Source organism: Neopelma chrysocephalum, unplaced genomic scaffold (genome assembly GCF_003984885.1).
Source record: "Neopelma chrysocephalum unplaced genomic scaffold, ASM398488v2 Primary Assembly neopelma1_97, whole genome shotgun sequence".
Lineage (NCBI taxonomy): Eukaryota > Metazoa > Chordata > Aves > Passeriformes > Pipridae > Neopelma > Neopelma chrysocephalum.
The window spans coordinates 1,129,023-1,253,215 of NW_020897760.1; the positions used below are offsets into that span (position 1 = coordinate 1,129,023).

The window sequence follows — 124,193 nt, forward strand, 5'->3', positions numbered from 1 at the left end:
TTCAGAGCCTCTGCAGAACATCAGGCTGGATCTGCAGAGGGGTCAGGCTGTGTCTGTGCAGACCTGAGCATGGTCCTGATGCCCCTGCAAGGGAAAATGATTATTGCTCTTGGAGGCACTGAGAGGGACATCACAGAACCGTGGAATCACAAACTGGTTTGAGTTGGGAGGGACCTTAAAGCTCATCTTGTTCCACCCTGCCATGGACAGGGAGACCTTCCACTAGACCAGATTGCTCAGGAGGTGAGGAACAGGCAAACTCACATCCCTGTTCCCCACAACACAACCATTACAGTAACAAAAATTGCAGGACCAGCAGCAGCATTTAAAAAACAAACAAACAAAAAACCAAAGCAAGCAAACAAACAAACAAAAGCCAAACCCAAAACCAACCAACCAACAAAAAAAAACCCACAAAAAATCCCCATGGATTTTGCTGGTTAAGTCCAATACAAAAAATCAGCGCAAACAGAGAAATTCAAATATACAAAGGGTTTCAGCAACAGGAGCATAACACATGTTGCATCACATGGCTGGACACAGGAGCTGGGTACTGGCTGTCACTGCAACATCAGGCTCCAGGCATTGCTGGGAATCCTGTCCAAGACCCTGAGATCCAGCTCTGAACTCAGAAACCTGTTATCACTAACGAGGATGGGAGTCATTCTGCAATAGCTGTAATAAACATTTGTTCAAACAAAAAGAAAAGCAAGATTAGAAAACATGCAATATATCCCAGTATTAGCAGAAAACCTATTTGTGCCATCTATTTTGGAAAAATTATTGAAGAACGGTTCATCCATGTGAAAATATTAGCACTGTAATTCTGTCAAGGTCAGTGAGACCTAGAGGTTTGCTGAGAAATCACCTTCATTTTGCCAGGTAAATAAAGAACTCGTTTTTCAAAGGAGCCTATTGAAGAAGGCACTCCATAGCAACAGTTAAATTATGAATACAGCACATATGTTCCATATCATATCATTTACAGCACACTTTAGCATAGACATAATGCTTAGTAACAAACTACAATACCATTCACAAAATGCATTTAAATAGCATAATTTAGTTCATTAAATTCAGTCATTTACAGTAAATCAAAATTATCACAGGAATTGAAGAGAGTACACAGTTGTTTGTTTGAATAGTTAAGCTAGGGAAGTCAATTCCTTTTTGAAGGTCAAGGACACAGTTGTTTCCATTTTCTGTTGTAAAAAAGATACAGCCTGTGTCATAAGATAATTTAGTATCATCTGAATGTGATCAAGTCCTTTCCCCCTGCTTGTTCTGTATTATATAACCAGCATGCCTAAAATATATCTAAGTCAAGAAAACGCTTTATGTATAATGTTATCAAATTAGACTTCTTTTTCTTTTACGGACTGAATGGATGTGACTCTCAGTTTTTAAAAGGATTTAGTCTTGCAAATCTGCAGCCTATTACTTGGAAGCAAAGATGTATGTTTTCCTCTACTCCAGCCATCAATTGCTTGGCCTGTGGAAATATTATTATAAAAGAAAAGTGGGTTTTTTGGAGCCTTTCTAAGCGATACGTTCTGGCTTTTGCCATCAGAGGTGCAGTGAGAGTGTGTGTGTGTGTGGTGCTGGCAAGGTGGTGGGTGTAGAAATGACTTTGCAGCACAGACCAGCTGCACAGGGAGCTCAGGGTGAATCACCAAATCCCTCTGGGAACTCCTGAGGTTTAAATCCTCCTACAAATTCTTGGGCATCAAAGAGAGGAAGATTACAGGGCAAGACACGGAGCCTCCTCTCCTTGTCAGAGTCCTGGAGCACTGTGAGGACCAGCCTTGCAGGGCTGTGTCCAGGGAACAGGGTACCAGCAGCTCCAGTGAGGAGGACTGTGGAATCACTGAGGATCTTTCTCAGTGTTTTAGCTTTTCAGCCAACATCTGGAAGAGCAGACTGTTAGCAGTTTCTTATGGGCTGGGAAACTAAGCTTCAGACCTCTGCAGAGGAGGATGCCCCATCCCTGGAAGTGTTCAAGGCCAGGCTGGATGGGGCTTAGAGCAACCTGGTATAGTGGAAGGTGTCCCTGCCCATGGCATGAAGTGAGGTTTAAGGTCCCTTCCAAACCAAACCATTCCATGCTTCAATGAAACCAACTTGGTGGAGTTGTTGTTTGTAATGACTTTCCCCAGGGAACCCATGGCAGGGCAGAGTTCACCTGGGAAGGTGCAAGACCTTTTCACATACTCAAAAACCATGCACACAACAGCAGAACAAGCAGAAGGAGTTTCCAGTATTTCTCACCTCCACCTGCAGAAGAGGATAGTCCCAGTTCAATCCTACATTGATCAGTGTCCCCTGGGACAGTGTGCGTGACCATGTCCTGTGCACAAACTGTGCCAGAGGACACAAAGTGGCCTGTTTTACAGCATCAATAGCTTGGATCACTGTGTATATTTCATTTGGGTGCCAAAACCAAATTTTATCTGCATCCTGCACTACAGGGAGCAGTGCTGGGTTATAGGATCTGTAATGGGATGCTTCAAATGTAAATACCTGTGTATCCACTTGGGCATGGATATCAGACACCAAAGTCACTGAGAAAGAAAGGCACATTCCCTGTCTAACACCATCCACCTCCTTCAGGCAAACGTAGAATGCATCTGTTCAGCAAAAACAAAAGCGTTAACTCAGGACTAATTTTTGCACTGGTTTTACTGCAAGAAAAGTTTGGTTGATTATAACCCCCCTTTCCTGCTCTGGAGTATTTCCTATACAGCACTTTTCTGAAATAGATTTAAATCATTTCACAGGAAAGGCAGGATCTTTACTCATTTTATAGTATGGAAACTGAGGCACGAGGAGAAAACAGTTACTTGTTCCCGGTGAGCTGCAGCCCAGGGAAACATCAGCTTCCAGGCTCCCAGGCTTCTGCTAACTGGTCTGGAAATTGCACAAAATCATTAACTCATCCTTGAAAATTTTTCATGATAGATTGTAACTATTCAGTCTGTCATCTCCAGAGCCTGCCTCTCACAGGAATTATAACCATGTACCTGAGGGCTGCCACTATGGAATAGCAGAAGGATACATCACATCTGCTACCAGGCAATCCTTACTGCGGCTGTGCCTGAGTGCTGCCTGCTGTTATTGGTACTGGGACTTCCTCTGTTCTTACTTTAATGCAACAGTGTTAATTTGGCACCAAAACTGAGTTTAAGGCTTCACAGTGGGACTGAAAAGTTGCAAACTCCGGAGGAAAATTCCAGCCTTACTTGGAGATAATTATAAGTTTTCCTCACCCATTCAGACACTATATTAAGGCTGATGCATTGGACCAGGATTTTATCTTTAATTTCCACTTTTCTTGTTTGGATGGGCTTCATCCAGACTTTGAGAGGAGGGGGGTCAGAGCTGAGCACTGACAAAGAGCCTTATTCACAAATCCCATTTGAAACTTCCCCCAGCACCTCGGAAGGGACTGTGCTGTGACAGGAGAGACGTGGACATCAGACAAACTCCAGACTTCCCCTGCAGCAACCATTCCCTGATAACAACACATCTGCACTTCCAGGCACTGCTCTGCCTCTGACATGGGCTTGCTCCTCTTGTGGAGCTCGGAGACCTCAGGCAGGAGCTGTCATGAGCCATCTGCCTGCACTGCTGGCTAAGGTGTTATTATTTATTAAAAAGACTTTGCTTCCTTCCAAAAAACTGTCTCAGGTGAAGTTAAAGGACTCTGAGCCAACCTCACCAAGTGTTTCTTGGTCTATATCGACTGGGATGTTGAGCTCAGCTTAGGAGCTGAACACAGCAACGGATTACCTGGCATGCTGGAATATTACACCTCAGGGGATGGGGAGGGCTTGGGAAAAAGAACAGCTCTTGCCCCTATAGCCTTTCCCCTATAGCTGTGCCCCTACAACCTCCTATAGAGCCCCTGCCAGTGCCCACACTACTGGGGACAGCCCAAACCCCCTTCCTGCGAGTCCTTGTGGGAAGCACCAGAAAGGACTGTCATGGCCAAGGGACCAGTGTGTGTTTGCAAAGCTGACAATAATTTGGCACATCCCACAGGGCCAAAGGAGTTTCAGTCCAGCTAGCACAGGGGTAGTTTTTGACAGGTGATAGAGAAAGTCCTCAGGGCAAGCCAAATCCTTCCGTGCAGAGAGGTGGCACCAGTGGCAATGAAATATATTTACATCCCAATTGAAGTGCACAGCACTCCATCTGTTCCTCTGGAGCTTCCTCCCAGTGCCTGGAGCTGCCTCGGGTTTGTTAGGTAGATACCAACCTGGGGGTGTCCATCCAGCACAGAGATCAAACAGCAGCAGGGGTAGACTGAGAACAGGTCTTCTGGTCAAAGCAAGCCCACCTAAAACCCAGCCTGTAGCAAACATCCTTGGAAAGCTGGGGATACAGACCCAGGGTGGGCATGTACAGTTTAGACCTTTCAGCAACAGCTAAAACTCTCCAAATCCTTACATTAAGGAAAGGTTTCACCCACATGGTGATTAAGGTGCCAAAATCAGGCTTCTGCTCTTAAATTCTCCCAGGTGGTTTCTCTTTCTCATCATTGCGCTGATAGAAACCCTGGAGCAGCTGGAGAGAGCAGCCAGGCAATGGAATGTGAGGAACAAAAGCAGTGTAGGGAAGTTGTGTGGGTACCCACGGTGGTGTTCCCACCAAAACACGGGGACAAGGTGGCCATAGATGGCATGGTCAGCCTTGTTGGAGCAGGGCCAGGCTGGCACAAAGCCCTCTGCTCTCAGCCTGCCACAAATCAGCACCCAAACAAATGTTTCATGCAGCAATAAACCTGTTGAAGGAATAAATGAGCTGCAAGGTTATGCTTTGGGAATGTCTCCACCATGGCAAAAAGGATTCTCTGTACCTACTGATTAGGGTTATATTACAATGTGGCTTTTAAGGCTCACTGTGCTGAATAAAAATTTAGGCAATTAGTGATCTTATTTCTTAGGAAGAACTGCTTGCTATCGTATATTAATACAGCTTTGGCTCAATTAAAATTGTTCGCAGTCAGCAAAAACAATTTCTGCACTGTAATGAAATAATGAAATAATTATATGCAAGGGAGGACTTCTGATCTTTTTAATTATTCTATTCTTCATTTTTAAAAGGGCTATTTGAAAACGCACTCTTATAATTGATTGCTATAAATCAGTCAGGAGCATTCTAAGGATCATAAATATTCTAACTTTTAAAAGACAAAGAAATGCTAAATATTCAATGAAATCCTTCAATATTCAGAAAATTTAATCTAGGGTAAAAGGATAGACTGCTCTTTTGAAAATAAAAAGTAAATTTGTTGTCCTGTGAAAAATGAAATATCTTGAATGTCAGTAACAGAAATGGAATTAACAAGAGATCTTTTTATTGTTTTTTAAGGTCATTAGGCTGTGAATTCTATAATTATGGAAATTGTCAGTCCAGTTCTGTGGAGTGTTTGCTCCCATCCATAAGGTATTGGAATGTTCAATCAGTCTCTCTCGTGGGAAAGTTAGGTCATAACTGTAAGTGTACCAGCAAAATTGAATTAAGCAAAGAGATTTCATTAGTATTTATAGCCAGAAGGCATCTGTAAAAGTACAGGGCAAAGAAGTTATGTGGAAGTCAAAGGAGAAAAAAAAATGGGTTTCTGGTGACAAAGGCGAATGTGAAAGAGATATAAGTGTATAATGAATAAGAGCTATTGAGCGCTGCTCCAAGGAGGGAGTTGCAAAGATGTCAAATATTGATTTTCTTGTGTATGCCTTTGGACTACATATGTAATTGTTTGGATTTGCTGTCTTCATGATACAACAATATTTGTTGTTGAAGGTTAAAAAGCAGAGTGTGAAGCAACTCAAAAAAGTCTGCGACGTGTCGGAGAATTATAATAATTCCACAAGGAGGATTGCACGAGCAGAGCCTGTACTTTGGAGCAAATAAACACTTTTATGACAATCTGAAGCATTTGTCTATTGAAAGTGTAGCTCCTGGTGCTGCAGAAACACTCACTGTGTGCAGGGCCACCAAACCATATTGCATTTATTGATGGAAAATACACAATTTGCTTCTAATGAGTTTCTCCACTTTTTTATACTGCAAAAATATTCTGTGATTGAGTATATACAGGCAAAGGGCTGTATGTGCTTTTGTGTGTTCTCTCTGTATGTGCACACTGATAAATATAATCCTCATTTCTAAGTTGTTTTTTGAGGAATGCCAGGGCCTCTCTAGGTCCTAATGCAGAACTGAGAATATATATTCCCCCATTCTGATTAATGTCTTAATGCAATAAAATTCTTGGAATGTTTTCTTCATGAAGAAACAAGTGCACAAATCACCTTAAAAATCATTCTGATCTTTAATGATGCTGGCATGCAAGTTCTTGATATAGCTGCATAAAAGGTATTTGTGACTGTGTGAAGTGACATATCACATGTGACATTTTCCAAGTGTGATCCTTATGTTGGCATGCTCAGCAATCTCAATTTTACCGATGCTGGTGGGAACTTTGTCCCAAAATTCAGTGGGGTGTGGATTTCAATTAAACAGTCTCTTGGAAGTCCTGAAGAGCTAAAAGCAAACAGTGTTCCTGAAAAGTTGGAGACAACCCAAGTATCAGAGCCCATCCCAGTTATTCAATCTCTTTAGATGCTCAGGCTGGGAGGTGGGGTCTTCACTTTCAGAACCTGACAGTCTGACAGCCAGATTATAACTAAGAACTTCCAGTGAGGAGTAATTTGGAAAAAGCCCATACCCCAGCTGTAAACCAGAATAAGAATGGAATCAAACTCCCAAGTCGGTGTCAGAGCTCCCTTTGCTCTCCATGGGACTGGAAGTTCACCCACCACCTGTACAAGCTGGGAAGGAGCAAAATCCTCAGGAAACCCTGGGAAAGTTGCAGTTCTCCTTAACTTGTCTAAAAGTAAAGCTCTCTCAGGGCTGAAAATCACATCTTTTCCTAGTCCAGGGATGCAACTTGCTGGTTATTTCCTTGCTTCTGTCCTGCATCAAGTAGGGGCATCAAGGCACCTCATTTTTCATCCCAGTCACTGCTGCAGAGCCGTCCACAGTCACAGTAGCAATGTGGGGGAATCAGGAATTCAATTTCCTCCTGTGCAGTAAATGAGCATTATTCCCACTCAACAGAGAAAATTTGGAATATTTTGCCCTGACTGTCTCTCATCTGGAGCAGTTTCACTCTGCCACTTGTGTGGTGTAACTCTCTTTGTTCTATTACACCATCAGTGAGATGGGATTACAGCACAGACAGGTGGGATTAGAGCACAAACACATCAAGTGATTTTCTCAGAGCCTGTGATAGGAAAACCAGGCATTAGAATACAACAGCTCTGATATTCAAATCTATACAAACTTCTCCAGGCTATGCTATATTTTTTTCCTCCAAATTCAACAAATCCTCCTTAAGAACTCGTTTTGAGAGTACCCATTTCCTCCCTAGGAAAGACTAATCACAAATTAAATGTACAGTTGTTAATCTGAGGTGAAAATACTTTGTAATAAGCCATGTTTAGCACCAGTTTATGTGAAAATACATTTCCAGACCTGCTAAACTGGGAAACTGCTTGATTTTGAAGCACCCCCGAGAGTGCAGGGCAAGACACTGGTGTCCCTTCTCCAGCCCCCAAATCCTGCTGCCAGGAGTGAAGGGGCTGGAAGTTTTTGGAGCCCTGCTGTCAGAGTACAATGTTGCCTAAGCAAGCATTAAGAGATTATGGTAATGATAGGTGTGCTTACTCCAAATAAAAGGTTTCATTAATCAAGCCATACTGAGATAAACCTGTCAGTGGACAGAGGAAACTAGAAATCAAACGCTGTGAAAGTTCTGACAGATTGTTAAATAGAAACCCTTTAAAACTGAATTTAATTTACTGTGATATTACAGATATTTATGCATCAATAGGCAAGTGCAGATTGAGTTCGGAGGTCAGCTCTGGTGCTTGAAAAATAAACGTGCAGAATGAAACAGAAGGTGACAGTTACCTTTGGCAGAAATTACGGTTTATTAAACTAAATATGAAGCTCTCATCTGATTCCTGTTAAACAGCAAGGCACAGGGCTGGAGTGGAATTTACTGCAGTTATGGAAACACTCCCCCTTTTTTAAAGTTGGATCTATAAACTTCAGCAGAAGAAAACAGGAGCAAACATTGGAGCACAGAAGCACAGTCAGGCACTAACAGGCAGCCAGCACAGAGACCTTTCAGCAAGATTGTTCATGAGTTATGCCATTAAAATGCTCCTCTTCTGTCAGACACTGTGTGTTTTTTACTTCTATATTAGCATTTATTTATTTAATTTATCTTCCTGAATTAGGAAACTTAAGAAGAATTAACTTGTCCATTTTCAGACTCATACCTTGCTCAGAATCAGGACGTTCCTCTTCCTGCCTCTTCCTCCTTCTCAGCTTCAGGAATTCAGGGAAGCAATGTGAGAGAAACGTAAATTTAAGGAGAGATTTCTGTCCAGGTAATTCTGCCAGAGAGTTGCATGAAGTTTTTTAGGAAGAGAAGTATGATTCACCTGAGCAAGAGCTGCAGCTCAACCTGTTCAACGTCATTCTGTGAAGGAATAAGACCCTGGAGACTGGCCACTGAAGTGTCACAGGGAGATAGAAAATATAACATTGTTCCTCCTTCAAGGGATTATCGGGTCCTGTACAGGCAGGCATGAACCTTTTTGCCATTGGATCTATATTTAACACTAATATTTGTCTTAAATATAATGGTTGCATTGTTAACATGTTTTTGTTTCGAACAGACAACTGAATTTGAAGGGAAAATTTGGACTTAATAATGATCCAGTGAATCCAATAACAAGGCTGCTACTGACCCTACCAAGCACAGAAAGAAGTCCTTGATACAAGCAGTCCTAAGTGAAAATGAGTATCTCAGTGCTATATGATATGAACATATTTATCTGAGATCATATCTAAATACATAGCTCCAAAACATACAAGTATATTACATTTCACACACATAAGAAACATGTAAATCATGCAAGACATGTTTGCTATAGCTATGCTGGACATATGTCCTGCCCACAGCTACAGCCTGAAAAATCCTTCCCAACTTGAGGAAAGACTCATGCAAATAATTACTGCAGTGGAAGCAAGACAGGAGTAAAGTTGTTTGAGATCCAGCACGGCTTTATGAGAAAATGTCCTTTTCTGCATGCATGAGGAGTGCAGGACTGGGCCATTAGTTATTAGGAGCCAAATTAATTAGTTAATAAAAGCCAAAGCAGCAGGATAGTATGACTGTCTCAGCCATGAGCCTCCTCCTCTCCGTGAGCAGAGTGTGTTAACACCAACCAGCACCTCAGTAGCCACTGGAGTCACTCAGGAGCTGCGTGTGCAGAGGCTCCAGAGCAGGAATGACCATTGCTCCTCTTCAAGGTTCACTAGAAATGAAAATAAAGTGGGAAAATCTATCAGGAGAAAGAAAGGAAGGAAGGAAGATATTTCATATATATGAAGACAAAAATTTACCTTACAAATTTCAACAAGACTTATCTGGAAAATGAAACTCTAGTTCAGCATTAGGATATTGTTAACCTGAAGCACATATTTAAGTCCCATTAATTTATATGATTTAAATGCTATGAGCCTTTAGGCACTGGAAGGGGCTCTAAGGTCTCCCTGGAGCCTTCTCATCTCCAGGTGAACACCCCCAGCTCTCACAGCCTGTCTCCAGAGCAGAGGGACTCCAGCCCTCAAAGCATCTCCGTGGCCTCCTCCAGACTCATCCACGTCCTTCTGATGTTGTTCCCCAGAGCTGAGGCAGCTCTGCAGGTGGGGTCTCACCTGAAGGGGCAGAGGGGGAGGATCATTTCTATCACAAGAATCATGAGATTGATGAGAATGTCCATGTGCCCTGAGCGATGATCTCATTTGGATTCTGAGGAGGAAAGCCACAAACTGGAAAGTTTAAATAAACTTAAGGATCCAGAAGGAGCCCTCTCACACCTGTGCTGTGCAAGTCCTCAACGGGAAGGATCTACAAGTATCACAGAGCCATTTTCAGTAGAACGTGCAGGCAGCAGTAAAAAACCTGAGTAAAGAGGAGCCACAAGGGCTGTGAGTTTCCAGTGGAGCCGAAAGATGCCCAAGTGGCTCCTGTCTATGGCCAAAGGCTGGTGCAGGGATCACTCCACATCTCCATGACCTGCTCCAAGCCCTGTGACAACTTCCTAAACTACTGCACTAGCAGTAAACAGTCCCAAAACAGGAATAAGCCCAGCCCTGGGCAGGAATAGGATTTTTATCTCCGTGCCTTAGCAGAGAGCTGCGACAGCCTTCCACATTTTATTTATTTAGATGAGTTTACAAAGCAATTAAGACATTTTGGCAAATGCTGAGGTGCAGCTTTCCTCCCTTATGATAGATCATTCCTATTTTTTTTCCCCTCTCCTTCTGCACAGATAAATGTTTCATGGTCCCACAGACATATTTTCTCTCTGCCCAGTTGCTTAGAATCCAGTTTAAAATGCCTGTTGAACTCGTCTATCATGGAATATTTTAACAAGAGCCCCTAAATAAGCTTTATTTACAGACTGTAAATACTGCCTGACCAGCTCAATATACCATTTCATTGCCTCCTTAGCTGGAATTCCTCTTGGAAATCTCTCTTATCTGGTAAAAAGCATGAAACACAACAAAAAAATAATACTGATGTGGTTTAAGGAATAGATACCGCTTTTCGTATCCTCCCCTTTCAATAGGAAATACCACCCTTTAAAGATTTTTGTCAAAATGAAAACCCTCCCTGATTTTATCCATTCTGTCCTAGACATGAGCTGGGCTCTGTGCTGCCCGTGATCCCTCAAAGAAGCTTCTGAAATCAGTAGGGTTTTACAACATGCCCTGGAAGGCATTAAAAGACTTTAATAAAATGTTTAATAAAATGCCTCTAATAAGGTGAAGTATCTAAATGGAATTCATAGAAATATCCTAATGGGCAAACTGATGGAGCTTTGTGGGGAACAGCAGCAGCTCTGATAAAAGGGGTCAGTGTTGCCCAAAAAAATTAAATATATATCTATATTTTGGTCTGAAAAAATAGATTTTGGAGGTTAAAAAAAAAGCAGACTGATGCTGGCAGTTCTGCTTCTAAGAAGTTTGTGGAATCATCCACCTTTTACAGGAAAATTGTGATAACACAATTCTGTGTTTAGAATGTTGGAAGGAGAAAATGTTGGACTGGCAGAGACATGTGGCAGGTCAGGATGGCTTTCGGTGACTCCCCTTGCTCTGCCCTAAACCAGGATTTGAAGATGCTCAGCAATGCATAATTTCTTTACCAAAAATAAGCAAGGAGTCCCCTAAAATATGTTACAGCACTCTCCAGTCAAGGAGCTACCTGGTTTAGCAGGTGAAGAGGTGCTTAGGGAGTTTTTGATAGAGAGATTATGGACCTGATTACATTAATACCTAACATGGGTTTTAACCTGCATTTTGGGTAAAATTCACCGTTCTGCAGAAGGCCCATAAAAGGCCTGTGCACCTCTTACGCCCCACCAAGGCCCCATTTGGAGGGTGCACGTGGAGCTGGGGTGATACATGGGCCCTGTGCCTTGGGAGGGGCTCCAGCCCTGATCCATCAATAATATTCCATGTGTTGGGGAAAAATATTAGCAGAGTAATTTTATTAACAACAGCGATAACTCACTGCTTGTCTTTCCCTGCTCAGTAAAGGGAATCCAGGGTGTTGTACATGAGCCGGAGGAAAGGCTCACAAAACTATCCTGGAAAAAACAAACAAATGAAGCCCTGGGAAGCAGGAGAGCACGTGGGGGGGGGAGCCGGCTCCCACCAACACCTTGGCTGTGCTGATTAATGAAATTAAATTCTGGATCAGCACGAGGATCCCACGATGTGGGAAATCTCACGGGAGTGTCTGTGAGTTAAGAACTATGTTTGCTCCACACTGGGAAGGGGACTGGCCCAGCACACTGAGGGCTCCCAGCCGTGCTGCTTTCAGCAAAGGGATTTCCCTCACATCCCTGGAAATCCTCTTAGCTTCTTTATTTGCATCTCAATGGCAAGGGGAATAACTGAGAAAAAAAAACCTGCTGGGCCTTCCTCACACCTTCTGCCTACCTGCGAAGTCGGTGTAAAAACACTCAGGGCAGCGATTTGAAACGAGATGCCACTGCTGCCTCTCGGTGGATCCTCATCTTGAGTGGTGTCCCTTCGTTTTGGGTTGCATTCTCCCTTTTTGAGGCATGTCCCCATGTTTGCCCCATAGCACCACTTGCACCATCCCTTTGAGCCATGCATAGATGGAGGGAAAAAAACTACATCATGTTGATTTATTCAGACGAAAAAAGGCCTTTTCATATAAAATGCATATTCCTTCCTCAACCCACCCAGTGTCCCCTCTCCATCCATACATGGAGGAATCTGCAGGTTTTGAAGGAGCAAGATGGCCCAAGCACTTCCCTTCCCTGACCAGCCATTCCCTGGAGCATGAGCTGGAGGGTGTCCATGTCACATCCATGTGCCTCCCACCAGAGCACCCCAGAACCTGGGCCAGGGTCACCCTTTTGCGCCCATCCCATTCCTCCAGGAATTCAAATAAATCAAATTTAAAGGATTTTTTGCCTCTGCTTTTTGTTCCTATGTATTTATTATGCCTCACAATATAGGAGGGACAGGGATGTGACAGGGTGTTTAGAGGATGAGTTTTAGCCATTTTTATGGGATGACTGGGGACATGAGCAGGGCCCTTCCAGGAATCAACAGTGCTGGATGCCAGGGCTGCATGGGACTGCAGAGTGGGTGCAGGTGCTTGCAGGCAAAATTGGGGATAAATATCCATTTATTTAGGGTGGGAATTTGCAAAATGAAAATCTGAAGAATAAACGAATTTTGATTGAACTGTTGCCATATGCTTTGGGTTGTTTTTTTTTTCAAATGAGGTGTCAGCTAAGTTTGCAGCCGTCTTGCCCAAAAGGCAGCAGAACTCCTTTGCTCCCACAGCCCAATTTGCCCGATAGTAATCCTGTATTTTACCTTATTTGGTTAATTTTGCTCTCTCCCTGCTTTGTAAAGCACCCGAATCTCTGAGCTGTACCAGGCTCCACTCTTCTGACCATTTTGATTTAGGTTTGTGAGTCCCAAGAGGATTCCTCATGGGGACACCTGAGCGCTGCTGCCTGCTTTTGCCAGCTCCGCGGGATGTTTTCCTGCCTGTGTCCAACACAGGGATGTTTCCCTGCGAGCTGAGCAGAGCCAGCACCGCTGTACCCCTGCACCTGCACCCTCCCGGCTCCCAGGGGAGGGGTGGAAGCGAGGAGGCGATGACCAGGGCCGAGACACACCTACAGCAAAATTAACTCCAAATTCGAGGCGATTCGTGTTTTTCCATAAACACGGTGTTTGGCTGGTATTTAGATCCGGAGCAGGGAGAAGCTCGGGGTGAAACCTTAGGGGCGGTGAGAGGATGGACACAGTGCGGGGCTGCAGCGCTGTCCGGCCCCGACGGCGAGGGCTGCCCGGAGCGAGAGTGTGCGGGCAGATATACCCGCATAGACAACCGCATCCCTGCGGGGGGACCCAGAGGGGTGGTTTGTGCCTCCCCGCGCCCGCCCGCGGTCCCCTGGGGCCGGACGGGGAGCGAGACCGGGACCGCGGGGCAGCCCCGGCCCCTCCGCCTGGCTCGGAGGGGTGCGGGGGAGGGGGGCGTGTGTGTATCTGGGGGGGTCTCCCCCAGGAGGAAAGGCCTCGGAACGTGGAAAATCTGCGCCTGGATGAAACGCGACCTCAGCGGGAAGGGTAGCGCCTAAACAGCGCGGGGGGCCGCGGGGATGGGGGGCAGCGCGGGTTCCGCGGGGAACGGCCCCTCGTCCCTCCGGCAGTCCCGAGGGCTCGGGGGGGTCCCCGAAGTTGTCTTTCCCCCGAACGGCGGAAAGTCCCGCGGCCGCGGAGCGCCGGCCGCCCCCAGCTTGGGTTTCCCTAAAGGCGAACTGGGGCTAAATAATGGATCGATCTAAAATTAACCGGAGGAATGGAAATGCTCTAAAAATAAGCCAGCAGCTGCCGTGGTCGCAGCCCCCCGCTCCCGTGGGGAAGGGGGAGTGGGGCCGGCCGAAGGAGGGGGCGCGGGCAGGGCCAGGCGGGCTGCGCGGGGCGGTGCGGAGCGATCCCCGCAGATCTCCGCGGGCGCGGGGCTGCCGGCGGGGCGGGGGCAGCTCCGCACCTCGGCGCGACGGAGCCCCCCCAAAACTACGCCGCTGTCAAACCGGCGATTTTAATTTTCCTTTGCATTTATATATTTTTAATTATTTTTATTTGCGCTCGGAAGCGTCTGGGGGAGCGGCGGGTCGCCTCCCCCGGCATCACCGGCCCGGCCGGGGGGCGGTCGCGGGGGCTGCGGAGCGTGTGCGGGAGCAGCCCCGCGCGCCGGGAAGGGAGAGGGTCCCGGTCCGCTGCGAGCCCCTCCGCGCACACACACGCACACACACTCACACTCACACACCTCCTCCTCTTCCCTCCTTTTTGATCCATGCAGCGATCCCATATCCTCCCGGCTTGTCTCTTTTATTCTTTTGTACTGAGGCGCGTTGTCCTGGCCAGCAGTGTGAACGGGGGCTTTGTAAAACGGGACAGATAAAAATGAGCAACATCATATTGTTTGACAGAATGATCCAAAATGATAAAATGCCTTCTCCGGAGGGGGTGAAAATGGTGAATTCCTAAAAAACAAGAGCGTCGCTTCTCTCCTCAGTCTCCCTGCGCTGCTCGCTGTAGCCTAAAGGGATCTGCCGCCTGCACCAGCCCGGATCACGTCCAGCCACTCTTTTCAATGGGAAGTCTCTTTTTAAAAGCCTTCATTTATTTATTTTTAAATAAATAAAGAAGTGGGGGAGCGACTTCGTCTCGGGACCCCCCGTTCTCCTCGCGGCGAATGAAAAGCACAATTTTCGAGAGAAAGGCTCGTTTTGATTAAATCTGACATGCTGCTGATAACTCCATGCTAATGTGAAATAATTAACATAATAGCCATAATTAAAAGCACGCTAACAATGCCATAAATTTATCACACAATTTTACTAGCTTTCTGCCCCTAACTGCTCTCTCATCGTTAATTAAACGTGTTGCCTTTTACGGAATGAATGTTTATACATTTTCAATACAAATAAATCCGAAGCCGTTTTGGAAACATGACCAATTTCGTTTTACACTGAGATCTGCCGGGTTTACGGGCGATTTATTACAGTTTAAAAAAAAAGAAGAAGAAGAAGAAAAAAAGAAAAGAAAAAAGGAAATCAAACCTGTCCAAATAGAGGCCTAAAAAAATAGGGGAGAAAAAGATATATATGTGATAATCTGCATCTTTAGCGTAAAGCCTGGCTGGAGGGGGGGTCCAGGCGCCGCCACTCGACCAGCTCCGGCCCCGGCCCCGGTTCCAGTCCCGGTCGGGGGATGTCTGTGTGTCCCTGTCGTGTCCCTCCCCTTGAATATGTTTATTTTACAGGGATTTCTCACCCGCGGCCCCTCTCCTGCGAGCCCCTTTACCCCCGCACGTTTGTACCGAACGACAATGCTGGTTTAATCCAGGTCAGGTCAACGATTTATATAACTCATTAGTGAAAGTAATAGGCTTAAGGAGCTGAAAGGGGACACCTTTGGTTTCTCCTTCCTTTAAAACGATTACAGAAGCAGAAATTGCCCAAGCCCTGCCTTTCGTCCTCAATCCCCCCCACCCCTGAGGCTCAGCCTCTGGATTTATTTTTAACTCTCTTCGCAGCCAGTATCTTGCTTTGCCATATTAGAATCAAATTGAGTTGTAATTAATTTCTCCCTCTCTATCATAACTTATTCCATCCTCCCTTTCCACGCTGCTCTGCTGTGTCTCTATTTGACTCCGTATCGATCCGGACGATACAGTTTGTTTTTCTCCTGTTGCTAAATCTATCTGTCTATATGGGCGCCCACTTTCTATTTCTGGTTGTGTCATTATTGTGGGTTTCCACCTCCACAGAAGCTGCTTTAATTATTTTATCGCTTTGCAGGGCGCACTTCCTGCTCCCGCTCCCCTTCAGCCCTTGAACTTCGATGGGTTCGGGGGCTCCCGAGATATTTGGGGAAAACTTTCCTGATTTTTAGAAAAGCTTTTCTCCCTCCCCACTCCGGCTGGATGGGCTCCTAAATACTTTCTAACGGGATGGGCTCCAAAATACTGCCCTAAACTTCACCAGATGAAGGCCTGGAGCCGCAACAGCGCCCGCGGAGGGGCGCGGAAAGGCGCGGAGCGGGGCGGCCCCGCTCAGCCGGCAGCCGTGATTGAACACGGGATTAGCACAATAGAGCCCTAATCGAGGGGAAACGTTTCTTTTCACGCTAAGCACCGTAATTAATGGTATGAATCAATTAATTTGACTTTTGTTGTGTCGAAGAACAGCGCAACAAATGGAACGGGGGGCTGCGGAGTTGGGTTTTTTTCTCCTTTTTCCCTAGGAAAGCCTTTGCGGTGAGACGGGGGGGACACATAACGGGAGTGTGCGAGTGTTGCTGTGGGTATTTGAGTCTGTGTGTGTGTGTGTGAGAGGGCGGTGCGCGGGTGCGGAGCCCAGGGTCACGGTCCACGGGGCGCGGAGATCCACTGGGAAACGCGGAAAAACGGAGCGCAGGGAGAAACCAGCCTGAAATTCCCCCCCATCCTCCCCGCGGCCCCTTCCACAGGGTCGGGCCCACCCGCAGCGATCCGTCGGGGCTCTGGGAGAGGCCGGGACATCGACCTTAGCAAGACTCCGATGAATTTTGGGGGAAGGGAGGGAATTGCCTTCCCTAAGCCAGCACCGCTCGTAGGAAATCGTTCGCTCCTGGGACATTTTCCTAATTTAATTGCATTTACCGAAATCGGACAGCATGTGCGAGAACTACAAGAGCAAAAGTCTCGGCGGGACGGATTAAAAAGCTAAACACCGTGAGCCACCCGTGGCCGAGGGCCCGGGCGGGGGGTCCCGCACCGGGGCAGGGGTGGGCGACCGGGCCCCCTCCCGCCCCGCCGGGCGCCTCTCCCCGGGCCGGGGCTTACCTGGGGCCGCGGCAATACGGTCCTCACATTCACACACACTCCCTCATTTCCTACTTTTTCTTATGCTAAGGCCCGCAATGATTAAGTCGTTAACACCTCTGGAAAAAAAAAAAAAGAAAAAAAAAAAAAAAAGAAAGGAAAAAAAAAGGAAAAGAAAAAGAAAAAAAAAAAAAAGAAACCAGCTAAAAGGGTCTTTATTTATAGTTTCCCTTTGTTATTTTACGTCTTTTTTATTTCTCTCTGCAACTAAGCTAATAGATTAATCAATAGCCATTCTCTGATCTTCCGTTCCCAGTTGGTGGTGCGCTGCTAGAAAAAAAAAATAAAAAAAAAATAGAAAACCACAGAAAAGTGGTTTCGAAGCCCAAACTTGGTGCTTTTAAGCGCTATGACGGTGGCGCATCCGCCGAGCCTGCGCTGCCGAGCGCACCGAGAGCGGTGGCTCCTGGCCCGGCGCACCGAGAGCTGCGGAAGCGGCGACGAGCCCCCGGTGCGGCAACTTGTCCGCGGGGGCCGGAGGGTCCCGGTGCCGTCGGGGGCCGTCGGGGCGGGCGGAGCGGAGCCACCGCCGGTCTTTGTTGACAGTCCATGAAACAACTCGAGTTTTGCATGACTTCACAGCGGGGCGCCTGACGTCAGGCGGTCACGTGGAGCCGCCTCCGAGTATATCTTTAACGGGAAAGTAATCTATCAGGCAGTCGGGACCGCCGCGCTGCCAAAGTGGCGAGCGAGGCCCCGCGACCCCCGGCCTCCTGCCCCCGCCCCGCCCGGCCGCCGGGAGCTCCGTCCCCTCCCTCCGCCGAGGGGGGGAAAAAAAAACAACCACCAAAAAAAAACCAACCCAGAGGAGAGGAGGAAAGAGGGAAGGAAAAAACCCCCCCATCCATCCAGCGCGGAGGGCGGCGGAGCGGTGCGCGGCGCGGCCGCGGAACGGAGCGGTGGAGCGGCGGCGGCCCGCGGAGCGGCCCCATGCGCGGCGGGCGCGCAGCGCGGCGGGCGGGACCCAGCGGAGCGGCCGCCTGAGCCTCGATGCCCGGCGGCGGGAGGTGACCCGGCGGCCAGCGCAGCCCCGCGCACGGGAGAGCGGCGGGCGCGGCCGCCCCATGCCCCGCGGGGACGGCCCCATGCCCGCTCGGGTGTAGCCCCCGGGGCCGGTCGGAGCCGCGGCGGGAGCGGGGCGCGGGGGGACCCCGGTGCGGGCGGGAGGCCCCGCCGCCGCCGCCCCGCCGAGCGGGGATGACCCTGTCGGGCGGCGGCAGCGCCAGCGACATGTCCGGCCCCGCCGTCCCGGCAGCCGAAGATGTGGATATCGACGTGGTGGGCGAGGGCGACGACGGGCCGGGCAAGGACAGCGAGGGCGAGGCCGGCAGCCCCGCCGCCCTGCCGCGCCTGCCGCTGGACGAAGCGGCGGAGCTGGCGCTGCCCGCGGAGCCGGGCGCGGGCGCGGAGAGCGGCAGCAGCGGCAGCGGGAGCCCAGCCGGGGCGGCCCCCGGCGGCACGGCCGAGGGCGGCAAGGGGGGCGGCGAGGAGGGGGCGAGCGGCGGCGGCGGCGGCGGGGCGGCGGGGCAGAGCAAGCCCAAGAGCAGCCTGGTGAAGCCCCCCTACTCGTACATCGCCCTCATCACCATGGCCATCCTACAGAGCCCGCAGAAGAAGCTGACGCTCAGCGGCATCTGCGAGTTCATCAGCAACCGCTTCCCCTACTACAGGGAGAAGTTCCCCGCCTGGCAGAACAGCATCCGCCACAACCTCTCCCTCAACGACTGCTTCGTCAAGATCCCCCGGGAGCCCGGCAATCCGGGCAAGGGCAACTACTGGACGCTGGACCCGCAGTCCGAGGACATGTTCGACAACGGCAGCTTCCTCCGCCGCAGGAAGCGCTTCAAGCGGCACCAGCAGGAGCACCTGCGGGACCAGACGGCTCTCATGATGCAGGGTTTCGGTGCCTACGGCCTGGCCGGCCCCTACGGCCGCCCCTACGGGCTGCACCCCGGCGCCTACACGCACCCCGCGGCGGCCGCGGCCGCGCTGCAGTACCCCTACATCCCTCCGGTGGGGCCCATGCTGCCGCCCGCCGTGCCGCTGCTGCCGTCCAGCGAGCTCAGCCGCAAAGCCTTCAACTCCCAGCTCAGCCCCAGCCTCCAGCTGCAGCTCAACAGCCTGGGTGCCGCCGGCTCCATCGTCAAGTCGGAGCCCAGCAGCCGCCCGTCCTTCAGCATCGAGAACATCATCGGCGTCCCGGCCGCCAGCTCGGCCGCCAGTGCACAGACTTTCCTGCGGCCTCCCGTCACCGTGCAGTCGGCCCTGATGGCCCACCAGCCTCTGGCGCTGGCCAGGACCACTGCGGCCATCGCCCCCATCCTCAGCGTGCCTACCAACATCATCGCGGGGCAGTTCCTGCAGCCCGCAGCCCCCGCCGCCGCCGTGCAGGCCAAGTGGCCGGCGCAGTAGCCCCGGGCGGTAGCCCCGGGCATCGCCCCGGAGGGCTCCGGCCGCCCCCTCGGGGCTCCGCGGCCGCTGGGGTTCGGAGCGGTAGCGGGCACCGGCCATCGCCGCTTGTACATATTTGTATCAAAAATCACTGACGTTGCTTTCGGGGTTTTTATTTTTCTAAAGAGGCGAAATGACGGTCGCGATTAAGGAGCTGCGAACTTTCACTTTTTTTGAAGGTTCCGACGCTCCGAGCGGTTTTATCCGAAATAAACGAACAAACGAGAAAACGAAATTGTACAAAAAAATAAGCGGGGGAAATTTTAAATATTAAACGAACGAACAAAAAAAAAAAAGAGAGAGAATTTTGCAGAAAAAAAAAAGGAGGAAAAACGCTGTCATTCTATTATAGAAGTCTGTTTATATATGAATGAATATATGTATTCTAAATGTTATCCCTTCGTGTTGTACACAACTTTGTAAATAAATTTTTAAAATGCTCTGCCCGTCTCTGTGTGAGCGGCTCCTCTGTGACCCCCCGCTCGCAGGACGGGATGCGCGGCCGCGGAGAATCGAGGAGGGGGGGAAACAGCGCGGGGCGCGGGCGCGGAGCTCCGGTTCTCCATCCCCGCGGAGGTTTGGGTTCCGCGGGTCGCGCTGCGGGGCGGTGCGGGCGGATTTCCCAAGAAATCTCCCGTCGCTCGGGGTGTGCTTTGCGCGGCCGCGCAGCGAAAGCCACCGGCCCTGCTTGTTACCGGAGCAGCCGCCGCGGCGGGGCCAACATCACACCGATTCTTCCAAAATCAAGCCTTCCCCTGCAGATCCGAGGCTCCCTCAACCGCGCCGTGATGTTTCCCTAAATATATAAATTTTTCTCGGCCTGACTTCGGCTCCGCATCCCGACACTGAGGGATTCCCGGCCGGAATAGGTACGCTTTGGGTCGGCGTTCGGGGCTAATTATAAGGGAAATTATTTTAAATAAAACACGTTGGGTCAGTTTAAGCAATGTTTATTATTTATTTTATATGAAAAAAACTTATATATATTCAAGTCGTGCCCGTGCGGTGACCGAGCGCGGATCTTTCGTTTCGATCAGGAAAATTATCGCTGTTAATGCAGCGGCTCTTCCCGCGGGAAAGAACTGGCCTTTCCCAGCTAATTCCTAACAACTCAGCTTTAACGGCAGCTGTGAAAATTAAAAAAAAACCAAACAAATTCAAGTACATTTTCGGGGCTAAAGTAAAGAACCGGCCAAGAGGAAAAAAAAAAGAGAGAGAATTAATATGTACCGTTATAATATTTAAAGCGGCGCTTTGTGGTGTTGAGCCTGGAGAGATCTCGGTCTCTCCTGTGCACTGACAGTGTTTGATACTTCATTATCTTCTTCTTACAACGTGACATTTTTTGTCACCTTTGAAAACCTTCGCGGATTTTGCTTTTCCGCCCAAATAATTCGTTGTCTTTGTTAGGAAAATCGGCGGCGTGAGATGCAGGCGGGATGCGGGATGCGGCAGGCTCGGCTGCGGGAGGAGCCGGACCAGGCGCTTATTTCCCTTCCAAAAACCAGCTGGCAGCCGCGGATTTAAAATAAATATATAAATAAAAGTGTCCTTGCTTTCCTGGTAAGCAGTAAATATTATTTCTTCCTAAGTAAATATTTATACCTCCGCATACATAGACTAAAATAAACCGAGCAGCCCCGCTGATGAGATCGTTTGAACTTTATAAATAAGGATTCGCTAATCATCTGCCAGGGACAGGGAGAACCTGGAGAGAGCGGGGACACGCGGGGCCCTGCACGGGCACCCACGGCCCCGCGGAACCCCGCGGAGCGGAATGTGTCGGTGCGTGGCGGTGTCAGAGGAGCGGGTTGTTTCACAGTTGTGTCTGGGTAATCGGTTTTACACAAACAGCAAATGGTGGGTGATCTGTGCGATTGAGGGGGTTTCTATATTTAGCGGATCCCCTGGGAAAAAAGGAAGGAGCCTCTGCCCGGAGTCGCTGTGAGGCTCAAGAAGCTGCTGATCCAGGGCTTCCAGAGGACACCGGATAACAGGGGCTCATTCCATTCCCCAGCCTTTGTTACTTATAAAATTACTCGCTCATATTTCCCCACATAGCAGCAATACCTCGGCTCGGCATCTGCTCGCCGGCGGCGGCGGCACCGGCAACTTTCCTCCCGCTGCCTCCCATCGGGAACCGCTTCTACCTCCGTTCCCTCAGTCCTCTCTTTCTCTCCCCCAGTCTTCCTTCGATCGTCGAGGACAGCGGCTGCCAGGAGAAGCCTTACCCCGGGAAGGGGCGACGGCGGCGGCGGCCCCCGGGGCCGGGCAGCACCGGGAGGGCGCAGGGCTGGGGAAGGACCGCGGTGAGACCCCCGCCCAGCCGCCCCCTCCCCGCGGGAGCCGCCGGGTCCCGCAACCGCGGGGCCGGGAGTGGCAGCGGGGCCGCGCGGGCGGGGGAGGCTCGCGGTGGCCGCGGGGCTGCAGTGGCGCACCGGGGCCTGCGGGGGGCGCGGCAGCTCCCGCTGCACCCGCGGGGAATGGGCGCGCCCCCCCGGGGCCAGGAGCACCCCCGGGACCGGGAGCATCCCGCATCTCCCGGAGCCTGGAGCATCACTCGGGGTTGGGATCACCCCCATAGCTCCCGGGGCCGGGAGCAGCCCGGGGAACTGGGAGCACTTCAGATGTCCGGGAGTACTCCCGGTGTCCGCAGCCGCCCGGGACGGCACCGAATGGGCACAAAGCTACCGGCGGGGCTCGGCGGTCCCGGGGGTGCCAGAAGTCGGTCCCCATATAGGGGAGGGTTTGCAACCGGGACGGGAGCGGCTTTCCCGCACGATGCTGCCCGGAGGAGTGGGTGCAGCCCCCACAGCCGGACTGGGAGCGGCGGGCCGGGGGCAAACGGGAGCACCATGTCCTGGCGAACTTTCCTCAGCCACGGGCCTCAGCCAGACCACAGAAACTCTTTTCCTTGTTCTTTCTCTGCTTTTCCCATCCACAAACTTGTCCGACGCATATGGCACAACTTGACACGGCCGGTGACAGATGCCCATTAGTGTAAGTCGTGTCACGTCGGTCCCTGGGGTGTGTTGGAAGTAACTAGATCCGAAACACCGCGAAAATGACCCTCCTCGCAGCCCAGAGAGTTTATCCAGAGCCACCTCCACCCCGCTGACACTTTCCCCCCTTATTTATTGCAATTACGACCCCGCCGCTCCCTCCGTCCGGGGAAGGAATGTACAATAGGATCTGGCCCTAATCCTCTAAACCATCACGTTGGTTGAAAAAGGGGCGAGATGGGCTCATCAGGGCCACTTCCTAGGCTCCCGAGGAACTCTCGCTTTCCCTGCGCGGCCGCGGGAGTTGCGCTCCCTCTTCCCCCCCACTCCGCTCTGCCGTCTTCCAGCACCGCCTATTTATAGCACCCTGGTCTGTTCCCGGGCAGAGCGCGGGGCTCAAAGTTACGGGCTGACGGGGCTAATGGGTGTTGAGAGGCTGCGGCGAGCGTTGGAAAAGGCAAGGAAAGATCATCTGCGACATTGTGTATTTATCGCGCGTGGACGTTGTTCCTCTGTAAGGAGCCCCAGCGTTCGGGGTATCCCCCCTCCGCCCCCAGTCCCCCGGGCCGGCACAGCCGTGTTCCCGGCGAGGTAGCGGTCGGAGACCTCTCTCCGGAGATGCGGGAGGGCAGAACTGAGGCCCGGTTTCCCGGAGGAAACACCGTCGGGAGCGCTCCGGGGGCACCAAGGGAGGGATGCCCATCGGACACCTTCCTTCTCGGTCTGTCGCACAGGGAGGTGGCCGGAGAAAATCATCCACTGGGGACATCGAACCCCTTTGGGATACGGTTCCCTGTTCCTCGGGGGTAACTGGTTAGAGTCCGAGCCGGCTGTACCGGGGACATTTAACCGCGCACCCCCCGCATATCCCAGCGCTGCCTGACTCCCAGCGCTTCCTCCGGCTCTGGGGATGCGGCTCTCCTGGGCCAGAAACAAAGGAAGGGGGGCCAACATTTCGCTTTGGGAAGCGCCATCCCTCGTCCTTCATTGGGCTCTCGGAGGTCTCCCACTCCGGGAAAGACACAAGGACTTGCTTTTGCGGGGGTGAAGAGTTTTTCTCCCGTCTGCGGGTGCGGGGCAGGGGGGCAGTTCCCGAGGGAATTCGATGGGATTTTGCCTCCTGGGGCAGCTCGGGCAGTTTTGTGGACTCTTCCTCGTGTCCCAGGCGCACTCGGGGCCCGTCCCCGCCTGCCCCGCGGGATCAGCTCGGCCCGGGAGGCGGAAAAACAGCCTCGCCATTCCGAGGGGGAATTTATTGGTATTAGAAGGCAGCGGGTGAGGAATCACAGCGAGTTCCACGCGCAAGTTGCGCTGCCCATCCCCGTGGGTCTGGGCACGGGAACGAGCATCCCCCGGGGCGGCGACTGATGCGCTCCCGCTTAAACTCCCGCCCGGAGCCGCGAGCATCCCTGTCATCCCTCCCCGAAGTCTCCTTTCCCACCGCTGTGCCTTTTCCCCGAGCCGGGAACCGCTGCAACCGGCCAAACACCCTCATGCAGTTTTCTTGGGAGACAACACTTCTATTTCGAGGGCTTTTATTGAATTACGTGTTACCAGTGCTAAAACATAAAGCGTTATGTACTTAAAAGATACAGAGTATAGGTATTACATCCACAGGAAGTATTTTAGTCAGTGAATGTTCAATGTAGCAGGTAGAGATGAACTTAGCACGTCTTCCAGACTGAACTGGGAACAGACTCTTCAGCCATAAAATGCACTTAACAGTCTATTTAATAGTGGCGAGGTCCTTGAAAATGCAATATCCATGCTAATCTTGCCTTTTTCTAAATCAGAAATGAAAAATAGGTCAGGAAGGTAGAACCTTCCCCTTCCATTTAAAATGTGACATTTAATCTATTTAAATAACTAAGTAAACTTTATTAATCCAGGATTTGGTAAGCAAGCTGAGGAAGCAGGCACTGCGCGACTTTATTAAGACGGCGAAGTGTGAGAAGGAGCGTCCTTGAACTCCAGGTGCAATAAAACCCCGGGTTTCTCCAGGTTCAGCAAAATGGGAAAAGCCAGGACACAGGAAAACGGCCCAACCTCTCCTCTCCATGAAGGGATGGAAAGTCTCGCTCTGCTTTACCGAGGGCTCGGAGCATCCCCCGGGCTGGGAGTCCCCGGGTCGGGCAGGGGAAGCTCCGTGTCCCCCAACGCCCAGAGAATCTCAGGGACTTAAGAAAAAAACCCAAACCCTCAATAATTTCTAGTTACTTTATTAAGTCCTAGTATTTCAGGGGAATAAAATAAAACAAATCCATCTCCCCGGTAGTGGTTTCAAAAATGTTTATTCCTGTTTTTGCTCGGGAAAGGATAGGAAAGAGCCGAGGCTCCAGCGGGCTGTCGGTGCGTGGCTCCCAGCGCCCAGCTCTGCGCCCGCTAAATCACGGCCGATGTTCTGGTGTCGGCATAAAAGGTCAGATTGTGAATCTGCAATTGAAAACGTCTCCAGAGTTTGTTTCCCCGCTCGCTCCTGCATCACGGCTCCGCTCAGAAACGAAATCCTTGACGAGCTGGAACTTTTTATGGCCGCAGGCTCTTCCCCCAGCCTGCCCCAGGAAAGACTTTCTCATTATCCTGACCGCATTTCACTCCAAATTTATAGAATACCCGGGAGATATTTGCCTTGCCACTGCTGGGCTTTACATCAAGCCTGAGAGCCAGGGTGGAGGAGAAGAGGCAGCGGAGCTGCCGAAGCCTCTCGAGAACGCCAAGGGTTAAGAAAAGCCGTTTATCTGCTCATTATCGGTTTCTCTTTACTCCTGAGCACCAAAACCCGCTCGTCTCCTACCCCGCGGTATCAATGTGTCCTTAATGCCTTTTCCAGTCATTGATCTGGTCAAAGTCACCGCAGAAACACTAGTGACAGAGACTCAATTCCAGGCGACGCGCCCAATGCAAGTATTTAGAAAGCATTCAATAAAAAAGCTTTCCCGGGGAGTGAATGATTTCACCTTGCAACAAAGAGCGCTCAGCTAATTGAAATAATGCACTTGAATGTGCGGCCATGGGCTCCTGCTCGCCCATTCCAGCTCCAGAAACTAATTAGGAATAACCTGCAAGATAAAACAGAAAAACTTCTTCCTTTTTTTTGCGGTAGGAGCCCATAGGCAACGATCACGGACGGTGGCTGAGCGCTGCGGTGCTCCCCGGCCTCGCCATTTGGGCAATTCCGGGCAGGGAAAATCCTGGAGGGAAGAGCAGAAGGAAAGGAGAGGGGGCTGAGAGAGGAGGACTGAAATAGGAATCTGCCCTGGTGATTCTTCGCCGGGTTTAGGCTGGGAATTCACTTGGCATTGTGTGTTTTCAGTGTCATAAACCAGCTCCAGCCGCAGTGGGTTCGGGACGTGTAACTCTGTATTCCAAGTTACTTCGTAGTTGATGAGTTTTTAGGATTATGCTTATTTTACAGAGTTGTGATCTCCAGACAACCCTTAAAATCCTACCAATATCCTGCAATAGAAGCATTTTACTTAGCAGCAGTGTAAGTGATGGAGTACAACAGATTAAATAAACTGTGTAAAATTTGATGGGCATAATCTGCCATTTTCCACAGGATTATGGCTCCAAACACCTTGGTAAAACAGCAGACAGATGTGATTTTTGCCTTTATCAGTTTAAGACCTCAGACTTTCAGTCTCTTCACGCTATCTCACCTGAGGTAACACCACAAGTGACAGAAATTATGGCAGGTGTCGGAGGGACCAGGATGTCCAAGCAATTTACACTCGAAAATGGTTGCAATAGTGGAAATTAGTATTCTAGATGTTATTGCACTGGAAGAACATAAAGAAAGAAAACCCATCTCTGGTGTTATGGAATACTATATTCATAGTGCTTATTTATTTTAAAAACAATATGTGCTTCTAAAAAAAAATTATCATTTTGTTTCCTATAATCTCTGGTTACCTTAACATTTCATTTACAAGTAATCAGACACTTCTTGACCACATTTTCATTTGGTAGCAGTTGTGTTTAAACCCATCACAACTTTCAGTCCTGGGATTACAGTTCAAGGAGAGCACTGCTGGCAGCTCATGTGGAAGGTCTGGACATGAAAACCTCAGTATGTGGTGTTAGTTTTAAAAAGAATGAGTTTTCTATTCAGTTTCAGTTACACACAGCCAGAAGGAAAGGCCAGGTTGGACAGGACTTGGAGCAACCTGGTCTAGAGGAAGGTGTCCCTGCCCATGGCAGGGGGTGGGATGAGATGAGGAGCTTCTTCCCAGTGACCTGGTGCGTTTAAGAACAAGTCTTCCAGCTGCTCCCTTCCTTCTGTGAAAAAGAACCCACACTGGGATTCATTGCCTGAACAAAAAGCTGGTCTTCCCGTGTGCCAGGACTGTGCTTTTCATCAGCAATGCTCATTAGTGCATCCTCCCACTTCCCTGAACTGCTGCCGTGGAGATATGAGCACTACATGTGCCATGGAATCATGGTTTGGGTTGGAAGGGACCTTAAAGCTCATCCAGTCCCACCCCGTGCCATGGGCAGGGACACCTTCCACCATCCCAGGTTGCTCCAAGTCCCGTCCAACCTGGCCTTGGACACTTCCAGGAATGGGGCAGCCACAGCTTCTCTGGCAACTCCATCCCAGCTCCTCACCACCCCCACAGCCAAGAATTCCTTCCCAATATCCCACCTAACCCTGCCCTCCGGCAGTGGGAAGCCATTCCCCCTTGTCCTGTCCCTCCAGGCCCTTGTCCAAAGTCCCTCTCCAGCTCTCCTGGAGCCCCTTTAGGCACTGGAAAGGGCTCTAAGGTCTCCCCAGAGCCTTCTCCTCTCCAGGGGAACACCCCCAGCTCTCCCAGAGTTCAAGTTCTCCATCTCCCCGTGAATCCATGAAGGATTCCCAGGCTCCCGCCCCGCGCATGCGCACAGCCCGCCCGGAAGGCGCCTCACAGGCGGAAGCGAGCGTGGCGGCCGAGCCGGTGAGGGAGCGAGGGCGGGAACGGACGGGACCGGAGCGGCTGAGCTGAGCGGTGAGCGGGGCTCAGGGAGGCGAGGGCGGCTCACAGGGCTGGGACGGTTGAGGTGGCTGAGGGGCGTGAGGGCGCTGAGGGAGGCGAGGGGGGCTGAGGGGTGAAGGGACTGCGGGGGCTGAGGAGTGAAGGGGGCTGGAGGCTGAAGGGTGAAGGGGGCTGGAGGCTGAGGGGTGAAGGGGGCTGGAGGCTGAGGGGAAGAGGGTCCGCTGGTGGGTGGGAGCAGCTCGGGCGGACTCGCAAGGAGCCCTGGGCGTGAGTCCCTCAGCGACAGCTTATCCTGGGGGTCTCTGAGGAGGCCGGGGGGTGTGAAGTGTGTGAGTGAGATCTGAGAGCGGGGTGAGTGAGTTGTGAGGGGGATGAGGGACTGTGAGGAGTAAAAGCACTTCCTGACCAGGGTGAGTGGAACAGCAGGATCACAGACGGGTGTTGCTGCAACAGATTAAGTTCTTCATTCAGCGTTCGCATTTCTGAGGAGGGAAAGGCGCTGCTGAGATGTGTGGTGATTTAAAGCAAGTTGTATTAAGGGATGTGCATCGCTGGCTGAGTTCTGTCAGCGTCCCGGTGGCCAGGAGTGGGTGGTTTGTGTTGGTGTTATTTGTCTTCGTCGTGGGCAGTGCGGAAGGATAGTGGGATTTTTGAGTGATTTTCACCATATGCTTCCAGGTGGCATCTCACTCTAGAGACCCTCAGTGTCGCACGTGCAGAGGCAGAAGGTGAAAAGTTTGGGACTGACCAAACCAACTTTATCATCCCCTGAAACCTCTTCCTTGTTTAATATTGTTACTCACAGGATAGCAGAAACTAGAGATTTGTGCTCTAGATTCTAATAAAAGCGTGGCTTTTTGTTTCAGGAGGTATGGGACAATTATTAAAGCCGAAAAATAAGTAGGAAAGAATTATTGCAAGAACCACTTTTGAGGGGAGAGAAAGAAATTCAGTATCTCAGAAAAACAACAGTTATTCCAAAAGTAGGGAATGGCAGAAGTAAATGAGAGGAACAGAGATGGGGGAGTCTGTAGATGTTATGTAGAAATTAAAAAGGTGTAATTAATTAATAAATGTTTTGATGAGCTGGAAGGGAAGGGCAGATGTATTTTATAGAAGGGAAGGACCGGGCTTGTGATTCTTGATTTTGGAATTCTTATAGGACCCTGGGTCTATTAGACCCAAATTTAGGAAGCACAAGGGTCCACTTAGAGTGAAAGGATCTACAGAGTCGACCCCATTATCTTTTATTTAGATAAAAGTGCCTCCCCTGTGGTTTAGGCACATTGAAAACATGCAAATGTCAGTGTTCACCCTTCTATGGATAGATGGTGATCTACTGCTGCCACAGATTTATATTATTAATTAACTTTTCCCTTGGTGGTGCTGGGTCACAGCTTTCTGTGAATAGGAAATAAATATGGATATAGTTTGAGCAGAATCATCTAAATATGCCTTGGATGTTGCTTGTCTGTTACTAAAACAGCAGCTTAGTACTGGTGCTGTGAGGAGGTTGGCTTTTTGTTTTGGTTTTTTTGTGTGGTTTTGTTGTTGTTGCCCTTTTTTTTTTTTTTTTGCTCATGAACAAGTCTCTTAAGTCAAATGATACCTTTCCTGCAAGGAAAATCTGTGCCAGTTGTACGCAGGCTCATCCCATCTCTCACTATCAAGGCTGGACTAGTTTCTTCCTCACTTTTCTTCTAATTCAGACTAAAATATTTTTGTTTCTTTGGGTCAAAGTTTGCATATTCTATAGTTAGTTAGTGGCTTGTTTTGTTTTGTTTTTTTTTTCTTTTTACATAGGGCAACGTAATTATTTTCCTGTTTTTTTGCTTTCTGAGTTTGATGCACGTGACTTTTAATTTTTACAGATTTGGCAATGTTTCTTATTGTTACTCCATCCTTAGTGTGGTCAAGTAAGTTTGCTAGGAGATCATCCCTCATTTAAATAACTTGTAATACCTTTAAATCAGCAGTGATGCCTATTCCAGATCTACACTCTGCCTAATTTGGCAGTGGTGCTCTTAACTGAGAAACTAGGTGGCCTTGACCAGGACTAGCAGTAATCCCTAGGGAACAACCCCATGGATGGTATTGTAGCAATGTTTGTGGTCTTTTTTCAGGTCCCTTTTGGCTTGTTACAAAGGCCAGCCATGGAGAAGTGGAGCTTAATGACAATTACTGTGTTACTGGCACTTACTGTGCGCTGGGCTGTGTCACTGGGCTCCTACTCAGGTAATGCACGTTCACAGGCTGAATTATGGACCTTGTGGTAAATTAAAATAAACTTTTTATTTATGTAAAATCATAAATAGGAAATAATGTGTTATTTCAAGTATTATTGTATTTTAGTGTCTCTTGATTTCCCTCAGAATTTCTTGTTCTTGTTTTTTGAAGTGTGCAACGATTAACATCACAGCTGCTTGGAACAAAACACTGGGGAAAAAACACCACAACTTTTTTTTTTGAGGGGTGGTGGTGGCCAGTAATGTTTTAGGTTGAACATCTGGCTGTTCTCCCCTGTGCCTTTATGTGCAGAATATTGCAGTCCAACTGTAGATTTGTTTACTATTGTCCTTTAAATTCGATATCAGACAGCTAAATATAAATTATGGTTTTAAAACTACAGTAGTGCTAATGAAGACAGTGTAAAGGTGACGTGGAGTGAGGGATTACTCTGCCTTGGAGCTGTGCTTCCTTGAGCTTGTTTACAGCCTGAGCTACAGCTGTATCCTGTTAATGGATGAGTTTTTCTCCTCCCCGTGTCAGAACACTTGCAAAGAATTAGCAAGTTTCTTTCCAAGCCTCTCAATGCCATTCCCATTTAGCATAAGCTTGCTCTAAGCTTGCTCTCTGCAAACTGAGGAAAAAAAAAAACAACGAACCATTATTTTCAACCTTCATCAGTTGAAAGTATCACAAGCTCAGTTTAATCCAGCTCTGGTTTTCTGTTGAGTCAGTTGGAGCCTCATCCCCTGAGTGGTTGGAGCTGTTCAGGAGGATTCTGGTGATTGAACTGGTAACTCCTGGGCTTCATTCAAGTGAAGGAATTTGCTTGAACCTGAGTTGCCTGCCCGGTTGTTTTGGTTTGAGTTTGCTTTCTGAAAATGCCACTCTGAGAGATCTGTGTGTAACTGAGGCTCTGTTACCCATCTCTAGGCAGAAAACACCCTATCTTTTGCCACACAACACTGAGTTTCTCTTGCACTGCAAATATTTACAATTCCACTGCTAACAGGATTTTTAAAACTTGATTTAATTTCAAATCAATCAAGACTTTGAAAAATAGTCTAAAATAATACTTAAACTAAAATAACATTTTTTTAATCTGATTTTCTACACAATGATCATGTAACTCCTTTTGGAATAGGAAAAGGAACAACCCTTTTAAAATAAAATACTGCATTTTTATTAATTTTTAACCCACTTTGTCTGTGTACTCCGTGCTTGCTATAGATGGAAGCTAAATATGCATTCTTAAATTAACTGACCAGTCTGTATTTGGCTTTTTATAATGAAACTTTGGATTAAAATCTTGAATTTCAGTAATCCTGTGGCAGATTCTATGTTCCACTAGATTTATAGCTCCAGAACTGACACTGATAAAACTCCTGTTCCCCAGTGACCTCACTTATTTAGGAAACTTTAGGTTGAATGTGTCATATAGTGGAGATAATCTACTCTCTCTACCACCCAGGAATAAATTAGCAGAGATAATATGTCCTTTCGACTTTCTGGGAATAAATAGTACATATCTGAGCTTGTGGGACTCCCACAAACATAGATCATGTGAAGAAATATAGATGGCTTTCCTGTGTTTTAAAGAAACCCTTAAATCTCTGTCTGGCTCATGTCAATATTTCACTGGGAGTACAATCAGTCCAGTCTCTGTTCTCAATAAGCAGGTTAATAGAAGTAAATAAACTGTGAAGGTGCTTAACATGCTGCCAGTATCAGAGTTAACCTTCCATTGAGGGAATTATTTGAGTAGACACTGAAGTGTTTGCATTGATAAAGCTTATTTTTTCATGAAAAAAGGCTGGTTGTTGATTTTAATAGCGAGGTACCACGACGTGGCTGGAACACAGGTGAGAACATGGACAGTTATCATGTACTAAGGAAGTGCAGTGGTTCACACAAAATCGGTGAAAGTGCCCCATTTTTCATCTACACTTGGAAATGATTTTTTTTGTCAGATGAGGAAGCAGTTCTTCACTGCACAGTGCCTTGATAAATGCTTATTGCAGAAATATCCAGAATGCCAAAAGAACACATAACTTTTTTGTCCTCCCTGTGAGACTGCATAGCAGTGTCTGTTTGCTCTATAATACCACAGAGGAATGGAGAATAAAATCAGTAGTATATTAATATGCAATACATAACTGAGGGAAAGCAATCTGTATAAACCAAATAATTCCTGACTGCTTTGTCCTATTTTTGTAGGTGCAGGAAAACCACCTATGTATGGAGACTATGAAGCTCAGAGGCACTGGCAAGAAATAACTTACAATTTACCCATCAGGCAGTGGTAGGTGGTGCTGGTGGAGCTCAGCTTACAAAGGGTGAATGTACTGAAATTTTGGTTGTGTTTTACACCTCTGAGTCCTTTGTTCCCACCCATGTTCCTGTTAGATTTTTAGATGTGAGTGCCTGGACTGTAGATGTAAGGATAGCGACCTTAATTTGTACAGATCACTTAAAAGAGAAGGAAAATTATTCCAAATATTTTATTTCTTTTTACATTATTGCTATTATTCCTTAGATCATGCATGGAACTAAAAATTATTTAGTCCATATATATGATACAACACAAACTGGAATATATTGGAATTCCAGGTCATCTTCCAGCAGGGACAGTGGTGGTGTTTGTCTGGTGTAATTTTTCCTCAGCTGTTGGGGAACACACTGATATGACAGAATAGGATATTAATTCAATTGTATTTCTGTAAATGTCTGCAGGTGGCTCTGTGTAGTGACCTCAGATCATCCTGTTGTATCTGTATTATCATTTCCAAACCCGGGATAAGGGATATTCCATAATAATAGAGTTGGCAGCTTTGATCCACTCTGCTACACTGAACTATATCTACTTAAAATTAAGAGTTATAGCAGCCATTTTTTCCAGGCATTCCCAGGGGCCAGATGAAACTGTTGCAGGCTGGGTTTAGCTGATGGGCTGCCAGGTGGGCATCTTGGTCCTGGTGTATTTGCTCTCTGTTTTTATAATTTATGTAATTTTATATTTATAATGGAAGTTTGGGTTTTTTTGGATTGGGTCTGCTCTGGGAATTCAGTCTCTAATACAGCAAAGTCATATTCAGCCTTGGGCATTGGGAAAAGCACATCTATGCAAGGGATTACATTCTAGAACTTAAATAATTCTTATTTATGTTGTTCTTTAGAGTCTTGACATTATTTATTAAAGGCTGCTTTAAGAACATTCTTATCCTACTGCTAATTAAAACTCTGAAGGCTTTCTTGATAAATATTACTGGATGTGGGGGTTGGGTTTTTTATTGAAGCTGTGAGTTTATGTAAGGTAAAATTAAAAAAATAAACTCCCCAAACTGTTAAGTTCACTAACAGTTGCAAACTGTTACATTCTGTGTGAAGAATCCGCGCTGCCTTGGCATGAGCGGTCTTGAATTGTAGGATGAGAAGCAGAGATGCAACTCAAAGAAATGTGATTTATCATCAGTTCATAAGACACTTCAGGCAGCTCATAAAGAATTCAAGAAATATCATTTACTATAATAAATGTCAAAAACTGGCTGCATTTGAAGAGAGAAACTGGAAAAGCCAAGAGCTTGCCCCATGGCAGCTGGAGTAGAGTAGTCAGTGTTTCACTGGGACATAAAAAGGGTTTGATGCCTTATTGTTGTAACTTTTCCTTGGACAAAACCCTCTGTTTCTCACTTGGAAGAGGTGACAATTTGAACTGCTGCCAGCCTTCCATAGAAATACTGACACAATGGAATCACAAATGGGAAAATCCTTTTCCTTTCTTGCACATGGTCCACCTGAGTTCTGAGGGAGAACTAGGATTTTCCCTCTCCAGATAAGTGAACTTTAGCAGCTTTTCTAAACCTGTTCTGCAGCCACAAATATGTGAACTCAGAATCACTGTTGCTGTTACTTCGTTGCTTGAGATTTTCTTTATTTGCAGTAAAATTAAACAGATACACAAGTTGCTACCTTCTATTTTAGATTTTGAATACATTTAGCATTCAGCCTTTTCCTTGGGCCAAATGTAGATACTTATTTAAATTTAATTTTATTTTTTCTAGGTACTTCAACACAAGTGATAACAACCTCCTGTACTGGGGCCTTGATTATCCACCTCTCACAGCCTATCACAGTTTTGTGTGTGCTTACATGTAAGTTCAGGATTTCAAATACTTCTGTGTTACATTCTCCTTTTTGCCAGGTCTGTAAATTTTAGCAGCTTTAGATGTGGCTTGGATATTCAGCTTTCCACTGTTGGATCAGTGATGCCCAGGGAAAAAGTGCTGTAGGAATTGGTGCATTGCTTGGGAAAGCTCTCGTGTGTGGAGAGCCCCAGTGTCATTTGATGACTGGATATCATGTAAATAGAATTCTGTTATTGGAATACTTTTTCCACAAGGGCTTTACTGCCATTGGAATGAGACTTATGGAATAAGAATGTAGGTTAAAGTGCACAGGCAGAGTTATGTGGGGCATCTATGTGAACTGTAAATGGTTTATATTTAATACTTAAGTATGAAAGGTATTTACAATTGTTTTTATAAAAGTCAGTGGAACTAGACTGAAGGTGGTTATCTTATTCTAATAAATATTGTACTCCCTTTTTACTGTTTCCAAAGATTAGGTTTTTTTAATTGTGAAATGGTTTATAGTGTAAACTGATCTGGGGGTGAGGAAAATCTCTCATTGATCACAATTGCTCTTTGAAATATTTCTTCTCATCCATCTTAACTCTTGGAATATGCTCCTGTGCGTGTCATCTTTATTGCTGAGAGGAGTGTAAAGGGAAATGAGAACTGTCTGCATTTTGATGTGTCTGTACTTTGTTTTCCAGTGCCAAGTTAATAAATCCTGACTGGGTTGCCCTGCACAGCTCCCGGGGCTACGAGAGTCAGCCACACAAGCTGTTTATGCGGACAACAGGTAGGGAAATCACATTCCTTGGGATGGTCCTGCACATTTGTCTCACTCATTTAACACGTTTAATATGCAGCTTCTCTGTTTTTTCTGGTTTATTCTCAGTTCTTTAACTCAGGTGGTTTTGCAGGTCCATTTATGAACCAAAGTCCTGTGTTCTTTCCTCTTCTGCCATAGTGATAAATACAAAATACACAAACAAGTTTCCAACCCAACCGATTCATTAAAAACTCTGAAACAAAACTACTTTTTGTAGCATAGACTCATTTTTTAATTTTGAAAATAATATTCTTATTTTCCCTTCCATTCTGATAAACAGTCTTTTCATTTTTAGCTGAATTTGGTTTTTATATTAAAATTAATTTACATGTAGACTGGCATTCACTGACTTAACAGCCAGTTGAGGTCTCAGAGATCTTTATTATGAGCGGGTACTTGATCTCAAAGGGAAAGAGATTTGATATTATTACTGTTAACAAAAAAGTAAAAATTTATTTTACCACATCTATTCTGAATTTCATTTTCCTGCAGTCACTCTTCTGACTCTTTGATTATGTTGAACTGCCACTACAAAGAAAATGATGAAACAAGTACAGAGAAAATGTGTCGATAACTTGATTTGGTAACTGTATCAGGAAAACAGCAAACAATGTCTCCAATGAACTCTTCTTATCCTGTTTCTATTTTCCTTCATTTTAAGTCTGTGTTGCTTTCTCTAACACTCAAGTTCCACAAAATGCTTTCTGATTGCAACAGCAGAATTTGTTGTTCATCAATAGCTTTTCTGTACTTCACAAACCTCTCAGTCTGGTCTCTGGTAATTGATTGAATTGAAAAAAAATAAAAATCACTAGAACTTAATTACCCTTGAAATGGTCTTTATTAATTTTGAAATCAACTCACTTGACAAACCACTGATGGATCTAGAGAGCTGATAAACACTGTTTAACAGTAGCCATTAGAAGAATGCATTAAAATAATTCAGAGTGGTCAATGTCAGCTTTATTTGAAGCATCAGTGTATTTGTTTTGCTAACACCTTGGGTATATTTGTTTAGTTGTGGCTTAAGCTGGCAAAACAATTCATCACTGAGTAACTGAGATATTGGAACATTTTCTTCCAAAGACCTTGGCTAAAAAGAGGCAAAGTACACTTTCCCTTTTGGAACCATTGCACATTTTATGAAACTGGTTTTTAAAAATGATCTGAGGTTTTTCTCAGGCTCAAGGAGAATTCACCTGCTTGGCATAATCCCAGGCAGGGGAACCTGCTGGTTCTGTTTTCTTGTCAACTCTCTTACAAATACTTGCTGTAGGCAGGTTATCAAAGCCAAATCACTAGTTTTAGTCTCTTTACCCACATCACTAATTCACACAGAGATTGTTACAATCTGGAGCTTCTTAGTTGTGCCCCCAGAGTATCTGTCCCATCAAAGAACCTGCCTGGATCCAGTCAGAGCCGATTTCTTTGGGGCATTCCCAAATGCCTCCCTGGTTTTGGCATGTGAGGAACTAGAGTGTGCTCCCTGTGTGACTGAGGCTGTGCCAGGAGCCAGGACAGCTGAACACGTGGAAGCAGCAGCTTTGGGACATCAGAAATGAGCCTTACACACATTAACAAGATCGAATTCTGTGGACCTGTTTCTTTTTGTCCTTTGAAGTGGAACTGCCCAGTTTATTCTGATGAAGAACTTTCTGACATTTTAATGCTCACTTGTCTGTATGTTGTCCTTGTCTTCTCCTGGGAGGATTCTAATGTAAAGTTAATCTTTATTTTGCAGTGTTTGTTGCTGATTTGCTGGTTTATATTCCTGCAGTTATTTTATATTGTTCTTCCTTGAAAGAAACATCTGCTAAAAAGAAGGCAAGTACCTGGTGTGTGTGTGTGTAAATTGAACAAAGAAAACACTGTTAGAACAGGGTAGAACTGTAACACTGAGTTAATTAACATCCAAAGCACCCATGTAAAGCTGACAATCAGTGTAGCTCATATTAAAGGCTTTTCAGGTTAAAAAGATTAAAAAAGCCATTATTTTATCTTACAACAATTATTTTAATGCTTTCAATAACAAGATGCTCTGAAGTTTAGGAGCCGTGAACTCCTGAATTATATTTTTTTCTGAATTTGTTACTTGAGTAGTAAAAGCAAGATTATGGCATGGCACAGGGGCATCTGAGAACTGCTTTTTCTTGAACACTCCTCACAGTAGATTCAATACATTTTGGAATAATAAGTCTCCACTTTTTTGGAGTGATTTAAGGTTTAAGATGGGTGTGGGTGATCTTTGAGCTGTTTGCAAAGGACAGGCAATATTCAATATTTTCTCATTTATGGAAAATTTTTATCCTCTTTTATTCCTCAAATTGTTACTGACAGATGATTACTTGTAGAGAATAAGATTCCTACATATAGGGTGCACCAAGGAGGGGCATATTTTTGTACTGGAGAGGTGTAAGTTCCTCTGTCTGATGTCTAATTTGGGAATAATCATTTGTCCCCTCTCTTTTTTTGATCCTTCTTTCCAGGTTTCCAGTGCTCTCTGTATCCTGCTTTATCCAGGCCTCATTCTTATTGACCATGGACACTTCCAGTATCCTTGTTCTGCACTGAGATGAATTTGTGTTTATGGAGTAACATTGTTTTTAGCACTTTTTTTTTGGCTGGGCACAAGGTTATTTTTGCATACAAAGTCATCTGAGGGGCTTCTGCCACCCCAAAGCAGAGATATCAAAGAAACTGTAAGTCTGAGACATATTTGAGATAAAAATTATTGATATTGGGACAAATCAATCCGAACATGAATATAATTTTTTCTGTGCCTCCAGCTCGTATTTCTGTCAGTCACTTTATTGCAGACAACACCAGTGGTGCTGTGACAGGGAAGAGAATGATGGCTTGTGCTCCTGTGATTTGTGTTTGGAGAGGGAATCACCTCCGATCTGCTTGGATGGCAGAGGAGTGTCAGGAGTAGCTGTGGGAAATGTTCAGTTCTATAAAATGTGCTGTTCTGTCCTGGCTTCACAGTGAAGTGAAGTGAATCCAGGGCTGACTGGTCCCTGTTGGTGCAGACACCTTCACAGGGGGTCTGTTTTAATAAGAATTCTAGTTTTGTACTGGGTTTGTACATGAACAAGCAAATGCTGTCAGCTGACCTCATGTTGGGGGGATGCAATGGAAGCAGAGATGTCCTGCAGAGCCTCTGGGGGCTGGTCCAGCCCTGCCACTCTTACATGAACAGCATCACTCCCAGGGCCCTGCTCCCAGGAAGTCAAAGATTTGCTTAACCTGAACTGCTGCAAGATCAGGGCCTTTTGGTGGGAGTTTGCTGATGGGAAATCAATAAGCTGTCAAATACACCTGGGGATTGGGAGTGGGAAGTGGGAGTGGGCTGAAAGCAACGTGGGCCATCTGGATGTGTCCTACAGATACCTACACTGACAGAGGGAAACCAAGTATTGTGACATTTCTGACAATACAAGAAATGGAAGGGACTGTTTACAAAGGCCTGGAGTGACAGGACAAGGGGAATGGCTTCCCAATGCCAGAGGGCAGGGTTACATTAGACATTAGGCAGAAATCCTTCCCTGTGAGGGGTTGAGGCCCTGGCACAGGTTGCCCAGAGAAGCTGTGGCTGCCCCATCCCTGGAATTGTCCAAGGCCAGGTTGGATGGGGCTTGGAGCAACCTGGGCTAGTGGAAGATGTCCCTGCCCATGGCAGGGGGTGGAACAAGATGAGCTTCAAAGTCCCTCCCAAACCAACCCATTCTGGGATTCTGTGCCCTATTGGTTTATCTCATTTTTTTAAGAACGCCAAGTAAAAGACAAAGCTAATATTTTGTTAAAATTTAATAGTGAGCCTAGCTTAGTCTATTCCAAATTTACTGATCTTGTGAACCTGTTCTCAAAGTCATAAGGCAGCAACATTGCTTTTAGTAACTATTATTCATTGTTTGTGCAGTATTAGCAGTTAAGAGAACTGGTCATGGATGAGGGTGCACTGTGAGTGTAATAGAATCACAAGAACCTCAGAAGTCCTTGAACTAAATGATATATAATTTAAACCCTGATATATTTGAATATTCTGCACATATCTTTTGTGAGCTGGGAGGAGAAGCTTGTGAAAGTTCTATCCTTAATTATGTAAATACAGAAAGAAAGTTTCCCCTGATGCATGTTGTATAGTACTGTCACCAAAAGCTTGGTTGGCTGAATATACTTTATATATGTAATTAACACACACATAATTTGTCCTCATATTTGCTTTTGTAAGCTCTGAATCAAGCCTTAGAAATACAAAAATTACATTTTAAACGGAAGTAAAATTATTTCTCTCTGTGAACGAAATAGTCACAACTGGTAATGTGTTTTTAAAACTAACTTGGAAAAACTAATTTTCCAAGCTATTTATGCCTGTCCCTCAGGGCATTAATTACTGACTTGCAGAACTGAGATGTATGTCTTGTCCTTGACATAAAAAACCATATACAACTCAGTGAGCCTCGGCTTTGCCTTGTGGGGTGTCCTTTGTTTGTCCCATGACTGGGACCTCCTGGGCTCGGTGGCCTTTTGCTTGGCCTTAAACTACAAGCAAATGGAGCTCTACCATTCCCTGCCCTTTTTCTGCTATTTACTGGGGAAGTGCTTCAAGAAGGGACTGAAAGGAAAGGGGTAAGTGGCTTTAAACTGTTTTATCTTTCTCAGGAATACGCCTGGGCAGCCTGGCATGGAGAGTGGGATTCTCCTAATCTGCATGTGGGCATTTCTGAATTCAGCTCTAGTGGAAGATACTTTTGTAACATCTTCCTCTCCTGCAAAATGAGTATTTGCTGCTGATACCTCAGGCAGGTATTTCTGCTGGGTCGCTTTTCTTGAAGTGAGAGCTTTTTTCTTCTCTTGGGCCCAGGTTGGTGCTGTTGACCAAACTGGCAGGGACAGTGGTGCTGTCCTTCGCTGCCTGCTGGCTCCCGTTCGGCACCGACGTGGAACAAATCATGCAAGTACTCAGAAGACTCTTTCCCATTGACAGAGGCTTGTTTGAGGCATGCATGTTTTCTTCTCCCCACCCCACTGCCCCTGCCCTGTATTCTTAGATCCCTTGAGAAACCTTCAGTGTGACCTTTAGGGATTTCATGGGGGAGACACACCACGGGACGGGTAATTCGAGAGGCTTCTTCAGCAGGCAGTCCTTGCCAGTTATTTAATCCAGTGTTTAACCCCAGCTCAGCTGGCATCTTCCAGGATATTATACCAGTAGACAACACTTATCCCATCATCAGACCCATACTTCAATCCATACATTTTTCCATTGAAATAGATTCCATAGTAATTGACAGTGTCAGAAGATGTAACCTTGAAAGTGAACAGCTTCAGCCTTTCGTTCTTCTCAGCTCTTTTCAGTGGGATTAAGTATTTAAAAAAAGAATTTAAAACAATTTTGTGGGTACAGCCCAGAACTTCCTTTTTGACCCACCTTGTGCCAATTTCCACAATGTTTTCCAAAAGTTTTAGGCCAGTGCTGCTTTTCCTAAGGCTATGGACAATTGCACACTGGCAAGTGCTGAGTACTACTGCAGCCTTAATCCAGTAAAGCAATTCCTCCTTTATCTAGTGGCAATGCCACAGGAGTTTTGGGATGAAAGAAAGGGTTTCCATTTCCCAACTCCCAGGGAGTTGTTGCTGCTCTTTTGCTTAATTAGGGCACGAGTCAGTATTACACTCTTATACAGCAGATTCTCACCTTCAAGCTTAACCAATAAAATGAAGCTTTGAATTTCAGGTTGTGTTGTCACAGGGATTAAAGCAAATACTTATGTAGTTTAATTCATGTTTATTATTATTCCAGTCTTTCTCAGATGTAGATAATATCACAGCTGGCACGTTTTTCTTCAGAAGTTAATGTTGATGTACAGAAGTGTTCTTAATGTGCTCTCTGCTAGTTTATTTAAAAACCCCAACAAACAAACACCAAACAACCTCTCCAAAAAAGACCCCTCCTCACACAGACACCTCCCTCTCCCCCAAAAAATGACCCTTTTTCTTGGAGATTATTTGGAATTTATGAAGAAATAGTTTGGGTCACCGCACTTTTTATTCAGTACCAAGTTTAAAAATACAATCTGTAAATGACAATAACCAATGAGTCTGAAAGAGCTGAAGGATTTTAGTCTAATATTAGCCCAGATATTTCCTGGGCTGCTCAGGGCAGTGACTTGCTGGATGCTAATGCGGATAAAATGAGAAATTGTCCACGTAAGCACTGCCCAGTAACTCAGCCCGGGGCGTGTGTGACAGGTTCTTTGACTTGTGTCCCTTTGCAGCCCAGTAACACTTGCTGAGGCTGTAGGATGGTGCTGGCTGTGAAGTGGTGTTTGCTGGTGCTGCCAAACCCCGTGTCCCCTCGGAATCCTCGGCATATCCCGTGTTGCTGGCGAGCACGTGAGGGAGGTGGCTCAGTTGTTGGTGCTGGTGCCTCCGTGGTGTTCTGTCCACACAGCTGTGCCTCCAGCAGCTGCTTGGGGATGAGTTTCACGAGCTGTGCTTACAGATTTAATTTGGAAAGTGATCCTAGCACAACTGCTAATGTCTTTAGACTCCTTGATTTATTAGGGGTTAACTCTGTCAGTGCTGGCGGGCACCGAGCACAGCTACAGCCAGGCATGAATGAGATGGGCCAGCACGGTGTCCTCCTGGAAAGGGACTCCCATGTGCCAGTGTTTGTTTGCTCAGGGACACGGTGTCAGAGCCATATTCTCACAGAATATGTGGTCTCATGAGTTAAGTAGTTGTCCCTTGTGCTGGAGAACAATTTCTCAGTTATTTTAGAGCATGTTTTAATTGAGTCTCTTGAAACTTCCATTCAGAATGAGCTCAAGTACATCTAAGAACATGATGTATATCTGCAAGTGTTTTTTGCACTCTCATAGTAGAAATCCAACAACCCCCACCTCCCAAGCCCCACTGTTGTCACAAACATAAGTTTAAATGAATATAATTATCACTAATTACCTTTTTATTTTCTTCCAGGATAAAGTAGCCAATATTTGGTGCAGTCTAAGTGTCCTTATAAAGATAAAGAATGTAGTATCACCTCAAACTCAGCTCAAACTCAGGTAAGACATAACTTAAGTGCTTTAGGTAGTTTTTATCTGCATTATTTTTGCAAAAGGAGTGAATTTTCTCAAGGAACTATGAGAACTTGTATTTAAAATATTGAAAATACATTTTCTTTCTTATGCTGTACTTTTCTCCCAAGTGATGAGGGTTTCCCCAAGTGTTGTTAGGAACTGAAAAATTCCCTGCTTGTCTATATAGTGATTTAAGCTGCCTGGTTAAAACAGTTAAAATTTGCAAATTCAAAGAATTACCCCTTTTAGTGCTCTTAGAAATCAGAACTCACAGGTCTGTTTCTCAACTAAGTGAAGAATTCAGGTCTAGGCCTACAGAGTGAAGTACTAATGGATGTAGTTGCTCATGTATTTAAACTGTTTTTCTTACAAAACTCTCCAGTTTTGCTGTGACATTCCTGAGCCTGCTTCCTGCCTGTATCAAACTCACTGTCCAGCCTTCCCTCAGAGGGTTTAAATTTGCTTTGGTAAGTGTTTGTTTGTAATTGCTCCTTGTTTTCATCCACCCCTCAGCACAGGGGTGTCAGCAGCACTCCAACAGCAGTTGCTGCAGAGCACAGAGAGGTCTGTGCCATGAAATGCTGAAGGAATTGGTTAAAAATAGCTTTATTTTCATGTGTCCAGGGAGTCTGACCTGTCTTTTAAACCCAGACTTTTTACTTTAGCCTCAATTTTCTTTATTTAATGTTGTATTTTATCATCTTCCTCCGAAGAGCCTTCAGAAGATTCCATACACATTAAAGCCTCGTATAGAGTTGGGATTTCTCCTCTTTTTGTTTAGCTACCAAAGTGTTATTTTTTCTTATTGCATCGGCTGCAAAATTCAATTAAAAAGTCCCCAAATGGACATTGTGAGCTCATTAGTGGTTTGAAAATAAAATGATCCTATTTTCCCAAATGTTTGCCTTTCCTTAGTCGTAGCATTGAATTGAAGCACATTGCCCTGACTTATGCAAAAATTAAAAATTATATGGAGCTGGTTCTAAAGTTTGGAGAGTTACAGGATAATTTCTGTTTTTAATTTATGTGAGCAAAGTTTGAGAGTATATCACAACACTGCCTAGAAGTTACACTTTCTAAGATTTAGCTGATGTTTTGCAGTGTGTTTATTATTTGGTAGGAGCAAAAAAAAATCCAAACCGGTTTATTTACTTCGGTGTATTAACTGTTCACGATGAGGAGCAAAATTTTATATCAAAAAGGTGGGCAATTTTTACCATGATTGAGGTTTTCCAGTGCCTGTGTGGGTGAACATAGTGTTTCCTTGGTGGAGATGTTCTTGGTGAAGCTGAGCAGGAGTGAGGGCTCTGCAGGAAGTGCTTTCAGACTAATCCTGGTCAACTTTCAAACCGAGTGTTTTCAGCACGTGTGGGTGGTTCCAGGAGCTGCTCTGGTGCCTGTAAATGGCACTGGAGGAAATATAGCAGTTAATTAGAAAACTCAGATCATTGAGCTCCTGCCTCCATGTGGAGTCTGTGCCAGAGACACTAAAGCAGAGCTTTGCATTGCAGTCACACACACTAATCCAGCTCTGATCTCCTTTCCTAAGGTTAGTTGTGCCCTGTCATTTTTCCTGTTCTCCTTTCAAGTCCATGAAAAATCCATTCTTCTGGTGGCAGTGTAAGTAAATTATATTCCTATGGATATATTTTGATCTTTTCCTCGAGCTCTTATTGCATGCTGCTCTTTAACCTACAAATATATTGAATTTTAAACACTCTGCACATTTGCTTTTCTGAATAACCTGGAAATGAAGGTGTGAAGTACAGCCTGGCTGGTCTGTCCTGTGTCACTCTGGCTGAGGGAACAGTCACCAGTGCTGCTGTTCCATGTGCATGTCCCACGTGGACTTGGAAGGGGTGTTTGACAAGGGAAGATCTGATCCCTGTTTTTCCTCTTTTCACTCTAGCCCAGTTTGCTTAATCATAAATGAAATCCCCTTTATGGCCACGTGGTTTTTACTCGTATCAACTTTCAGGTGAGTTGGAAACTATTAACATGGTTGGAGAGGGAGTTTGGACAAGGGATGGAGGGACAGGACAAGGGGGAATGGCTTCCCACTTGGGTTAGATGGGATACTGGGGAGAAATTCTTCCCTATGAGGGTGGTTAGGCCCTGGCACAGGTTGCCCAGAGAAGTGTCCAAGGCCAGGTTGAAGCAGCTTGGGATAGTGGAAGGTGTCCCTGCCTGTGGCAGGCGGGTGGAACGAGATGAGCTTTAAGGTCCCTCCCAACCCAAACCATTCTATGATTCTCTGAACACCATGTTCTTCCCCAATTCCTGTAAGGATAAATGTATTTATTGGTTTTCCTCTTCTCTTCATATTCTTTGGAACACCTCTGGCTCCGTGCCCTCACACTGGGATGATCCTGCTCCCAGCATGTTGCCTCTCCTGCTGAGGGACGGGCTGCTCCTGCCCTACGCCGTGACCACACCGGCATTCCTGGCCACCTGCCTGGCCTCCTTCTCCATCCTAGACAAGACCTCAGCAGAGGACCTGCAGCTCAAAGCATTCTCCCTTTCCCTGAAGGGATATGTGTCTTGGTTTAAGTCCTTTCCCAGGATTGTCAGGACTCTGGTAAGCAATTTAATTGCTGTAACTCTGAGTTGCAGCTTCTCCCAGCACAGAAATGTCAGTGGAGGGGGGGCTGTAACAGAGCACCCAAACAATGCAGTAACAGCTCACCTGTTTGAGGTGTTACCAACACCTAATCCATCATTCCTTATCTTCCAGTTCCTCCTTTCCCTGTCCCTGATGGGTGTCCTGTCTCTCCTGAGTGCTGCAGTGCCTCCTCCCCAGAGCCTCCCGGATTTATTCCCTGTATCTGTGTCCATTGTTTCCTGCTTACACTTCTTATTATTTCTGGTGTATTTTAATGTTGTGATACTCTGGGACTCCAAGAATAGCAAAAGCCAGAAGAAAATCAGTTAATCTACCTGTGGAGCTCCAGGACTGAACTGTGCAGGACAGAGTGTGTTTGGTGAGTGCTGTCAGCGCTGCAGGGGAACCTGTTTGGGATGGACACAACTGCTGGAACCCAGGGAAAGTCAGGAAACATGTTTGGCTTATTCAAACACAAAACAGTCAAAGACTGTTTCAAAGGAGAAGTCTGTTGAAGAGCATTGGAAATACAATTTGGTGTGTTTTCTTCAGAGGTGTCATACTTTTGTTACCATTTGTAAACCTAAAATGCCTAATAAAGGACCAAATTTTGAATTAATGCTAAAATACCCCGTATTTGCTGTATTAGCAAAAGTAGCATTGAGTTTGTTCCTTTCCCAGCATAAAAAGCATAAGGAAGTCATGCAGGTAAAGTCAAACCGCTGGACTGGCAGCTCTGAATTGGTGTTGCTGAATTGTTTTGTGACACAAACTTTCCTCCATTGTGACATTTCTTCCTTCACTGTTGGTCAGCAGCTCTGCTTTAAGTGGTTTTAACACCTCTGCAGCCTTGGGACTCAACTGCTCTCTCTTCAACAGGACTGAAAAGCCAAACCCTCTTGTTTCTCCTGCAGTAAAAGCTGAGGTGCTGCAGTGCAGTTGGAAACCAGGTATGAGGGGGAAAAAAAAACCCAAAACACCTCCCCTCCTTGCACAGCAATTTGCAGATGTAAACTGAACTCAACTCTGCAATTTCTCCCTGGGTGCAGCACAGCCTCCACTGCCAATAATTCAGAGAATGCAAATTGATTGAGTAATTATAAACATAACAAAGCATGGAGGAAGAAAATAAATCATAAAGCCATTTAGGGTTGTATAGTTTAATTAGAAGTCAGTCTATGCTTTTTCTTCTGTATCTATCTATCTATCTATCTATATATATATATATTAAAAATAAGCCCCCCCATCCTTGTTGAGAGGCTTCCCCCTGCCCTGGCTGTGCTGTCACATTCCAGCCTGTCACTGCCATTAGTGTCAGTGTGTGAATCAGCTGTTCTGGGAACTTCCAACTGTGTCAGTTATGAGCCCTGTCAATGGAGTGGCTCTGAGCTGAGTGTATTTATGCAGTTTTTCCAGCCTTATTTGTTGTGGAAAAAGTACCCAGAGCCAACACTGTGCTCCTGGCAGCTCCAACAGAGTGGAAACGGTGCTCTGGAGTAGTAACTCTGAGGATATGAGGGGTGAGCACAGTTCAGCAAATTCTTACAAAGCAACAAACTTCAATATTTTCACAAGTATTTAGAATTTTCTGTGGGGGTGACTGTAACTCACAGCACAGCCTTTCTTTTTGGAAGTGTAGGCCGGCTGGCATTGATGTGTATCAGGACACAAAAATAGGAATCTTTGTCTCCAGAGGCTGTGAAATCCCAAAACCACCATGTTCCCCTCCAGCAGGGCTGGGGGAAAGGCTGCCTGAAGTTTGTCAGCCTTGGAGAAGGTCTCTAAGGTGACAAGGAAAATGAAGGTGGAGGGAAGCAGAAGCAGTTCAGGGTTTAATGAGCCTGGTCTGTGTGTCCAGCAGGAGCCCAGGCCTGTCCTTCCCCCCATAGCCAAACATTAGTTTTGAGTGTATCCCTTTTCTTTGTCCTTGAGGTGGCCTCGGGGGGTGATAAAGTGAGAGTCACCCGATCCACCTTGTGTGGAACTGGAAATGGTTCTTAACAGCCCCAGCTGTTTCAGAGGCAAGAGCTGGTACAGCAGGAGGTCAGAGCCACAGTAACTGCCTAAATAGCTGAGGCATGTGAGGGGGGCATGTGCAGCACAGTCTTCATGTACAGCTTTATTTCCCTAAAAAATGACTAAATACCAGATTTAGTAATTGCCATGGTGTAAGTTATGCTGTAACTCACTGCCCATCACCACCTTCACTGGTATTTCCTGTACAAGTTTTATGTTCTCCCAAGACTGCCCATAACAGCTTGATTTAGACCAGCACAGTCAGTTCCAGGCTCTTCTCAGATCAATAATTATTTAATTTCCAGCTCCAGAGGTTACAGTCAGGTTACATAAACTCTCGCTGGTTCAGTATCCTCCCCTCCTACAGAGCAACGGGCTGGTGCCCCTTACACACAGAACAACAACCCACAGCTCTGAGAGCCTGACAGAGACTGGTGTGGAAGGGAGAAAAACTGTCCCAGTTCCCTTCCACCAGTTACTAACACTTTTCCCAGTTGGACTGCACAGGTAGTGAGGTGCAAAAATATTTTTATTAACTAAAAGCTTGAGCATGTGGAACACATTCATCATTTTAGTGCTCTGAGTTTTAGTCGTAAAAATCCGTTTATTTGAGGAGCTGGACTTTGCAGGAGTAGAAAGGACATTCAAGTGGGTGTTTATGTTGAACTTAAGAAAGTATAGATCATTGTACTGCACTCTTCCAACCTAATGCAAGGATTTGGGATGTGGGGGATTCCCTAGGCTGGAGGGGTGGAAAAAGAGAAGCAACTTGTTTATATAAAACAACTCTGCTCTTACATCATTAAATACCAAAACTAAACTGAAATGTTGACCTAAAAAGCAAATGTTCCCAGAGCATGTGTGTTAATGCTGGGTTTGCAGCTGAGGCCTTGGCTTGGGTTGAGTTTAGAGGAAACCTGGTTGTGGATGACAAGCGTCCCCAAGTGTGGCAGCACCAACAGGGAAAGCGTTTCTCAACAGCTGAACCACAGAATAATTCCTTGCACTGCAAAGCTTCCTCCGGCTTTAGAGCCCAACTCGTGTTAGAAAAGAACCTGCAGAACCTACAGTTTATTTCCCAGGCAGCAGCAGCAGCCCCAGCTCCCAGCATGGTGGATTATTTCCACTGGGATGATGTGGTTGTGCATGTTGTTCAGTTTAAATGGACGCCAGGAATGTTATGGGACTGCACCTGCCTGGCCAGCGATGCTCCCACACCGGGATTGGGGGGAGATTGGTTTACACTCAGTTCTTCGCTCCTTTTAAGTCCAGTCCAGCAGATGTAGAAGTTTGGGATGATGTGGAATGCATTTTTCACATAATGCCTGTGGGGAGATGAGGAATGGCTAAAATAAATAGCAATTAGACAACAGCATCATCACTCAGGGGATGTGTTTGGAGGCTCAGGGCTGTCTGATGTCCAGGACAAACCTCACTGTGTGAGAAACACACACACACAACCCCACGCAATGCAGAGCAGCAGCTGGTCTGTCCTGGACTGCAGGAACATTTTAGGATGGTTTAAGGACATTCTGTAGAAAAAGTTGAGGAATAATTGCTAAAAGATCATTTAGCTGCCACAATTGTGTTTTTTTAAGCAATAAGAAATGGCCCTACAGTGCTGGTCACTCATGGAAGGGATAAAAAGTCCCAGGAAATTGTCATTTTTTGGGCATGAGGTGCAAAGCCTTATGCAAATACTGACTACACTCTGCTGTCCATGGACATAAACTCACAGTAGACCTGAGTACTTTGAGCCAGCTGTGAACTGAAACCTTGGAGTTGGCAGCATGACTTTACTACAAGCTGATAACCCAGTGTTAGACTTAACGTGTTACTGTAGCATGGAAAGGCCACTCTGCATCTGCAGGACTCAGGAATTATGCTGAATGGAAAAAAGGAGGATGCTGGCTCTGCTCTCCTGGGCTGGGGATGCCATCCCTTGAGGACTCTGCCTTGGGAGTGGGAACTGGCTCGGAAGGAGTAGAAAAGTGTGGCATAAGCAGCCAGGAAGCAGTAGGGTAATGTTAGATTGTGGCCAAGCAGGGTTTAGAAGGCTTTTTGCTACTCAGTTACTTATGGCTGATTACAAAGTAAAACGGAACCTTCACTGAGAAGCCAAATGCAGGTGTGTGAGCTCAGCCCTGCCCTATGGCCATACAGCGCTTCCCTGCTCCTCAGCTACGACTTCAGCTTCCCAAAGAGAAATGTTCTCACACTGTTCAGGAATTGAGATAATCTGTGGGTATTCTCATCTTTAGACTTCATGAAACCAGTTTTCTCCTGCTCAGGTAACACACGATGACAGACAAGGTCTGTCGCTACCTGGGCTTTTCCCTCACAAGGAGAAGGAGCCAAAGGAGGAACAAACTGATCCCCTTGGGCTCCTGAGCTGTGCCTGCAGGACATCCCAGAGCCCTCTGGAAATGCTTTACAACAAGTACCTGTGTCCTGGTCACATTCCTGGTCTCTGTGCCAGTGCCTGGGTGCTGGGGAAGGCAGGGAGCAGGCCCAGTGGCTCCTTGCTTTGTTCCAGGAGTGAGTTCAAGAACTCAGTGCTCCCAACAGTCTGGAAGTACCCTGAGGAGGGGAAACAAATATAAACCTGATGTGTGATAAACAGGGGTGTTATGGCAGGATCTGTGACAATCCTTCCCCAGTACAAGTTAAATAAGTTGCTGCAGTGGTTAAAACCCAGGAGCTCTTTTCCTTGGAATCTCAGTTATGGGGTCTCAGCAGTAATTTCAGAGCTTGCCCTTGTGAGTGGATGTGCAAGTGTTACATTAACAAAGCAGAACAGAATGTGCTACAAGTGTTGGAAGCTGGTGCTTCTTTTTTGCTATTAATAATAAAAAAATAAATAAAAATGCATCAGGACCATATTCAGCAGAATCCAACCAAGGACTGCATGAGAGGAACAACCATCCCCGGAGGCCCCCGCACCTGAGCCCCCCAGCCGAGGAGGGCAGGGCAGGATGAGGGCAGAGCAGGTGGCTGGGAGAAGGAGAGGAGAAGAGTGCAAGGGCAGAAAGGAACTCAGGGAATGAGAACATGCGTGGAAAGGGTCTGGAAGCAGGTGCATCTGAGTGCCAGGGCTGCCAAATGGTCCTGCAGCAGATGAGCAGCTCTGCCCCCAGGACCCCGAGTGTCACGAGGAGCTTTGATTCCACCACCACCGAGGGTGAGGAGAGAATTCAGAGCTGTAATAAACACAGCAAGAAGAACAGACAGGTGTCAGAGCAGCTTACAGTGAACAGAAACCCAGCTGGGGAGGGGCACCAAACCCCCCAACCACAGGGTGCTGGGGAAGGTTCTCCTCAGTTCTCCCCACACAATTCCAGGACATGATGTAACACCAAGACCTGCCCATGGATCGGATTTGAGGTGCTGGCAACGTCACCAGGAGCTCACCCAGACCAAGCCCAGGCTCTGTCCTAAGCCAGGTCTCACACTCCAAAAAAAGGCATCCAATCCAATCTGGCCTCAGGTCCCACTTCCAGCATTATTCCTGATAACCACCACTTGTTTACACAAATTATCAACAAAACCACACCACAATTGCTTCCAACAGGAAACTGTCCAGTCTTGTATGACAAGGAACAGAAAAAAATGACAGATTGAATTATGAGCTGGTTTACTTGTACTAAATGCAATTCCTAACTCAGTCTTTATGGGACTGATTTCCCTTCAATCATGGATTGCAGCATTTGGACTGTGCAGCACGTGGAGAACCCAAACATGCCACAGCCACCACACTGAGCTGTCCTAAAAAATACAAGCTGCCCAGATTCACATAAAACATCATGAACTCAGCTTTTTTTTCAAACACAGAATCCCAGAATGGGTTGGGTTGGAAGGGACCTCAAAGGCCATCCAGTTCCACTCCCTGCCAAGGGCAGGGACACCTTCCACTAGCCCAGATTGCTCCAAGCCCCGTCCAACCTGGCCTGGAACACTTCCAGGGATGGGGCAGCCACAGCTTCTCTGGGCAACCTGTGCCAGGGCCTCACCACCCTCACAGGGAATAATTCCTTCCCAATATCCCATCTAACTCTGCCTCACCTCAGAGTGAGCTGTTCTTAAAAACCCCAACAACACAGACAACCCCCCCCCAACCCCTTATCTCTCTTGATATCTTTCTATGCAGAGCTTCTGAGTCAGTTAAACTACATAAAACCAAAGAGAACACAAAACTCCTGGATGAGGATGGATGTGAGCAGAGCAGCTGGAAAAGGATGTGTGGAGGGGGCCAGAAGGCACCTGGGCTGCAGCAGAAGAGGTGGATGGTGCAGGCCCAGCTTGTTCCTCTCCTCAGCTCCAATTTTAGGGTTCCCAGGGTAAGGCAGGAGCTGGAATCACCCCACCCCTGCTCCTGGAGGATTGGCAGAGCCCTCACTGCCCTTGGAGACGGCACCTCCTGGCCCACAGGAGCATTAAAAGGGCTGGATCTTCCCAAGTTTCCTTCCCCCTCCTAGTTCCCCTGCCACTCTTCCCCAAGTTTGACTGCTCTAAAGCATTTACAAATCTAAAAAGCAGAGAGAAAAAAAATGTTCACCTGTCGGGTGATATAAAACCAATCTTCTACTAAATGTGCCAGAATAATTTTTCTCCACCTCAACCACAGTTAAAACCTTCAGTCTATTCATTACTGTCTTTTTATAGTATTTTTATTTAATAAAACCTATTAAGACTACCATACAAATCTCTTTACTTATGCTTTTATCTTTTAACTGATCAATTTTTATATTGCTGACATCCCTTCTTCACCATTTGCTCATTTAAAAATTCATAGTATATGAGCTCTGTCTCTGGAGAAAACGTCTATAAAATTTGTTACAGCTGGCAAATGTGTATGAGTCAGTGATAGCACATGACTAAATGCTTCACAGAAAATAAAATTTGTTTCTGTAGTAAGCAGAACTGTTTAAATGTTATTTATTTTTATGTTTCAAAGAAAATATATTGTGAAGTGCTGCATTGATTTAATAGGCAGCAATGTCTGTGTACACGCTGTACCCGGGAAATTTATGAAACCTTTGCACAACTCCTTTAATTGAATTTTCCAAATCTCTCACCACACACAAATAATCAATATCTTCTGCAGAGAAAACCAGTCAGAATTATTACAGTCTTTCTTTTCAATTTTGTTGTCATCAGCACATACAGAGCACCTGGATATTTGTAATGTCTGGATGGCAAGTTATTTACACCTCTTAAACATATAATTGCTACTAAGTGAGTCCAAACTAATGTTTCTTTTCTTTTTTATTTAAAATAATTATATTCATGGGACAAAGCAGTATTTATTGTTGTGTAGGAGTTGCTACATGTAGCTGTTGGAAGAACTACAATTCTTCTGAATTTTTCATTAAGCTTAATACTCTCAACTAGATCCACTAGAATTAAAAATTAATAGCTGTTGTGTCTCTAAAAAGGTAAATAGGAAAATAGAGAGTAAATATGAGTGGAAATCTGTGAATAAATGGGGCTGCCACCCAAATCTGAAACGCAGGGCGACAGTTCTGGATGTGCCCACACTCATATGTCTCACGTGCATTTCTGGATCTGCCACAGCAGGTAATGGCTTAATATTTTATCTGCATAGTACAGGGTGTTCCATCCCTGCAGCTTTGGAACCTGCTCCTTCCTTCCAGCCCAAAGCTCCTCCTCACACCCAGAGAGAGTCCTCAAACCTCGGGCTGGACTCTAAAATATGGACTGTTATGGAGTGGGGGCACCCAACAGCTCCAAATCCTGCTGGGAAGGAGCAGTGGAAACCTCACCCCAGCTCCTCTGTCAGGACAAGATTCCTCCTTGTCCTAGGAGAAGCACTGCCACCACAGATTTTGGGTACTGGGGGAGTGGGTTTTGTTACCTTTCTAGATTGGGAGGGCCTTGCTTGGTCCCAGACTAAACCAGACCCACCTGCACAGACCAAGGGATGGGTGCAGCCAAATTCAGCCTGAGCAACAACAGCTTCTCATCCCCAGGATACAAAGCAGCCACTCCTCTGGGGCAAACCCACTTGGGAGGAACCCAGAGAACTTTGCCCTGTGTCTGATGGTGGAAAAGCCTCAGGAGCACAAACTCGGATTTCCTTCCACAGGGAAGAGCAGCTGAATGAGGCCATGTCCCTCCAGCACCACAAAGCTCTGATTCCTTGGAGCTGAGTCCCAGAGACACAGGACACAACACTCACAGGGTTTCAGCTCCAAGGAATCATCTCCCAGTTGGAATGTGGGCTGAGCCTCTCCCTAATCTCTGCCTACACAGCCTGGCTGGGGCTGGGCTCGCTGAACTCAGTTGAACATCAAGCTTAAGAGTGTGTTTTTTCAGAAAATATTGCTTTTTAATTCAATTCCTATTTTAGTTTCAGAACCTTTCTGACCAGGCCAAGAGGACAACTCATCTCCTGGTTGGATTACAAGTCAGGAGAACTGATGGCACCATCAGGGACGTGAACTCAGGGCAGACATTTGGGATGAGAGGCAAAACACCAAACCTGGCCTAAGCATTGAGTAACAATGTTTGCAAACACAACTCTAAGTCTCCATCTAATAATCTGCTTGAAAACAAGTCCTTCAGCATCATTTTTGTTCCTTTTAGAGCTGTTGTGCATCTGAATCACAATCTGAACACTAGAAAGCAGCTCAAGTTTCTGAATCAATTTAGTTGTGAACCAACTCAGTTCACTTAAGTTCTCAAGACTTACTTTTCCCAGCAAAGGGATAATGACATTTCTTCCCTGCAAGTGAGTCCAAAGTTGGGCTGAGAAAAATAACCATGTTTTTTAAGTTAAGGTTTTACAGTCAGAAAAATTCACCTCTGCAGTCTGATGTATTCCCCTTTTCCCCAGGAGACCCCAAAGGAGGAGGAGGAGGAGGAAGGATAGGTGGGACAGACCCCAAGTATGTCTGAAGAGCAACAAATTTGTTTTACTTTATGTGAGAATGATGTAAAAAATAAATTGTAAATGTGACTTACCCTCACTGCCTTCAACCCACCAGCAGAGCAGACCCAAGGGGTTTAGTCCTAGGATACCCAATGTCCAAACTCAAACTGACATGAATTGGGATAAATAGTGGAATACTGTATTTTTACCTTTCTATCTGATTGGAGAAGGAACTCTGCTTACTAAGAAGGCTTCTGCATTTTGCAGTTCTGCGATGGAATTTATGTTTTGCCATCTATCCAGTCTTAAAAAAACTGGATTGGTGAATGGGAACTCAACTTTACTTCATCCCTGATCTCTCCAGCTTTGCTTTTTTAGTGACTCCAAGTGACATTAAATGAAAATCCGCCCAGTTGATCCTGACCCAGTCTCTTGGAAAGCCACCACTACTGATCCAAGAGTGCAAAAGTCAGTCCCTTGTACTAACACCAAGATGGAAGCTGGGAATGCTTAGAACTAAACTCGGGGGGTGACTGTATTTCCCCCTGAGCTGGGCAGGATGAACAACACCATGGAAAGAAAGTATTTTGGATTTCATTGTAGCCTGAAAACAGTTTTTCCCAACACTGCAAGATTTGATCTGCTCTAACACTCCCTTGTTTCCCACATGGACAGCAGATGGAGTCATGGATATGATTTATGTCACTGGTTTTGGGAAGCAAAGTATTAGTATAGTTTGTAACAACCAACCAAAGTAGCTTTCCTGTTTGGAATCTTATCTTCACTCTTGGAATCTCCCAATTTATTAAACTTTCCTTTAAAATATGCACAGCCCAACCTACACAGCCATTCCCAGCAAACGCAGGGCATGGCTGGGACTGGGATACACCGACTCCATTTCATCTCTTGGCAGTTGTTTTACCATTTGCTTACTTTCTATTCCAAAACATTTTGTTTACTGTAAATTCCAGTCATGGCCAGACAATGCTGCCCTTTTTTCCTGCTGGTCACCCAAAATGATAAACTGAGCTCCACACAAGGCTGCCCATTGAGCCAGGAATGTTCTGGATGGAGTTGTTTTAAGAGGAGGTTGTTTATGTAAAGTAAATAAATTTCATGCCTCACCATGTGATGATAATGTGACATTCCCTGGGTACCAACCCACTGAACAGTCATAAGTTCTCAGCCTTGCCATAACTAATTAAAAATAATTCTGAAAAAACCACATCCAAAACTAAAAGGCAAAGGCAAACATCTCCAAATGCTTTCCTTTGATCACACACTTCTCTGCCTCTCCTACAACTGCATTTCCAAGATTGCAAAATTGAATTTATTCTTTGTTAAAACAAAACTGACACTGAAACTACATAAAAATTGGTGAACTTAAACTCAGAATTCTATTTTCCACCCCACTTCCATAAAGTATTTCTCCTCTAACAAGACTGGGTATGTGTTTGGTGTTAGGGGCTGGTTTTTAGAACAAAGATGGAACAAAAAAATATGCATTAAAGAGCAGGGCACAAAGGAGGCAGTGAGTGTTTAAATCTGCACTGGCCCATGGCATTCCCGTCACTGGGATCATTGGAACAGGAGGACACAGGGAGCTGTAAATCAGAGAGAGCAGATTGCACAAATGAGCCAAATTTCTTCCAAAGGGTTGTCACTCCTTTACATTTGGAGATAATCTGCTGGAGCCCAGGAAACCTAAGTTTAAGCAGTTTTCTTTCCCTTAAGAGAATTCCCCACAGCAGAGCGAATTTAGGCCTGAGCAGATCCAAACCAAAGAAGCAGCAGAGATGCTATCAATGCTTTTAATTCTGGTTTTGCTCTATTTTCAGACAGAATGTGTGAAGAGAACAGAAATATCAGAATATCAGTGGGGAAGTTGTTGATTTTACCGTGTGTGAAAGAAAATCCCAATCCTGTGTGTGTCCCTTCCTTCCTGCCAAGGCTCTGAAGTGCCCACCTGGTATTAAATGTCACCAACTTCATGGAGAAACACCCAATACAATGAAAAGAGCAGAAAATACTAAATTTGTGTAGTGGAAGTTTTCAGAGGAAACACATTTGATTCTCATAGTTTTCATAACTCCATGTTACCCAACTTATTGCAAGTGGAAAGAGCTAAGAAGGAATCAACCAAAAGGAATCAAAACACGAGTTACACAGGAGTTACACACAGTTTCTCACCTGGGGCAGGGAGTTTTCCATGGTTTGCTTTCAACAGCTGCAGCTCTTCTGCTTGACTCACTAGTGAAGAAATAAATCCCAAATCAGAGATTTCAAAGGAAATGATCCCTCTGCTGCCTTCTTCACTTTCAATGCATTTCAAGGAAAAAAGCCCTTACCTATGTAATTGTGCTTTAAAAAATTAACAAAAAGTTTTCAAAATTCAGATAATTTTGACAAGTGGTGCTTTCAGCCTCATACCACATTTTGTTCCCATTTTTTGCTGCGCTTTGTTCCTAAATCAGAGATGGGGAAAAGAGGATTCCTTCCCAAGGAGCTGACAGAAAGATGGACATGACAGAGGATGTCAGCAGTAGGTGTGAGCTCTCCTCTGGGCTGTGGGACTGTCCTATCCAGAGCAGGGATGGGAACACAGACTATTTCCAGGGAATTTCCTTCTGTATAAGAAAGGCTCTGCCATTACAGAGGGAACAGTGCAGTGTATACACATGCAAAAGGAAAAGCTTTGGAATACACTGTCAGGAAAGAAATGGTAATTTAAACAACAGCAGCTGCTGGAATTGTGTGCATAAATTCCAATGCTCTGGGAAGAAAAATTCTCTAGCACCTGTTGGCTTTACTGTCCACCTGTTTCCAACTGCAAACAGAGCAGTTCCAGGTTTTGCTGCCCTGGAGCTGGTTCCAGTGCTTTTTTACTTGGCAGAAAACAGAGCAACGAGGCAGGTTATAGAATGATGTCTGTTGGCACTTTTGGTGCAGGTTAAGAAACTATTTTATCACCTTTGCATGTTTGTCTGGAGAGTGGACACAGGGACTGGCTGTATCCAGGTATTGCTCATATTCCCTGCCCAGCTGGAGGTTGGCATGAAAAGTCTCCAAGAACAATGTAAATGACCTGGAAAAGGTGACCCTGATTTCTTATCCCTGCAAGCCAATATCTCTGGTCTTCTCCTGCAAATATCCACACTGGTTTCTTTTTCATTAGAGTATTTCCCCATCACATCCTCCCCTTCTGGTTGGGAAGAGCAGGAGGAATCAACTTCAGAACCTCTGACTTGGAAAAAGGATAAAGAGTTTCCTAAAAATGGACACATGTTAAGTGAAAAAACTTCAGCTTTTCGGGTTCCTTTGGCAAAGTATTACAGATGTGCCATCTGGGAAGCGCCCTTATCCCAACACAATAAGCATCTGGAATGTCCATCATTTAAAGACACATGAATAGCGATTTTTAAAGCCTGGAAATTTATATTCAGCCTAATCCTCCTGCCAGGCAAACAAACAAACCAACTTCCTCGGAAGAAGAGAAGACAAGCAAAGCAATCCAAGTGCAAACGTTTATCCTAATTCCCAGCTAAGTACCCACTAAGTATCTAACTATTTACATGAGAAAAGGTGTTGCTCTTCCAAGTTTTCCCTCCCCATTGAGTTGGAAGAGCAGGACATGGGGCTGCCTGTCTTTTATGTCCCTGTTGGATGCACGAGGAGATTTAAAATGCATTTTTCTTGACCAAAACAGAATCCTGGGCTGTGACACTCCATTATAACACCGGGAACCATCTGGAGTGATCCCTGTTCAATGGTTAGAAAGGGGATAAACAGACTGGAAACCCTCCTTACGCAGTGTTTGGGTTTTCTGCACTTCAGCACTCAGGGCACGAGAGGAGTCTGAGACACCGAGGATATTTTCCAGCTCTCTGCTGCCCTCCAAAGCCTGGAAAACAACAATTAAAGACACTGGGAAATCCCATTCCCAAACTATCTACTAGCTGTCTACAACTTATCAAAAACACCCGAAAGAACGAACTTTTGGAAATTGCTAATAAATAAACATTTCAATTAATATATTTCAAATAAATTCTAGCAAGTAAATACATATTTTAAATTAGTATCAGTCTTTTTTTTAGTAAATAAAACCTTGTCAAAGCACATAAAATATATCACTACAGTACTCTGAATACACTGAATTATTTCCCAGCTATTGATATACAGCAATGAACCTTCTGCTACATTTATTCAAAATGAAACAAAATGGGAATAAAATAGAAGAGTGATTTGCATTTTAACATGCATTAAACAAACTATTAAGTGATGACACATTAGTGGTAAATTAAATAGTACCATCACTTCATCAAAAAGGGATATTTCATTTTAAAGGACACAAAAATCTACGTAGTAATAATTCATATTTCAAGTTATAAGTAACAGTTGAGAACTACCTATGGTTTTATTTGTGAACAAAAGGAGGAGTGATACAAATTAAAAACGGTGGACTTGGAAAAGCAATTCGTCTAGTTCAAAAAATTTTTCTAAGTTCTGAGGTTTTTTGCATTTTCTGGATTTCCAAGTCGAACCTGCCTGACTTCAAGTCTTTTATTTGCTTCCCTAAAATTTAAATGCTGCCTATAAAATTTTAATTTTGATTTCAAATCCTGTATTAAAAGCAGATAAAAAATAAATCAGTGCAAAGCAGACCTGGAGGCTTGTGAGATTTGCTCTTATTTTCAGAATTCTGCCCAATGAACTTCTCACTTGGGACTGCAGTTTCAGGAACCTGGATCCAGAAAAAGTAAAACAATTCCAATTACTCTCATCACCACTCACTGAAATTCCATGTTTGCAATGTTTCCCAGAGTTTCTTCCCAATGTAATCAGGTTGGATCCAGCTCAGTGTCCTGTAACACCAAAACCAACCCGCCTTTGGTTGGGATTCATATCCCAACTGCCAAAAATCCTTATATCCTAATTTTAAGGAAAGGAACTCAGGTTCAGCAGTATCAGAGGATTTTCTTCAGGATTTGCACATTAAAAAAATTCCTGCCATGATAGTTTAGAGTATTTTCTCTTTGAACCATTTAAAGATGCAAATCAAATAATCTATTTACTGTTTCCTCTCACAGAAGGGAGAATTATCCTTATAAAAACCTCAAATTTAGGAACAGAGCTACGGTATGGAAATGTAGAAAACTACATTTCCATATGAGAAAAGAAAACAATAATAGCAGTGTATTGGACTATATATTTTCCACCTGTAAAAATCAAGTGTCTGGAAGTTCACATAAATATCAAGTGTAGGTGTTGGTTTATAAATGTTTTTAGTGGCAGGTCAGTAACTGCTGGTCTTCTGCAAAGCTTTTAAAAATATACTGAATTACTGAAGGCAAACATTTACACGTTAATGAAGGCTCTGATTACTCCAATTGTTCTGCAGTTCAGGGTTCCGTCACCAAGAAATGAGTTGACCAAGGGAATTACCGAACCACCAAAAAACCCCCTAAGTCAGTTTAGTTTACCACTGGTATAATTTTAATATTTTATTTTTCACTATGTAAAGTCACCCAAACAATTCTGCCGAACTCCATCACTCAGCAAACGCTGTTCTACAATGAAGGAATTTCAAGCTCATGGTGGGGGAAACATCCATTACAAGGAAAAAGCCCAACAGACAAACTGAGAGCTCAAAAGGAAGAGCTACAACTTCAAACACGACATTTAGTTGAATAATGCCTATCTAGGAAAACAGCCCATCAGACACCTCACCTGAAACATTTATTTAAGTGCTTTACTAACTGGGGATTGCCCAAAGTTCATTAAGGTCAGGAAATTTATACCTTAAAATTAGATTGTGGCAGAAAAGACGAGAATTGTAAAAGATTTTGCATTAATTTACACCTATAACCATTCAGTGCCTTTGAATATCCAATCCTGTGCAATCAGAAGCACTCAAAAGAATGGCTATTAATTGAATTCTGTGTGAAATATTAAATAAAAATCACTGCCCCCATGACAAAGTGAACACGTTTGATGCACTCACCCATCCTGCTCTGTTGGAGGCTGCCCTCTCCTGGATAATCCAGGGTCGGAATTGCTCTGCTCTCTCCCACCTCCTCGGAGTGCACAAGGAAGAAAAGAAACAATAAAGATAACAATAAGATATTTTCTATTCGAAGCACGTGAAGTAGGTGTTCCTATCAATCTTGATTTTAGAATGATCTTTTAGGAAGAGGAAAAAACACCCAAACTCACTTGGAAAGCAGGACAGATTCCCTGGAGTGAACCACACTGAATTCACTACAATTTACACTTTCGTAATTTGAGCTCTCATCAACTCACTTTACATTTATATTCCTGGAAACCTTGGGATTAGAGTATTAATAACTGGAAGTTGGGATAATTCTGGCAATTCCAGATCCCACCCTGTGGAATGAGGTGCTTTTCACATCTCTCTGTAAGAAACCTCCTTCCTGACATCAGACTAAAAAAGGGAGGCCACACAAAGCATTAAACACTTCGATTTCTTATTAAATTTGAATTATTACACACAAGTATCAGCACTCAAGGACGAATCAACTTTTAATTTTAATATTTTGTAAAACACTCAGAAATATCTCAGAATGACGAAGTGCTATACAAGTTTAAGCTGTTCCAATACAGCAGCTGAAGGTTAAGACCCCCAAAGATTCAATTTTAAATCTAAGTAGTCAATAGGACTTGAACTTAATTTTGTAGTAATCTTTGTTCTGTTGTTTTCTTACATATTGGTCACAGAAAAATAGAATATTGATTATAGAGTAACACCTCAAACGTGATACCCAGAACCTATTAAAGCACCACAGCTCTTAAAATAAAAGTGTTTTTTCAGAAGGAGAACAGAGATTGTGGGTTTAAAAGGACACCCTGAAACCTGTGATTTCATAATTGTATAACACCATTTTGTACCTATATGAACACAGGAAAAAAAGAGCTGGTTAGTGCTACATTACTGAGTAATTATCCATCTAAATGTCAGCTCTGCTCATGTGATCAGGCTTTTTATAGGCAAAAGGAATGTTCCCCTATGTCCACCCTTAATATCAGGATGGAAATACATGTTCACCTTTCCCACTGACATCCTAATATACATTTTAATTCAAGACATTTTGCCCCTGTTCTACTTTCACCTGAGACATAAGGCATTATCTAACTCAAGTGCAGAGAGGCTGGGAAAGTTTGAAAAGTTGTAGTAATTTAAACATTTGTGTGTTGTCATGAAAATTAACAGTTCATTAAAGCAGGTAATTACCAACGTAGGGATAGTCAAGAGAACATATCCAGAGAGCTACAGATTTTTAATTTTAACTGCTATCATTATACACAATTTTAAAAGCTTTTGCAAAGGTAAGAAGAACAACTACTGGCAACTCTTCTCGTGGAAAGGTTCCTTTGTACAGGATGAAGAGATTCATATTTACCAGCAAGTACCACCAAATCTTGATAGAGAAGTTAAAGCATTCAAACACAAAATTTCCTTTCTGCTGATAAAAGCAGAGACTGACAGAGAAATCTGACCTGGGAAATCTTTGAAAATACCTTTCTCTCTGCAGGAAAACAGAGTAGATAAATTTAGATGCCAAGAACATAATTTCCCTAATAAACAGAGTCAGGAAGCTGCTCACCGGAACAGTCACTTTTCACAGCAAGAAGAAAGTTGGAAACCAGTGGGTTTGGATTCCAAGAAAAAAATGCACCACATAACCAGGAGTATTTGTGGAAACACTTAAGACACAGCATTAATGCAACTATGTTGAAGAGGAAAATAATCCCAAAGAGAAACTGTTTAGAGTCTTTTAAGATGGTAGGGGTCAGTACCCAAAGGGCTGATTAAATGTCTCTGAAGATTTTGGGATGTGAAGGAAGTGGGAGTATGGATATGCCCACCATGCCAAATAACCATCTTTTCAGGAATCAAGAAGAAGCCACTTAGTTTGAGAGGAGGAATTGCTCACAAGACAGGGCAGGCCCTGTGACAGAGGATTACTGTCTCCATCCCAGACCTGCAAGTACATAATCCAGGCCTTGCATTGCAAATCCCAACACAGTTCCTAAAAGGCCACAAAATAAAACACACACCAGCTGATAAATCTTCAGTTTTGTGGAAGCAAGACTGTTCTAAAATACAGGTCCTTTCTATAAATGAGGTTTCCATGACTGGTTGAGACACACAATCAATTCTTCCCTGTGGTTCCCTGACACTTAAAGAGATCACCCCCACAACCTACAGAGCCATAAAAGCACCTCAGGCCACTGAAAATCCACTTCTTGAGCACTCGGAGCTTGCACTAAAAACTGTGGCTGTGTAACTAAGGGGATGGAAATCCTAAAGGGAACTGGAAATAATATAATTATAAAAATAATTATATATTTTCTGAAAGCTAATGACATTCAGTATTATGTTCATCAAAAATTGCCTTGAAGTGCCTTACCATGAAAAATAATTGTCAAAAAATACACTAAATAAAAAAGGACTTTGCTAACATGCCAAACCAGGGGAATTAATGGAATTATTGACAAAAATGCCAGTGTGGAAGTTTTTCACTGAGTCAAAGCCAAATATTTTTAATACTGAGCAACAGAAAGCAAAACTTGCCTCATAAACAAGTTGTTTCATAAACACCCCCAAGATTTAGACTGAAAAGATTCAAGCTTTAGAAGTCAACATCAGCTTTTCCAAAAGAGATTAAAAATTTTTAAGGTGAAAAAGGAAACAAACATAGCACATGAGAGACAAGCTACTAGATCAAGCCAATAATCAGGAAAATATTGTATTAAGAAAGAGGGAATGTTCAACTAACCTTTTGCTGGGGGGTTCCTGGGATTTTGTTCATTGTGGCTCACAGGGGATGAACAGGGACTCATCTCACATGTTCCTGTTGTTGGGGAGTAAGAATTCAGATTTTTCTTTTGGACCTTCTGAGGCGTTGCATCAGATGGCTGAAATGTAGCAAAATACAAAAATATCTAGATTAATATTGATAAAATCTCTCTGAACATTTACCATCTGCTAAGAGGTTCTCCTCAGTAATTCCTAACTTTATGTACTCCCATAAATTGGAAGCCCATGTTGTATGTTGTGGTGGATTGACCTCGTGCCCACCAAGCTGCTCTCTCACTCCCCCTCCTCATTAATATTAGTTTTACTCTAAAAAAATAAAAGCTCCTTTTTCCATAAAGAAAAAGTCTGTGTTTTGCAGAGATTTAGGTATCACCTGGTTGGTCGGTTTGGGTTTTTTAAAGCAGCCGAAACCTGATATTATTTTTCCTACAGTATTAAGAATTTAAGACACATAAGAACTATAAGCAACTATTTTTAGATTTTAATTGCATCAAAAGATAGTTATTTCTAATGATTATCTACACAAATGTTAATTTAAAAAATCCCAAGTAAGTTCCTTAAACTCCAAATTTTGTGCCTGGCTTAGGATTTCAATATGTCTAATGGCAGTGCTGGTATTGGTCATTAGTAATATGACTTACACCATATTTTGAAATGTTTAATTTGCTGCCCACTCACCTCTGTCTTGTTTTAGTCTCAAATACCCTAAATAATTTCCCATCAGCCATTTATGCTCTTGTCTGTCAGTACTGACACAACACCTGATGCAAATGCTCAGTCTGTTGCCACTGTTTTGCCACATTCAAGCAGGTTAAAGAAATGTTTCAAATGATCTTTAAATGAAATATTAATTTAAATATCAATGCCCATTTAGGCACTTACATGTCAACAAATCTCCAATCTGCTCACAGTTTCAGGATATTTTTCCTGCTTGAACAGCAGCCACCTCTGGATATGGATAAGCATATCCACATCCGAGCAACTACCTGGAGAAAGTTCCTGTTGTACTTACAAGGACAGTATTTATTTGGCAGTAAGAATTTCTCCTCCAGGAAGAAGAGTTTTAGTCCAGTTATGCAATTTTTTAATGATATCATGCAAACATTCCAAAATCTAAAAATACTCATTTTTGACCTTTAGTTCATAGGTATTTTGACCAGGAGGTGGAATGAGGGACTCCTGAAAAACAGGGAATGAACTGTAGAAACAGCAAAGATGAAACAGATACTTCAATCAAATAATGTGTGTTTACTACTTTATGTTCCTTCCTACCTTCTAAAAAGTTATTTAATTATGGCACACTAAATCTCTACCATGTCATTAGAGGCACTGTATGAACTAAAAATCCGTGTAAACCCACATCACTGAGCTCCCACTGAAAGTTTTGATCACTCAGATGGGCTTTTGTGAAGCTTTTTGCTACACAAGAACCTGAATGCAGGTAACCATCAAATAACTCCTTTTAGCTCATCTGCTTTAAGGCAGAAAAAGAATTCCATGGAATTTCAGCTGGACCACTCACCTACAAAAATGTTACCACAGCCTAAGAAACAGATGCAAAATGACACTCACAGCTGCACTGTGAGCAGAACAAGTTGGGTAATGGTACACTAAGCTGCTAATTAAATTGCTAATGATTTTTTTTAGTGCCACTGCAGTATTTTGCCACCTTTGTTTAAATTTATAAAAAAATATCTAGAAAAATTTTTAAAATTGTGAATTTCTACCTTGCTAAACACCAGTGAGGCCTCCAAAGATGTGCTGCATAGGAGCAAATCTCTTCACAATGACACAGAGATGGAGATTTCCTGGGAGCTCGTTTGCTGATCAGTTATTTCTCCCTGTACTTTTCCCAAATTTTCCTTCCTTTAAAGCCTGCCATCCTCCCAAAATCCTCTACAGCAACACCCACCGTGGTAGGAGAGACAATAAACCGACATATGTCCCACCATGCTGGGACTGGGAGGACGCTGGAGCTGCATTTACAAAAAATAATAGCACCAGTACAATTTTATTTTCATTGTGATAACTGTGGTGAAATTTATGGCAGTGTTTGTACTTTATTGTTTCATTCTGCCAGATTAGCTGAGGGAGGTAATTACAGCTCTGACATGAAAATGCCTTTAATGTTTTCATTTCAATTTTGCAGTTTGTGATATGCAGATTCCAGCATTGCCATAATTCCATATTGTTCCACGTACAATTACAGGGCAGAGCATTTGCTCCCAGGATAATGGAGCTAATTTTTAATAAATTATTTCACCGAGGATCTTAACTCATTCAGCTCTTGGGTAAATAGTGATGGCAATAACAATGTGCATATTTTTCAAGTGATTCATGCAGATGTACATTACTTAACACCAGGCAGCTCTGTGACAAATGAAATACTATCAATTTTATACTATAATATTTGTCAGCAGTAATTTTGTGGCTCAGGATTTTCCCAGACAACAGCCAATCTGTAACAATATAAAAGCAGCTCTAATGAAATAGCACGTTTATACACACATAATTTTTGCACATAGATACATACACATAGAAATATACACACCTATAGAAACACACACATATAGATATAAATATATATATATACACACATATAAACAGATGGTTCCATACACCAAAAAATACTTACATTATCTTTTTTGACAGTGTCCAACTTTAATGCTCGCTTAACTCTGCAAGAGAAAAATATGGACAAGTTTTATGGTATCTAGACACAAAGATTTCTTTTAGAAACATCTATAATTGATATTTTTAAAGACGGTTTCCTTTGTCGTGTTTCACATTTACACAAGAAAACAAATGTCATCCAAAGCAAATCTATTAACTGATTAAAATACTGTGTACCAAGATGAAAATGTTTGCATAAGAAAACCTGATTCTCCATTTTATAATAGAGATAAAAATCAAGACACTGAAGCGAAATCACACTGAATATTTGCTTTTTCCCCAAGATATAAACACCAAAAAACCCACAAAATCCTTTTCTTTTACATACCTTGTGAGCAAGGGTTGAAAGGATTTTGCCATTAGTTGCAATAATGCACAAAGCCATTTAAAACACAGGTACAGCCAAGGAGAAAAAAGTAGTTTTTCCCATCATTTTAGCTCTTAACATGATTCAGTGCTGCCAGACTATGACTTAACAGGGGAACAGATGCTCTATGTCTTTACAGGTCCCCAAACCATAAGAAACTATTTGCTTCCCTTCTTCCTTCTCCTGATTCAGGAACATGCCAAGCTCTCTCTGCAAAATCTGCTCTGCTGAACTGGATGCCCAGCTGTTAATGGCAACACTGGAAGGGGAAAGCTGAATATTTATAATACTTTATATGGTACAGCTGTCTGCTAAAGAGCAGTCATCAAAATTTTATTGAATGCAGGCTAAATGCTCCAAGGAAAGAAAGGTCAACATAAATTAAGACTATTTTTCCCACAGACAACTGAAAGTTTTTAAGCACGTTCCTAAATCTTGGTCTAAACCACGATATAAAACAACAAGAAACAAAAAAATCTGTGTAAGAACAGTCCCCAAGAAATGCATATATTATATTAAATGAAACAGGATTTGCAATATACATCATATTTCAAGAACTTGGTTCAGTTTTCATCTTGGAAAAGAATGTTTTGCTTTGTAAGGAATTAAGATGACCTCATTCCAGACATACCCTTTTTAAATTTATGCTGCAGTAAATTAAAGACAATAGAAATGGAAGCACATCTTTGATATGTAACTCAGGTAAGGGTCTTATATGAAAACTGTTTTACGACCATCTCCATTACAAAAAGGGGAAGAGAACGTTCTGTGTTAAAAATGCCAAAGGAACAGGTAACATTAAAATTAAAAAAGCCTATGAAATTCTGGCCAAGGGGCAGTGAAAGCTGTAACAGTTTGATGGAATTCTTTACAATGTATTTCTTTTTTAAAGAGAAACCCATATTGAAGGAATCCTGACTCCATTCCACCTTCCAGCCTATGGCAGCAGGGAAATATCCTATTTATTAATAGAGAGGATGCTCTGGGGGCCAGTGCATTTGCATGTTGTACCAAGGCATGTGATGATGGAAGATTTTATGACTGAAAGCCAAAGTAAAAAGCAGGATCTGGACTCAGCACAGCTGTAGGATGAAGAGAAATGAGAAACTAAATGAAAATCCCATTAAATTATAAACATTGAGAAAAATTTCTTAGGGGGAAAGTTGTGGACTGATCAAAGGTACGTTCTTTGGAGTCTGTCAAATATTGTGGACAGGAACAGAGAAGCCCAAATTTCTCTCTGCTGATCTCCAAAACCCCTGCAAACTCCCCAGATTATGGGGGCAAAGATGGAGCCTCATTCTAAGCACTTAAACATTGGAAAGGGCTGGAATATTACATTGGAAAGGGCTGGAATATTACATTGGAAGACACAATTTTAGCTTTAGACAACCTTTCCTTGTGTTTCCCAATCCATCCTACACAGCAGCCTCATTTGCTTGTGGCTGTGTTTTTAATGTTTGTCTTTTCAATGCCATAATGTGAGAAGTTACATCAAAATCATTTAAAATTTGTGCTCCCTGCCTTGGACTCCAAAACAAAATTCATTCCCACACCCAACATGAGAACCCTGTTGGCCAAACTGTCTCCCCTCTGATCTTCCAAAAGGTGAGAAACCAATATATGCAAACAAAATTCCTGAAGTATTTTAGGGAACAGCACGAAGAGCAGCAGTTTTAATTTGAGTTATCTTTTTTATATGGCTGGAAAAGCCTCACTTTGGCTCCAGTGTAGAACCAAATGTCAGACTGTGAACAAGAAAAGGAGACGGAAAGATGAGGTACATGAGGTGACAGTATTTAACAACTCAGTCTGAGTTTTCTACCCTTGAATTGTAGCCTGACGAGACTTAATTTATTTTCTTGACCATGCAGAGTATGATAGCATGTGTTTCTAGCCAGCTGTCCAATCTGAAATGATTATTTTGCCCATAATATTTATCAGGTTAAAGAACTTCACTTCCTCTCCTTTATAATTTATGAATGAAAGCAACAGCAACAGCCATGTCCAAGGTTAATGCACAAAAAAACCATAGAGAATCAGGGATTTGATCACATTATTTCATTAAAAATGCCCTAGAGGTTATTGTAGTGCATTTTGAGGCCACTTCAGTTTGCTTCCTCTTTAGGTTCTACTTTTACTGGAGAAAAAACCAAAGCACCTCTCTGCTATTTACACATTGCTCCATCTTCAAACGTGCCAGTGAAAATGTCTTTTCAATTGGAAAAGCAGAAAAAAGTCCTATAATTTCCTATGTTCAGCTTAAATGGTGGTGAAACAGTGCATGACCAGTGAGAAGCCGACTTAAACAAACAAACAAAAAAAATCAAAATTTGTGTATTGTTGTTTCCTTTGTATTTCCTTTGTCTCCTGCCATGACTACTACAAATTCCATGGTCAGGACTGGCAGAGGTTGGAACCTCTGGTAGCTCTAACATTTACCTTTGAAATCCATAAGGAGTTATAAACTGGGATAATATCCCAAGCCTATATAGAGGCACCAGGGATCTTATGGCCTCACCTTCCTGCTGTTGAAGTTGGTAACACCTTTTGCACCTGTATCTTTTGTATCCAAATCCTTTGCATCCCTGACCCTTCTGCATCCCCAGTCTCCATGTAAATCATCCTAAATGGATTCTGATCCTATTTTCTTGTGTATGTTTCATCTATGTAGTAATAGAACGAACCTTGCCATTGAACTCTGTTACAAAGTCACACTTTCATAAATCCATATTAAAACCTGCTTTTTGCCAGTCCCTTCAAGGGAGGGGTCAGAGGATGGATCAGGCTCTGCTCGGGGGTGCCCAGCAATGGGACAAGAGGCAACGGGCAGAAACTGATGCCCAGGAAATTCCACTTGAATATATGGAAGAAATTCTTTCTTGTGCAGCGACCGAGCACTGGGATTGCCCAGAGGAGGTGTGGAGTCTCCCTCACTGGGGATATTCCAGAACTGGAGCAAGTGACACAGGAATGAGTCCAGGTGGGTTTGGAATGTCTCCAGAGAGGGAGATTCCAATGCCCTGCCTGGGCATCTGTTCCTGTGCTCTGCCACTCTCAGTGCGAAGTTGTTCTTCCTCGTCTTGAGGTGAAATTCTCTGTGTTTTCGTTTAAGGCCATTGCTCCTTGTCCTGTCACTGGGCACCACGGGAAGGAGTCACCCCCGGCCCCCTTCGGAAACACAGAACAGAGAGTATCAACCACAGCAACATCACCCATCCAACTCCGCCAGGGGAACCGCCATCGAAAGCATTTCCCGTTCTCTGTTTTCCTCTGGAAACAAATCCCGCCCTCCCCCCGGCCGCTCCTCCCCTCTCCGGGACGACCCTCGGGGCACTTTTCCCCTCAGGGAAGGGGCTCGGGAGCCGCCCCGCCGCCGTGAGGGGAGCGCAGCTCCCGCCGAGCGGCGGCTCCCGAGGGCGGGAAGCCGTGAGGGGAGGGGAGCGGAACGGAGGGAAAGGGGAGAGGGAAGAAGAGGAAGAGGAGAGGAAAGGGGAGCAGAGGGAAAAGGGAGGAAGCGGAGCGGAAAGTGGAGCAGAAAGGCTCCGCACGCCCCTCGATACCCACGACATCCCGCCGCCGCTCCCGCCGCCTCCTCGCAGCTCCCGCCGTGCTCCCGCCAAACGCCGCCGGCTGGAAACGGCGCCGAGGGCGGGCCGGGCCGGAGCAGGGCGGGGGAGCCCCTCAGGGCTGCGGGGCCCAGACCGGGGCCGGGTTGGACTCGTCGGGCCCCGCCGTGCGCGGTACGAGCCGGGCCGGGGAGCTTCGGGCGGGAGGTTCGGGGCGGCCAAACGCACCTCAGGGGTCCCCTCAGAGGCCGCTTGGGGGGCGGAAGGAGGGAGGGAGGGTTGTTGGTTCCCCTCAGATGCGCTGGGGGAAGGGGATTGTAATGTTTTCTACGGTGGGGAGTAAATTTAGCCCTTGAAAGGGGCTGCGCCCACCCGTGAGGGAGGTGACGAGATCCATGAGGTAAAAGTTTCCTCGTTTCAGGTGGGCGAGGCCGGAGCAGGGCGAAGCTTCCCTGTGCAGCTGTGCGTGCTCTATGGATGAGCCTCGGTCCTGAAGGTCAGTGTTGTCGTCAGGGGTCTGACTTTGTATATTTGGAATAATTTCTTCAGATAAAGGGTGTTCAGGCATTGGAAGGGGCTGCCCTGGGAGGTGGTGGAGTCCCCATCCCTGGAGGTGTCCAAGGAACGACTGGATGTGGCACTCAGTGCTCTGGGCTGGGTGACACGGTGGGGATCGGGCACAGGCTGGACTCGATGGGCTGGGAGAGCTTTTCCAATCTCAGTGATTCTGGGATTCAGTGACTTAATTCCTGTTTGGAAGATGTTTTTTATCTGTTAGAATCATACGACCAAAAATCAAAGGTAGTAGTTCTTGTGTCATCTTCCTGCTCTGTAGAATCACAGACTGGTTTGGGTTGGGAGGGACCTTAAAACCCATCCCATTCCACCTCCTGCCATGGGCAGGGACACCTTCTACTATCCCAGGTTGCTCCAAGCCCCATCCAACCTGGCCTTGGACACTTCCAGGGATGGGGCAGCCACAGCTTCTCTGGGCAGCCTGTGCCAGGGCCTCACCGCCCTCACAGGGAACAATTTCATCCCGATAGCCCATCTAAACCTACTCTCTCCCAGTTTAAAAGCCTGACCCAGAATGCTCCCCTCCACCTGTTTTGTCTAAAGTGTCATTTATCCAGTAAAAATGTCCCAGCCCAAGCCATGGGGCTGCTGGCAGTGCTGTCACTGAGCCATTGCTCGCTGGATTTCCCTCAATGGATTGGTAACACTTCTTGGCAGAACTGTGGCCCACACAGGAAATATCTCAGCAATGGGAAGTCCAAGGAGCACAAACGAGAGTTCACATTTTACAAACTAGTTACTGGAAAATTAACATTTATTCTTCTTTTCCTCCTTGACTTTCCCCCCCGTTCCATTTTGTGTGTGTAACACTGGTGCTTTATTATAGTGATACCCGTTTGCAGGAGCCAGACTGTGGCAGGGGGTCCCTGTGGGGTCTTTCTAGTGCCTGTGTAATATTAAAGTGTCAGGCAGGCAGGCTGGGTATTACAAATAGGGTACTTCATCCATGAGAAGAGATTATTATCTTCCTTTCCCAAGTGTAAAAGACCTGTATAACTCACCAAGGTGCAAGTGATTTAGGCCTCCCGAGTCAAAATCCAATGAGTCCTGAAGGGGACCCTCCGATGTCGTTGTCTTGTTGCTGAACTTGAGATATTCCATTTATTAAACTGGAATATATTTTCTGAAGTCAACATTGGGTAAAATAATACAAGAGGCTGTTAGAGCAACAGCACAACAGGATTTAGTGGCCCTCTGTGGTGGCCTTCTAAAAACCTTAATCACCCTTGGAAAAAGCAAAAAGCTGCTGTTACCATTTACTGGCCATTGGTGAGCAAACAGCATCAGTTACTGCTTGGAATTGTTTTAATAATTGAGGAAAAAAGTGAGTTTCATGTTTTATTCCATTCATTAACAATTATATAGTCTAAGTTGCTCAAAGTTTTATGCATATTTTTAAAGTTTTATGCGCATCTGTTTTTATTATTTATATTTAGATAACTCTTAGAAGTAGAATTGTGTGCTTGACTTGGCATATTTGAAAGACTAAGGGTGACGGTTTTGAGCAGTTTTGCTTTTATCCATATGTTTTATTGAGTTACAACTGCAAAAAGAGAAAACATGGATAGCAATGGCTTGTTTCACAGATAACGTGAAAAGATGTTTTTATGCTTTCAAAAAACATGACTATATAATATTCTTATTATATAATATATACTATATAATAATTGTAATGTCAAACATCTGAAAATAAAATAAAATACCGTAAAATTAAACTTTTTTACTGCCAATGAAGAATAAATTGTGAGTAATAAGTAGAGCTCAAGCCTTTTTTTTTTTTTTGTAGATCTCATGGTGCTACCTACAAGTGTAGACAGTTATTCCCATCCCAGATTTAGGCAATGGGAAGGATATCATCTAAATGTTAGGATAACTGGTACCAGTCTGTGTTTCACAGGGCAAACAGAGCCATTATTAAGCAGGGAAATGGTAACAAATTCTGACTGTAATTGTATCCTTCACAGGATGGCCAGCAGTCCCAGGAATAACGCTTCCCTCTCCGTTCAGAAAGGCACACACGTGGAAAATTCCCAAGGGAAGAAGTTGCAGTATACAGAAGAAGCAAACTTCTACATGAACTGCAGAGCAGCTTATCTGACTGTTCTGAAAAGCAGCTTAGAAAATATCAAATCCAGAGAACAGCTCAGCCTAGGTAATGATTTGATCCTTTTCCCTGTACCTGCTGTGTGGGATGGGGACAGTGGGTGCTGTACAAGCAGTTCAGCACTGAGAGCATCCCACTGCATAGGCTCAGTAATAGTTTTAAGGAATTCACCGTAGTTTTGGATAAGGTTCAGATTTCAATATCTTTGAAGACATTTTCCTATTATAAAATATCACACAGTGATTTTTCAAAGTTTATAGAAACTGCTGTTCCTCAAAGTTTTTCATTTTCCTCAAATCCTTAATCTTTGTTGCTGGGTGTTGGATGACTCATGGAAGTGGGAATATCAGACAGAGCTTTTTCTCTGTAAATCACCAGTGTGAGTGCTCTCAGTTCAGTTTAGGTTGGGCAATTGTCCTGGCACAGAAAATCACCATAACTGGTATTCCATAGGAATCCTTACTCTGCATTTCAACTCCTACTGAGTTAGAATGCTTCCATAGAATGAAATAAAAAGTTTTCATTTTTTAATCCACATTGTATTTGTGTCAAAGTAGTTCCTGTCAGCAGTACAACAGGAAAGAAATCTCTCTGGCTGCTTCAGCTGCACTAAATAAAGGTGTTGGTAGAATCTGACTGTACTTCTGTGTTACACTGGTTGGAGCTTCTTTCCCTTCAGCAGTACATGAAATCCTACCCATCAGCAGGCACATTCTTACAGCATGTGACTTAGTGCTCTCCAGGCTTCCTCAGCTGTAATAAAAGTGCCTTTATAACATCCTAATGATAGTTTAGGATAATCTGGATTTTAAGATAGGGGTGGTGTGAACAAGTGTCATCTCTTTAATATATGCTTTGGCTTTCATCTCTATCCACGTGCCACTTGGCTCCATAGCAGGTGTTTGGGCATTTTGGTTTCAAGGTTAACTTTGAGAGGGCAATTAATCGCTCGGGCTCCCAGTCCTTTCAGAAATATTTAAGAACTTGTGTTAGAATTTGTAAGCATTGAGAATTGTGGAATTATATTGCATCTTAATTCTGGCATTTCTCAAATGTGCTAATGTTTAGATATCTCTTGCTATGTGATATTCTAAACTGTAAAGTATTCAACTTAGAGATTGGCCCTGTGACATTTTATTGCTAGGAATTTTGCTTATTCACAAATAGTAGCTTCATTTCCCGTGTGTTGTAATAATACTGAGGTTATTTAGCTGAATCAGTCCATAAAGAAATATAAATAAAAGGTGCAGGCTAATTGAATTTTCACAAATGCAGACTTGGGAGGCAGGTAGGGTATGGCAAGTGCTGATCTCCCTGGATATATGAAAACACAGAGTTTTACACTAGAAGGATAATCTGTTAAATATAAATAAATACTGTGCTGTGCTGACATTCCAGGGAACTCTGCTATCCACAGAAACAACCACACAGAGTAACTGCCCTGCCTTGGCTGACCTTGACACTGCAATCTCCAAACAATTGCTCTGTGCCCAAGCGTGGCACAGATGAAGATATAAACTGTGCTGTGTCCTCCTGGTGCTGCCTGCAGAGGTGACAGGGCAGGAATCTTTATTTAGTCCTTGGCATTCAGCTGCAGATTAGCAACAAAGGTGTCTGGTTTTGTTTGTTTGTTTTGATGGTGACACAGTTGCTCACCGAGCATTGTAACGATGCCACCACCTCATTTCACAGATGGTCCTGGGCAGTTCTCAGCACAGGCCTGGTCAGTGCTCAGCTGGCTCGAAATCAAATGTCAGCCCAGGTGGAGATGAAGGATCTCTTGTGCTTCCCTAAAAGACTTGATTATATGGCAAGATATAGAGGCATCCCTCTGGATTCACACAGACTGTTCATTGGAGTTTAATTTCAATTTAACATCATACCTTCATCACACTGAGAACTGATGAAAGGATGTTTTCAGTGAAGACTTGGAAGAGGCAAACTAGATCCAGGAAATTTATGTTGAAGAGTGCCAGGTGTGAGACGCAAGGCACTGGTTGCATGTGTGGAATTGGCTGTTGGCTTTAATGTGTATCTGTTGGTATAATTTTTCCTTTCATGTTGTGTAATTTGAATTGATAAGTTTGAATGTGTAGATGTGACATAAAATATTGTTTAAGATAAATTCTGCACTAGATCTCAGTTTTTGGCAAACTAAGTGGAAAGACTGTTAGAGATTTTAGTAGAAACAGGATCTAATAATGTGCAGGTTTACAAATAATGTGCTATTGATATTAAGACACAGGATATAGGCTGAATTTTACACTTGTCACTTGAGAAGACTTGCCTTTGAATTTGTGGATATTTTCATTGAGACTATACCCAAGACTGTCCTTTAGACCCACTTTTCCCTTGGAGTGATTTGGCTTAAAAAAAAAGTCTGAACGTGGAAAGTGTCTCAAGAATGTTTTGAGAAAACTCCTTTACTGACAGCTGGAATATATAGTTAATATTGTGTTATATTGTTCAGTACTTCAACAGGCTGGAAGAAATCCATCTCAGAAGACCATTAATAAATACTGGACTTCACAAACAACTGCACTGAATTTTGATGATTTTTGTGCTATTTTAAAACAAGAAAAGCCAGTTACAAAAACTGAGCTGCTCGAAGCATTTGGAAAAATAGACACAGATAAAACTGGATATATTTTACATGATGAACTCTATAAAATCCTTACAACAGTAAGTAGCAGTGGAAACTCAATTATCCATCTTTAACCATAAGTAGAGATTTTGGAAATTAGATGGTAAAACTATGCTACAGTATAAGAACGATTGGTTTGGTTTTTTTATTGCAGAGAGGTGATAAAATGACTTGGGATGAAGTGAACGCAATTACTAAACAGGCTGATTTTAACTGCAGTGGCAAACTTGATTACAGCAAGGTATGGCAAACAGAGATACTTGTTTTTGTGTTACTGACTTGATGTTATTGACTCTGTCAAACGCAATATTACCACCTCCATGTGTCTAGTGATGATCTTACCCAGGATCCCAAATTGCCTATGACTAAATTGTGAACTGGATAAACAGCTCACAAAGATTTGTACATAAGTATAGTTTCATAGGAGGAAAACTAATATGATTTTTAACAAAGGATTCTGTCTTCAAATTTCTAGAAAGAAATATAAATCATCTATTGAGTTGAAAGTCACACTTAATTTTTATTCAATATTTGGACCTCCTTGTTGAATGGCTCCACTTTACTGTGTTACTTGAGTGGTTCTTCTGATTCAGAAAAATTCAAATTGTGCTTGAATAGAAAATGCATCACATCTACTGACCTGTCCTTTCCTTATTAATGTTAATTTTACTCCTTAAAACCATGAGAAAGAATGTTTCACTTACCAGATTCCCCTTCTTTCCTTGCAGTTTTGTGAGTTGTACCTGACCACCAGGGAGCAGAGCTGCAGGACTGCCCGGGAGAGGCTGGAAGTTGACAGTAGGTTGAGGCAGCAGCAGTTTGGGAATCAAGCTGAAACTTCCTCTGAAGGGATCCCGCTGCCAGTGCCAAAACCATCGCCCAGAATCTCCAAGAAAACCGATCACAAACTACCAAAAGGTGTTTGTATTTCACATTGGGAGTTTTCTTCTGTTGGAGGTGAAGCTCTGGGTCAATGAGCAGTGGAGTTTTTGTTGCATTTTTCTCAGATTAGTGAGGATGTTATTGATTAATGTAATTTCTACAGTGACAATCACATAAATATCTCAGCAGAATATGTTCTCAAATTGCTAAGAATAAGCTCTCAGATTCCTAAGGGTGAATTCTGTTGGCTGTCATGTGACACAGCCCAGAGGGAAGAGAGAAAATGAATGCTCAGATGTTGCAACATAGACAAGTTATTTATTTCCTTCCCAGATCAGAGATGAAACCTTAAACATTTATCAATAAAATGTGTGTTTGTTTCAATTATCGAGGCCGCTCTTCCAGCACAATCAATAGGGGAGTTTAATGTTCTTCCTGGAGTTACAAAGATACTTTAAAACCTTCCCAAACTGGAAGAAGACCACAGGTAACAGACTGCAGAGGTGCAATGTATGGAATATTTGCGTGGAATTTGTGCTGGTTGCAGTTGCTTCAATTCTGGGCAAAAAACCATTCTGACAAAGCAGTGATGAAGGGACCCGGTTTGTCTGTGTGCTTACAAACACAAGGTTTATGATAAGTACCACTAGGAGGGGTTGAAATAATGTAATTGTGACTAAATATCTGTGTTTGTAGGTGACAGCAGAGCTCCTTCAAGACCCTCATCAGCCCAAAGTGGCAAAGCTTCCACTGTCAGTGTGGGTTCCAGCAGCAACAGGAGCACAAAGCTAATTGAGCCCGACACAATGAAGGTATCACACTGAAATTATGCTGTTTTCCTCTAGGCACATGTTATTGCATTTTAAATAAGCTGAAAATCAGAGAAAAATGGCTTCTTATGTTTTATTAATAGTTTGTCAAGAGCAGCTATAAACTACTGAGAGTTTGATATGTGTTATTATTAACATTTTTATATACTGTTGGTTTTGCTGACATCTAGTTATTGAAAATAATTTTTCAGGTGTGAAGGTTTAATAGAACCAAGTGTGTTTTTTTATAAATGAAACCACTGTTGGAGAAAATGTTTTAATGACTTCTTGAGAAATTTAAAGTTTAATAATTTATTAGGTTGGTGAGAACTTTAAATGCTTAAGTAGTCTGAAAGATTGTGTATCATAAACCTTTACATGAAAGGTAATTGGAAATAAATAACAGATCTGGGAGCATATTCAGTTTGTTGGGCATTACTTTCTAAATATGTGCTATAGCCTGAAAATATTGATTTTTAGTTAAACTAATATGTTCTATCAGTATTTTCTTGTGAATAAATCACTCATTCAATATAAATTCCTGTGGGAGAGAGACAACAAAGTCACTTTGCTAAGTCAATATTTGTAGAGTGTTAATATTGATCTTTTTCCTTTGTTTTCCCTTTCCTGACTGAACCTTTACTAGTTTTCTTTCACCAGAAAATAATAGCTGTAGAAATATAAAGCATTAACTGGAAACTGCTCAGATACATTAAAAATGTGCACCTTGAGACTCCTGTATAAAAGGGAAAAAATGGTTATGACCACATAGTGTAACTGCTGCTGGAAAACTGAACTGATTGTTCTCAGGAGCTACATTTTTGTTTCAAATAACAACTCTGGATTTGTTATTGAACTCTGAAGTCCTTTATATCTTCCACATTGCTATACAGTGACATTTGTTCTATATGAAAATTTAAAAACATCATCTCAGAGGAATTTTTTGCAGTCTGTTTTGGTATCTGGACCTCCATGCAATTTAACCTGCAATTTCACCTTGTTCAAACCTGATGTGTGGTGTACAAAAGCAGCACACACTTAGCCGAGATTGGATTCTTCTTTCTTTGCACAAGCCAGTAAGAACTGACTGAAAAAACCAAAGCAGCTGCAGATATCAGTTAGTGTTGATTAGCATCATACAAACCCTGAAATCAATCAATAAACATGAAAAGGTAGAAGTAGAACTGTTAATTTTTCTAAACTCTATTTTGCACAATGCAAACTCTGTCAGAATCAGTGAATAAATACCCAGGGATTCATTTGTGGTGTGGATCAGGATGTAGCACCCAAAAATTCTTCTTAGTCATCTTCTATTCAGAAATATATATTTATTTTTCTCTGCTGTTCACCTGTGGTTTTGGGGCAGTAAGAAAATATTGCCATGAGGAAGTTGGACCAAAGCCAGTGTAACATTTCTGATAGAGGAGAACATTGGAAATCAAAATATGGTAAATATCTGAATTAAAAACCATGGAATGTGTTCCTAGTGCATTCTTCCATGTGTTTTCTTTTTGTCAGTGGAGCTTTGGGATGTGTTCAAAGCCATATCAATAAATTTTGGGAGAAAAAAACCAGCCAGTTATAGATGTGCATAAACATCATGTTGACCTGTTGGGCTTCAACTGCAGCTGAATCCCAATTCATGAAAAGACTGATGGAGATGTTAAATTTATGCAGAGTGTTCTTCGCGTTGGTTTTAGTCAAGATTGAAAGACATCAGCAAAAAAAGAAAGTGGATCATGTCCTAAAAATGGAGCTCTTTGCTTTAATCACAGGAACAATTCCTGTCATAAACATTGTTTTTTATTTGGAATTCTGCACTGGTGTGTGGACAATTTCAGTAGTAACTTAAATTGCAGTAGCAGTGACCAGCAGCAGGTAGTGCCTAAGTTTCTGTACAGTCAACATTTCTAACACAAACATTTCCCACTTTGGCTGTTATTTGACAACTTCTGTTGTGCTTTGAATTGACATAGTACAATCAAACCAGAAAATCATCATTTATCTTCCCAAATTTGCCTATTTGTAATTTGACATGGATAATTTAGGGCACTTAGCACCACCTTATGCTCTTTGCAAGAATAACAGTTCAGGATTTGATTTCCTAAAGCTTTGATCAACTTTTTGTCCAGCAGTTCTGTCAGGTATTAAACTGGGAGACTAAATGAGCAAACACCCACTTCTCTCAGCTGTGTCATGTTTTAAGGATGAAATAATTGTTACCTTTACATGAACATCTTAAGGAACATAACAATAAATAATTTGAGATTAAGATAGTTTCCAGCTATGTAAAATGAATGTTTGAATGGCAAGTGTTTAGAATAGAGGAGCTGATCCTGTTCCCACAATAATCGGTGGCAAAACTTAAGGCTCTTAGATCCATGAGTCCCTGAGTACCCATTAATCCAAACCAGGGAAGGCAAATCAAGGATGTCTCACATTCCTCGAGGCATACAGTGTGTCTGTATTTATTTTATCTCTTTTTTTTTTTTGCCAAAGAAGTATCATTCTAATGATATTTGAAATTGAAAATTGGGAGCTGCTGTTCAGAAAAAATAAATAATTGAAGCACAGGGCTGTTTCAGCAAAATCATGATGTCTCTAGAAACATTATTATTATTCACAAACACAGCACTTTTCAGTTTGCCTTTCCAACAGCTTTAACAGAAGTCAAGAAAATTCACGTTATTTGTGTTTGTGATTTGTCTGAGCAAATAATCCCTCATTGCTCAGCTAATCAGTTGTGTTCCTTGGTTGGTTGGCCTGAGGGATGTAGTAAAATTCCAGCCTTTTGATGGTAAATCACACAGTTCAGAGAATTTCATGAATCCAGTGGCAATTCAAATTTGATTTCGTCTGTTTGAGCATTGGGGGAATCTGTTTTTGAGGCATTTTCACAAGTGAAGCAATAAAAAGTCCTTTTGACTACAAAAAGGACTATTTGAGATAATTCTTGTTTTTAAAATAGGGTATCAGTGCTGTATCTTGTGTATTTTATGCAGAATTTATTAAATAATAAAATCAATATTTCAGAGAAGGTGCTTTTATCTTGATCAGAGATAAAATCTAATCCTCGCTCGGTTCCCAGGAATGGCAATGGGCACAATCCAAAGGCTGCTTCTACTTGGAAGAAGATAGTGAAATCATCAGTCACAAGTACAGGGTGCACTTCCCTCAGAGGTCCTCAGTTTGTGTCACCATCAAGCCTTTAAATGTTCCCCAGGTAGAAGGTGAGTGTATTTTTTTATTTCATTTTCCTCTTCAAAAGGTGAAACCCACCATTAGACCCACCTGGGATCAGTCAGTGCTTTCCAAACACTTTGTGGTTTACTAAGGGGCTTTGTCTTGTTGCTGCATTGGAATTATTGTCTCTCCAAGTAGATTATTTCTTTTCTAATCCTGTAAAACAGGAGCCATGAGATTCCAAAGTTGGTTTAGACTCATCTGTTGTGCTACAGGTTGGTGATTGATTCTGACTGAAGTTGGTAATAAAAACTTCACTGCAAATAATTGATGGAAAATAGTCGTTTTCCAATTACTGCCTGGCTGAAATGGGAAGCTGATCAACAGACTTCAGTGAGAAAAAGGGATCTGAATCTGACAGATTGGAGTAATTTAACAGATTTGAGGATGTCTCAGTGCTCTGTTCAGAACTTTGGGGGTTTTTATGGCACCCTTTGTACCTGTACCTTAGACAGTTCTGCTGCAGGATTGTCCAGACATTGTCTGTAACCAAAAATACCTCATCTTTTGTATAAAAACATTCTACTTTTGCACAATGTTATTGTCCCGTGTATAGAAATATCTCCGTGTTTTCTTGTGGAGAGGAAGGCACAATGCTGGTGTGTCAGGAAAGGATCCATGTTAGCAGGGCAATGACCTTTTTAGGAGAAAAAAGTCTTCACATTTTGAACAAATTTGTGTGGTGTGTAACCACTCTTTGCTATTCTTGACTCTTAATGATAGAGCTATTCTATCAATACTTCCTAATGACAGAACTATTAATAGGAATAATTATCTGTAAGACGATCATAAGGCTTGGAACAGTTTCTCTGATTGGCCTAAATAGGAAGGAAATCCCAATATCATATAATGGATTCTTAATTTCCATTTTACACTAACAGGAATCAATATTCTAAATACCATGAATATATCTATTTTGAGGTCCAAGGGGAACCACTTTTGTGCCATCGTTAAGCATTTATGTGTGGGATATTTTTCTTTTTAGGAAGATCTTGTCACTGGTTGTCAGTGGATACAGCTTTGTTTATTCTGAAGGAGAACGAAACCCAAGAGAATCTACAGCTTGTGAGCTTTACTGAAGTACAGAACAAAGAGGTCAGATGTTGTTGTGTTCCTGTTTTAATTGTTATTTATTTAGTGTGTATGTTAATATTATATGGGTGAGTCCCATGTGATTGGAAGGAACTCAAGCTGTGCTAGTCAGATTAGAGAGAAGCAGCACATTTTCCATGTTCCCTTTCAACACTGACAGCACTTGTGCAAGGTAAGATGTAACAGAATGGCAATTCCACATGTATGGAAGTTTAATGGAATTCTCGTGAGAACCACGTTATTGTGTGATATGTTGGCAAATATCGCTGAGTTGCTGGTTACATTTACAGATACTCTCAGAAACTCATTTTATTCCTGCGCCTTCAAACCCAAAATTTCAGAGGCAAAATGTGTTAAAATTTCCTCTAATTTTCTTTCTCCTTCCACATATAATTTTGAACATCACAGAGCACAGGTTATTCTTATCCTCTGGCAGAAATAAGGGAGGAGAAATGGCAGCATTAACTTAGTTCTCCCTTCTCCCCTCATCTCTGGTCCTGTATGTTTTCTTTAAATTTTATTGTAAGAGATTCACTAGGTGTTTTTGTCTTTAGAGTGGCATCTTTAAGGAAAGCACCCAGCATTACCAGTGTTTTCAAGTGATTAATCACTTTTGTATGGATATTACTGGTAATAAAGAAAGGCATCATTTGAGAAGTGAGTGACAAACTTGCCTGTGTTCCTCCAAGAGCAGATGTTTGGCTGGAAAGGGGAGCTTGGATCTGGGAATTACTGGCTGCTCCCGTTCACAACAGGCTGCAGGCTGAGGAAGGGGAAAACACAAGTGACTGGAGAAGCAAAATTGGTGTATAGGGATGAAGATGGAGAACTGGCCCTCACCAAAGGCTTCAGGTGAGTCATATTCCCAAACAGGAATTCCCAAACTTTGTAAAAGGGTGTGCTCCAGCTAAAATGCAGCTTTTTGAAAGCTGTATCTTCCTAAAGTACTCTTTATACAGGATATTCTCAAATGGACTGAACAGTTCCTGACAATATTATGAGCCAGTAAAGCAAACAGAAGCCTTTGGAAATAGTTTTGCCTTTTTTAATCTTTCAGAGCTGCTTTATTGGATATATTTGAAACAATAGATTTGGATGGGAATGGCCTCCTGAGTCTGGAGGAATACAACTTCTTTGAACTGAGAACTAGTGGAGAGAAGTGTGATGAGGAAGCATGGGCTGTGTGTAAAGGTAAGTTCATTGCTGTACTTAATTAAACTAATTAGGGCCATCAATCTACTTCCAAGTTGTACGTGTATAATATAGAAGAACTGAGTATTTTGTAGCCTATTCCAAGAACACACGTGGATGTTGTTCTCTTCTCCTTTTGTTTTCTTTTTTTTCCTTTTCCAGTCTCCTGTCCTTTGTTTTGCTTCATTCTGGTGTGTGTGCCACTGACCTTCTGCTGAGAAAGTTCTTCCCATTCCCATTGTTTTGTAGCTGCCAAAACCCACAGGTTTTCTAATCCTGGATCCCGCGGTGAATGAAACTGTAACAGGTATTTGTTTAATCCCTGTCCTTTGTGCAGATTAGGCTGGGGCTGCTTTCCTATCTCACAAAGGGTTGAGAGGTTCATTTAAGTCGTGTCTGTGGTGCTATAAAATGGCATCTAGAGTTGCTGTGGATTGCCAGTGTCTCACTGTGTATCAGCCCACGTCATGTTTGACAGAATTCCTTTGCAGGCTGTGACACGCTGGCTGAGATACTTTAGATCTGGCAAATCCTTCTAATCATTTCTCCCAAAAACACTCCAAGGTGTTGGATTTTTTCCTAACTGATGGAAAACTCATATAAAATCCTTTTCTCTAACTTTCTCCTCTGTTTCATCCCTGTACTTTTCCACACTTGGACTCTGTCAGGTGATACCTCTGCACTTATCTCCACACAAGTAGGAGGGGTAAAGATCTGTCAATAAATAAGGGAGGGAAGAGGAGAATCTGGTGAATGTTTTACCAAGTCATTAATCAGTTGAAAGGGTTCAGACAAATATCATAAATCTTGATACCAAAGTTCAAGCCATTTATTACAGCAGCTGTACCCTTGGATAGATTTATTAAATTGGTAATCCCTTTTTAATAATATATAGTAAAGATTTAGCATTGTTATGAAGATGAGAAAACCATTTTTAAAACTCTCTGACACAAGGACATTTCCATTATGTGTTTGCTGACATTAGAGTGATATCTATGATATTCTCTCTAGAGAGGGGTGTTAGGATTACTGGAATTTTATTGCTTTTTAGGAACTAAGTAAATCATTTCTATATCAAGGACCTCAAGCACTAAGGGTGCTGGTTCCAGCTGACTTTCATTTCCCGTTCCTAAAATAGCCCTTTCTGCAAAACTCAACCACAAAGTTTTAGCATAAAGAAAAAAAATCAATATGAACTGTTTGTGTTTTGAAATCTCACCCTCTTTCAGGTTATCCAAGGGACCAGCTGTTTCTAGGCATTATCCAAAATCCACAGGGAAGCTCTGCAAAGAGCACATGCCTGGTCAAGGACAGTCCTTCCCAAATAATACTGGAGAGCCCAAGGTTGCAAAATGGCTCCATCTTTTAAACTTCGGCTTTGGAAGGATAAAAGGTGTTTGCAGAGAGAACAGACTTTTGAGTGCTACTTTCTATTTCCTTTAAACAGAGAATTTTGAGATGAAGAAGAATGAACTCACGAGACAAGGATTCCTGGATTTGAATCTCATGGAAGCCACGGACCGGGAAGGGGATCCCAGTGACCTCTGGGTCACTCTGTTGTCCCTGGGCTACAACAAGGCCTTAGAAATGACAGAGGTATGAGAGACACAAAACAAAACCAACTGCTCATGTTTAACTGCAGCACTGTTTGTGTCTGCCATGAACTGATTCCAGCAGCTCAGGGATCCATTCCAAACACGGTGAATTCAGGATTTACACTGTCACACCCATTACCCTGTTTCCTAGGATAGCACCTGGATTGCTGAAAGAGGAAGTTTTCTTTTTGCTTTAGAGGAAGACAGGATTTTGTAGGTTATAGAGGAAGAAATTTTGGATTATACCCATTGAAAGAGTTCATTGCCCTTGCTGGTGAGATGTGATAAGACAGTAATGGTAAACTGTGACCTCTCAGCAAACTTAGAAAATGCAGCACTTGCTCTCCTTAAAAAAGCCACTTTCCTGGCCCAAACCACAACAAAAATGGATAATTTTTTTCCACATGATTCAGAATTCCTAATTTTCAGACATGACTATTTCTGTTATTGTTGCCTTTCACAACAGTGTCTGAATGTGTTCAACATAAAATTTTAATGAAGAGGCTTTGGGTGACACACTGTTTACTTACAGGCCCAGGGATTTTTTCCTAATGTGTATATACACTTAGATATTTTATTTTATTATTTTATTTAGTTTTTTAAATTTATTTTTACAGAAATAATTTTGCTGTTAATAGTTCTCAAGAAAGAGGATCTTTTTAATGAAAAGGAAAAAATTTATGAAAACTTAAAGGAAACATTAAATATACAGATAATTAAATATTTAAGTTTCATTCTCAAGAAGACTTTTAGGATCATAGCCTCATAATGTCCTTTAACTTTATTAAAGTAAAACAGGTTAGTGTAGTCACTGTATAAAATATCTGTGTGAAACAAATATATGCAGACCCCAAAATAGTCAGTATGAGAGATACCAGCTCTCAGTGAAAATCTTGGCATCTTGGTGAGTGATTTCACAATAAGCAGTTTCTCCTTTTCCTCCAAGTTGTGGTTGGCAGAGCCCCTGCAAAGCTGTTTCTCTGCATTTCAGCCGCGAGAGGGAGCAATCCTCCAAGAAAGAGGATTTTGGGGAGGTTTTTATCCAGTTGGGAATTTCAGGCAGGTGTTTTGTGCCTTAACACCAGCTGTGGTTTATGGCTCCAGCCTTTGCTTCCAAAGGACAACATTAATCTAAATATCTCCATCTGTTAACTTGTGTCTATCACTTAACATTTTAATTCCTTGATTTCAAACAATTCAAGAGTGGTGTTTTGGGAGCATTGAGCCTCTAACAAATTAAAGGCAGAACTTGAGAAATCCTGGTGGATTCCAGCAGGCATTTGAAAGGAACCGAGGTGCTGTTACTGTATCTGAAAAAATGCAAACTCCTGGTTGTTACACCAGGAGTAACATTGCTTGATGCAACAGGGCGGGTGTATTAAATCTGTGGGAAGTGGCACAAGTAGCAACAGTGTGGCAGGGAAAGGAGTCAGGTTTGTTTCAGGCACTGGAATACATTTGTACTTCATCCTAATCCTGAACGCACCAAACTAGATATTGAGTGTACTGTGGCTGGCATGAAAAATGTCATTTGTCCTGTAAAATATTGTCATGGCTCTCAGGTTTGGCATATTTGCTATTCAGAGACATACGTGTATTTGGGTAATTCTACTTCAGAGCAGATATGAAAATACTGAGGAGCTGTGGATGAAAATCTGAGGGGAAAAACTACAGCTGAGGTGATAATAAAACCCATATTTTCCATTGCAGGCCTGTCCCTTTGTCATTGACATCTATGCAGAGAGATGCAAACCCAGAATTAAAGCCATGTATCTGGAGGCAGGGGGCTCCCAGCTCAGCAGGGCTGTTTGCAGGGCTGTGGTGAATAAAGGAGAGCCCAAAGTACTGGATGGCTCTGAGAACATCGTGGTCCACACCTACAAATCAGGCAGGAGAATCACTTCTGTTATTGAAAATAAGGTATGGCATGAGACCTCTGTAGGGTACTTTGTGGGAATGTCTATTATTACAGTTCTTCCTCCCTCCTGTTGTCATATTTGAGAATTACATTTTCTGATATGACGTTTTTCTATCTATTTCATAGAAAAAACCCCCAGTGCCTGATGTGCTCCTTTTAACATATGACTCGGACTTCTAAACATCAGTGTCAGAAGGGACAGTTTATTATAATGAGGCAACCAATTCTAAATATCATATAGAATCTGAATATTTTTGTGTTCACATTCCAATTTTTCAGTATTTTGATAATAATTGGAGACACAATATCATCATAATATGAGAAAACAAACACTAAGAACAGGAAATAAAATTACAGAAAGTTCAAAGAATACAGCATTTACACTATTTAGCATTTTCAGTGTCCACAAGAAAGTCAAAGAGCAGTGATTTGCATTGATTGTGTTATGGATGAGTTATTCACTGGTTAGTCTGACAGGATTATTCTTAATCCAAGCTAAGAATTGTAAATGCAAGCAGAAGTGGTTGGTGAGAAACAGAGATTTTAAACCTTTCTGCATAGAACATAATGAACCTGCTGTTCCTTCTCAGTCTCATTTGTATCAGGAACTGTGAGTATATAAACACAGCTCAGTAAGATGCTGAACTTAAGATGCTTTAAATCTGAAAAGATCACAGCAAGAAGTATATTTTTAAAAGGAGAGACATGCAAAAGGGGATGAGTTAGAGGACTAATATTAGGTCCCCTGAACTCTAGGTTTAGATGTGCACTTTTGCCCTTTCGGGTGGATGTTCCAGAGTTATTTATATGTTTGGGAATATGTCAGAGAAGGAGGTGAGGTCTGCACTCAGACAGCTGGATGCTCTCTGGTATCTCAGTGAGTCTTCAATGACTTCTGACAGTAGATCTGGGCTCTGTTGGTGCAAAGGTACATTTGAAACTGTTACTCTTCAAAGAGTATCCTGTCCTGTAAAATGGGGAAGTCAGAGGAAGCCAGAGGGATGTGTAGTCCTTACAGGAAGAATAGACAGTTAACCAGAAGATTAATGGGTTCCCTCACGTTTTTTCATTTGCAGTCTGAAAGCAAAGTGATTATTCATGTCAACAATGAGCAGAGTAAGAACTGCCTAAATAACAGGGGACTGACAGTTTTTGCTGTAGAAGTGGCACCAAAATCCATGATGGTAAGGGTTTTTTTTAATTTTTATTGCTCAGCCAACTTAAAATCTAAGCAATAAGAAAATCATACGACATCTTTATAGTTTCCTTTTGTAGTGAAAATTCTAAATGAGAGTTCTAAGGGATAGAATGTGAAAATGCATTACAAATGCAGATGATGTTTTTCTTTATTTATTTATGAATAAAATCCTGGGTTTATTATTCTAAAAGTACAGTCCCTTTGTTTAAAAGAAGAGGCTTCCAAGCTATTTTATATTTCCCAGCTTTCCCGTGTGGATTCAAACCCATTGTAAACAGAACAGTCTCGTGACACAGGCAGGGCTGGGGCCTATTCTAATACTGCTGCTGACACTTTAGATATCCATAGGCTGGTCCTGTAAGATGTTTGTTAATTGTAATTTAGGCTTCATTCAGTACTGGGTTCAGTGCCCCTGTGAATGTTTTGCTGTCATGTAATTAAATTCCGTGGTAATTTTTGCCTATCAGCTGTCAATATGGATGAGGAATGTTCATCATTTAGTGGTGCAGGTACTGAAACAGTTCATTTTGCTTACACAGCACGAGGTGACAGTTCTCCAAACCCAGCTGTTTCACCTCTGTTTTCTCTCTCCTGTCCAGGTCTGTCAGCACGTGGTGCCCCTGAACGAGCAGGAGGAGTGGATTTATAACTGTGTGCACTCCCTTGTACATTAAACCTTCTGGTTACGGAGTTGGGAACATTCACACCAAACCAGGAGTGTTTTTTGGCAGCTTCCAGGCAATTTATAGTCTTGTCCTTCTCAAAAAGCTGCCATACATTTGTGCTTTGCAGAGTTTGATTTGTTAAAGGCAATGAATCACATATTTCTGATATCACTTATTTCTGCTAAAGGCTGTGAAGAAACATATACAGTGATAGATTAGGATGGAATAAGTGTAAGTATGTAAAATCCTTTGACAGAATAAATTATTGGCATGAAAACACTGAGGCAAATTAAAAATTAGTGCTGTTCAGTATTAATACAACTGACAGCTGTAATATAATAGTGTTTTATAAAGGCTAAATATGCTAAATATTATAAAGGCCTAAATATGCTCTGATTTTCTATGACATGTACTGTAGTTCCATCACAGGCTGGAACTGCTTCACTGAGGAAAAACTTGCTTTGGTGGATGAGTCTGGTGGGTTCCTAATGAAACACTGATGTGGTTTTGGTGTGAGAAGGATAAAGGGATGAGGCTCAAGATTTTATTTTGCCTCTTTCCCTTTTTTTCCCCTTATTGATAATACTCATCTTGCACTTTTTCTGTAATGACTGCCTAATTTTGTACTCTTTTATGTAAAATAAAGTCTGCCTTTTTGTATGTAGTGAAGAAATATTATCATTTGAGGAAAATGAAGGTTTGTCTTGGGCCCTTGACTGTTAACAACAATTAATTATTTCCAGGGTAGCTGAAATAAGGAGGCTGAAGTGCACCAAGTTTAGGCTGCAACAGCAAAGAAAACCAGCTTAAGGTACTAAAATATTCATCTTATTTTTCTGGTTCCTCTAAATGTCTGTTAATGTGGAAAAAAAAAGGATGACCCTGCCCACTGGATGCTTAGAAAGTGTCTGAGTTTAAAATAGCCATTAAATGTACGTGACCTCATGTGTAAGGGCAGTGAGGAGTGTTGCAAAGCTATTTTTATCTGCACTCTGCTGTTCCTCTGCTGTAATCTTACACTGGGCAAGTAAATGTCAGTGCCAAAAGGAGAGCTGGGCTCTGATTTACACACTTGGTGCTAGGGCAGGTTTCCTGGTAATCCTTTAGTTTTCCATTTTTTCCCCATAGCGAGTACAGCAGATGTGGTTTTCATTTTCAGAACTGTCTAAAAGAAGTTGAAGTTGAGGCCACACAAATATTTGGTGATTTCTAGCTCTGCCTGAGCTCTGGAAATGCTGCCTCAGGCAAGGTGTGGGTAAATCAGAAGTTCCCAGTGTCTAAGGAGGAGTTAGGAAATAATGAGACATTCTCTGTAGAACAGACACTAGAAAGTGAGCAGCCCATTATTTGCATTTCTCTTGTTTGTCAAATCAGTCTTTTTAAATGTGGCAGGAATTCATATGCAACTCTCTCTGCATTTTAGGAAGGGAATGGTTAAGGCTGAAGGAAGAGCTTAGTGGAGAAATCACTGCACAGGAAAGACTTGGTTTTGCTGCAGGTAAAAAACATGGCACAGCAACAGGGGAACCTCATTTATGTTCTGATCCTCTTGCTGCTAGGAAGGGTTTAATTACCCAGATTTTAAAGTGGGAACATGGGCAAGCTCTCCATGGCAGGCTCTGCCTTTCCTGCCCTGGAGGAGGTGAGAATAGAGATCTCAGAATCTGCAGATTCTTTTCCAGTTTGCTTCAAGTCCAGGTGCCACCAAGACAGAAAAACATTTCAGCTTCTCTTTTCAAGGCTGAACATAGGTACCAGCTTATTTTCTTCAAGGGGAGACATTTGAGAGAAAAAGTGTCTGTAACACCTGTAATTTTAATTTCTGGAATTACCTTACTTTTGAGAACTGGTGGTATAATAACAAAGTTCAGCTGCTTCGTGGGTTTGCCAGCACTGACCTTCCCTGACCAACCTTCTGGGGGTATTTGGGGAGGTCCTGGTTGTGTGGGGTGGTCAGTTGAGTCCAGGGCCTGCTTGTAGGGCCTGTGGTGACATCCTGCTGGTAGCTGTAGGGACATGGAGAGTCTGGAGCCCCAGGAGCAGCTGAGGGAGCTGGGTGGGGCTCAGCCTGGAGAAAAGGAGGCTCAAGGGGGACCTTCTCACTCTCTGCAACCTGACAGGAGGGGGGAGCCAGGTGAGAGTTGGGCTCTGCTCCAAGGGAACAAGGGACGGGACAAGAGGAAATGATCTCAGGTTGTGTTGGGGGGGTTTAGGTAGGACATCAGGAATTTCTTCACGGAAAGGGTGGTCAGGCTTTGGAAGGGGCTGCCCAGGGCAGTGGTGGAGTGCCCATCCCTGGAGGGATTTAAAAGCCTTGGGGATGTGGCACGTGGGGACATGGGTTAGTGGTGGCCTTGGCAGTGCTGGGGGAGCAGTTGAACTCCATCACCTTAGAGATCTTTTCCAACCTAAAGGATTAGACGATTCATGACACCTGGCCCAAGCAGAGCACCCGCCACGGAGGTGCTCAGTGCTGTGGCAGGACAGGGATGCTCAGTGCTCCTCTCTGCACACCCAGAGCTCGGCAGCGCGGCGTCCGCACCCTGTGGGAGCAGGACAGGACACGGCAGGGCAGGGCAGGGCAGGATGCTGTGTCCTCTCTCCACTGGGTGCCCAGGCGGCCGCGCGGGCGGTGCCTTTAAGGGGCGGTCTCGGGGCGGTGCTGGCGGCGGGGCCGGTCCGGCCCGGTGCCCCCCCGGCTCCCGGAACTCTCCCGGCGCCGGCCATGGTGCGGATCGAGACCGTGAAGACCAAGCCCTACGGGGACCAGAAGCCGGGCACCAGCGGGCTGCGCAAGCGGGTCACGGTGTTCCAGAGCAATGCCCACTACACCGAGAACTTCATCCAGAGCATCCTGGCCACGGTGCCGCCCGCAGAGCGCCAGGAAGCCACGCTTGTGGTGGGGGGCGACGGCCGCTTCTACATGAGGGACGCCATCCAGCTCATCGTCCGCATCGCCGCTGCCAACGGGGTAAGGATCCGGGATCCGGGATCCCGGAAATCGTGGCGCTTTGCGTGTCCGCGGCGTGGAAGTAACTCGGTGAGTGACAGATGAGCTGACGAGGCTGCCGTGGGCACAGCTCGCGGTGCAGGCAGGAGAACCCCCCCCGGCAGCCTTTCCCACCTTGCCCTACGTGCGGGAGCGAGCGGACATCGGTCAGGGAGGAGGCAAACACCACTTTCTTCGTATTCCTTCTTTCTTCGGGCCGTCGGGGGGTTTTCCAGCTGAAACACAAACCAGTGCACAGCGTGCAGGTGATGAGGTTTGGGAGGGCAGCGGCGATCCCTTCCACGACACTGGAATGTGTCTCCGTGCTGAGGTTTCATCCCTGTTGCTTCATCTTGGTCCTGTCACTTGGGCAGCCCGAAGGAAGCCCAGCAGGGACCGGGATGTTGGCAGGGAGAGCTGCACTGGAGCCGCGTTTGTAAAGGGAGGCTTTTTCCTACATTTTGTGTTTTCCGAATGAAAAATATCCCCTTCTTTTGGGACACCAACATCAGCAGCAAACATTCTTCCTCATGGACCACGAAGGAGGGAGTGGGCTAAGGATGTTTGTTGCTCTGGGTTGGACATAGGGTGAAACCTTAGAGTTCCCTATTTCAGCTTCCCAGTGCCTCGATGACTTTAAAGATCTGACTACTTAAGAAAAGAATTAGCAATTTGAGATCCCTGCCTTCTTAGGGCACAAAAAAAGCAAATAACTTGTTTGTTGGGGGGGAGGTTAGGCCATATAGAAATTTGCTTTTTTGTGATGTGTGGTTCCCTATTCCAGCATCCCTGAGCAGCACCAACCTTGCTCTGTGCACCTCTGGAAGTGATGGATAGTGCAGCCTTCCCTGATGGAAAAGCAGCAGACACTGGTACATTTATCTCTTCTAGGAAGGGGTTGGAGTGGAACATGCAGCTTTCATGCCTGACAGCACACACAGACAGGATCCCTATGGATCACTGGGAATAAGCAGAATGGGAAACTTGTTCCCTGGCATAAAGTGTTTGTACAGGTTTCTGGATGTGCACCCAGGGCCTGGCAGGATGTGACAGCTTTCCAAGCACTGAGTTCTCCATCAGCTGCACCTCAGCTCCATCCCAGGAGTAAGGAAAGGCCTGGAGGCAGAGCCATGCTGGGCTGTGAGGAGGTGTTTTGGGAGGGTGTGCAGACACTCACGTACGTGCAGAGCTGAGCTCTCTGCCAGAGCTGCAGTGGGTCCCAAGGGGTGCCCTTGCCAACAGCACTTTGCCTTGGAGCATTTTGTCCACATGAATTCAAAGTGCTGGGAGAGAATTTGCTCAAAAGGCAGAGAAAATGGGAGGTGGAGGAAGAACACATGTGGAAGAATGTGTGGGTTAATAAAGGGACAGCAGGTAAAGCCTGACCAGGCTTTAATAAGTAACCAGAGGAGGTACAGAGGAGTGATCTAAAGAGCTACTGAAAGCTTGATGTACAGTTATTGGCTACATTTGGTATAAGGCAGTGCAAGTATTGCCAAACTTAAGAAGGGCAAAACCATCCAATCTCAAGAAATGAGATGACTGAAAATAGAGGGTTTCTTTAGCAAATGCAAAATAGTAGTTTTTAATAAAATTTAAATACATCTTTTTTGTGCTTGCCTTCCTGTTTTGGAATGGTTAAGGGATGGTTGCTTTGTGGTTTTTCCCTGTAATTGCAAATATTAGTTCCTAGTGGTTACCACAGTGTAGTTAAGGAAGAATCTATGAAAATCCTGTTTCTTCACAGTAAATGTGAAGTAACTGGAAGTTGCCAGCCCTTCAAAGAGAAGGGTGGACAATTGCTGTCAACTGGTAAGAAAGTATCCAACAGAACAGGGAACAGCACATGGAGACTCATTCCTGGAGCCTTTGGTTTTGTCTGAGTGCTGGGGCTCTTGGAGATCTGATTCCAGCAGCCAGGACTCAGGGAAAGACTCAGTGTGAGAAATGCTGAGAAACACAGAGAAAACGAGTGCTGGAAAATTGCATTTCTGGTCCTAGGGATTAAGAGGTGCTTGGATGAATACTTTAAAACCATGTGGTGTTAAGATCTGGCTGAATGGTCCTCTGGAAACACAGGAGAGACCTGAGGGCCACAGTTGATGATTGTTAGTTTTACAAGTAAAAAGGAAGGATGCTAAACTGAGTTTTAGTTTTGTCTCTAACTGGAGTGGTTAATATGTAACTAAGTAGTTATTTTTGACTCGCAGCAACTCAATTTGGAGTTGTGAAATTAAGCAATGTTTATCTTGTTTTTAAGTTTGCATTTATATAAGTAAACTGCAACAGACATTGTTGGGTTTGGCATCCAGCGTTGCCTCCCTGCTTTGTTTTGGTCTGTGTGCCAGGTTTCCTGGATGTGATTCCCACATAGTGAGTCTGACTCTTAATTACATGAATAAAAGCTTGAAAACTCCTGTTGGAGCATTACATGTCAGTAGAATGATGGCAGTGCAACAGCTTTATTTCAAAAACAACCAAAAATGACAGAACTGAAGCTGTAAATCCGGATCTGATCATATAACCAGCACCAGGCTGATTCACTGACATTGTCACCTGCTATTCCACAAATTTACCATGCCCTTGGTTCCTTCTTGACTAAACAGTTTTCAAAGTGCTGCAAAGTAGCTGGAAGGTGTTTTGAGTGCCAGGCAGTGCTTTGCATGCTAAATACTGCCCAGCTTTGTTTTACAGCTGCAGGACACAGGGATTTTATTAGAAATGCTGCTCTCTACCCTAGGAAGTTTGGTTTCCTGGCTTGGCTGCTCTTTACCTTTTTCCCCACTCAGTTATCCAGGGAAACCAAGTGTTTAAATGCTCTTTTTTTGCCACTGCTCTACTTTTGGAGCTCCCTTTGTGTTGTTCTGCCATAGCCTCCAGATCAGTTCCCATTGAGATCTTTCCTTCAAGTTAGAGCTCCTAGTGTTAAAAATATCAAAATAAAGTGATCATATAGCAAGTTATTCCAAAAAGCAATCCCTATGTACCAGAACTAGATGCAGTAATGCTGGATCCCACAAGCCAGTAAGAAAAGCCTCAATTTCTGGGCTTTCTAATGTTCCTGTTTTTCTCAGAGGCAGAAGGGGGAACTGAGGTGTGATATGTGAAGTAAGTAAGGAAATAAATACCAACTGCAGGTATTTCCTGGCTGCAGATGATGGTGGATTTTAGGAGGCAGCCAATGCTGCAGCAGCTCTTACAGGTTGCAGGCTGCTGTTACACCAGCTTAGCCTCTTTCTGCCTGTAAAGTTAATTGGCTTATGCCAGTTTACAGTGGAAGGTGATTAAGGCAGTGTCAGGTTGTCCAGTTTCAGTGCCTCTTTGGAATTTTAAACTCTACACTAATGAAACTCCAGCTCAGAGACAGAGCTAAGGTGCTTTGCAGTTAATCTCTGCAAATCCAGCAGGCAGAGTTGAAATTCATCCTACAGGGATTTAACTGTAATCTCTGGGACAATGACTCTGCATAACCAGACACCTCAGCTCTGGCTGGGCTGGCAGGGTAGCAGGATGGAGCCTAAAGCCTTCTCTTGGTCAAGGCAAAGTTTGGGATAGGAATTGGGCTGGAGAGCTGCTCTCCATGTGTGTGATGCCAGGGCCAAGCTCATTGGGATCTAGGAATGCACTGTGGGGGGTCCTGCCCACCCTGTCATGGGTCTGAGTTAGCCAATATATGGATTAATGTTTCAAATGATGAGCTGGAACATATTTTAGGAATAAACATAAATAACATAAATATCAGTAAAAAGTGTGAAGAAGGCAGAAGTCCTAAGAAATGTAATATGTACATATTATACATTCATAGCACAAGATGCAGAGTAACACACTGAGCAGCAGATCTGATGAGCAGAGGACAAAGACTGGTGGCAGGATCATCCAGTTATCCAGAAGAACATCATTTCTAGATTTTAAAGTCAGGCTGCGTAAGTGAAACCCAAGAAATAAAGTCTCACCAGGAACTTAAGTCCTGACCTGGGGCACCACTCTCAGAGAGGATCCAGTGTGGTTGGGGGAGACACCAGCAGGAATGGCCTGAGGTCATTCTGGGGGGAAGGAGTTTCTCCCTGTGAGGGTGGTGAGGCCCTGGCACAGGTTGCCCAGAGAAGCTGTGGCTGCCCCATCCCTGGAAGTGTCCAAAGACAGGTTGGATGCAACCTGGGATAGTGTCCCTGGCCATTGCAGGGGGTGGAATGAGATGAGCTTTAATGTCCCTTGCAACACAAACCATTCTGGGATTCTATGAGGGGGGGTGGGTGGAGCCAGTGAGGAGGGAATGACTTGAGCCAAGGGATGGAGGAGCACAGAGAGGCTGCAGGGAACAAAGTGACATCGTTCTCTGGCCTGGTGGAGACAGGGCAAGAATTATAAGGTCAAATGTTGAGAGGCATTTTAGGAAGCTTAAGGCTAAGGAAAGGAGTGTGTTGCCTTTGGAAGGTCAAATAATCTCTGCCTGGGAAACCTTTAAGGAGAATGGTTTGTGTAGGGTCATCCCTGCCTAAGGGGTTTTTTTGGGGGTTTGGGTGCTGGTTTTTAAGAGGATTCAGGGATAGGTGCTGTCAATCAGCAGGCTGGGGCCAGAAATCCTGGAGGATTCCTGGGTCTGCTTGAGGCAAATCAGCTGGAATCCCTGCCCTTTCCCTGGTTCGGGGCAGGACACTGGAAATAATATGCAGATTGGATGTGCTTTGAAGGGCTGACCTTTGAACACAAAGTTTCTCAATCCTGGTTGCTACCGTGGACTTCCCTGGGACAAACCCGGACATGGAGGTTTCATTCCCAGCCCTGCTGGGCCCTTTCTGTGCCACCCAGTTTGTCTGCTCGTTTTAACTGGGATGCAGTGCAGGAACAGAACAGTCTCTCTTAATTCTGGAGTGATTTATGTGGATGTGCTGTGGAGATGGTGCCAGACAGTTTTTTGCCTCTCCATAATCTCTGCAGCAACTTCCAAACCCAGCTTTTTAATTAACTCTTGATAGAAACAAAGTGCTGTGCAGTTGGAGCAGCACTCCTTGTATGACTAACAGGCTTGCAGTCTGTTTATTTGACTTGGGCTCCAGTTGCCCTGGCATTGCCAAATGTGACAGCAGTGGCTGCCTGGACCAGAGTCGTCCTCGGGCACAGAGTGCCAGGTTTTGGCAGCTGATCAATGGGGTTTTTCAGGGCTCTTGGCACCCTCTTATGGCCAAAGTGCACGGACAGTGCAGGCAACTGTGCTTTTCAGAGGGCAGGAGCCAGGGGAATGGGATTCTGTCCTAAAGGAAAGTCACCAAATAAGTGTGAAGTGATTTTACTCCATTTGCTGCCTGGGATTTCGTGCTCTGTGTCTTTTGGACTAAGCACAGAAAAAGGGTGTCAGGAGCTGGTTGCTGTCAGAAATTCCTGCAAAGCTGGAAAAGAAGGATTGCAGCTGAACACAGCCACACAGAGGGTACCTGGGCTTTATCTGCCCTCTGAGAGGGGGCAGTTAGCTATTTATTTTCACTCAGTTCTTGTGTGTCTGAAATGCAGGTCAGGAAAAGGACCCAAGTTAACAAATGCCCTGGCCTGCAGTGGGAGGGGGACATGCCCTCACCAACCTCTGAATTCCATCAGGAACAAGAGACCAGGAAACGTGCCCACAAGGAAAAGCCCAGGGAATTGGGGTTGTTTGCTGTAGCAGAGAGGACACTCAGAGTCTATAGCCAAAGGATTTCAAGTGTGTGAGTAGTTGTCAGGAAGAGGATTATGATTTGTTTGCTCTGTCAGCTCAGGAGGACTTAAACCACTGCAAGGAAGATGTCCAGCAGATTGTAGGGAAACAATTCCAGCTGCAAGGTTGGTGATGCACTGGCATTACCTGGAGAAAAAGATTTCAAGAACAAGTTATATCAACTTTGGGGGTGTATTTGATCCAGTTCTGGGGAGGGAGCTGATGACCTGCTGAATTCCTGAATTCCTTTCCAGCTGTGAGTGATCTGTAATGATCACAGTCATCCCAGTAAAGCCTCCCAGATCACGGATCTAATGACCCTGCTCCAGTCCAAAGGTGCTCAGCATCAACCTTTGGTGACCTTTTCCACCTCTGAATCCTCTGGCAGCCTGTGATGCCCAACCCCTGACCAGTCCTGCTTGGCCAGTTAGTGGTGATTTAGATTATCCCAGCAGTGATGGAGATGTTTCAGGAAAGCCCTGGGAGCAGGTAAGCACCCCAAAACCAGGGTTGATGTTATACTGTTCTTGTCCCTAAACTTTCTATGCACTATTTTATATTTCATTTGACAGAATGTGTTTTACTTTATGTCCACAAACATTTCACTAATGGCCAACACCCTCCTCTCCAGCTTAATCTAATTTGATTCCTCTGTCCAGTCCACATGTACTTTATTCCACACACAAATTCCAACCTTTCATAGGCCTTTTCCCTGCCAGTAATTCCACATGCAGTCACAGGAGCTGGGAGGTGGCCTGTGCCCTCCTCCTGTCACTTAATGCCACGACATTTCACAGGGCACCAAGTTTATCTTGAGAATAAGAAGGGAAAGAGCTTGCTTAGGCCTTTTGCTGCCAGGTGTAATTTTGGGAGCTGGATTGTGGTTTCTGTGCCACTAGAGGGAAACCTGTGCCTAGGAATTAAGGGAGTCTCAGGACGGATAAAACACAACCCAGTTGTTTCTGTATCCCGGGAAATCTCATTGTCGGTGTAAAAGATGTGTCAGCTCATACAAATAATGCAACTGGATTTTAATGTACTGATGCATAAAACAGGATCTGGGGCCATGGGTTAGTGGTGGCCTTGGCAGTGCTGGGTGAGTGGTTGGACTCAGTGATCTCAGAGGGCTTGTCCAACCTTTATGGTTGTATGATCCCTTTACCCCTTGGAAGAAAATACATTAATGGCTGGAGCAATGACAGACTCGGCACCTCAGGAAAGAGCCTCCGAGCACCTTTGTGAATTCTCCCTGTTCAGCTGAGTACACACCTCCTGTCCCCTGCATTCATAAGGGCACAGATGGAGTTGTTACAAAGTGTCTGTGCTTTAACTGCTCCAGTAACATCCATACATTGTTTCCAGCAGCTTAGACAGAGGTCTCTGAGTGTTATTGAGGCGGTTTGGAGGAAAGTCTGATTTAGAATCATAGCCTAGTTTGGGTTGGGAGGGACCTTAAAGCCCACCTCATCCCACCCCCTGCCATGGGCAGGGACACCTCCCACTAGACCAGGGTGCTCCTTTCCCATCCAGCCTGGCCTTGGACACTTCCAGGGGTGGGGATTCTAGAAGCTTCCCTTCCTTCATTTACCTTCCCCATGCTCAGGAAGATGATGCTTCATAGAAGTTTCTTAGTGTCTGAGTCTCTCCTGCACATGTTTAAGCTGCTTCCAAATGAGTATCTTTGCCGGATGCAGTTTTCCAAAACATTTGATGTTTTTTTGTGGTTTTAATCTCACTGATATTTGCTGGGGGTGTTCAATTGAACCCATTGCTTATGTAGCTTTTCAGCTTCTCTGGGTTTTTCCCACTGTTCCTGGTGGATAACATCCCTGTGTTTGAGGGAGCCCGTGGAGAAGTCGGGTTGTCAAGGCAGGAGCTGCGTGAGCAAACGGGAGGTAACGGATCCGCTCCCTTCCATTTTAAGAGTGACCTTTAACTCACCAGACTTTGCTAAATAACTCCAGCAGGATCCCTCTGGAACGTTGCCTCCCAGGGACCCAGCCTGCTGGCCTGGCCGGCCACTGCCCTGTGGATCTGCTGGGCTGGCAAAAACACCGGAGCAGCACATCCGAGCGGGAGCTGAGCTGCTCCCGCCTCCCTGTCGTCCCTTCCCTGAGAGAGAACAACATGGATTGACACTGCTGGGCTCGGGAATGGCCAGGAGCTGTGCCTGTGGGAACCAGCAGATGGTAAAGAAGACAGAAACTCTTTCCCAGCAGCGTGGAATTGTGTGTTCTCCGGGACATTGATCCTCCCCAGCAAGTGCGGGAAAGCGTCTTCAGTTACAGAAACCAGTGGCAGCTCAAGGTTCAAGGGGCTATTTTTGGGTGTCCAGCGGCTTCCCTGAACTCCTGTCTAATAGGTGGGCCAAGGTTGGGGACTAATTTTGGCATATTTTGCTTTTTAAATGCATTTGTATGAAAAAAGAACATGGAAGACGCTCCTCTGCCAGTGCTAACCGTGCCAACAGCCCCTTACAATGACCAGAAACCGGGAACCAGCGGATTACGGAAGAAGACCTTTTATTTTGAATCCAAGACGAACTATTTGCAGAACTTCTTGCAGAGTATCTTTTTTTCCATAGACCTGAGAGACCGCCAGGGATCTTCTCTGGTCGTTGGAGGTGATGGGAGGTACCTCAATAAGTCTGCAGTGGAACTGATTGTCCAAATGGCTGCTGCCAATGGGGTTGGTAAATGTTAAATCCCTAAATTCCTGTCGGTGTGTGGCTGATAAATGCAGGAAACCTTAATAAATTAGTCACTCTGAGATTTAATTTCCCCAAAGGCTTTATTCAACTGTAGAAGTTAAGTTTTTAATGGAAAACCAGTTTGGTAGTACAGAAATGACTGATTTCACTCTAAGAGATGCAGTTGGGTAGAGAATACACCTGGAGAATGGAAAATAAATACTGCTTGGTGTTTGTGTGTTTGACAGCCCCAGGCTGTTGGCACTTGGATTTTGTAGCCTTTCCATGAGAATATAAACCCCTGATATTGTTCAGAAATGAAGTAACAGGAAGAGCCACCAGAGTGGCAAAGGAAAAGGTAAAAACATGGTTGTTTCTTTCTCACCATATATAAGTTGTGATAAATACTCCAGGAGCCTTTGAAAATTGAGATGAGGGTGAGGAAGTGAGTGGCAACCTTTATGTGGATCTCAGCTGTGCTGGAATTCTGTGTTTTGGAAGCAGGACAGGCTTGTCTGTTGGTGGTGGACCATGATTCATGCACTGCAAGGCTCTTGGGCTTTGGGGTTTTGTATCTGTTTTCTTCTGCTTTTTAAGAAGAAAAGGCTCTGCTGTCTATCCTGGATCTCTTGTTATTCCGAGAGACCTGGATCTGAGGAATTTTAGGTGTTCTTTATTTCCTGTGTGCATCTTAGTGGGCTCTCAGTAAAACCAGGGTGGAAATGTTGCCTGGATTGCTCTGAGGGGCTGTAACCCAAAATTGCTGCACCAAGTGGGTCTGTTTTGAGAATTCCATGAAAGGTGTTTCTCCAGTCTTAGGTTTTTCTCAGAAGAAATTCCAGAGAATCCAAAAGGATTAAGTGTAAATTTTTCAGCACATTGTTGCCACGAGCAACCTTTTCCAGTGGTTACCACAAGGGATTGAGCATTGGATGGGTGGGGAATGACAGCTGAAAACCTCTGGAGGGCCCTAAATCAGAGAGCAGCTTGTATGGAGACAAGTGTTTCTTCCTTTCCTTCCTCACTGTGGGGAAAAGCTGCAGTTCAGGTGTGTGGGGAGGACCAGGAGCTCTCCTGTCTGGTGTGGGAGGGAAAATCCCTTGTTTTACCAGCCCTCTGCAGCATCCCTTGAGCTGCTGCAGAGCACGGGGGTGCTGCAGAATGTGACCCTCAAAGGGAAACTGGGGAACAAGAGGTGAAGTTTTGCAGAGGAGCTTCCTGGAGGTCCCATGGATTCTTGGGGAAACTGGAGGAGCAAAATTTGGAGGCTGGCATAAAGCACAGGACAAGGTGTGCTGGTGACTAAAGCACAGATCAAGCAGTGCTGGCTTGGGCTGAGAATGGGGAAAAGCAAACTCTGTGCAGGTTGGGCCACTTCAAATGAAAACCCAGGAGGGCTCCACCATGAGCTGCTGTCCCATGAGCTGCCCCCACGAGCAGGGCCTCACCTTGGGGTCCTAAACTGCTGTTTCATATTTATGCTCATTATTTGCTGGAGGTGCAGATCTTTGAGCAGCTGGTCTCTGACAGCTGTACCATGCACTAACTGATGGGCAGGAGCCTGGGGCTTAGCACCTGACAGTGCCAGGGGCCCGGAATCACACTCATGCCGTGCCCTTGGCCCAGCTCCCACCACGGGCCTGCAGTCGGGAACACTCCTCCTGATCCCTGCTTTATCTTGTGTTTGAATGGAATCCCTCCTCTTTTCTCTTTCTGTTCTCTCTGTAATCTCAGCTGATGCAGAGTCTGGTATGTTTTTAAATCTCTGTCACCTCATTTGGGGGCTGTGGTGAGGAGTGTGTTCTGTCTATTCATCCTCTGCTTTATTGCGTGGACTCAAGCAACTGGATTTTGATTGCTTTGTGTTGCTCAGCACATTGCTCTGGATGCAATCTCAGTGAGCTTACTGAATTTATGGGAAGGAGGTGTGTTACTCACTGGAAGAACCTGCAGCTGGTCCCATGGGAGCAGCCGTGATGTCCAATTTTTTTGCTGTTTTGGCTTCTCTCCGTCCCATTGTGTGTTTGGAAACCAAAGTTCGAGGCCACAGCCAGATGGGTTTGTTGATTTTTGGTGTTGTTTAGAGACAACTAAACAACATAAAACCAGGGACTACTGGAGAGCTCAGCCCTCCAGTGCACCATGTCCAGCTGAGCTGCAGCATTCCTGAAGGAAAACGCTCCAAAGGCACAAGAGCGTGGGGGTGGATGCACCATGGAGAGCTTGGAGGCCTCCCAGGAACAAAGGCACCTCTGCCATCCATGTACCTCCAGGGCTCTGGTTTACCTGTTGCTGGCATTTGGGGTTTGGTGGATTTGGCATTTGGGATTTGGGCCTCACAGGAGTTTGTTTTGCTGTTCCATCCCCAGATCGGGCGCTTGGTCATCGGGCAGAACGGGATCCTGTCCACCCCGGCCGTGTCCTGCATCATCCGGAAGATCAAGGCCATTGGGGGCATCATTCTGACAGCCAGCCACAACCCTGGGGGGCCCAGCGGGGACTTTGGCATCAAATTCAACATTGCCAATGGAGGTGAGGGCCCTTGGCCCCTTATTTGCTTAATTTGTTTGGTTGTTTCTCATGTTGACCCCAAGGAACCCAGTTTCTGCTTTAATATCACAGAGATCCAGAGCCCTGAGCAGTGGGTTTCCCTAAACAGAGCAAACCTGGATGCTCATGCTCTGGGATTCCCAGCCCTGGGTCTTTCCTGAACTCCTGAAGTACATCCCTCTTTTACCATCTTCCCCCTTGGCTGTTTTCTCTCCCAGGTCCTGCTCCTGAAGCCATCACGGATAAAATTTTCCAAATCAGCAAGAAAATTGAGGAGTATGCCATCTGCCCAGATCTCCAGGTGGATTTGAGCACCATTGGGAAGCAGCAGTTTGACTTGGAGAACAAATTTAAACCCTTTACAGGTAAACAAATGTTCTTGCTCTTGGAAAGGATGAGGAAATTTGGTTTGTCTGAGGACAGACATGGCCATTCTGATCCCTCCTCATCCATTGGATAATCCAAGAAGGACATTGCTCCTGCATCCTGATATTTATTTATTTTTTTGGTTTGCTCTGCATCTCACCTTGTGTACATCAGTTTCTGTCCTACAAAAGTTTCCACTTCAGTGGCAAAATCTTGATCCATCAAACTTCACTAAAATCAAAGGCTGTTTTGTCTGCAAAGCAAACTTGTACTTGAAAACAGACACCTCTGCAGTTAAAGTGCATTTTCCCGATAAAAAATATAGTGTTTAATCTTGTAACTGATTTTTTCCATGGTTTCACAAATAAAAGCTCTCCCTGTGAGTGGGAAGGCTGTTATATTTCATATGTGATTTCTGTCAGTCAGCAGTGAAATACGAAAATGCATTAAAAAAATACTTTTGAAAAAACACTGCAAGTATTTTTTTACCATCTCCTGGTGACTTGTGCTGATTAAAAAATAAATTAAAAGATGATAAAAGTTGGTGTTTCAGTCCCCATTTATGTAGTGGGATTTTTATGTTAATAGAGTTTTTATATTGCCTGTTGGCTGCAAAGGTGCAGCTTTTTTGAACTATTAAGTTTACAATTCCAATTGACTTTGGTGGAATTAAAGATCTGATTATATATATCTCTCTATATATTCCCCTTTTCCCTTAATCCCTCTCTCCAGGCAAGAGAAATGGGACTGAGCCTCTTGGGAGTCGTAGCTGGGAACAGAATTTTCCTTAAGGATTTTGTTGGTCTGTGACCTGATTAGCAGTGAGAACCTGTAATTAAATTCTTAATTTGGCACCATTATTCCCATCTTTATCAGCTGATCCTGTGGGATGTGGAAGGCTTTGTGCTGAGCCCTGGCCGGGTGCTCTGAGGATGCTCAGCACAGCAACAAGGACTTTGTGACAAAGATTTCAGACTCTGAGAGTTGCTCTCTGCTCCCTTTTCTTTTCCAGTGGAAATTGTGGACTCTGTGGAAGCGTATGCCAACATGCTGAGGAATATCTTTGACTTCAGTGCATTAAAGGAGCTGCTTTCAGGGAAAAACCACCTCAAGATCCGCATTGATGCCATGCACGGAGGTACCCCGGGTGGGCTTGGGGCATTTTAGGGGGCTGGGTGTCCCAGGGGCTTTCCCACCTCCTTCAGAGAGAGAGATTTTACTGGAATTTATATCCATCACTTCTAAGTTTGATTTTTGTTTTGTAGCATCCTGGATTTTTCTTCTTGCAAGCAAACTTTTTATGCCTTACGTTATTTTCTTTTGTCAAATATTGTATTTTGGGGGTTGGAATGAGATGATAACTTTGAGATCTCTTCCAACACAAACCATTCTAGGGTTCCGTGAAATGTTTGGGCTTGGGAATTGCCCCAGGGCAGAGGTATTGGTGGAGTTTGGGGAGTGCTGGAGGGCTCATATATGTCAGTCAGCACTTGAGAGACAGAGGATGAAGCTGGGATCAAAGCTGCCCTGACTTCACATCAGTGTCCCATGGAGGTCACAGCAATTAGGCAAAAATGTGCCCATAGAGGTTTGAGTACAAAAATGAGACCATTAGACTGATTTATATAATTTAATATATCGGGCAAACTTGTGAGTCCCTTTCACAGACGTTGTTGGGAGCACCCTGGCTTTCTTGGCACCTTGTTCCTCTTGTCTTGAGATCTATGGAGCTCCTGTGCTTCAGTACCATAAACCACATGAACTGACCATCCTATGGGAGCTCCTGTGCTTTAGGAGCACAGCCCACACAAACTGACCATCCTATGGGAGCTCCTGTGCTTTAGGAGCACAGCCCACATGAACTGACCCAGCCTGAGCAGCCCAGGGGTGGGTGGTGACATGGCTGGTGTGGGGCTGACCAAGGGCAGAGACAACTTGTTTCTCTCCATGTTTTGCTGTGACAGTTGTGGGCCCTTATGTGAAAAAGATCCTGTGTGAGGAGCTGGGAGCCCCAGCAAACTCAGCTGTGAACTGCACCCCACTGGAGGACTTTGGAGGCCACCACCCTGACCCCAACTTAACCTATGCTGCCGACCTGGTCCAGACCATGAAGACGGGAGAGTATGACTTTGGAGCTGCCTTTGATGGAGATGGGGTAAATGAGCTGTTCTCTGGTCACTTTTTGGCCTTCTAATCTGCTGTGGGAGACTGCTCAGCTGATTTTAAGCAGAGGACAAAGGCAAAGCTCTTTTCTCTCCCTCTGTAGTCTTGAATGGAAGTGAACCACTTGCTGCATTTTGTCACCTGGGCAATAGTTGGCTACTGTGTCAATAAAGAAGCCCAAACTGCGTTTAAATAACTTTAAAGGCTGTGAAAAACCAGCAGGAAGGTGAAACACTATCCAGGTGTTTCAAAGCTCTGTTTTTATTCCAGTGCAGTCAGAAAATCCCTGAGAGCTGTTGGGTTTATGAGCAGCTCTTGTGCTGAGCAGGGAGCAGAGCTGTTCCCCTCTTGTCCTCCTCAGGATCGCAACATGATCCTGGGAAAACACGGCTTCTTCGTGAACCCCTCCGACTCCGTGGCCGTCATCGCTGCCAACATTCTCTGCATCCCGTACTTCCAGCAGACCGGAGTCCGTGGATTTGCCCGGAGCATGCCCACCAGCGGGGCCCTCGACAGGTACCAGCTGTTCAGGTGGGAGGGGGGAGGGATCCCTGTCTCTTTCTTGGGATTTAACACATCTCTGTAGTGAGGAGCAGAGCTGGGCTGTGCTCTTGGCTCTTTCTCTTCTCTACAGATAAGTCCAAACAAATGCCCCTCCCACCCTTTTTTTCCCCTTAAATTTTATAGTGCTAATTTGTTGAATGTTTGGAGATCCATAACTTAAAGTTGCTTTAGAAGAGCTGTGTGTTTGGATCTGTTCTTTAAATGCACATCCCACCCATTTTCCAAATGTTACACTAGGATAAAATAGAGGATAAACCCCCAAAGCAGTGGCATTCCCTGCCTGCAGTGTCACCCCAAGGGAGAGGCTGATACTGCAGCATCTCACATGGGAGCACCAGGAATCCAGCTGGGATGTGACTTGGCTTTCTTACCTTTGCAGGGTGGCCCAGGCTACAAAGATCGCTCTGTATGAGACTCCAACAGGCTGGAAGTTCTTTGGAAACCTGATGGATGCAAACAAACTGTCTCTGTGTGGAGAGGAAAGTTTTGGAACTGGTAAGTCAGCGTTCCTGGGATCACCCAGGATGGTGTTAGTTCCTCCTGTTAGTTCTTTATTCTTTATAGCTTGGGATTTCTCTTTCATCTGTAGTTGTTAATGCTTCTAAAATAATAAAATATTAAAAAAGGCTTGGAAGAATCAGTGTGGAAAAAAACAGTGCTGAAGGTTTTGTGAGGCAGGAGCCAGTTCTCCCTCAGTCCTTCAGGAAGGCACGTGGAGATATGCAGGAAGTTTGAGGGCCTCTTTACTAGCCCGGTCATTGAGTCTGTGGGGATTAAGTGCAATGTTAAATGTATTTTTCAACTCTTGGTGGCCAGGAAAGCCTTCTAAATGTTTTCATTTCTGGAAAGAAATATGGTTTGGAGCATGGAGTTTTATTAGGGAAGGTTTCAGGTCACTATTAAATCTCTGAGCTTAATAGGGCCCTCATTTTCCTGTTCTGAAAACAAGGTATGATTTATAAAGTTTAAATTAACACTTGCCTTTGAACAGTCTAAGCAAGTTATTGGGTTACTGAGAAACAAAGTGAACATCACAAGGAATTTCTAGGGGTGTGACACACAACTGTTATTTGTGCAGGGAAGTTGAAGGGAGCAGGTTTTGCTCCACATTGGAGCAGCATGTGCAGGACACTCAGAATTCCTGGGAGACCTCAGCAATTTCTGAGCTCTCCCATGGCATCTACCACATGGTGTTAACATCCTGACTGTGGAAAAGGCACCTAATTCCTGCACAAAGGCTGAGTTTTACCTGGTCTGAATTCTCTTGAGATCTTGTTTTCCCTGTTCTCTAAGGACCTCTGGTGGGATATGCAAAGCACAGGGTCTTGAGGGAATTTAGGGTGGATGATTTCACACTCAAACCTTGTGTGTTTTTCATTCCACCACCTTTTAACCTGTGCATGGGTGCCTTAAATCCCCAAATGCCTGAGGTGAGGTACTTTGTGGAGCTGGGGTGCACAGCTTGACAGGAAAGGATTGCCCCAGCTTCCCTGTGCCTGAGGAAGGGGATCCCAGGCTCTGGGTGAAAGCAGGGTGCTGTGGGGCTGAGCAGTCCTCAGTGGCAATATTTTTGCAATCATATGCTATTCTGATACACTGGATTTGGCCTCAGATTGGAAGGAAAGGGAACTTCAGGAAACGTGGTATCTCTGTAAAGAAATATTGAAGGAAATTGTGAGTAAAGATTTTGGAGTGCCTGAGTGATTTCAGCATGTGCTGAGTTTATATCCTGGACCTTGGCTAATGAGAGGGCACTGGTGCTTCAGGAAATAAATCAAACCAAAAACCAGCAAATGCTTTTCCATGCTCCTGGAGCTGCTGATGGGATATGGTCTGGGATGAGCAGCTCTCTAAAACTGTTGTATGAGCAACAAGCTCCCAGTTTCTCTCCATCCCCCAGCAGGGAAGTGACTCCATCCCAAATAAAAGTGACTGATTCCATTTGCAGCAGGGGCTGAGGGAGAGGTTTGGGATTTTGGCCAGACAGCATCAAATCCAAGTGGCTGGAGGCTGCAGCAGTTTTGGGGGGACAGAAAGGGCCCAGGAGTGCTGGGCTGCCCCCACAGTGCAAAGGGTGTTTGTCCACCTGGCAAATGCACTTAGGAATGAAAAAGGAATGAAAAGGGGTGAGGAAGGTTGGCTGATAGGAAGTTAATGAGGAGTTGTTTGGAGCTGGACAGAATGTGAGTGTTGAAGGGGAGAGAGGTGAAGGAGCAGCCAAAGAGATCCAGTAAAAATTGAAACAAACTGTGACCTGGTGGGACTGGAGTCCAGGAGCAATTAGAGTAATGCAACATGACAGAATTCCTGCTTGCTTCCTTGGGTATTTTATTCCAGCCATAAGCTGATACATCACATGGGACTGGTGTTTATTTAGCATTCCTCTCCATCACCTCTGCCCAGCTCTCTCCTCCCTGAGGGACCATGGGGATAATTTATCGCTGCGTCCACAATAGTGGGATTTGTGCAAAGCTCCACCTAACCCGTGCCCTGCCCCCAGCCCTTTCCCAGAGGATCCCCACTCTGGCACTCCTGGAGAGGGTGACATGGCAGCTCTGAAGTGCTCTCTGCATTAGCTCCTTGGGATTCATTAATACCTGTTTGGAGGTTTTCCAGAGTGGAAAGGAGAGAACTTTGCAGCTGCGGAGCACAGCATGAGCTGACCGGGGAGGAGCTCTGAGGGTGGGTTGGGGGTGTTCTGGGCCATTTGATCCCATTTCATTTGGATGCTCAGGGTGCTGTGTAAGGTCCAGCCCCTCTCGGATTTCCTGTGTGTTCCCAGCCCCCTGCTGTGCTCCCAGGGCAAGGTTGGGCTGGGCTCCGGTGGCTTCCTGCTCTCTGTGCAGTGCCAGCTTTGGTGGAATCGGGAATGAGAGGCAACAGGCACAAACAGGCACAGGAACTTCCACCTGGACATGAGGGAGAACTTCTTCCCTGTGCAGTGACCAAGCACTGAACAGGTTGTCCAGAGAAGGTGCAGAGTCTCCCTTACTGGAGATAGTGAAAAACCTGGATGAAACCCTGTGCCATGTGCTCTGGGGTGACCCTGCTGGAGCAGGGAGGTCAAACCAGATGACCCACTGTGGTCCCATCCAACCTGAACTGTCCTGTGGTTCTGTGAATCCTCCTCTATCCAAAAGAGGGGTTTTCCAGCCTCTCCGTGCCTGGTGTGCGGGAGCTCTCCTTGTCTCCACAGGTGGATGGAGTCTCTCCTTGCCCTGCTATTTTCCAGCCCCATGGCCAGTGCTCTCTGACCTGCTGCTCCTCTCCCCATTCTGGGCTAATTCCAGAGTTGCTGGGGTTTGGTTCCCCAGGAGGGCTGACATTTGTCCTGGTGCTGGGCCAGGATTTGTGCTGATCCCAGTGTGCTGCTTGGCAGACAGAACGTGGCAGCTGCTCAGGAGCTTGAAGTTCTTCCTGAGCTGCTCCTCTGCCTTTGCCTTTTTTTTTTATTTGATGACCTTTTTACTGTGCATTCCCCGTTCCTTCCTTGGGAACAGAGTTAAGGATCTGTGAACAATGAGAGTATGTGTGTTGAAAGGGGCCGAATGTTTTACTTGGGCTGTAGCTGAAAGCAGATGATATCCTGCCTCGTTCTAATGATGCAGCCCGGATGGAGCTGTGGGAATGCCTTCCATTTGGGAGCCTGTAGTGCTGCCAGATGGATGCAGGAGAGGAGACAAGGTAGGTGAAAGGAGTGGGAGATGTGTTTGTGCTGTTCCCTCCACAGGCTCCGACCACATCCGGGAGAAGGACGGGCTGTGGGCTGTGCTGGCCTGGCTGTCCATCCTGGCCACCCGCAAGCAGAGTGTGGAGGACATCATGAAGGACCACTGGCAGAAGTACGGCAGGAACTACTTTACCAGGTGGGAAAAGTGCTTCCAACACCTCACACTTCCTTCTGTCCCGTGTCCAACCCTCGAGGTCAGAGCCAAAGCACTGATGGCACTGGTGTGTCACCATGGGGCTGCTCCTGCCCCGAGGCACTTGCTGCTTCTCTCACAGTAATGTAAAACTCCCTGAGCAGTTTGTAACACACCCGGGTTACACAGAATGGGATTCACTAGAACCCTTCACTATGTCCAGCTTAGGGTTGTTATTCTAGATGTAAATCTGGTATCAAAGTCTGCCCAGGCTGAACATTTTATACATGCAAAGAATCTTTTTTTTTTAATGATTTTTTTCCTTTCAAGTCTTTTTTGCCATCAGTTCAGTATGTTGGGCTCTTGAGAGCCCAAATCAGCAGCGAATTTGTGATACCTGCAGTGACAGTAGTATCTTGTGGAATGCCCAGCTCCCAGGCTGTTACTTACCTGGATGAGTTTCTGTCCAGTCCCAAAATACTCTAATTTAAGCTGCAATACACGTGGAAGATGGAAAGGGAAGGAGTGAGAACCAGCCTGCACACAAACAGAGGTGGGAATGTCACCTGGAGTGAAAGCATCAGGCAGAAATCTTTCAGCTTGAAGACCTACATGAAAATTCCCTCTCAAATTGCCAAATGAAAGAACTTGGCTTTTTCTTTTTATTTTTTTCTTCTTCTTTCTTTTTCTCCCCACACTGCAAAGCCAGCACACACCTGAGTCATGGAGACCTGGGGGGAAATGCCAAAGTCTGGGATAAAAAGGCAGCCTTTTAGCACTCGAGGTGTCTGCAGAGCACACTCAGTGCAGGGGTGGGTGGGTCAGCTGGCAAATAAAGTGGCACAAATCCCACTGGCACTCAGAATACAGAGTCTAGGATCCCTTATGTGCTCCAGCCACTCTCTGCTGTCTCTCAAAGCTGGCAGTGGGATGTTGTCCTGGTGCAGTCACAGTTGCAGGGGATGCAGACGATGGTGTTCAGCTGTGTCTGTGAGGGGCCTGCTGAGATCCTGTCGGCAGAATTACAGCAAATTCCTGGCAGGAGTTGGAGCCTGGCCCTGGATCTGTAACACACCCAGTGTGAGACAGCACTTTGTGCTTCCATCTCCTGACACCAGCTGCTGCAGTGTATCCCAGGAGTCTGTGTTGTATGGAGCTGTACTGCTGCACACAGACCCTCCTCTTTTCATAGAATCCCAGACTGGTTTGGGTTGGGAGAGACCATAAAGCTCATCTCATTCCACCCCCTGCCATGGGCAGGACACCTTCCACTAGACCAGGTTACTCCAAGCCCCGTCCAACCTGGCCTTGAACACTTCCAGGGATGGGACAGCCACAGCTTCTCTGGGCAACCTGTTCTGGTGCTTTTTACGTGCCTTTTCTTCCCGTGCTCCCCTGCAGTGTGGGAGCAGAGGACATCCTCAGGGCAGAAGGCAGAGGTCAAAAAGGGCATCCCAAACCACCAGTGCCCACTGCACCCTCCCCTCCCTGACCTGTGTTGGTGCCTGGTGCAGGTATGACTATGAGGAGGTGGATGCAGACGCAGCCAACAAAATGATGAAGGATTTGGAGGCGGTGATGTTCGACCGCTCCTTCGTGGGGAAGCAGCTGTCGTGTGGGGACAAGGCCTACACGGTGGAGAAGGCTGATAACTTTGAGTACAATGACCCCGTGGATGGAAGTGTCTCCAAAAACCAGGTGGGCACAGGAGTGTTTTCTTTGTGTCTATTTCTATGGAATAGCAGTGGGTTGGGAATGCTGTGTATGGTGGCTCTTGTTTCCAGGCATGTGCTGGGGTAGGAACCTCCCAGCAGCAGCATGCTTTGTGTTCAGGAGCTCGGCAAGTTCTCCAGTGTGGGGTAGGAGGGATAGTAATCCCTGTGGGAATGGGGAGAAAGTAACAAAAGAGCCTTCTGTGGCTCCCTGAAGAGGAGGAGCACAGGGATGGTGCAGGTTGGGCATAGCCACACTGGCTCTCATGGAAAATACCTTGGATACCCAAGAGCTGAGAGGCTCTTCCCTCCCTCCTCCCCGCCCAGGGCTTGCGGCTCATCTTCTCTGACGGCTCCCGGATCATCTTCCGGCTGAGCGGCACCGGCAGCGCGGGAGCCACCGTGCGGCTCTACATCGACAGCTACGAGAAGGACGCACAGAAGATCCATCAGGATCCGCAGGTGGGTGTGGAATCCCAGCTGGATGCAGCTGTACTTAAGGTGGCACTGACCTGTTCTGTAGTGAGTTCAATGTGTTCTTTACAGCTTAAAAATGCTGCTGTGCTCTTGTAGGCACGGGAGGAAAAGAATCCTCCTCTTATATTTAGGTTGAGGATGGATATCAGGAAAAGGTTCTTCCCCCACAGGGTGGTCGGGCACTGAACAGGCCCCCCGGGGCAGTGGTCACAGCACCAAGGCTGCCAGAGCTCAGGGAGTGTTTGGATGATACTCCCAGGGACAGGGGGGATTGCTGGGGTGCCTGTGCAGGGCCAGGAGTTGGACTGATGATCCTGATGGGTCCCTTCCAGCTCAGCCTATTCTGTGATTCTATATTCACCAGTAAACACTCTGTGAGCTCCTTGTGCACAACTTGCTGTGCCACTATTGACAAATAGACTCAGAATTCCACATCCTGAGAGGAACAAACTGAACTCAGGATTTCCCTGTCCTCTGCCATCGTGCAACAGAGTTTGGGATACGGCACAGTGAGGGTGGCAGCAGCAACACTGGAGCTGAGCTTGGGATTCCTCTCTGAGCACTGCATCCCTCTCACTTGTCCCACAGCTCATGTGAGCCCAAACCAGTCCTTTGGTCAGCAGAGCTGAGCTTTGGGAATCCCGGGCTGAGCCCAGGTGCCCACAAGAGAAGGCTGGACATGGCATGTGAGAGCTCCATGTGCTGCAGTAGTTCTGAGCCATCTCTCTCCTCCCTGCAGGTGATGTTGGCCCCTCTCATCTCCATTGCACTGAAGCTCTCCCAGCTCCACGAGCGGACCGGCCGCACCGGGCCCACTGTCATCACATAGAGCGGCACTGCCGCTGGATGCACGCGGGGAAGGAGGTCAGCCCACCTCCCCTTGTCCCACCTGTCACTGAGAGAGGAATGTTCATTTTATCCTTGTAATTAAGAACACTGTTTTGCTGCTAAGGATAGACAATAATAAACCCCAGCCCTCAGCACCCCGTGTTCTGTTGCTGTGCTGCTTCTCTGTGTCCCCGTGGGTTGTGTGTGGTGCTCATTAGACAACCTTTGGGTCAGCACATGGACTCTTGGCTTTTCCTTAAACAAAAGCCACTAGGAATAACGAAAAGTCTACATTTTTCAATATTCAGAGTTTTTTTCCTGTAGTGGAAACTTTCCTGGAAAAGAAGCGCAAATACCTTTTGGTAATCAGCAATGGCTGTGGATTAAAGCTGAGTATTTTTCACTCAGGTGGATTTTCCCTTTTAAACACCAGTTATGAAAGTGAATCTCCATTTGCCTTCTGTGTGAGAAACCCCCCAACAAATCCTCCATGCAGAAATGAGCATTGCAGGGTATTAAAGTGATGGGTCACAGTCACTGCTCAGGGCTCTTTTATTTGGGAGCCCACATCGCGGCTCCCAAAAAGATGGGTTTGATGAGCTTGTTTGGTTGAATGTGGACAGTAAGAGCCTTGGAATAATCAGATTTGCAGGCATTAATGTGCAATGTCTTATCCAAGGGCACAGAGAGGGTCACTTTGGAGACAGGTGTAGCTGTTTGATGTTAGCTGTGTGAAAACAATGTAAAGCTGCAATTATAAAACACTCAAAGGGACCACAGAATTTAGCTTTGCACCAATGAGCATCTGATTTGATTATAAAGAACAACTGGAATTACAAATAATGGAGTTTGTAAATTGTGTTAGTACCCTAAAGCTGCTCCATAAAATGATCCAGATCAGGGTTAGTGGTAAAGAGAAAAGAGGAGGTGTTAATAAAGGCTAAAAGCTGAGTAGGACCCAGGAAAAACCTGTGCCTGAGGTTGGGAGAGCCGTGTTTTCCATGCCTGCCCAGCACTTCCCTTGGCAGGATGGTGTCCCAGAGGTTTCCCTACAGCCCAATGCAGAGCACTAAAGCAGAAAGCTGGGATTAGTGGGGGGAAAACAATTTGGCTGCTCTAATTTGCCTTTTAAGCATTGGATGAACAAGTGACCCCAGAGTTTATGGTTGGCCTCTCGTTAAAGCAGGTCAGTCCTGGGCTCCTCCTAATGGAACCATGAGCACTGCTCAGTCAAACTGGGCTAAAAGCTGCTCTTTGCCCATACTGGGGCTGACTGGTGCTAACAGCTCTCCTCTCCTGGGGCTCCTGACTTCTTTCAGCACCTTCAGAACGAGAGGCAGAGCACCAGGGGAGGTTCAGGTTGGACATCAGGAGGGATTTCTTCATGGAAAGGATGGTCAGGCACTGGAAGGGGCTGTCCAGGGCAGTGGTGGAGTGCCCATCCCTGGAGGGATTTAAAAGCTGTGTGGATGTGGCACTTGGGGACATGGGTTAGTGGTGGCATTGGCAGTGCAGGATTAATGGTTAGACCCGATGATCTTATAGGGCTTTTCTAACCTCGGTGATTCTGTGATTCCATGGCTGCAGGCCAGACATCTCTCCTGGGGAAGCCTGGGCGGATTTGCCTGTGGGGTCACTGAGCAGGATGTAGCTCTTGGCAGCTGCCCCAGTGTCAGCAGTCCCTGACCAGACAGAAAGGAAGGGACAGTGGCTGGTGGTTCAGGATAAACAGTGCAGCTTTGGGTACAGGAGACTTCTGAGCTTCAGTCACTCCTGATTTTCTCAGGAAACCCACTTTTCCAGCAGATCCCTTCCCAGTCAGTGACTGCAGGAGCGGGAGCACCGTCAGCCCATGCAGCACTTAATGGGCCACCTTTGCCAAAGCTGTGGCCACAGAGGGTTTGCACAGACCCCTCTGCAGCTGGAAATTTGCATGAAAAATTACTGCTGCTCTTTCCTTGCTTCTCTCCAGGCCAAAGCGCAGGACTCCTGTCCCAGAGGAGCCCAATTAGATCCAGATGTGTGTCCAGCCTATGTTTTAAGCTTTATCCCGTGGTTACGTAATGCAGGATCTCATGGCTGCAGTTTCACTACACAGAAAGGAAAAGCCATCACAGGAGCTGTCTGGGAAGAGCAGCCACAGCTGAGCCTGGAGCAGAGCTCAGGGGTTCCTTGTCCCATCCAGGGCTTCACACAGAGGTGCCATGGCCAGAAGTGGAGCTGGCAGGAACCAGTGTCCAGAGTGTCCCAGCACACGGGGTGATGGTTTTACTGCACATGCACCTTGTGGTCCAGGCAGAAAAGCTCTAAACCTGGTTGTCTGTAGGATCTTCCACCCTGGAAGAGACTCTCTCTCTCTAGATGGCAGCATTGGTAAAGAGTCTCCAGGCTGTCTCCAACCGAGCCAAGGTCTTGGCACACCTCACTCCAGCATGATTTCACCAGTAATCCAGGGATTCAGTCACAATTCCTGCATCTCTGAAGCCTTTGGTGAGTGCACCAGCTGCTCAGCTGGGCCCTAAGTGTGGACTCCACAGCACAAAGCTGAAACCCAGACTGGTAAACCACAGGTCACTTTGAGAGTAGCTAAAACAGTTCAGGGAAATGCTGCACAGTGCTGTTATTGGTGGGGTAATTCCATGTGATAAATCCAAAGTCTAATCCCCAGATCTTCAGCATGCAGAGTTTGGGGGAAAATTTCCAGGTACCACTGAAAAAATTGTGTTATTTGGCATGTTCCCTTCACAGCACTGAGAGCTGTGCCCAGGCTCAGGTGGGGACAGTGGCTGCAGGTGAGTTAAACAAATTACCAAATCCAATCAACCAGTTCTCATTTGTTCCCTCCGTGTTTTCACACACTGACCAGGGACATGGGACCATCAGCACATCCCGGTGTCTCTGCACTTTCTCCACCATCAGAAGAGCTGCTCTCATCCCTTCCCTTAGTGTTCCTCTGCACTCCCCACCTCTGTGAGGCTCTGAAAAAATCCCAGAAATGCTGAAGTGGGACCAGCAAGGAGCAGGATCTGGATAAGGAGCAGGTCAGGGAAGCCTGGCAAGAACGGGACGGGATCAGGAGCTGGTGCTGGGATGGAGGTGGGAGCAGTGGGGGGGTCTGTATGGAGACTGGAAGGGATTAAAGCTCCAAAACAGGGAGGGATTTGGTTTTACTGCCTTTGTTTTCACAGGTTGTGATTCCGAGCCAGAATTAACAGGGATAACAGCCCCATTCCCTAATCTGGGAAATGGCTTTAGAGGTCAGCACAGAACCTGCTGCTCACAGCATCCCACCTGCACTTCAGTTCTGGAAACTCCCACTCTCCTCTGTGGATGAACACTCAGCTACACATACACAGCTTGATTGCAGGGAACAAATTAAGTTTTAATTAGGATGAGGAATCCTAGTGAGGAGCAACAGTCCAGGTCTGAAATTCATTCAGGCTTGTGTGACAGTGTGTGAGAGGAGCCAAGGCTGCAGCTGTTGGGATGGTTCATATGGCATCTGAGTGATGATGTGGAGATGCTCCAAGGGCTGGAGAGCCTCTGCTGTGAGGGAGCTGGGGGTGTTCAGCCTGGAGAAGAGAAGGCCTCAGGGAGACCTTAGAGCCCCTTCCAGTGCCTAAAAGGGCATTGGGATGAAATGGGATGTTGAAAAGGAATTCTTGGCTGTGAGGGCGGTGAGGCCCTGGCACAGGTTACCCAGAGAAGCTGTGGCTGCCCCATCCCTGGAAGTGTCCAAGGCCAGGTTGGATGGGGGTCGGAGCAGCCTGGTCTAGTGAAAAGTGTCCCTGCCCATGGCAGGGGATGGGACTGGATGGGTCTTAAGGCCCCTTCTACTAGTGGTTAGCGTGCAGGACTTTCACTGCTGTGACCACGGGTTCAAATCCCGGTCTCCTGGCCTGATGGAGGTCGTTAGCCCTGTGTGGCCATCCATCTATGAGAAGGACACTCTAAACAAACCTACGTCCTGAGGACCTCACTGCCATTGTCCAAGCTTGCTTGGCCCCGGCAGATGAACCTTAGGATTAAAGGGTGGGCTCAGTTCAGCGCAGGCTGTGTCTCACCTAAAAAAATCCATTGCGCAGGCTGGAAAGGTAAAAGACCTTTCCCCAAATCTTCGTTCGCGAAGATGGGCCATTATACTACAAGGCAGAGGCTGGTGAAAAAATCCTTCCTGTCCCCAGGGTCCCTCCTCCACTCTTTCCAGTCCTGGTGAACCTCCTGCATCCACAGCACAAAAGAAAGAAGGTAAGTTGTAGAGGGAATAAAAGGCAAAGAAAGCCCTGTGTCACAGTGAGCAAGTGTGCAGAGCTTTGAATCATTTGACTCCATGTTTATCCAGTGCTCCTGGGAGATGAAGGGAGCTGGAGGGAAGCGGAGGAGTTTAGGAAGTTCACAAGCAGAGTGCTTGTGTTGTTTCTGGCACAAATTCGCAGTCATGTGTGTCCCTTCACAATGCCATTAACCCCCCATGGTGGGGCTGGGAGATCTTCGGGAATGATCAGCTCCACCACATCCATGAGGGAGGACTTGGACAGTTGCTCCTGGGCTGCCCAGAGGAGCTTTGCCTTCCCCTCTGGGGTCACCTGCCTGCAAAGAGCCTCTCATTAAAAAAATGGAGACAGGGTCTAGAAATCTGTCCTGTCCCTGTGCAGCCCCAAGATAAAAGTGTTAAAATGCTCTGTAATTACAGTCAGCCTCAAAGAAAAAGCTTTATGAGGGCAGGAATCAGCAGCTCAGCTCTTACAGTCCGTGGCACAACATGAAAGAATGTGATTTTTAAACAATGCTGTGGTTTAATTTGGCTCAGGTGTTTCTCCCTTTGCAAGAAATTCCAACTGTTTGAGAGTTTGGCCACTGGAATGACAGAGAAAGAAATACATATACATATAGTTAAATGATGGTCCTGCCTAGTTCCAGGTACATATGTCACCCAGGGTGAAGCACAGCCTTTTCCAAAGCAAAGTGGAAGCATCAGTGATATGCAGCTTAGGCTGAAGAAGTTAATTAGTATGTAGGTGTTATTTAAATATCTAAATTGGAGTTTATTGGAATGCTAAAATGAATACAGCCCAGTTAAGTGCCTTTTTCACCTGAGCTCCCACCAGTTCCAAGAGGTCAGAGCACACCCCACACTCTCTGGTTTTTAGCTTTGAGTGTCCTCCCGATAAAATTGTTGCTTTAGTGGAAGGTGAATTATTAGGTTTTATGGAGAGTAGAGAAATTCAATGTAAATTGAAGCCCTTTATTTTTTACTTTATTGCAAAGCAGAAATGTGTGCCACGTCCAGGGCTGTTCCTCAGTGTCTCGCTCGCAGCAGCAGGTGGGACAGTGCAGCTCCTGGCAGCATTTCAGGCAGTTACTGCTGATAACATTTATGGCAGTATGAGCAATGTAAGACATTTTATTTTTCTGCTTTCTCAAAATAAAAAGAGATGGAATAGATCAGTTCAAATTAAAGAGCAGCAGCAGTGAAAGTAGACATCAGTGGTTTCAGCTCCCCAGCTGCACTGGTGAGCTCTCTATCAGGGGGAATCAAAGTCAGTTTTTAAGCAGCTCTTGGATGTTCAGCTTTGAACTGGCTCTTGTAGATATCTTATAAAAAGCAGCTGAGCTGCATTTTTCAATTTTAGGTACAGGCCTTGAAAAGCCAGAGTAGCTGAATGTCCTCATGTATGCCTGGGAAACTTACTGTGTGTGGAAGAAGGCACAGAAATAGCTCTGCTCCTGTAGAAATCACATAGTGCTGATTTCTTCTGCCATTACAGCAAACTGGTGCTCGATGTTTCATAGGAATGGTTTTGTAGATGCAGGGAAATGCAACAGATTCCTCTCACTGTGCACTAATTCCTGCACAATTGTGCACAATGGTTTGTAGCTCAGCTTGCACACGGGATCCTTCATCTGAACTTCTGGAGTTTCTTCTCTCCTTTTTCCCTTCTTTGTTTCTGGCTTTTCCTCCTTTTCAGCCTCCTTTACAGTTTCCCAACTTGCCACCTCCATACACAATATGTTTCCCCTCTAGACTTCCTTCTCTTTTGCAGTACTATGGGAACTCAAGACTTCAGGATCAGTATTTAACATCATCTACAAACCCTCCTCTGGTCCTTACTTCCAGCACTGACTAAAATTCCCTTTGTGGAGCTCCAGTGTGGATGTCTGAGGAGTTACTGTACAATCAGGTGGAAAAGAAACTCCATAAACCCCAATTTTCAGAGCTGGTAAAAGCAACTTATAAATGAATCTGAGAAACAAACAGATTCAAACAGAGAAAAAAAATGGAAGAGGCTCCATCGTGAGCTGGATGGATTAAACCTCACTTGTCCAGTTGTGCAGCAGCTCCACGGCCACAACCCTGCACACACCCCAAAGATCTTCTGAAAAGTTAGTCTCCCTCAAAACAACATTTGAAATGTCCTTCAGAAACAAGTTTTGACACCATTTTTTTTACTTTAATGATGATTACCATTATTTTAAATCTCTCTGGAGAGCCTGTGAGTGACGGCCAAACACAGATGGTGCTGATGCCAAAACCAGAGAGGACGTATCCGTGGTAGGAGAATACACAGGCAGGAAAATTCCAGGGAATTTTCCTAACAGCAAGAGACTTTGCTAAAAAAGATATTTTTGCTGGAACACTCTTGAAGACATCTCTAATTTTTATGCATTTAAAGCTCTGTAGATTTTCACTTTAATTCACTCCATAGAAACTGCTATAAATGTAAAGAGTGTTTCACCAACATCTTTTAGCATAAACGATGCACTGGAATCATTACAAAACGTGAAGTATTCAGTTACATCCCGGGGTCCCATGGCTTTTATTTCACATACAATGAGATGTATGAGGCCTGAGAGGTAAAGGTTAAATTATGGATATGTATTCAGCTTTTCAGAAGGCTGAGAAGCTGTCAGGCCCCGCAGCCCCTCTCACATGAAAGGCTTGTCAGCACGTGTTGCCCAGATCGGTGGGAGATCCACACTGGAGACAAGCAGACATGTCAGGGGCTGAAAGGACAAAGAAGAATAGAACTAGTAGGGTCTATAAACCCAATATAACTTGTGTTTGTTCCCTAACCACTCCAAAACAGAGGCCAACTGTTAACAGAGGCAAAGCCAACTCCATCTTTTGCAGGCTGACAAATGGTCATGTAAGTTACCAAATAACCCAAGACCTCGGGATTAAACTTCTCCAATTGTTTTCACATGATGCAACTTTAAATCTTGCTTTTGAGCAGTATTAAATTTCCTTTCATTCCCATAAACTTCAGAAAAAGTTGACTGCTCTCACATTTCAGACTGTGACCCAGCTAACTTGCACTTTTCCCCTCTGCTAGTCTGGAGAACAGAATAATGAAATTCAGACAACAGTGACCAAATGTTGTTCTGTAGAACTTTCCTTTTACAAAACAGATGAATACTCCTGGGCTCCAAAACACTGCAGGGAACAAAACTTTCAAACCTTATGGAAATAAAATAGTAAGCCTATGCAGTGACTTCATCTCCTTTATCAGATCAGAGGCATTTTCACTGGAATTGAAATGGATTTAAAAAAACCCACCAACTCTAAATAGAGGAAAAGAATTAAAAAATCCCACTGAAGCCATTACTGAAATACTGCTTTATTTAAAAACCCCACACCCATGTGAGAAAAAGCTTAATTTCACAGAGCTGTAGAGGGAAAAATACATCTCCATCATCCTCCTAGTTGACATAATTCTTTGTTGCAGAGAGAAGTGTGCTTTTAGAACACAGGAAAATAAATATTTCAGAGTTTGTGATTAAAAAGGCGATAAGCAAATGCACTGTGTGCTGTGATTGGGACAAAAGGCTATAGAAAGGGACCACAGACACTGTGGGGAGGTTGGAAGGGCTGGAATTTCTCCCTGGAGGTGCTGAGGAGTTTTGGATCTCACCGAAACCCCACCAAGTGGGTCCCCTCAGCATCCTCCCAGACTATTCATACATCCCTGTATTTACACAACCAGAAATACCCACTGTGCTGCTGGTGTGAGTGGAATTGCATTCATTTAAAGCCCATTGCAAATTTAGCCACCAGAGTCAAAATAAAAGGAGCCAAATATATAAATCCAGCAGACGAGGTTTATGGGGGAACTAACCCAAACATTCAACATCAAGATTTAGTGCAGCCAAATGGTTCTAAGTAAAGGGGGTCCCTTACATCATGTTGGGTCCTGGGGGCATAGTCTCAGTTTTAGTGGCCCCCTAAACTCATTCTGATAGCAGTAAAAGTTTTACATGCAAAATGAGTGGAAAATACGAGATGGGAGATAGTACAATATCAGGCTATAAACCCGATACCCAAACCCCATAACTTCCATGCAAATTCCACCCAGTTCAGTTTGTCTTAACTGAGAGTCTTCAGGGTGAATTGAAATGTTGTTGGAATAAAAAGCTGTTTAAGATGCCAAATCCTTAACAAAATCCCTGGGTAGGCTGGTAAGTAAATACACTGTAAAGGCAGATGCAGAGGCCACCTTGTGAACCTGTCAAAGCACCAATCCTGGATCTGTTCTTCTCCTGCAAAACTTCTGATGTTCTCCTTCCTCTAATGACTGAAGGATTCTACTGCTTCCCATGCCTGGCTACAAAGATGAGAATGTTTAGGAGGGTGGTGAAATGTCCCATGTTCATCCTGACGGTGCCTTAGCCCTTCCCTGCAGGACTATTTACTCCTACTTGGGCCGGGGCTACCTGCAGGTGGTGTGATCATGGATTATTGAGTGGACTATTGTTCAGTTTTCTAAACTTTTGCCTTAATAGCCTCCTCCCTGAGTCAGGTTTTTTGAGGATTGGGTTAGTTGATTCCTTTTGGAAAAAGCAAACAAAGTCTGTGCGAGGAACTTTGAAGTTAAAGAGGAGTTTCACCTGAAATTACCTGAGACGTTCTGCAAAAGGACAACCAACCTGAACTGAGCCGTAAATCCATTGCCTTCTTTCCAAGACTTCCTTCTGGAGCTAATGAGAAAGACAGAGATAAAATAACTGTAACTCTTTCCTCCCAAAGGATGACTACAAAGCTCAGCATGTGAAGTGTAAATACCCACACTGTGTGACTTACACACTTCTCCCTCTGACTGCACCACGTCTGCTCATTAAATTAAGGCCTTCGAAGTGCACAATGGAGCTCAAATGTAAGGCAATGCTGGAGTGCCAGCACACAGTTCCAAAAATAAAGTAACAACAACAACAAATATAAGGCATAACAAGCGTGCCAATATTTGCATGTGTTATTAAGTAGTTGCTGGTGTTTGTGTCCCATTCTATCACCCTCTTTTTTCCAGAAGGGTGACATTACTTGTTATGAAGGTCTGTAATTTAAGGATGTAAAGAACAGAGTCCTCCTGGTGTATATACATATACATATATATATATAAATAATTCCAGTGTAATACACATATGAAAGAATTGTGGTCTGTTTCAAGGCTTTTCCTTTTATATTTTCCACACTCTCCTGCCAATTTTCAAACTACTCCCAGACCACAGACTGAAGTAGATGATCTGAACAAGGCTGACCTGCACCTCCTGGTGCTCCCTGTGTCATTCCTGCCTCCAGCAGTGCTCTCTGCCACATTCCCTAAGGCTCCCTGATCCATTGCTTTCCTCTTAAGGCAAAGGAAAAATGCAGCCTGAGAAGCAGACAGAGTTATTGCAAAGACTGGCACAAATGCACTGGTCTAACCTGTTGCCCCTGGAAGGGGATGTGTATCCCACTGCCTATGGACATACCTTGGGTCACTCCATGATGACCTGCCTGATTCCAGCAGGGAAAGCCACAGATCAGCACTGGATTTGACTCAACTAAACCATCCCATCGAGCACCATCCATTATCTCCTGTCCTTGGTGTCTTTTCTTAGTCCTGCTGCAAACACAAACACTGAAACCAGCCTTAATTGTTAATAGTGTCCTGTCATGATCACCAGATTTATCAACCATTTTTCATGGACCTGTGAACAAAAGGAAAATGATCCTTTTTTTGCTACAGGATAGTGTAAAGTAAAATTTTTCACATGCACATTGGCCAATATCTGTATTTCTTAAGCTGACTTTTACAGGACACCTATCACACAGCACAAGGCATGTCTGTCTTGTATGTGCCTGTTCTCTATGCCGTGGCTAATTTCTTTTAGGGAATTCAGATTTATGCTCATATCTCCTGTTCATTTTAAAGAAACATGTTATTATTCGTATTGCGCTTACTCCTGAAATTCCACTAGAAAATGAAAGACACATCAAGTGGATAAGTCCTCACCTAAGTTAAAGAGAATCCCTTTTCTAAAGAACTGTGTAAGATATGTCTAAATCTTTTATCTTTTAAAAGTAACAGCAATTGTTCTCCATCTTATAATTTAAATATCTACAGTGAAATCAGATTTACACATGGTCTTTTCATGGATGCACAGATTCTAGTAATCCTTGGGGAGTTCAAACCTCACCTTCAGGTTCCACTCTGGAACCCTGGACACACTGGTGTAATTCCAGTTGAATTTCAAGTGGGCGAAGGATGACTGATATGGCTTCAAATGCTGGAATCAAGAAATCTGGAATAGATTAATAGGAATATTAGTGAAAGATGGAAAGGAAAACAAGGATTCTTTTATAATGTGACATGATACTTAAGAACACACATTGTCAGTAACTACAAATGTGAAATGTTTCTCTTTTATTTTGCTGTACTTCTGACACGATTCTCTTACAATACTTTGCTTATCATCCTCTTGTGAGGTTTATTGTACTTACAAATCATTCCCAGACAGCTTCTTTGCTATCTTTTCATTAAACAAAAAAAAAGAATAAAAAAGTTTTGTGTGTAATACATTTTCCCTGCGGGAACTAATTCCACAAAGATATTGACTACAGGCCTTTCGTTGTTTTAAAATATGTGGACATGGACCAAATGGTTGATTCTTCTCCACAGAGTCACCTTCTAGAGCTTTATCTGTGCACTCCATCTCCAAAGCCACGTAGGAGAAACCCTAATTTGTCCTCCCAGGCCAGTGCTTGTCCTTACCTTGGCTACTTTTTGCCATCACTAAGGATACTCTGTGCTATCCATTTTTTGGTGTTCAGGCTGTGTCCACTCTATTCCTTTGTTCAATATATTTTTACCCCTTCCACTGTGGGCTGACAGACTGCAGCATGTTAAAGCAGGGAGAATATTTGTATTGATTTCCAAAGGCTGCAGATTGAGAGCAGATGTACCACGGGCTCCCCAAACGTATGGTTTAACTTTCATTTCTGTGCTGTGCTGAACAGTCTTAGCCAGGAAGTGATTTAGATTTGCTAATTGCATGGACTTTGGTAGATTTGCAGCTAAAAATAAGTAGTTTGTTTTTTAATTATAAATGATTTATCCTCTCACACTGCATGTAGCTAAATGAAAACTTGGAGAATCTGCTTTTAGTTTCTCCATCTGCCACAGCATTTTTTGGTATCGTTAGGCCAGGAGTGCCCAACTCAGAGGAATCTGGATCTCATGGACATTTCACTTCATTGCACAACAAACAGAGAGGTGAAGGAAACACTTTTGTGCTGCAGCTGAAGAAGTGTAACAGCAGGTTGCTGCCAAAAGGATAACTGAAGGCCCTGGAGAAGGGTCCCACTTGCCTTTGCTGGCTCCAGCACTCCAGCAGCTGTGGGGAACTAACCCAGCTGGCTCATCTGGAGGAACATCACTCCTATTTTCTCTCATCACAGGTTTAGTTGAATGGCCTTGCCTAGGTGAACATACAGGAAACAAAAGAGATTTTTCCTTGCTGTTAGATCAGTCAGAAGTAACGTGAAATGTCACTTCAGAGGGTCAGGGCAGGCAAGCCTGGGCTGGTGCTGCAGCAATCCAACCCCAGCTGCACAGCCTGACCTTCCCACTGGCACCAGCTCCGGTATTCCCTGTCTACATGATAAGTGTCAGGACCCTGAGGGCTCTCATTGCTCTTAATGACTGACCACCCTCAGCTGGGGCCTCCAACCCCGCCCTTGCCCAAAGGCTCTCCTTAAGCTCAGCCCAACCCCCCTTAGCTCCTGCCTAGGAGGGGGAGTCTGTCACTCTCTCATCCTTGTGCCTGGCTATGGACCCTACTGGGCTGGACACTGAGGTGTGGATGGACTTCCCTGCTTGACCTCAGACCTGTCTTATCCCTGCAGACCTGCTGGAATGGATTGTGAGGAGTGGATCCTGACCTGTAGCTGACTTCTCAGCGTGATGTCAGATCTTGCCTGATGATCCAGACTCTTGGCTGGACCCAGGCCTGCCTTGTTCACCTCAATTGGGAGTAGTGGTTTAAGGACCTAAATTGGCAAAAACACAGGCAGCAGCAGCTGATAGTCCCTTCTATGTGTCACATCAGATCCTAGAACAGTACCCAGTTTGGCTTACCTCTTCCATTTAATTCATGTCTGTGTATTGGTGAGCTTTCACGAGGAAGTGGATAATCTCTCGCCCTTGTCCTCCCTGGTGTGAGGAGGAATATGTGAATGTGTGAGGAGAAGGTAGTTCCAGACCTCAATCTCCTTCCCCAACATACAGTCAGATGCTTATCTGGGTTTCTTCCTCCTCTTGAAACTCTATTAGTGTCTGACAAGAAATACAAGATTCATATGGCACAAGGCAAGCCTAAGGGATCTGATCTAGCAGGAAGTGAGAAGGAAATTCCTTTAATCTTGTCCTTGTTTCCACTCTGCTTATGAGCTTTTTATTAAACAGTTGCTGACTTTTGAAATCTTAAACCTAATCTAAGCATCCCAGGAATGTGATCATTCTCCTGAATGGAAAGTAATTATCACTCCTGGAGCTTCAACAAGCTTAGGCAGTATCCTGTCTCTTTTTCAGGAAGAGTTAGGAGAAATCAGTTTATTCAATATTCATTTCACTTAGGCGAAATCCCACCTCTGCTCTGAAGCCAGGCTGGGAGAGCTGAGGGTGTTCACCTGGAGAAGAGAAGGCTCCAGGGAGACCTTGGAGCCACTTCCAGTGCCTGAAGGGGCTCCAAAAGAGCTGGAGAGGGACTTTGGACAAGGGCCTGGAGGGACAGGACAAGGGGGAATGGCTTCCCACTGCCAGAGGACAGGGTTAGATGGGATATTGGCTATGAGGGTGGTGAGGCCCTGGCACAGGTTGCCCAGAGAAGCTGTGACTGCTCCATCCCTGGAAGTGCCCAAGGCCAGGTTGGGCAGGGCTTGGAGCAACCTGGGATAGTGGAAGGTGTCCCTAGACTTATGAGTTCCTGACTGACTGTAAAAGTAGGAGATATCCAGCAAATCTGAAATGTTGTGAGGGGAAAATTAGAAGCTTTTAACTATTAACTCATGTATGAAGAACAGTGGAGAAATCATTTTTCCACACTGCTGGCTCTCAGTTTCTTTTCCTGTTTCAATGGGAAGACTCTAAAAAGTAGAACACATCCATGGATCTCAGTGGGATAAACTTAAATCATGTAAGACTGATCATCTACCCTCCCCATAGCCATGGCTGTATCTGGGCAGTGAGTGATGCCCCTTCCAAGGATGGAACAAAACTGGATGGACTCTGCCTGGAACAGTTTAGATTTGTTGGACACTAGGAGGAATTTTTTAATGGAAGGGGTCGTTAGGTATCCCTGGGGCTGCCCAGGGAGGTGGTGGAGTCTCCATCCCTGGAGGTGTC

The 124,193-nt window shown here is 44.8% G+C and overlaps 5 protein-coding genes and 1 long non-coding RNA gene across 20 annotated transcripts; 4 read left to right on the forward strand and 2 right to left on the reverse strand.

The window, feature by feature from the left end:
* Positions 1–18,271: 18,271 nt before the first annotated feature.
* FOXD3 (forkhead box D3) lies at positions 18,272–19,486 on the forward strand. The gene has a single exon (XM_027694423.1). It carries the CDS (start codon positions 18,272–18,274, stop codon positions 19,484–19,486), a length of 1,215 nt encoding a protein of 404 aa, XP_027550224.1.
* Positions 19,487–27,417: 7,931 nt separating this feature from the next.
* Positions 27,418–44,996, forward strand: ALG6 (ALG6, alpha-1,3-glucosyltransferase). Of its 6 annotated transcripts, none has more exons than XM_027694233.1 (15): positions 27,418–27,512; positions 29,624–29,735; positions 31,944–32,028; positions 33,788–33,877; positions 34,561–34,649; positions 36,424–36,506; positions 37,169–37,233; positions 39,126–39,311; positions 39,547–39,682; positions 41,667–41,752; positions 42,150–42,234; positions 43,317–43,387; positions 43,677–43,745; positions 44,147–44,345; positions 44,502–44,996. In XM_027694233.1, exons 2-15 carry the CDS (start codon positions 29,654–29,656, stop codon positions 44,697–44,699), a joined length of 1,524 nt encoding a protein of 507 aa, XP_027550034.1. In that variant the 5' UTR covers positions 27,418–27,512; positions 29,624–29,653; the 3' UTR covers positions 44,700–44,996. The 6 variants fall into 6 exon arrangements, with proteins under 6 accessions (XP_027550034.1, XP_027550039.1, XP_027550035.1 ...); XM_027694238.1 differs by having other exon boundaries at positions 27,442–27,461; XM_027694234.1 differs by having other exon boundaries at positions 27,454–27,523; positions 29,623–29,735.
* A 1,657-nt stretch (positions 44,997–46,653) lies between these two features.
* ITGB3BP (integrin subunit beta 3 binding protein) lies at positions 46,654–68,833 on the reverse strand. Of its 6 annotated transcripts, none has more exons than XM_027694240.1 (10): positions 68,724–68,779; positions 67,678–67,822; positions 64,752–64,794; positions 62,076–62,214; positions 59,279–59,351; positions 57,940–58,018; positions 57,085–57,178; positions 55,468–55,527; positions 48,830–48,965; positions 46,654–47,710 (listed from the first exon to the last, which is right to left on the reverse strand). In XM_027694240.1, the coding sequence occupies exons 2-9, from the start codon at positions 67,779–67,781 to the stop codon at positions 48,841–48,843; spliced, it is 717 nt and encodes a 238-aa protein (XP_027550041.1). In that variant the 5' UTR covers positions 67,782–67,822; positions 68,724–68,779; the 3' UTR covers positions 46,654–47,710; positions 48,830–48,840. The 6 variants fall into 6 exon arrangements, with proteins under 6 accessions (XP_027550041.1, XP_027550040.1, XP_027550042.1 ...); XM_027694239.1 differs by lacking the exon at positions 68,724–68,779 and adding an exon at positions 68,494–68,538; XM_027694241.1 differs by lacking the exon at positions 68,724–68,779 and adding an exon at positions 68,494–68,537 and having other exon boundaries at positions 59,279–59,348.
* EFCAB7 (EF-hand calcium binding domain 7) lies at positions 68,809–88,761 on the forward strand. 3 transcript variants are annotated; one of them, XR_003536009.1, is made up of 17 exons: positions 68,814–68,899; positions 69,147–69,221; positions 71,266–71,453; positions 73,876–74,087; positions 74,204–74,290; positions 74,778–74,967; positions 75,628–75,743; positions 78,829–78,970; positions 79,969–80,078; positions 80,770–80,927; positions 81,133–81,266; positions 82,714–82,862; positions 84,572–84,781; positions 85,856–85,963; positions 86,577–86,642; positions 87,386–87,446; positions 88,058–88,761. XR_003536009.1 is itself a non-coding variant. In XM_027694229.1 (16 exons), exons 3-16 carry the CDS (start codon positions 71,267–71,269, stop codon positions 87,392–87,394), a joined length of 1,878 nt encoding a protein of 625 aa, XP_027550030.1. In that variant the 5' UTR covers positions 68,814–68,899; positions 69,147–69,221; position 71,266; the 3' UTR covers positions 87,395–87,448. The 3 variants fall into 3 exon arrangements, 2 of the variants coding, with proteins under 2 accessions (XP_027550029.1, XP_027550030.1); XM_027694229.1 differs by lacking the exon at positions 88,058–88,761 and having other exon boundaries at positions 87,386–87,448; XM_027694228.1 differs by lacking the exons at positions 87,386–87,446; positions 88,058–88,761 and having other exon boundaries at positions 68,809–68,899; positions 86,577–87,329.
* A 486-nt stretch (positions 88,762–89,247) lies between these two features.
* PGM1 (phosphoglucomutase 1) lies at positions 89,248–110,690 on the forward strand. Of its 3 annotated transcripts, none has more exons than XM_027694232.1 (11): positions 89,248–89,613; positions 100,379–100,541; positions 100,778–100,924; positions 101,938–102,063; positions 102,890–103,080; positions 103,450–103,604; positions 104,032–104,147; positions 107,383–107,518; positions 109,030–109,213; positions 109,555–109,689; positions 110,444–110,690. In XM_027694232.1, exons 1-11 carry the CDS (start codon positions 89,368–89,370, stop codon positions 110,531–110,533), a joined length of 1,689 nt encoding a protein of 562 aa, XP_027550033.1. In that variant the 5' UTR covers positions 89,248–89,367; the 3' UTR covers positions 110,534–110,690. The 3 variants fall into 3 exon arrangements, with proteins under 3 accessions (XP_027550033.1, XP_027550031.1, XP_027550032.1); XM_027694230.1 differs by having other exon boundaries at positions 89,335–89,682; XM_027694231.1 differs by lacking the exon at positions 89,248–89,613 and adding an exon at positions 97,405–98,008.
* A 9,379-nt stretch (positions 110,691–120,069) lies between these two features.
* LOC113972806 lies at positions 120,070–121,088 on the reverse strand. Its single transcript, XR_003536011.1, has 3 exons — positions 120,930–121,088; positions 120,280–120,498; positions 120,070–120,179 (listed from the first exon to the last, which is right to left on the reverse strand). It is a non-coding gene; the product is annotated as an uncharacterized LOC113972806 (long non-coding RNA).
* Positions 121,089–124,193: the final 3,105 nt, after the last annotated feature.

Bases quoted from the DNA above. Each gene is read 5' to 3' on its own strand.
- ITGB3BP (XM_027694240.1), bottom strand. From the start codon at position 67,781: ATGATTTACATGGAGACTGGGGATGCAGAAGGGTCAGGGATGCAAAGG. The intron at 57,179-57,939 runs GTCTGCTTTGCA...GTTGTTTTCCAG, and splicing joins CAAATCTCACAAGCCTCCAG to GCTTTGGAGGGCAGCAGAGA. The intron at 55,528-57,084 runs GTAAGGAGGGTT...TTTCTTCACTAG, and splicing joins GCAGAAAACCCAAACACTGC to TGAGTCAAGCAGAAGAGCTG.
- PGM1 (XM_027694230.1), top strand. From the start codon at position 89,368: ATGGTGCGGATCGAGACCGTGAAGACCAAGCCCTACGGGGACCAGAAG. The intron at 100,925-101,937 runs GTAAACAAATGT...TTTCTTTTCCAG, and splicing joins CAAATTTAAACCCTTTACAG to TGGAAATTGTGGACTCTGTG. The intron at 103,605-104,031 runs GTACCAGCTGTT...TTACCTTTGCAG, and splicing joins ACCAGCGGGGCCCTCGACAG to GGTGGCCCAGGCTACAAAGA.
- EFCAB7 (XM_027694228.1), top strand. From the start codon at position 71,267: ATGGCCAGCAGTCCCAGGAATAACGCTTCCCTCTCCGTTCAGAAAGGC. The intron at 71,454-73,875 runs GTAATGATTTGA...TATATTGTTCAG, and splicing joins CAGAGAACAGCTCAGCCTAG to TACTTCAACAGGCTGGAAGA. The intron at 85,964-86,576 runs GTAAGGGTTTTT...TCTCCTGTCCAG, and splicing joins TGGCACCAAAATCCATGATG to GTCTGTCAGCACGTGGTGCC.
- FOXD3 (XM_027694423.1), top strand. From the start codon at position 18,272: ATGACCCTGTCGGGCGGCGGCAGCGCCAGCGACATGTCCGGCCCCGCC.
- ALG6 (XM_027694233.1), top strand. From the start codon at position 29,654: ATGGAGAAGTGGAGCTTAATGACAATTACTGTGTTACTGGCACTTACT. The intron at 41,753-42,149 runs GTAAGACATAAC...AAAACTCTCCAG, and splicing joins CAAACTCAGCTCAAACTCAG to TTTTGCTGTGACATTCCTGA. The intron at 43,388-43,676 runs GTAAGTAAATTA...TTTTCACTCTAG, and splicing joins TCCATTCTTCTGGTGGCAGT to CCCAGTTTGCTTAATCATAA.